The sequence below is a fragment of the Stegostoma tigrinum genome, chromosome 7 (genome assembly GCF_030684315.1).
Source record: "Stegostoma tigrinum isolate sSteTig4 chromosome 7, sSteTig4.hap1, whole genome shotgun sequence".
Taxonomy (NCBI): Eukaryota; Metazoa; Chordata; class Chondrichthyes; order Orectolobiformes; family Stegostomatidae; genus Stegostoma; species Stegostoma tigrinum.
The window spans coordinates 17,708,551-17,852,729 of NC_081360.1; the positions used below are offsets into that span (position 1 = coordinate 17,708,551).

Here is a 144,179-nt window from a genome sequence, read left to right on the forward strand (position 1 = left end):
TGTCCAATGATTTCAAGCATGCAAAATCATTTGGGAATAAAGGAGGTCAAGTAATCCTACCAGATTCTTGCTGGATGAGACAGGTTAGTTTTGCCAATGGTCTCTTTGACTCCCCTCGAATCAACCTACGACTTGCTATTTACTTTTGAAGCAGCTGCAACTCCAGAGATGTGTGAAATTTCCCGTACAACAATGGTTATTATAGTAAGCATGATTCATCCAAAACTCATGTGGTGAAGACCATCAAAAGTAAATCCTAGAATCATAGCATGGTTACAGCACTGGAGGCTATCTGGAATGCTATATCTGTGCTGGCTTTCAAAAAGCAATTTATCAAATGCACCCATCCACTTGTCCCCACTGTCCTGCACATTCTTCTGTTTCAGAAAATAGTCCAGTCCCCTTGTGAATGCTTTGCTTGAACCTGCCTTCACCGCACTCAGGCAGTGTATTCCTGATCCTAACCATCTGTTGCTTGAAAAAGTTATTTCTCACTTCATCTTTGCTTCTTTTGCCAGTTACCTTAAAATCTGTGCCCTATGGTTGTTGATCCTTTCCACTTTTCCTCATCTCCTCTGTTCGAACCCCTCATGATCTTGAACTTTATGCAAATTCCTCTGAACCTTCTATTTGCCTAACAGACAGTCCCCAATCTTTTGACATAACATGTCATTTCACCACTGTAACGATTCACAAATCTCCCTTCACCTCTGCTTATACCTTCACATACTTCCTGAGATGCAGCACCCTAATGAGACAGAATAATCCAGTTGAGGCTAAACCAGTGTTTTATACAAGAATAACATAATTTGCTTACCTGTTTATTCTGGCCAATTCCTTCTTTAGGTTCCTTTGCTCCAGAGACTTGCTGACCTTCTCCAAGGATATGGTAATGAATTCTTCCAAGCTTGGACAGCATTCCAACCAATGATTAACCTGTGAGTTCTTGCTGTGCTCTAGATGAGCTGCTCGACTCCTGAGAAACCATCATGGATAGAAGAGCCAAACCATAGAAAACTGTAGCCTCTGGCCCTCCCATCATTACTCACATTAAACAAATAATACATGACAACATGGACCATCAAGGCTCCAACATTACTTCAATTTCAATACCTGCATGCTCATGCACATCATTAAAAGCTGAAGAGGAGAAATGGGGCAACAGAAAATTACAAGACGCAATGAAATAGGAGTAGGCCATATAGCTCTTTGAGCTAGCTCTGATATTCACCAAAGCTGATCTTCTGCTTCAACTCTATTTTCCTACCTGTTCCACATATTTCTCAATGTTGGATGACCAAGAATCAATCTGCCTCTCTCAACCTTGAATATATTAAATAGCAGAGCATTCACAACCCTCCAAAGATTCAGAACTATCTGTCGAAATTTCTCATCACCGTCCTAAATGAATGTCCCCTCATCATGAGATACCGTCTCCATCTTCTTGATACCCATCCAGGACAAACAACCTTCTAGTGTCTAACGTGCGAAGCTGCTCAGAATATTCCAACACCAGAATGTTTCCAACACCAACTAGAGACAATACAGACCCAAGCTTTTCAACTTCGCGCTAGCAGCTTTCTCATCCTAGTGGCTAATCTACTGAATCTTAGCTGCATTGCTGCTGTATCCTTCCTTAATGTGGAGATCAAAACTATGAACAGTATTTCGGATGCAAATTCACCAAACCCTTGTACAACTGTAGCAATACTTGCTTATTAATGAACGAAAATCTCCTTCTAATGAAGGCCAACATGCTGTTTGCTTTCCTAGAAGTGAAACAGGAATGAAACTCATCGGAAAGCTCTTTCAAAGAGGTACCAATGCAATGATGGGCTGAATGGTCTTCTTTAATGCTGCACAGTTCTATAATTCCATCAGCTACACTTCTCGAGATCACAATAAAGTTACGAAAAAAATGAGATGCTTTCAGTGCATTCACACCACCACAGGGCACTTAATCCGTAATCCAAAAGATTGCAGCTATGATCAATATTAGCCTGCAGTAACCAAATATTCTACTTGAAAACTATGCAGACAAGAACAAAAGTTAACATTCCCATTCTCCCCTTTATTTGTTACCATCCAGACTTGCAGCACAAATCTCCAGTATGCAAGAGTGTAGGTTCGCATTTGTAATGTCATTATCAATCCCCACAAATTTACTGGTAGTACTATAGCTACCTTGTTTTAAGGCAGCACTGTCACCATCAGGGTAGTAATAACTGCAAACTGAGTGGTTTCATAATATCCATGGCTTCCTTCAATAAAAACAAAACCAAATCAGTCACAGTATTATTCCAGTGAAATGATACATTGGCATTTGAATTGATAAGCTACAACACTAAGGCAAAATATGCTTCACAGGGGCTCAACATTCAAGACGCAAGTGCATAAAGGGAATTGAAAGCCCATCTCAGCTTCAGCAGTTTGCCAGTCCCACCACTACCAGTAAATCTGCATTATGAACTTTAAAAATCCATATGGCCGGATAACATGTTGACATAAAACAAAGAAGTCAGCAGTCCAAAATTAAATAGAACAACAAAAGTTTATTATTTTCAAACAAAAATATTTTATGATACGTTTCTTGAGAATAATTAAGATAATTCTTGACAAGAGATTAGGTTTTCTCCTACTTGCCTATTCTCAATGCCCTTACATCCAATGGCCGATCCTGCCTGATCTTAGGCTTCCTAGAAAGTTCAGTTTTTCCCTAAGGTATATCACCTGTAAATGTGGGAAGTCAGCATTTTCAGCATAAATTTGGCAAATATTTGCACTGGTCCAGTATTTGCTGATTATTCAAATGTTCACTGGTGTCAGTGATGGTATTTTCCAGATTGGCTTGGAGCACAGTTTAAGGTTTCACTTCAGATCCTCATCCTCCTGCCTCATTCGTTTCAGAAGTTGCTCACCAATGACTGCAAGAGGATTGGCCATAAATTCAGTATCCTCAATTGTAGTTTTGAATCTGGCTACCTCCTCCTCTCTGAAATGTAAGAACAAGTATATGATCAGCCTAGAGGCAGAGAGAGCGGCTAAAGTGCATTAGCTTAACAGCAAACCACACAGGAATTCATCAGCTACAGTTCACAAGCACCACAAGTCGTAAGAAAGTACAACCCAGAAATGGCAAACAAACTGATGCACAGCAGAATGATACATCCCCACAATTCTGTTCATTTTATCATCTCATTTCATCAGCTGACTGCAAGTGAGATTTGGAAACAGCCAACACGTTTGTTAATGTCATTCTAAAAACCACAAACACTTTGTATTTATAATGAACAAACCTCTAGCCTAGGCATCATAAATTTCTCATACATTAAGTTTGAGGAAACAAGTCTCTGCATTATGTGGTTTACACTGATCATCAATTTGCTGTGCACCTGCAGACTAAACGCTCTTCACTATCAATGAAGGCAAAGTCATGGAATGTTTATCAGGTTGGGTTTGATGACAATTGATTGGTATTTAACACCAGCATGCTTTCTGTCACATTTCTACAGTAGTCGATCAGCAGACCAAACATTGCCCAGCTGTCATGACCATTGCATTTTTTTTGTCAAATCACTCAAACTTGTTGAGGTACTGTTAGTTTTGGGTTGTACCATCTTTTGAAGATGCAGATGTGACACTTCACTGTACCACTAATATGTTTATTGTCCACTAATCTAATTACTTTCAGAAAGGTGACAAGGAGTGGCTCAGTGGCATTTGAGTAAGACATTTGAGAGATCAAGTGCCAGATCTTTGAACATATGATGCAGGGCTCAATCAGGGGTTGACAACTTTTTTTAAAAACATGTGCCTCAACAAAAAGTGAGGGCGGCAAGATTAAAAAAAAGACAACTTTTATAAATGACATTTATTAGTACCTGAATTGCCACACCTCTGCAGCAGAATGCATAATTTGCACATATTACAAATAAAGTACATCTATTGAATTTAAAGAGTCGCAAAAATATTACAGGATAACAAGAAGCTATCCAGCTGATCACGTCTGTGCAAACTGATTTTAAAAACAAATTCCATCTCCTCCCTCCAGACAAACCTCATGGGATCTCTCTCCCACTGCAACTCTCTTGTGTTACCCCATCTCTCTCCCATTGTGTAGAAATTATTTGTACTTCAGCTGCACGACCAGGTATTGTTGAAATGAATCAAAGGTTCGGGTCTCCACTTTTGAACTGGGCAGGAAATTCCAGACACGCCACCTTTTGGGTGAAAAATATTTATCTCCATGCTCCCTCTAATCTTTCTATCTTTCCCATCCACTCATTTCAAGCCCTCAATATTTTGTCTATCTTGATTGAGTCTGTGACTCTAAGTCTCTTCAGGTCAAAGAAAACCCACATAACAATCTTGGCGCGACCTAAAATTTTCATGTCTTGTCAGTATTCTAGTGAAGAGTACTACCTCCTTTGTGAAGGCGGGTGGTGCAGTCATTCAACTGAGGAGTGTGAAATATTAGATACAATTATTATGACGTGAGAGCATATATGGGAGGTGCTGCCACCCTTGAAGATGGATAAATCATCAGTGCCAGATCAATTGTATCCTTGGCTGCTAGAGGAGGTAGCAGATGCTCCAAGTATCATTTTCCAATGGTCACCAGATACAGGCAAGATACTGGAGAATGGAAGTTCTACAAAGAATGTACAATTATTCACAAATGGTGCAAGGGTTAGGCAAAACGACTGTAGGCTGGCCCATGTGACTTCATTGGTAGTCAAATTATAAGAATCAATTCTCCTGCTCGCCACTTCTCTGCCCAAAGCGCTGTTGAGAGTGGGGACCGTGGACAAGAGTGGCAAGATGGCGGAAACAACCAAACGGAGTGCAAGTGGAAGGCTTGAGAGTGAAGTGGAGAGTGGAAATGATTCAGTAGAGAAGGCAACAAGTGGGAATGTATTTTGTGGAGTGAACTGCGCTGGTTTCAGTGAGAACATACTAACCCACAAATCAAGATGAGGACATTTAGTCCCTTCAATCATCTTTACGATTTGATATAGTCTGTTTGTAACTTCAACTTTATCTTTTGTATCCTCTCTCCATAACACTTTGATTGTCAATTGACAATCAATCTTGGCAGGCAGCCAACATAGGAAGATTTGAAACTATCAATACAAACATAAAAAGTGAGGAATTTAGCACAGATGCTCACGAAGTTTACTTGATATCATTTTAAAAGATAGTGAAACTAATACCCACAAATACAAATTGTACAATTAAGCCAGGTGAATTCTTCTCTTGGCTCTTGAATTGTGCAACGAACTGGTCTGAATCAAATGAAATTGCAGCCACCACGAGATAATATTTACAACTGTGTGAAGAAACAAACTTTGGACCATCTTTTCACATGCAAAACACTTTAAGGAATCAGACTAGCAGATTAGCCCCCAAATCCATCAGATGGACCAAGGCTAGCTTTCTCAGCATAAAAATTCCCCGAGCAGTGGGAATCTTAATTTTTCAGTCCCTTTGGTATAGGCAGAAACTAAGATCCTCTCCCCTTTTGCAGAACCTGGGGAATGGTCACACTCAAACCCCTTACATTTCCCTGATTCTGACACGGTATCAGCACTAGAATGTTATGAGGTGGAGGAAAATCCTGGCCTTATCAACACCAATTCCTGTCATCCAAGGGATCTAAAACATAGGGAACAGGAAAGCTGATGAGGCTTTTGACAAGACTATCAGGGTCAGAAGCTCCTTCAGTTCATCGAGTCATAGAGCCCTACAGCACAGAGACATGCCCTTCGGCCCAATCTGGTTCATGCTGTCCACAATGTCCATCCATGCTCACCTCAATTCCCTGAGCTTGGCCCTTATCCTTCTAAACGTTGCCTATCCATGCATTTGTCCAAATGCCTTTTAATTTTGTTAATGAACTCACCTCAACCACTTCCGCTGGCAGCTCATTCCACGTGCATATCACCATCTGTGTAAAAATGTTGTCCCTCAGGTACCCATGAATTCTTTCCCATCTTACCTTAAATTGAAGTCCTCTAGTTCTCAATTCCACAACCTTGATAAAAAGACTGACAGCACTCAATCTATCCATGCCTCTCATGATGTTATACAGTTCTACAGGAATCCCCCCTCAGTCTCCTATGTTCTTAAGAAAAAAGTCCTAGCTTGACCAACCTCTCCCTATAATTCAGTCCCTCAAATTCTGCAACATCCTTGTAAATTTTTTCTGCACTCGTTCCAGCTTAATAACATCCTTCCTGTAGCAAGGTGACCAAAACTGAACACAGTCCTCCAAGTGTGGCCTCACCAATGTCATATACAACTGCATAAATTCCCAACTTCTATACTCAATACCCTGACTGATGAAGGCCAGTATGCCAAAATCCTTCTTCACTGCCCTGTCTATCTGTGACTCTACTTGCAGAGAACCATGCACCTGAACTCCAAGGTCCCCTCTTCCACTATATACCTTTAGGCCCTACCACTCAACATGAAACTCCTCACTGGATTTTACTTTCCAAAATGCAATGCCTCACACCTATCTTTATTAAACTCCATTTGCCATTTCTCGGCCCACTTCCCCACCCAATCAAGATTCTGCTACAATTTCGGATTACCTTCCTCACTGTCCATGATACTGCCTATTTAAGTGTCATTCATGAACTTACTAATCATGTCCTGTACATTCTCATCCAAATCATTGATATAGATAACAAACAGCCATGGGCCCCGCACGGACCCCTGAGGCTCACCACTAGTCACAGGCCTGCAGTCAGATAAGCATTCTTCCAGTATTACCCCTCTGCCCTCTACCAACAAGTCAATTGTGTATCCAATTTGCCAGCTCTCACTGGATTCCATGTGATCTAGACTCCAAAGCAGCCTACCATGTGGAACCTTATCAAAGGCCTTAGTGAAATCCATACAGACTACATCTACTCCCCTGCCCTCATCAACCTTCCTGGTCACTTCATCAAAGAATTCTAACAAATTTGTGAGGCATGATCTCCCACACACAAAGCCATATTGACTACTCCTAACTAATCCCTGTCTTTCCAAATGCATGTATACCTTATCCATCAGAATCTTTCCAAGTAACTTAACTGCTGCAGATGTTAAGCTGACTGATCTATAAATTCCCATATTTTTCTTGGCAGCCCTTCTTGAACAAGGGCACAACATTCACGACCCTCCAGTCTTCTAGGGCTTCACCTGTGACTAATGATGACGCAAATGTAACAGCCAGGGTTGCCATAATTTCTTCCTTAGCCTCTTGCAGGGTTCTTGCATATATCTGGTCAGGACCAGGAGATTTATCCACGTTCATGCATTCCGATACTTCCAACGCCTCCTGTACTTTGATATGGATTGTCCACAAGATATTGTCACTAACTTCCCCAAGTCTTCATGTCTTTCTCCACGGTAAACGCAGAGGAGAAGTATTCGTTGAGGACCTCACCCATCTCTTCGGTTCCACATATAAATGTCTACTTTGGTCTTTGAAGGGTCTCTGTGGTTTTTCTTTTAACATACTTAAAGAATCTCTTTGGATTCACCCTCATCTTCTCAGCCAAAGCTGCCTCATGTCCGCTTTTTGCTCTCCTGATTTCCTTCTTTAGTAAACTCCTGTATCTCCTATATACCTCCAGGGATTCCTTTGATCCCAGCTGCCTACTCCCGAGCCATGCCTCCTCCTTTTTATTCATCAATACCTCAATATGTTTTGACGTCCAGGGTTCCCTACTCCTGCCAATCTTGCCCTACACCCTCACAGGAACATAAAGATCTTGAACTCCAGTTATCACACTTTGAAAGGCCTCCCACGTGCCAGAGGTCCCCTTACTTGCAAACAAACTACCCCAATCAACCCCTCCAAACTCCTGTATAATTCCATCAAAATTTGCCTGGCCCCAATTTAGAACCTGAACCTGTGGATCAGTTTTGTCTTTTTCCATAATTATTTGAAAATTAATAGAGCTATGGTCATTGGTCCCAAAGTGCTCCACCACTGTCATGTCAGTCCCCTGTTCTGCCAGATTTCCCAACACTAAGTCAAGTTTTGCTCTTTCCTGTGGAGGACCTTCTATATGCTGCTTAAAGAAACTTACCTGAAAACTTTTAACAAATTCCACCCATCTAAACCCTTCACACTATGACAGTCCCAGTCTGTGTTTGAAAAATTAAAATTGCCCACTGTGATAACCCTACTCCTCCTGCAAGTCTCTCCAGTCTTCCTGTAGATTTGTTCCTTTAATTCCACTGACTATTTAGGAGCCTATAGTACAACCCAAATAACGTCACCATCCCCTTCTTATTTCTTAGCTCCACCCATAAAGCTTCACTGGACGATCCATCAGTGACATCATCTCTGACTACTGCTGTGATACTTGCCTGAATCAAAAATGCAACTCCCCCTCCCCTCTTTCCTCCACCTCTCTCCGGCCTAAAGCACCTGCACCTGGCACATGAAGCTGCCAGACCTGTCCCTCCTTTGGCAATGTTTCTGTAATGGCTATGATATCCCAACCCCACGTATCTATCCACACCCCGAGTTCATCGACCAACGATACAAAATCCAAGACTGCTTTAAAATATACATGCCATATAATTGTTACTTTCCCAAGAGAGAAACTAATCAATAAAATATACAAAAAAAACAGACAAACTGAATTGGCATAAATAGGTTTCTGGGGGCATAAAAATGGTTTGATAAATATCCATTTGAAAGCAGCCTTCGGTGTGTGTGAAGTGCAATTTAATTGGTCCTCCAAACATCGAAGATTTCCCACCCCGACCTCTCCTGAAGCCGAAACAAAATATCCCTTAGATGTTTGTTTAGTAGATTTTCTGTGGTATTCTACATGATAAAATAAAGATTAAGTCACAATTGTGATATACGAACCAACTCTAGGAGGTTAACTAAACTGATGAATCCCAAGTTACTGTAACTGCTTACGAATTCCTGGGAGACCGAAAAACAAGAGGATTGATGACAACACAGAATACACAAACAACTGTATAAATGTATGCCATTGACCATCAATCATTGTATTAGGCATTAACAAAAGCAGAAAACACAGTCTCGTCTTTTGACACAGATAATGTGGATCGAATAGGACGTTTCCTTTAAACTATGGCAGCATCAATACAGTACGAGATTGCAACATTAATTGTATTTAAAGCTGAATTAAAACAGAAAATCCCTGCAGAACAGCAGGTTCATGGATACAGTTGTGAAAAGATCAGTAAAACACTGAGTCAAATCTGCTTCTTTAGTGAGAACAATATCTGATACCTTGGACTGGCAGTTAATGAAACAAAGGAAGATCCAAAAAGTATGCTCCAGGACCTGATCCTGACAATTGGAACCTTAGCTGTGAAACGTTAGATCTCACTGTTGAATAATGTTGTTTTAGTGTGGGGCAATATTTTGCTTGGTTTATTTTGTACTCCAAGAGGAAGAAAAGTGTTTTCTCTGGCAGAGGTTTGCTTACAGTTATTTTCTCCATCACAAACTCTGATTTTTATCTCTCCCTCTCTCTCTTTCACACACAGAAGCACACAATCTGGAAAGGCCAAGAACGGCTCAACTCCTCAGTAATCTGCACACTGAGACAGTACGGTAATACTGTGCCAAACCCTTCAAACAGTGGATACAGTTGACAAGATTATCAAAGAAAAAAGCAGTGGCTTTTTTTTTGCAGTTAATTTGTATTCTTCATGACTTCTCTCCACGTCATAAGTGATAACTACGAGGTGGTGGTGGTAATGGCTCCTCCATCTGTACAAATGATACTGGACCAAGTATAGGAGCCCCAAAGCTTAGTTTCTAACGGACAAGATCAATCTGTTCTTTCCAGCAAAGAGGATCATCTTGAAAGGTATGAACAGTCTGTTGATTCTCACTCAACATGCAAATCCATACAAGAGAGGAAAGCAGTCCTTTCATTTCAAAGGCATGATGCTACTAATTAAGATCAAAGAAATAATCCCCGCCTTTCAAACGGATTAAGCCAATCCTTCAATTTGCCTACATCTCAGTCTATTAAATAATTTCAGGGCAGTATAAATTGTGCAGTTTATGGGAAGAATCAAATGCCGAATAACCTTTCGAGTCCACTGTATGTTCACATTTTATTTCAGGCAGTGAGAATGGAAAATTGTAGAAATTTACAAAACTCCTGCTGAATCGCTAACTGGACATCCTTGGACAATATTTACTGCCCTAAGGAGCCTTCAATCTGTGAGCTGCATCAATTTTTGATTTAGTCCCGTTCAGTTACTTCCCAGTCCAAATTTACTGCTCCAAAAAAGTGTAGACAGAGCTGACAAACCAAATAAAACATGGCTGTTCAGAACACATGAAACGATTAATTCATGAACAAGGGTGGAACGGTGGCTCAGTGGTTAGCACCGCTGCCTCACAGCACTCGGGACCCACGTTCGATTCCACCCTTGGTCGACTGTCTGTGTGGAGTTTGCACATTCTCCCTGTGTCTGCATGGTTTTCCTCCCACAGTCCAAAGATGCGCAGGTTAGATGAACTGGCCATCTTGTATTGCCCAGTGTTCAGGGATGTGTAGTTTGGGTGCACTCATGGGACTTTGTCTTGAATAGTCACAATTTAAGGATTGGAAATTGACAGGTGGCAGAGAGCCTTGATCAGTCGTAGGTCTTACCTGCAGCAGGGGTTGAATTTCAAATCTACATTTGAATACAACATGTAGCCTGGCAAGTTTTAATGATGTGTGTTTCAGCATTTAGATGAATGTAAAAAATGTCACTATCTGGGTCAGAATAAGTTGGCTCTCTGAGTTGAGTGACCAATATTTGTTGCTCAACAAACATCACTAAAATATGCAAATTTGTTGATTTTGGTTGGACCTTGTTCTGTCAATACCGCTGAGCGTATTATTCTACAACAGCAATTTTACTTCACAAAGTTTAAATTGACTGGGATATCCTGGAGTTGGGAAATTACCATATTAATGCAAGTTTTTTTTGCCTAAATCATTAACTGTATCTTCAGCTATGCAGTGTTATGGGAATTGGTATTCACTAAAAAACCTTCTGAAATGAGACTGGTAACATTTGGAGCACTAAAACTTTCAATGGCATACAACAATAGCACTTACATTAGTTTCCGTTTCTGAGCATGCCGCATCTTATTGAAAGATGTTGTTTGTGGTTTCTTTTTTGCACTGTCAGAAATTTAAAAAAAACAAGCAATGGTTGAGCAACCTATACATCATCAAGTTCAGTAAAAAATTATATTTTGAAAGCGAGGCATCTCTGCACAGGTTTCCACCACAGCACAGAGGTGTCCTGCTGCTGGAATCATTTAAAAATCTGACATTTGGCCATATTCTTGTACCATTTTCTGTGCTGCAGAAACGTGCCCAGCACCTGACGTGGAGTTACTGCCGCTCTTCCGAGGACATGCCCACAACTTTACCACTTTCATCAGGTTTGCAGAGAATAGACACATCCTACTATCCATCAATTCCTTAGAATGTGATGAAACTGCTGCTATTCTGCTCAAGACTGGCTAATGAGTGAGAAAAACCGAGGTAATCGGTTTTATTGCTACAGGCAGTCTCAAACTCTTTACATGTTTATGGCTGGAAGACCAGTTTGCAGGTCTGGATCACTATGTATTTTTGATCTGTTGCAAATAATGTATTAAAACCAGAGTTTTGAATTTATACTTTCTACCACTCTGGCTACTGGTTTATTTCACCTTGGTTCATTAATAACATTTATTTCTAATTAAGACGGGGAACGAAGCAAAAGCATCCTTCAGAACAACTTGTGGAATTTGATGTTTTGCAACTATCTCTGACAAAAAATTAAACACTTCGACTTATTGTAACCAAAAGGTTCCATCAGAGTTGCTTACACCAACTGAATTCTATTTGCAGATCACTTTTAGAGGATAGGCTTCCAGATTCAATTCTCAAATTTCCTTTGATCAGAGACACAAAAACACTGAATCTTCAACAACATTGAAATCTGAACAGAATTCTGCCCCAGACAAAGTACAGCTACCTACTGCAAGAACCAATTTCCTTGCCACACCATCAGTCTAGATTATTGTTTTCTTGTAGCTCTCTCTGAAGTAGATTTGCAAATGGTTCATTATGCCCAAAGACCAATTCCTACAACTGCATGCATATGAAACTAACGTCTTCAGTTAAACATGATGGAACGCAATATATCATCCTCAAAAATGTACTGTCTTTATTTAATAACAACCCTAAAAATAACTAATGTGTAATAAATGTCTATGAAATTTGATTTATGTGTTGAAGTATTTTGGCCTCAGTCATGTAATAAAAGTTGTACAATCTGTTCATAAAATAAATCCCCCAAATTAGGGTTTTACATTTCCCAGTGTCATTGTTGACTCTTTTTGTACTTGCGCACGTCAGAGAAAGCAGGTGACCAGAAGAGAGATTATCGCTCAACACAAAATGAGAAACTTCACACACCTTACAGAAGGCATGGTTGTATGAGTTCATAACAGTCGGGAGAATAATCATCATTGTGCAATAATAGAAACGTTAAGATTTTAATCTTTTCAGCCTCTGCTAAATCTTGGCAGGTTTTCTTGCATATTTCTTTGCCACGGGTTGTTAAAGCGACAGGCAATTTCCTGGGCCTTCACTCTGTGAGTATCTTGTTACATTTAATTCTGTCAATTATTTCAGGTTTGAGGACCTCTTTCTGCTTGAAAGTCACCATATAAGAGAACAGAATGGTCGGGTCACTCTGCTCACGTTGCTTGTAACATTACACAGCTTTTAGCAACCTGCAAAGCCTTTAAATTTCCAAAACATGGGACACCATCAAGCAGTGTACAGACAGCTGTAACCTGGCTGCTTTCTCTTGTAAGAACGTGGCTTACCAAAGTGAAGGTTGGGGCCCCAGTTGGCCATGTCCAATCTGGGCAATTATTTTCAAGGAGACTTGGGTATCTGGTACAGAAAAGTCACACCCAGAAAACCAAATTCAATTGTGGGAATTGGCCAAAGTGACTCAGCAAAGTAGGGAAGTTTTTAAATCAAAGGCTAATCACTAGATGAAGCAGACTACAGGGTAAAACAACTAAAAATCATTGGAATCCTGCAGTGGACAAATTAAGATGGGCGGATTCCTCAAGAATAGAAGATTAAGGGCTGATGTATTTTGGTCATTCAAATTAATTCCATTTGATTTGAATCATAATAATTTGATTGGGTAGATGGTGAGAAAAAAAATCCTCTGGTGGGAGAGTCTGGAAAAGGGGGCAGAGCTCTTAAGATTCAAGCTAAGCCATTTAGGGATCATGTCAGAAAACACTTTCCAGAAGCTAGGAGCGAAATCTGGAACTCTCTCCTCTTAAAAGCTGCTGAGAGACAACTGAAAACATCAAAACAGACTGACAGATTTTTGTTCTGCAAGAATATTAAGAGATCTGAGACTATGAAAAATGAAATCATGGGACAGATTAGCCATAATCCAGCTGGAAGACAGAAGAGATTCAAGGAGTTCAAGTGGTGCATTCCTGCTCCTTAAAATGATCTTCCTGCTTCTTAACTGTCATGTAATCCAGTCACTAATACATTCAAATGTTCGATGGGTTAGGATAAGGTGGAGATATCAATGTGATCATGTCAATGCCCAATAAAAGGATATGCAGATACTAACTTTAAGAAATTAAGCAAAGTAGAACGTAAAAGACAAAGCATAGTACAAATGATGAATTAGTTAAGTATTTTCTTTACATCAATTAATACCTCTTCGATTTATTAGCCACAGCACTAGCACTGATCAAATCTGTCAGTTCCGGTAGTGCATCAGCAAGTGGCTGCATGTCTCCCACCACTGGGACGGCTTTGCGCTTCTCTTGGGCTTTCCTCTTCTGTTCTGCCAGTTTGATCATCTCAATTTCTGCAAGATAGAATGCCAGAATACCTTCTGGAGATTGACGTTCTTTTGGTACAAGTTAAATTCAAATTTCAGTGCATTTATGGGGTAATTTTCTAATTCATTCTATGACATGCATCACCATCCTCAGTCTCAGAATATCGGGAAACTGCCAAAACTGCAATTTTCCACCAAGTGTGGGGAATGAATGATGTCATAATATTCTTGCTGGGCTAGTAATCCAGAGACTTGGGTAATACCCTGGGAATAGGAGTTGAAATTTCACCTTGCCAGTCTACTAATAACCATGAATCCACTGTTGATTCCTGGAAAAACCTATCATGTTCACCAATGTCATCAAGAGAAGGAAATCTGCCACCTTCCCTATCCGTCCTTCATTTGACTCCAATCCCATGGCCACCTGACATGACACCTTTTCAGCACTCAGTTGTATCAAACCATGACAGTTTCTAAACAAAAGTATGAAGTCACTCGGTTTTGACCATGACAATGTAAACACAGCCCTGTCAACTCTGCAAAGTCCTCCTTATTAACTGGCAAGATTGGGACAGCTCCCTCACACTAGCAAAGCAACAGCCTGGCAGATAGTTGTACCCATGGAATCAAACACACATCCTGTCAACAGGCAATGGCACAGTGATACAGTTGGGAGGGAGCTGCTTTGGGATCCAACACTGGGGCAATACCGAAATTCTGGGACAAGCTAAGCGGAGAACAGGCACGGGAATTTCTAGAAGCCTGACACTCCACGAAGAAAGCCATTAATAAACACATAGAACTTGACCCCATATACACTGGAAAACCAGAAGTGAGGCAATCCAGCTCAACAGACTCCAGAGTTTAAAAACCTGGCAGGAAAACACACTGACGCTTCACTGGAGGCTACGCTGAGGATGTTACCCAGCATGGTAATGAAACTTCTGCGGAATAACAAATCAGGTCAGCAAGCCAACCAACCTCAACACCCACAACCCAAGCTACAAATCTCCTCCAAAACCTTAGAGATGCAACATTGACAGTGGACCCCATGAAGTCTCATGGCAACAGGTAGAATACCTGCAAGGAAACCTTCTGCTGATAAATTCCACTCACCATCCAACCAACCTCCAACTGGAGCTGATTGAAGGACATATGATATAGATTGGATCTGTTGCAGGGAAGGACTAAAAAAAGAGGGAAAGACAAACTTCAATAGACAATAGGTGCTGGAGTAGGCCATTCAGCCCTTCGAGCCAGCACCACCATTCATTATGATCATGGCTGATCATCCACATCTCAACCTCATCAATCTGCCTGATACAAATGTCAGTGACAGTGGTCAGAGTGACCATCACATAATTCTTTTGAACAATGGCTCCACAAAATGTATCCATCCGTCAAGAATGGGGACAACCACCAAATCATTGCAAAAAACAAGGCTAAAGAGCTCACTACAATTGACAGCCAGAGTGCCAAGTAGATTATCCATCTCGGCCTCCTCCAGAGGTCAGTGCCATCACAGATTCCAGATTTCAGCCCATTCAATTCACACCACATGACATCAAAAAACAGTTTAAGATGCTAGATACGACAAAGGCTATCATCCCTGACAACATTCCAGCAATAGAATTAAAGATTTTTATTGCACCAGCATTTGTCACACTGTCAACAAGTTACTCCAGTACAGCTATAACACTGACACATCGACCATAAAATCTAGAAAACTACACATAACAAGGTGTAGAGCTGGATGAACACAGCAGGCCAAGCAGCATCACAGGAGCAGGAAAGCTGACATTTCGGGCCTAGACCTTCCATCAGAAATGGGGGAAGGGAACGGGGCTCTGAAATAAATAGGGAGAGAGGGGGACACGGATCGAAGATGGATAGAGGAGAAGATAGGTGGAGAGCAGACAGACAAGTCAAAGAGGCAGGGATGGAGCCAGTAAAGGTGAGAGTGTAGATGGGGACGTGGGAGGAGATAGGTCAGTGCGGGCAGGGCAGACAGGTTAAGGGGGCGGGATGAGGTTAGTCAGAAATGGGGGTGCAGCTTGAGGTGGGAGGAGGGGATAGGTGAGAGGAAGAGGAGGGTAGGGAGGCGGGGACGAGCTGGGCTGGTTTTGGGACATGGGAGGGGGAGAGGAGATTTTGGTCGACCCATTGTCTCCACCGGCTCCTGCCCCACCGAACTTATCTCCACCTATCTCAACTCCATTTTCTCCTTGGTCCAGGAACTCCCTACCGACATCCGTGAATCAAGGGTTATGGGGATAAGGCAGGAACAGGATACTGATTGTGGATGATCAGCCATGATCATAATGAATGGTGGTGCTGGCTCAAAGGGCCAAATGGCCTACTCCAGCACCTATTGTCTATTGACACCACCCACACCCTTCACCTCCTCCAGAACTTCCAATTCCCCCGTTCCCAACACCTCATTTTTACTATGGACGTCCAGTCCCTATACACCTGCATTCCCCATGCAGATGGCCTAAAGGCCCTCTGCTTCTTCCTGTCCCGCAGGCCTGACCAGCCACCCTCCACTGACACCATCATCCACTTAGCCTAACTCATCCTCACCCTCAATAACTTCTCTTTCAACTCCTCCCACTTCCTACAGACAAAAGGGGTGGCCTTGGGTACCCACATCGGCCCAAGCTACGCCTGCCTCTTTGTAAGTTATGTGGAACAATCCCTCTTCCGTACCTACACTGGCCCAAATCCCCACCTCTTCCTCCATTACATCAATGACTGTATCGGCGCCACCTCGTGCTCCCACAAGGAGCTCAAACAGTTCATCCACTTCACCAACACCTTCTACCCCAGCCTTAAGTTCACCTGGACCATCTCTAATACCTCTCTCACCTTCCTGGACCTCTTTGTCTCCATCTCGGGCAACCACCTAGAAACCGATATCCATTTCAAGCCCACCGATTCCCACAGCTACCTAGAATACACCTCCTCCAACCCACCTTCCTGCAAAAATGCCATCCCCTATTCCCAAATCCTTCGCCTCCGTCACATCTGCTGCCAGAATGAGGCATTCCACTCCCGTACATCTCAGACGTCCTCATTTTTCAAGGTCCGTAACATGCCCCCCGGCAGTAGTCAAGAACGCCCTCGACCATGTCTCTCACATTTCCCGCAACTCATCCCTCACACCCCATCCCCGCAATAACTGCCCCCACACCTCCACCCTTAGCCCCATCCCAGGCCCTAAGACGACTTTTCAATTCAAGCAGATGTTCACCTGCACATCTGCTCATGTGGTATGCTGCATCCGCTGTACCCGTGGTGGCCTCCTCGACTTCAGGGAAACCAAGTGGATGCTTGGGGACCCACTTTGAAGAACACCTACACTCGGGTCGCAATGAACAACTGCACCTCCCAGTCGCGAACCATTTCAACTCCCCCTCCCATTCCTCAGATATCATGTCCATCCTGGGCCTCCTGCAGTGCCACAACGATGCGATCCAAAGGTTACAGGAACAGCAACTCATATTCCGCTTGGGAGCCCTGCAGCCTAATGGTATCAAAGTGGATTTCACAAGCTTCAACATCTCCCCTCCCCCACTGCATCCCAAAACCAGCTCACTCGTCCCCACCTCCCTAACCTCTTCTTCCTCTCACCTATCCCGTCCTCCAACCTCAAGCTGCACCTCCATTTCCTACTTATTAAGCTCATCCCGCCCTCTTGACCTGTCCGTCCTGCCTGGACTGACCTAACTCCTCCCTACCCCCCCATCTACACTCACCTTTACTGGCTCCATCCCCGCCTCTTTGACTTGTCTATCTTCTCCTCTATCCATCTTCGATCCGTCTCCCCCTCTCTCTCTCAATTTATTTCAGACCCCCCTTCCCCTCCCCCATTTCTGAAGAAGGGTCTTGGCACGAAACATCAGCCTTCCTGCTCCTGTGATCCTGCTTGGCCTGCTGTGTTCATCCAGCTCTACACCTTGTTATCTCAGATTCTCTAGCATCTGCAGTTCCTATTATCTCTGATACAATGTAGAAAACTACTCAGGAATGTCCTGCACACAGAAAGCAGAACAGACTCAACTCAACCAGTTACTGACTCATCAACCTATTCTCTATCATTAGTAAAGTGAAGTCATCAACCATGCTGCCAAGCAGCAACTGCTCAACAATAATCGACTCATAGATGCTCAGTTTGGGTCTGCCAGAACCACTCAGCCCCTGACATCATGACTGCCTTGATTCAAGTGCATACTATAAAGAGCTGATTTCTGGAGATGAGGTCACAGTGAGATGAGTGTCCTTGACATCAAGCTCGCATTTGACAGAGTATGGTAACAAGGAGCCTGAGCAAACTGGAGTCATTAAGAAATTAAGCCGACAAGAAGCAAGCAGGATTTGCACCACCCAACTACCAAGCAATCATTGTCTCCAATAAAAGAGAATCTAGCCAGTATCCCTCTTTATTCAGTGCCATCTGCATAACTGAATTCTCCACAGCCATCATCTCGGGGGTCACCATTAACCAGAAAATGAACTGGACTTGCCTTATAAATGATGCGGCTACAAGCGAAAGCCAGAGGGAAGGAAGCCTGCAGGCAGTAACTCACCTCCTGACCACCCAAAGCCTGTCCAGATCTACAAGGCACAAGTCAGGAGTATGATGGAATACTTCCCACTTTCCTGGATGAGTGCAGCTCAAACAACGCACAAGAAACGTGACACCACCCAGGACAAAGCAACCTACTTGATTTGCATTACATGCACAAACATCTATTCTTCCCACCAATACTGCAGCAGCAACAACAGGGCAGCACGGTGGCTCAGTGGTTAGCACTGCTGCCTCACAGGGCCAGGGACCTGGATTCAATTCCAGCCTCTGGTGACTATCTGTGTGGGGTCTGCACATACTCCGCATGTCTGCATGGGTTTCCTCTGGGTGCTCTGGTTTCCACCCACAGTCCAAAGATGTGCAGGATAGGTGGATTAGCTATGCTAAATTGCCCATAGTGCCGAGGGTGGGAAATACAGGGATAGGATATGGGGTGGGTCAGGGTCAGATGCTCTTCGGAGGGTCAGTGTGGACTCGATGGGCCAAACAGCTTGCTTCCATGCTGTAAGGATTCTATGATTGATGAACATGCACCATTTGGAAAATGCACGGCAATGATTCACAAAGACAGCTTCCTTCAATCTCACGGCCACTGCCATCTAAAAGGCTGGGGCAGCAGATACAGTGGAATACCACCAGTTCTCCTCCAACCCACTGATCATCCTGCCTCACAAATACACATCCGTTCTTTCACTGTAGCGGGGTCAAAGTCCTGCACCCTCCTCCCTAACAATACTCCACCAAATGAATGCAACATTTCAAAGCAGCAAATCACCACCACCACCTTCTCAAAGGAAATTAGAGAGGCTCACTAAATGCTCGCCCAGCCCACATTCCTGAACAATTCCACAAAATTCTGCATCCCCTTCACCATGCAAACTTATAAAGTGACACTTCTTGTTGTTAAATATTGTAAAATATTAATTGTTGCAAAATATTAATTTTAACAGCATACTCGAAAGGAAAATATGAACATAAGGTACATACTGTAGAAGTGGACACAATAACCCAAGTATTTCAATTTAAGAATGAGCACAAACCTGTCATTTGGCTCTGCCATTTATCAAGATCATGGATGATCTTATACCTGACTTATCCTGTATCTCCTGACTTCTTTGTACTAAGAGGTCTGTCGATTTCTGACTTAATATGCTCAATAACTGAGCATCTGTAGTTCTCTTAAATACAGAATAGCATAGTGTTTAAATCACAGATTGAGAGTGGTCAGCTGCAGCAAAGGTCTTGAAGGATTTATCCTGTGAAGCCCTTATAAATTTCCATATGTTCCCATGAAATAATTTTGCCTTCTTCTAAACTCTGTTGAGTATCAAACTGTTTGGTGAATTCTTAAGGACTTGATCATAGAACAAACCTCTCATTCCATCACGTGCCAGGAACCAGTCTAATAATTCTTTACTGCACTCCCTAAGGGAAATACATCCTTCCTTCAGTGAGCCGTCCTCAAGAGGTTCAGGCAACCACAGGTCCCAAAATGTGCCATATAGACATCTATTATCCATTTACCAATTAAAGCTCCAGTACACATCTTCACTTTTGGATTTTGTTGTCACTGATGTGTATTTAAAACTAAACAGACAGATTTAAAAGGGATTGGGCAGAAGTGATTCATACTGCATGGTACTCACTCTGGAGCCATCGTTCATGCCGTTGTTTTATTTTGTCTTTCTTGGAGATTTGAAGTGTGTCACCTGCAGGAGAAAACAATGCAGCATTTAATCTAAGTACTAACGCAGGAAAGCAAATGCTCAAAAATTCAAGCCAAGTACTAGAGATAGGAGATCATGTACAAATCTAACTTGTAACTTAACAGATAGCTCTAAGCATTTCAAACTTGCACCAAAACACACCAAGTCATATGGTCTGTGGACTTGGAAGTGTATAGTGCGCAATGGTCATTATGCAGCTCTGCATTCAGTCACATTTCAGTCAATCCAAAGAATCTGCAAATGAGTAAGCTCTTCTCATTACTTACAGTGCTGATTACTCTATTTCTAATTATTTTGACTAAGTCTTAAGGAAGGCCCAAGTTCAGAACTGCAGCTTTCACATGCCTAGCATAATTGATGAGGCCATATCTGGAATACTGCACGACTCCAGGCCCAACAACTCTTGCAGGGTGAGCAGCACAAGTTCACCATAACATAACTGAAATGAGCAGGGGCTGAGTTATGACGATGTGTTGCAAAGATCAGCTTTGTATTCTCGTGGGCACAGGCAATTTTTACAATCATCTAACTGAGATGTTATGATGATTCAAGGATTTGACAAGCAGGATAGATAAAAACCATTTCCTCTGGCAAGGATAGTCAAGAACAAAGGAGCCATAACCTTAAAATTAGCACTTCAACACTGAGAGGTGATGTCAGGAAGCAATCCTTCACATAAAAGGGCAATGGAAATCTGAAACACTCTCAATAAGCTGGTAATACTGAAGGTTAAATGGAAGTCTCTAACTGGGATTAATAGATTTTCAGTTAAAGTACGAAGGGCATAGAGCTACAACAGATAATGGAATTCAGGCAAAGATCATGATCTAACTCAACAGTGTATCAGGCTCGATAGATTGACTCACCTACTTGTTTGTTCTTAAAGCACTGAGTGGGGCCAATAGCTTAATTTCTTCCTTTTGCCAAAGGGAAAAAACTCATGGTAGCTGTAACTTAACTCCAAATTTTATTCTAAGTTAGTACTGGAAATGCAAATATTCTAGTACCTCACTTTATTCCATATCAAATACCAATATATCTTCGGAAAATAAGAGAAGAACATCACTCCATTGGGTTACTGGTCACAGTACACAATGTGTTATCAATATTGATCTGGAACTCACCTAAACCTTTGTCAAACTGATACAAGTATAAAGCAGAACCCATTCTCGTTGTCAGGGTGAGGGGCAGCAAACAAGTAAATAAAGACTGAAAACTTTGTCACCTTACGGTTAGAAACTGTCAAGTAAACAAAAAGAAAGTCTAAAATTTGGCCATACATTCAATCTGCAAATCTCCATCAGACCTTCAGCAGGCAGATGCAACTTGACCAATTGCTAACTAATGTCACACTACTGAACAGCTCACGGAAGCAACTTTCATTCAGCAAAGGTGAATGCAGGAGTATAACTGAATAGATTATGGTCATATCTATGGAGAGAAATGGACTTAATGTTGCAGATCTCTGTTTTTACATCAGAATTTGAACTTATTGAAAGCTCACAGTGTAACCAATAAATTACATGGACATTTATTTTTATGTGGGTCAGTCAGCTGACAGCTGCTTTTGGTGCAGTGATGCTGATACTGCAAGCACAATTCCTGTTCTGCTGAACTCTCTATGAAGGCCTTGACAATCTTGCCTCTCACCTGAGGTGTACTGACCCTCAGGTCAAATTATCACCACTCCAGGCTCACTAATGAGACAGCAGAGCTACAGTCCTTTGGGTTGAGGATGACGTTACCTTTTATATGAATAAAGGATTGGTTTGCTAACAGGAGCAAGAGACCAAGGATAAGTGAGCCTTTTTCAGCTTGACTAGCTATAATTAGTCAATGATGAGTGGCCTGTTAAAGTACGAAGGGCATAGAGCTACAGCAGATAATGGAATTCAGGCAAAGATCATGATCTAACTCAACAGTGTATCAGGCTCGATAGATTGACTCACCTACTTGTTTGTTCTTAAAGCACTGAGTGGGGACAATAGCTTAATTTCTTCCTTTTGCCAAAGGAAAAAAACTCATGGTAGCTGTGGCCAGTTCTGGAGCATCGAGGGCCAATCTACATGGATTTCAATCAGGCATTCAACGACGTTCGTCACGGTAGACTGGTTAACAAGGTTAGGTCACATAGAATATATATGGATACAAGACTGGCTCAAAGGCAGAAGGAGAGTATGGTTGTGGAGGGTTGCTTTCCAGACTGGAGGCCTGTGACCAGTAGCATGGAATAAGTGGTCTCGGCCCGAAACGTCAGCTTTTGTGCTCCTAAGATGCTGCTTGGCCTGATGTGTTCATCCAGCTCCACACTGTGTTACCTCAGTGCTGGGTCCACTGCTTTTTGTCGTTTATATATATGATTTGGATGTGAACCCAGAAGGTATGGTTAGTAAGTTTGCAGATGACACCAAACTTTGAAGTGTAGTGGACAGCAAAGAAGGTTACCTCGGAGAACAACAGGATCTTGATCAAATGAGTCAATGGGCCAAGGAGTGGCAGATGGAGTTTAATTTAGATGCTGCATTTTGGAAAGGCAAATCAGGGCAAGACTTATACACTTAAGAGTAAAGTCCTGGGGAGTGTTGCTGAACAAATAGGTCTTGGAATGAAGTTTCATTGATCCTTGAAAGTGGAGTCGCAGGTACACAGGATAGTGAAGGCATTTAGTATGTTTGCCTTTGACAGTCAATGCACTGAATATATGAGTTGGAATGTCATGTTGCGGCTGTACAGGATATTAGTTAAGCCACCATTGGAATACGAGGTGCAATTCTGGTCTCCCTACTTTCAGAAGAATGCTGTAAAACTTGAAAGAGTTCAGAAAATATTTACAAGGCTGCTGCCAGGGTTGGAGGGCTTAAGCTTTAGGGAGAGGCTGAATAGGCTGGGGCTATTTTCCCTGGAGTGTCGGAGGCTGAAGGGTGACCTTATAGAAGTTTATAAAATTATGAGGTGCATAGATAGGGCAAACAGACAAAGTCCTTTCCCCAGAGTGGGGGAGCCCAAAACTAGAGGACATAGGTTAAGGTGAGAGGGAAAAGAATTAAAAGGGGCCTGATGGGCAACTTTGTCACACAGAATGTAGTGCATGTGTGGACTGAGCTGCCAGAAGTAGTGGTGGAAACTGGTATAATTACAACATTTAAAAGGCATCTGGATGGCGACATGAATAGGAAGGATTTAGAAGTATATGGGCCAAATGCTGGCAATGGGACTAGAGTGAATTGGTATTTCTGGTCAGCGTGGACGGTCAGACCAATGGGTCTGTTTCCATGCTGTACAGCTCTCTGACTCTATGAGATCAATTTCTTGGACGCAGGCACCGAAAACACAGTATCTAGAATTGCTGGAGACATAAAGATAGGTAAGAAAATAAGTTGTCAGGAGGGACAGGCAATCTCCAGGGCCAAAGACAACAGTGATGAGGAAAGAGAAGAAACAAAGAAACAAAAGATGTGACGACAACAAATGTGCTGCTGGCTCAAAGATCATAGATGAAATGTTTACTGCCTCTCACCACATTTTCCAGATTTTGACAAGATCCAGATTTACTGTTTTAATTTCAGGTTTCCGCCATTTACAGTAACCTGCTTTCCAACAGTTCTAGGCTTCTCACTTGTCAGGGGTTCCACAAGAAAAAAAACTGAAGTTCACAATAAACATCATTTCAAAAATACCCAGAGTGATTGGCTAAACGACCCATACGAGAAACCTGCTTGCAAGAAAACAAATGCTTAAAAAGTAATCTATCCTGAGTACATATTTTAAATTTGGGTCCTAATAGTTGTGGGGATTGGCATTATCAAGGAAATGGGGAAAAGAGATGGAGCAATAATTAATAAGATAGGATCCCCAATAAACTGCATTTCTTCTCAGCTAAGTACCTCTCCAAGTGCAATTTGTGTAAAATAAAGAAATAAAGAATTTTTCAGATATCTGTAAAATTTATCCGTGGGACACATCCCCAAAGCCCAGGTTTCTGGTTTCATCAATCCTTGAAACTTAGTTTGTATTTCCCTCTCCATCGTTGTTTCCAAAACTGCAATTGGTCAAAACTTGTGTGAGTTCCCAAAATTTGGGCCTATCTTCTTGGATGATAGTAAGTAGCCTGGTGTGCAGCTCTAGTTCTAGTAACTGGAAAATTGGGACAGGATGATATTGGAGTCAACAGAGCTAGAAAAAATTGAGGGGGAAATAAACAAAGGGAGTGGGAGCAACAGACAAGGAGGGGGAGCAAACGAAGGGGATGAAGAAAGGGAGAAGGGGCGAGAAAAGGAGGGTCAATAAGCGGGGGCGGAAACAAAGGGCAGGTAAGAAAGGGAAAGGCAAGGGGGCATGGGATAGGGGGACTCAGGAGACAGTCAAAGGAAGGGACAAAGAAAGCAGGATGTAAGTCAAACAGCAAGAACAAGAAAAAGATAAAGTGAGTAAAACAGCACGCAAATGTCAGGGAGTGGAATTCTCTGAGCTATACAAAATTAAGGGGGGCTTCCTATCCCTTTCTTCCCTGCCCTTCCCTTTTTCTGAGTCTAACAAAATTAAACTTCAACATGTGTGTGGCCCTCTTCCAATCTTTCTGGCAGTCACAGCATTGCTGTCGCATTTTCTTCTGGCGACAGGCCAAAGATTTGGTCTTGTTACCCAACTCCCCCTGTCTCCATTCTACTTAATTTTCTAAATAAGTTTAAACTGCTCATCATCCAACCTCGTTAGGGGATATAAAAGGGGAATTGCGCAATCTACGCGCTCCTTGCACAAACCTGTCATATTATGGAACAGGCTGAGCTACCTTCGCCAGGGGTATATACAGTTCAGTCTCATTGTAGTAACAATTCTGAGAAAAATACAGATAAATGTTCTAAGCTGTTCCGTTTCTCTTCGTCAAACTTTCATCACAAAATATATCAACTATTATTTCATTTATAGCGGGTGTGGATTTGGAAAGTGTGACAGGTCTTTCATTGCTATGAGACCTTAACAACCTGGTTTTGCTCCAAGCTGTGCTGAACTATGTTCTGTTGTTCAGCCAAACACACCATAAAAGGACAGACTGTGCTGTTGAAGCAATGAGGTCACAGAAAGTACCTGTTATTGCAAATAGAGCATTTAGTAAATGATAACTTGAGTTGGCTCAAAAATCAACACTAACCTATTATTTACTATTATAAGTCCCTGAGGTTTTGGATTCCAAATTTGCAATGGAATCATTGACACGCTCCCTTGGGGTTTGAATGCTTATTCAAATAATCTACAGCCTTTTAAAAAGGGCCAAAGCGCTCAGGGACCAAATCATCAAATTGTTCCGCTATCACAGACAGAATGAGGTGAAGAATAATTATTCCTTAGTAAGTGTGTGCAAAAAGCCACCACGAGACATCACTGTGGACAACTAAGGTCTGGCAAGAGGTAACTGATCCTGCAGAAAAGAGATACATATTGTTGCAGAACATGCCACAAGCAATGAAAATAGATCACGCTTTCAATTCACTCAGATGCATGAGAATTGCATAGTCACAGTTCTGACTCTCGAGATATGAACACAAATCTCTAGTTTAACACAGGTGTAATGCTGAAGAAGTGTAGCACTGACAGAATATGTCAGTGAGAATCAAATGAGGATAATCTTTGGCCTCACTGTGGACGTGAAAGATCCCAACAGTTCCAAGAGCAAGGAAGTTTCTCCCCAGTGTCCTGTGCAATACTCATTCCTCAATCAACAACAGCTTCCCTGCTGATTTCTCACATAAAGTACCTCTTTGGTTGAAAAGCACTTGGACGTTGCTTGTTGCTATGAAAGGTGCTACATCAGTGTTCGTTTCTTTTTTTCTTTCAAAGAATATTTTGCATTTAAGGGAATAAAAAAATGTCTTAATGAAATACTGCAGAATATGGGCACTTTATTAAAACTTCAGAATTTTAACTCAAACCTCACAAAGTTCAATCACATTTATAATTTGATGAAATTAATTTCTACATTGTAAACTTAAAGTGCAATATTGCAAAATTAAATCTCCGCATCTCCTGCAGCAATTGGTAATGGCCTCTGTCAACATGATAAACAATTGTGAACAAGGGATAGTATAAAGGTTTGATCATAATACTTAGGCTTAGCAGAATATAGAATAATCTTACTGTGGTGGTTTTCACTTCGAACAGCAATATGGAGTTCTATCGGCCAGTTACCTGCCAGGACTTTTATGACAGTTCAGTAGTTCACTAAGTTTCTCACATTGTTGAGATGTTGCACGAACACAGCAGCAAACTGCCGCTCACTTAAAATGAGGTAAACTTGGTATTTCTAGATGAAAGCTGACTCTTTACAGGTGTTAAGAGTGACTATTAAGGCTTGGAAGTAAGGGACTACTCACTCCTGATCATCTTATGGTTCAAAAGGAACCTCCTGCAGCTAAAACGTTTCAATTCAATATTTCATTTTAAAATGGGCGAGGTTGATTGTATAAAAGGTATTTTCATTCTTTATTAATTCTCTAACTTGTCAAGCGATAGCAGGAACTGCAGATGCTGGAGAATCTGAGATAACAAGGTGTAGAGCTGGATGAACACAGCAGGCCAAGCAGCATCAGAGGAGCAGGAAGGCTGACGTTTCGGGCCTAGACCCTTCTTCAGAAATGACATTAGATTCTTAATTTCACATTTTTTTTTAGTTCAAATTCCACCATTTGCTGTGGCAGGATTTGAACCCAGGTCCCTAGTACTTGATCTGGGTGTCTGGATTAACAGTCCAGTGATAATACCACTTGGTCATTTCCTCTCCCCAATAAACCCAATTTCTTTTCCTTTTCATTTCTCTCTCTCCCCCGTGGTTTTTTGTTGTAACTTACCTCTTTACCTGAAGGGCTCCGTGGCAGCCATCTTGTATCTTCTATTCTCTATCCATCTTCAATCCTCCTCCCCCTCTCTCCCTATTTATTTCAAAACCACCTTCCCCTCTCCCTTTTCTGAAGAAGGGTCGAAGCCTGAAATGTCAGCCTTCCTGCTCCTCGGCCTGCTGTGTTCATCCAGCTCTACACCACGTTATCTCAATTTGTCTAGATACATTTGACAGTTTGGCAAGCTGCAGCTATTGTGTGTAGAGGACTTGGACAGCAGTTGGAAATCTAGAGGGGTCTGGATTATTTTACTAGCAGAAAGATGGATAACCAGAGGACGATGATTTAGGGTGGTTGGTAAAGTAACTGAGTAACTGAACTTACCACGAGGAAAAACTGTTTTACACATCAATTAGTTAGGATCTTAAAAGTACTGCCCGAGAGTGTGGAAAAAGCAGATGCAGCTTTTGAAAGGAAATGGGATCTTTACTTGAATAAGAAGAATTGGAAGGCAACGGGGGAAGTTGTTTTTGTAGATAACAGACATGGACATAACAGACCAAATATCCTTTGTGGTGCAAAATCCGCATGCAACTATGAACATGATGCACACCTTTGGAGGAGCTTCATTTAAACGTGCCTACAACAGCCATTAAATACGTATCTAACCTTCAGAATGATAGCACTGTTCTAGGGTGCTAGCTTACACAGAAGGTAAAAAGGGAAAATCACTATCACCACTTTTACTGGAGATATTTACAGACTACTTTTGCAAAGCTGGATGACAGAAAGCTTAAGAAAAATTGAATTGCTTGCCAGGCTGAGAATGAATTCAGACAGCTCAGCTCTTTGAAGGTTCCAAAGTTGGACTTCTCAAAATATGTAAGTTAAGAAATATACAACTTTAAAATGAAATCTCCTGTCAAAATCACTGAGGGATTTCTGTGGGTAACAAACAAAGAATTTGGATCCCTGCAATAACTTGTTTGTATGCAAAAGCTCATTTGCGCATGTTCTGAGTGATGTGGCTGTGGCCCACAGAGCAGCTGGTCTCATTCCTGTAACCTAGGTACGATTCTCAATGCAACAGATAAAGGCCGACCATAACTGAGTCCCAAAACACAAAACGACTAGTTATAACAATGAGCAATTCAAGGGGTCAGTTAATAGAAATCAGTCAAGGTTGGGAGTAAACTGGCCACATTATTTATGAACAACAAAATTGACCACAGGCAGCCTATTTTGAGAGCCAACTCTTTAAAAATGCATTATATTACTGAGTCCCACAGTTTTACAGTATTGTTGCTCTCTCTGGGCTCTGATTTCCCCAGGATAGATTTGGACATTAGCAGGTGCACTCAGTGTAGTGATTCACATGTAGGCTCTACACCCACACAAAGTCATTCTGAAGTCATATTCACAACTTGACCTTTCTGGCTACATATCAAATAAGAAGTCATCTGATTCTCAGGCAATAGTCTAGACAGCAAGACAAACAATCAAGGGTAGTGTGCACAGTTTGAATCTGAGTTCCATCTACCTGGCTCCATAATAAAACAGTGATCTCAAAGACATGTCACAGCACTGCACAGAGACTTTCTGCCACTGCTTCACTTGAACACATTCCAGGCTGAGTTAGGCAACATTTGACAAGCAAACAGGAAACTGGAATTAAGGCCACAGTTGGATCAGCAATAATCTTATTGAATATCAGAATAGGCTTAAAGGGCTGAATAGTCTTCTCCTGGTTCTGTTTCTTACATTTTTATGTTAAACTGTCCAGCGCCAGAGAGCAAAACAATGAACTTAAGTCTTTCAGTGGATGTAGACTGCAATATTTTTCTCCCATAAGGAGACATGCACTTGAAGAAACAAATGCAGCCAACAAAACATGCTTAGGTCTTGCTAATAAATTTTCTTCAATTACATGTACATTGGAGGAAATAACGTCCCATTCTGAGTCTTTCATGTCTGTTTCAAAAAAATACACACACCTAGAAATGTTACATTCTGCACCCAGTGTGGCATCTTGTGCTGCAGTGCTGTGAGAATTAAATTATCCCTCCATCCTGCCCTTCGCAGTTGTCTGGTGGTGAACTGTCCGTTGGGAAAGATTTTCATAGACGGAAGATCATAACTTGAGCTCGAGGAAGGGCTCAGAAGGGTTATTCACAGCATTTAGGGAATCATGAAACAACACACCTCAATTTGCACTATATTATGAAACAAAATAGAAATTCAACAGCTTGTAAACTAAACTGATTACTGTTACAGTTCTAAGAAACCCACATTTCCATTCAGGTCTTTTGAAATCGATACTGTTTCAGGTCTCAGATCAAGTTGAAATCCAGCAAGAGCGTGATAATTTACTTCAAAGGTCTTTATTAATGAATGATGCAAGGAAGTCTACCAGTAAGGGCGCAAATGGACTTTCTAACCTCAAAGAAACAGCACCAATAAATTCTAGACTCCTCTTCATCCATTTCCTGATTCTTTTTTGCATTCATCGATTCTGACCAAAGACAACATAACAGTCTATCTCAACCTGGCTCTTCCACTTGAGACAGACACTGCCCAGCCCAGAAACTAACCCCAACTAAGAATCTGCCCTGAAATTTCCCCACCATCCCAAGGGCTGGATGTCATGCTGGCTGGGATGAGACTATTCAGCACCAAACCAGTTACTTCTGAAGTCTGTATGGCTCAGTCCAGGTACTATACGGACATCTGACAAATTCAAGTACAATTTTCTGAACGCAGTGGGCTCAGTACACCCAGAACCAAATGGAAAACACAAGCCTGGTAAATCTGGGAATCGTGAGAAAAATAAAAGCTAAGTGGAGCTCATGTAAAAATAAGATCAAGGCCGGAAAGAAAGTTCCACAAAAAATTGTACAAAGTTGACACTGGTCAGTAACAGTGCAACAGCTGCCAAAGTCTGCAGAGCCAACAAGCTCTTCCTTTAATCTAGGCCTGGAGCTTCCGCAGGCACAACTGGGCAGTTGCGTGCAAAGCTTCGCCTGTATTGTCACTGTCAAATTGCCCCAAACTATCTCTGCAAACTAATTTCCACATTCCCAACTGAGGATCAACGCAGTCTTCAAGTACAGAAAAAAAATACAATCTAACCAAAGCAAATGGGGTGCCAGACACCAGATTATGTGGGATCAACTGCAGCAGGAAGGCTAAGAAACTCTCAGCGGTGTGCCTTCCCACGTTCAATATGGCACCACACCAAAGTAAAAATAGCTTTTAACCAATAATTGGGATGTCAACCCCAATAATATTCCAACTGAATAATTAAACCTATACAATTGGTGTCTTTGCAGGATAACAATGCTCATTATGTTCATGAAAGATGAAGCATTTGGCATTCAGATGGTTCTCTCGCACGCACAATCTGACCCACAGGCATTTCAGCACTGAGCTGTTGCAGCACAGTGGCTTCAATGGAGAGGGAGAGTGGACAAACAGCTTGTCGGCTATTTACCAACACTGGTCTTGCACTGTCCCCTCAACCTCTATCTATCTGAAGCAGTTGCTGTGGATGGGTGAGGTGGGCAATATGGAGAGGCAGAATACGGGATAAGAACTTAAACAGAACAGTTCCCAGAGGAAATGGAGGGAAAGGACTCTGGCTTGATGATACAAATTGCATCCATGGGAACAGAAAGAGAGTTGGGAGAAGTGAAATAGACATATTGACAGCACAGCAATAAGCTTTCATTAACCAACAAGAAAACAAAATAAAACACACCAAATTTTAAATTGCATTAATGGTCAAAAGAAGTTTTTCTTTAAATCAAGCTGCTGAGAGTTGCGATCACATACTTCAGGAGCAGATGGGAATTGAAATCGGGCCTCCCAATTCAAGATACTACCACTGCACCACAAGTGAGGTACTGTTGTTTAAAATGCTTAATTCTCAACACAATGCATATTCGTCTCCCTCTTGGCAGTGTTTTGTCCCACAATGTGATACAAAGTCCTAATGAAGCTTTACACAAAGTTGAGGAATAGCACTTCATTTTTTTCAGACATTTTACAGCCTTCTGGACTCAGTAGATTTCGAAAATTCAGATTATGACCATTTGGAAAAGCACAGCGTGATTAAAGGGAGTCAGCATGGCTATGTCAACATTGACTTCTTTCAGGAGGTCACAAGACAGGTTGACGAGGGTCGAGCAGTGGATGTGGTGTACATGGACTTCAGCAAGGCATTTGATAAGGTTCCCCATGGCAGGCTCATTCATAAAGTCAGGAGGTATGGGATACAGGGCGATTTGGATTGCTGGATTCAGAATTGGTTGGCTGCCAGGAGGCAGAGAGTGGTTGTAGATGGTAAGTATTCTGCCCGGAGGTCAGTGCTGAGTGGTGTCCCTCAGGGCTCTGTTCTTGGGCCTCTGCTCTTTGTACTTTTTATAAATGACTTGGAGGAGGTGGTGGAGGGGTGGGTTAGTATGTTTGCTGATGACACAAAAGTTGGAGGTGTCGTTGATAGTATCGAGGGCTATTGCAGGCTTCAGCGAGACATTGACAGTATGCAGAGCTGGGCTGAGAAATGGCACATGGAGTTCAACATGGATAAATGCGAAGCGACACATTTTGGAAGGTCGAACTTAAATGCTGAATAAAGGATTAAAGGCAGGACTCTCAGCAGTGTGGAGAAACAGCGGGATCTTCGTGTTCAAGTGCATAGCTCCCTCAAAGTTGCCACCCAAGTGGATAAGGTTGTTAAGAAAGCATATGGTGTTTTGGCTTTCATTAACAGGGGGATCAAGTTTAAGAGCCGCGAGGATATGCTGCAGCTCTACAAAACCCTGGTGAGAGCACACTTGGAATATTGTGTCCTGTTCTGGTCGCCTTATTATAGGAAAGATGTGAAGGCTTTGGAGAGGGTGCAAAGGAGGTTTACCAGGATGCTGCATGGATTGGAGGGCTTGTCTTACGAGGAGAGGTTGACTGAGCTCGGACTTTTCTCACTGGAGAGAAGGAGGAAGAGAGGTGACCTGATTGAGGTGCACAAGGTAATGAGAGGCATGGATAGAGTTGAGAGCCAGAGACTTTTCGCCAGGGCAGGATTGACTGCCACAAGGGGGCATAGTTTTAAGGTATTAGGAGGAAGGTATAGAGGAGACGTCAGAAGGAGGTTCTTCATCCAGAGAGTTGTGAGCGCATGGAATGCTTTGCCAGTGGTAGTTGTGGAAGCAGAGTCATTAGTGACATTTAAGTGACTGCTGGACATGCTCATGGACAGCAGTGAATTGAGGGGAATGTAGGTTAGGTTATTCTATTTTTGGATTAGGATTAATCCGCGGCACAACATCGTGGGCCAAAGGGCCTGTACTGTGCTGTACTTTTCTATGTTCTATGTTCTATAACCTCAAACATCATTTTGCTTTTGGTATAGCAGCTGTTGGAAATGTTTCTATTATTGCCGTTTACACCTCCTATAAATTCAACTTGTGTTTCCTCATCGGTCTACAAGTGTCTCCCCACCCAGGCATACAACTTGACTTTGTTTATCCCTTCCTCTCTACCCCTGCCTCAGTACTTGTTTAAACCAGTTACAGCCCCCATTATACTCATACTGACAAAGACAAATAGACCTTAAGTGTTAATTCTGTTTCTCTGTTTATACTTGCTATTTCAGTTCAGATTTTGAGTATCCACAGTAGTTGACTTGAACTCAGGAACAGCAGACCTCTGTTTGTCAGTGAAGCAAGCATCCGTGAAAAAGTCCTCACTTCTCTGACAGTTGCATTACTAAGTTGAGATGCCCACCATTCATGAATTGTCCAAGCACCAAGCTGCTTTCTTGAGGAACAAAGGGAATGGACTCCATTACTAGAATGGAGTAGATTAGTATTTTTTAAAAACCTGTAACTTGGCAGTTTGCCCTTTCCTTGCTGGTCCGTTCAATTCCTTCAAAAGGAATTTATTCTTCTCCTTTTAAATATTTGTTTACAGGTGCATTTCTGATGCACTTGTCAAGTTTCAGAAACAATAAAATTGTGAAACAAATCATTGATAATTTTTGGCTGATTTAACAATAACACAAGGTTGATGCTCCAAGATGAACAGTACACAATGTACAATCAGGTACACTCCCCTGGTGCCAAGAGGCACAAAAGGACCTTTTCACTAAATCTGAAATCCCCTGTTGAATGCCTTCAGAATTTCCTGAAACTTGACTCCTCCTCATTTGTTTTCTCTCTCTCTACAATTCAATACCCCAGCATCTAACTAGGGAGAAATGTAGTGATGACCAGCTTTAAGCACATTACATCCTTTCAATGCAAGTTACAAACACATTTCTTCAGCCAGCACTTGGTAATGTGCCATTGTGGGATTATGCCTCCGTTCTCTCTCTCATGTTGGCAGTAGTCCTGCAAAACCTTGCCAGGAACACTTGCAATGGCTACCTATGATTTCGATTTTCTCGCAATTCTTTGCATTGTGTCATGCGGTAACTAGTGTTTATCAAGCCCACTGACTCCCACAGCTACCTAGAACACACTTCCTCCCACCCACCCTCCTGCAAAAATTCCATCCCCTATTCCCAATTCCTCCGCCTCCATCGCATCTGCTCCCAGGATGAGGCATTCCACTCCCGCACATCCCAGATGTTCACGTTCTTCTTGGACCGCAACTTTACCCCGCAGTGGTCGAGAACGCCCGTGACCGCGTCTCCCGCATTTCCTGCAACACATCGCTCACACCCCGCCCCTGCCACAACCGCCCCAGAGGATCCCCCTCGTTCTCACAGACCACCCCACCAACCTTCGGATACAACGCATCATCCTCCAACACTTGCGCCATCTACAATCCGACCCCACCACCCAAGACATTTTTCCATCCCCACCCTTGTCTGCCTTCCGGAGAAACCACTCTCTCCGCGACTCCCTTGTCTGCTCCACACTCCCCTCCAACCCCAGCACACCCGGCACCTTCCCCTGCAACCGCAGGAAGTGCTACACTTGCCCCCACACCTTCTCCCTCACCCCCATCCCAGGCCCCAAGATGACCTTCCATATCAAGCAGATGTTCACCTGCACATCTGCCAATGTGGTATATTGTATCCATTGTACCCGGTGTGGCTTCCTCTACATTGGAGAAACCAAGCAGAGGCTTGGGGACCGCTTTGCAGAACACCTCCACTCGGTTTGCAACAAACAACTGCACCTCCCAGTCGCAAACCATTTCCACTCCCCCTCCCATTCCTCAGACGACATGTCCATCGTGGGCCTCCTGCAGTGCCACAATGATGCCACACAAAGGTTGCAGGAACAGCAACTCATATTCCGCTTGGGAACCCTGCAGCCCAATGGCATCAATGTGGACTTCACCAGCTTCAAAATCTCCCCTTCCCTCACTGCATCCCAAAACCAGCCCAGTTCTTGCCCTCACCCCACTGGATTTCAAAACCAGCCCAACTCGTCCCCTCCGCCGACTGCATCCCAAAACCAGCCCAGCCTGTCTCTGCTTCCCTAACCTGTTCTTCCTCTCACCCATCCCTTCCTCCCACCCCAAGCCGCACCTCCATTTCCTACCTACCACTTCATCCTGCCTCCTTGACCTGTCCATCTTCCCTGGACTGACCTATCCCCTCCCTACCTCCCCACCTATACTCTCCTCTCCACCTATCTTCTTTTCTCTCCATCTTTGGTCCGCCTCCCCCTCTCTCCCTATTTATTCCAGTTCCCTCTCCCCAACCCCCTCTCTGACAAAGGGTCTAGACCCGAAACGTCAGCTTTTGTACTCCTGAGATGCTGCTTGGCCTGCTGTCTTCATCCAGCTCTACACTTTGTTATCAGTGTTTATCAGATATTGTCTTTAAAAACAAACTTCTTTTGTTCTCTGATAATAAAATGTGAGGTTGGATGAACACAGCAGGCCCAGCAGCATCTCAGGAGCACAAAAGCTGATGTTTCGGGCCTAAACCCTTCATCAGAGAGGGGGATGGGGTGAGGGTTCTGGAATAAATAGGGAGAGAGGGGGAGGCGGACCGAAGATGGAGAGAAAAGAAGATAGGTGGAGAGTAGAGTGTAGGTGGGGAGGTAGGGAGGGGATAGGTCAGTCCAGGGAAGACGGACAGGTCAAGGAGGTGGGATGAGGTTAGTAGGTAGGAGATGGAGGTGCGGCTGGGGGTGGGAAGAAGGGATGGGTGAGAGGAAGAACAGGTTAGGGAGGCAGAGACAGGTTGGACTGGTTTTGGGATGCAGTGGGTGGAGGGGAAGAGCTGGGCTGGTTTTGGGATGCGGTGGGGGAAAGGGGAGATTTTGAAGCTGGTTAAGTCCACATTGATACCATTGGGCTGCAGGGTTCCCAAGCGGAATATGAGTTGCTGTTCCTGCAACCTTCGGGTGGCATCATTGTGGCACTGCAGGAGGCCCATGATAGACATGTCATCTAAAGAATGGGAGGGGGGAGTGGAAATGGTTTGCAACTGGGAGGCGCAGCTGTTTATTGCGAACCGAGCGGAGGTGTTCTGCAAAGCGGTCCCCAAGCCTCCGCTTGATTTCCCCAATGTAGAGGATGCCACACCAGGTACAATGGATGCAGTTTCCCACATTGGCAGATGTGCAGGTGAACCTCTGCTTAATATGGAAAGTCATCTTGGGGCCTGGGATAGGGGTGAGGGAGGAGGTGTGGGGGCAAGTGTAGCATTTCCTGCGATTGCAGGGATGCCACAAAACACTGTTGGGAAAGGAAGTAGTTCTTCCCTTGAAATTAGACACAGAAATTAGAAGTTATCCCTGCAATTTTATTCTTGCCACTTCCACTGATTAATGATTCAACCTGAAGAGTGCTGGTCACTTTCATAAGACTGTGGTCAGGATAACAGTTGGGTTTTAGTAATGCTTCCACAGGTGTGAGTTTGAAGTAGAAGCTCTCTTTGTCCTTCATTCATTAAGTTTAGTCACATAGTCCATTTGAACAGAGATCAGCACACAGGTTATAACATAAATATGTAGCTGCACTGTGTTACACGACCAACACTTTCTGAGAAGGGTCCCCGGACCCAAAACATTAACACCGATTTCTCTTCACACATGTTGCCAGACCTGCTAAACTTTTCCAGCAAATGCCATACTCACCAACACAGCTAGATATTTGTTAATAAACCTGGTTCAGAGATGTTATTTCACTCCTCTCGTGTAGGTGGGACTTGAACCCAGGCTCCCTGACCAGGGACAAAATATATGGAATTAACACAGCAACTGCCAGAAAGTTCACCTGCTTTCAGTTCAGTAGCTTATTTAATGCATACAGGCCCTAAGCTTTGGACTGGTCAGTCTAAACCTTTTGACTGCTCTGCCTCTTATTTCTTTTAAGATAATCCTTAAAAACTAGCTCTTTGAACAAACATTCGGTCACTCCCTCGTCTTACATTCAGAGGCCTAATTCAAATTATATTTGAGAATCCTAGGACACCTTACCATCTTAAATGAGCATGAAGAAGAAAAGCTCCTCAATCGCTGCAAATCTAAAACGAAAAGGTGCTTCAAGCAAATCTGAGGTATAGTTTTTTGCATGCACCTCCAACGTGCCTCACGGAAGATGAAATCAGTGAAAGATTGACATCATGGCTTTTTTATACCCAGCTGCTTGCGAGCAAAGTCAAAACATTAGGCAGTGGTATGTCAGCCACTCCCTTTCCAACTCGGATCAGGTCAAAGCATCTTCAATGTAAAGAAGCATTGCAAAGTACTCCATAAGTAAAAGAGAGAAATGTGAAGATGAAGGTGTTCATTTCACTTCAGAGATGGCTTTTAATTCACATTCACCAAGGCACAGGGAAGACATCTGAATGCACTCAAAATGCCACAACTGCTTCGTCCCTACTGCTGCCTGTTGAATAAAGTTTCCATTGTGCTCATATCAAGGATTCCCAAACAGCGGGTCACACATCCCAATGGGGTCACGGGAAAAGGAACTGTTCACGAGCTCCGAGACAACAATGGTGAGTGCAGAACAAAGACTGAGATTTAACAGCCCTTGTATCAGCTGCAGGGTTGCTTCAAATATGTACAATTTTGTTCTGCTGGGCATGGCCTTATGTAAGTAGCCACAAAGACTGACAGAAACAAAGCTTACAAAATGTCAGGGTGACAAATTTTGTCTTTGCATGCCTGTGTCTCAAATGCTTGAATTCTCCAATTCACCACCACAACTCCCCTCCCGATCTCCTGGTCAACAACTTTGAGCTACCTCACCAAAGTTATCATTTTGGGTTTGCAGTGTGGGTAAAGTACGAATTTTGCGAAGGGGTAGCTTACATCAAAGTCATGAGAATTGTGGATTCTACTTCGTGAGGTGGCTATTGCCCTTCTTGGGCCATAGCTAGTTAACAACTACAATACCAAGAGTTATTCTGCATTTACAACTATGCTGCCCTATCACTCCAGAGTCAATCCACACCAGCTGTATCTTTTAACTTCATTAAAATTCTCATCCCCGTTAGAATATTGAGAGTTTTTTCTTCCTCCTAATTTCAATCCTATTTAACTTGTTCATCAATTTTCCTTCCATCAACTCTTGGAGACACCTAATGGGCCACTTGCAACATGTTCTCAGGCTGCCAAAATTTTCCTTTGTAACTGGAGACAAGTTGGTGAACACCAGCAGTACTGTCAGCTGAACATATCCAGTTTGTCTAAAATTAAAAGCCTATAGCCACAAACTGAAGACAAATCAGATGGGAAATGTATGAAATGGAGTCAAACTTGCCCTTTCAAATTCCTGCCATCGTAGCAAAAGATATTTTCAATTATTGATTAAATCTCAGTGAATGAGGAATGAATAATGTGGCTGGAAAACAGACACTTGCCACATTAATGGAGAGAAAACGTCAACTAAATTATCAAGTGCACTCTAATGTATCTCTTCCACGAAGGTGAAGAATGAGCAGGAAACTAACAGCAAGCAGTGCTAACTGTTAAAGCAACTTTATTCAATGGAAAAGCATGAGTTTGAAGGCACTGCAAATAATTTTTTCAAAAAGAAAATCAACTCTACAAGAACAAAATCAGTCGATCGTATCAGACAAGAGGATGGTTACATAGCAGTGATGTAATCCAGACAGCCTAGCTCTTGTTCAGAGTACATTGCTTCAAATCCCATTATGGCAGCTTTGGGATTCAAATTCAGGGAATATATCTGGAATTCAAAGTTTGTCTCTGTAATGCTGACCATGGAACCATCATTGACTGTCAAAGCTCACCCAGTTCAGTAATGTCATTATCTGGCCTTGCCAACAGCAATAACTTAACGACCTTCTCAAATGGTCAAGCAAGAAGCTCAGTTCAGGTATAAACATGAAGTCCAGTAATATTATCACTGAACTGTTAATCCAGAGATCTAAGTAATGTTTTGGGGGCCTGGGTTCCAATCCCACCATGGCAAATGGTAGAATTCAATAAAAATAAGAGTCTAATGATAACCACAAAATCATTGCAAATTGTCAGGAAAAACCTCTCTGATTCACAAATATCCTTCGGGGAAGCAAACTGTCATCCTCACTTGATCTCGCCTACGTGTGACTTCAGACCCATAGCTTTGTGGCTGACTCTTAACTGCCCTCTGGGCAATTGGTGATGGGCAATAAGGATCATTCAGACAGTAACGATATAAAAAATAACTTTGTGCTTATGCCCATTTGACTTCGGTCATAAATTTGAGCCACAAATGGCTACGTCCATGCTCATATCAGAAACCACCTGTGTCAACATATTACACTTAGTGTTCATTACCCTTGAGGGATACTGGCACCAGCTTATTTCAGACAACAAAAATGCAAATGCCACTCCTACGTAGCTAATCAATGCACCTCAAAGGACTTTGTAAAGTTTACCAAGGCAGACCAGACACGACAATGGGGAGAGAAAAAAGAAGAGGTGGTCTGGGACTGACTTTGAGTATACACTGATTCACAGGTAGCAAATCAGCCAACAATCAGGACTGACTGTATTGCAATCATCATATTCTACCAATGCTTCACTGCAAGTCAAAACATTCTGCAGATAAATGTATACACCCTAATGACGTCTATTTCCTAAACTCTACCACTTGAGTGCACTGACGATGGTTCCAACCATCAATCTGCTGATCTTTTAAAGCAAGCCGATTTGGCAGGAATTGGCATTATTGGACCCCATGGTCAGGACGACTTGGAACTTCCACAGTGTCAGGTAGCTGCAAGTGTCACAGCAGATTGGCCAGGCGTGGAGTGTAGGATAGGTCTCTATTTGGGATGCTTGCTTGGAATTTTTCTCCGGTGAGTACACTCAGCAGTTTCTGCGTGTCATACAATGTGAATACAATAGGTTGAGCATTCAGCATCCCTGGGGAACATTGGGAAAAAGCCAAAATTGATTATTTACTCAACATTCTGGCTGAAGATGGCTTCGAAAGTTTTAATTTTGTCTTTTGTTGAGGATGGGAGGTCAATGTACACTTCCTCCAGTTAGATCCTTAATTGTCTATCTAAGATTTGATGTGGATGCCTGTCGAGCTTTGATTTAATACAATGGTTCTCAGATCAATGGATTCAGAGGTTAGGTTGAACAGAGCTTATAAGAGTGAGGGGTGACTCAGGCGTTTAAGATCCTGAATGGTCTTGACAAGGTGGATGTAGAAACAATGCCTCCTGTGGGTGAGGTCAGAATTAGGAAGCACTATTTTAAAATTAGGAGTCACCTTTTATGGAGAGAGATAATTTGCTTTCCTCTTAAAGGGTTGAGCATTTTGGAATTCCCTGTCTCAGAGGGTAGTGGAGGAGAGGTCATTGAATATTTTTAAGACAGATGAATAAATGAATGAGGCAGGGAAATCAAAAGGTTATCAGGGTAGACTGGAAAGCGGTATTCAAAACAAACGGATGAACCATGATTTTATTGAATAGTGGGACATGCTCAAGTGGCCAAACGGTCGACTTCAGTGCCCATTTCATTTATTCGTTATGCAGCTTCACCAGGTTGGCACCTCATTTTCAGGCAGACCTGACAAATATTTCAACATGCTCTGACCCAGCATTTGTAAGCTGGCTTGATTGTGATGAATGGGTAAGGGGCATGCCAGGCTGCGAGATCTAATTTTCCTGCTGTCAATGGTTCCTAGTGCTTCAAGGATGCCCAGTTTGAGCTGCTCAATCTATTTTCCATTTATCCTTTCCAACACAGAGGAAGTTTCCCTAATGGTGAAAAGTATCCTTTGGTATGGAGCAAAGGCTTCATTTGCATATTGTCATTCTGGCAAATGGATGGTATTGCTATTAAATCTTTGCTTAGAGAGTCAGAGATCATGCTGAGGCATCCAGTTGTTCAAAACTTGTACGTGTGACATGAATGCAGGGACGGAAACATGGATGGAAGTTTGCTGATGATACAAAGGTTGATAAGAAATAAAGTTGGGAAGACAGCACGTGGAAGCGAACAAAGGAAGAGTAAAAGCAAACAACCGCCGATGCTGGAGACCTGAAATAAAAACTGAGTAATGGAGAAACTTCGCAGGTCTGGCAGCATCTGTGGAAAGAGAAATAGAGTTAATGTTTCGTGTACAACATGCCTCTTTTTCAGAACAGATACAAAATGTTGAACAAATCAGTTCAAGAAGTAAAGATGCGGTAAATGCAAGTATATGGGAAAATGTGAACTTGCCTATTTTAGCAGGAAGAATATAAAAGTATTGTGCATACCACTGATCAACTTGCTGAAGGAAGAATGTTATTGCATTGGAAGCAGTTCAGGAAGTCTATCAAACCAATATCTGGAATGAGTGGGGTTGTCTTTTGAGGAAAGGTTGGACTGGCTACAATTGTATCCGCGGAAGTTAAGAAGATTAAAAGGCAATTTGAGTGAAACATACAAAACCTTGAGGGGTCTTGACAGGTTTGATGGGCATTCAATATATCTTCTTATGGGAGAATCTCAAACTAGAGGGCTCTGTTTATAAACCTTGAGTTTCTTATTTAAACAGAATCCTGCATATTTTCGAGGCAGATTCGGTATCTTAGTGTGTGTGTGTGTGTGTGTGTGTGTGTGTGTGTGTGTGTGTGTGTGTGTGTGTGTGTGTGTGTGTGTGTGTAAGGCAGAGGGGCAGCAATGTGGATTTGAGGTAACAATCAGTTCACATTTGATCTTATGGAATGCCAACGCAGGTTGTCACGGCTGAATGACATGTTCCTTGTTTGTATGGGTGTGTATTAGGAGTGATGTCAGCAATGCCACTGGAAACTAGATTGCAGATACGCCAAGTATGATTTTGTCAGCGAAACTGTGAAATGCTTCATTGTTACATGTGGTTTTCATATTTAATATTCAAAGGTAAACCTTACCCAACAGGATCAAGCTGCTGCCTCTCCCTTAGGATTGATGACTGTGCTTCAGACTTTACAGCTGGTTTCCATGGTGAATATTAAACTTCATCATGGGAAGACCAATTAGGTAGGAGCTCTGAAACCATTTAAGGCATTTGGCATCTTTCCTGGTATTGCAACTTTTGAAATTCTGTCAGCTACAGTAACAATGCTCATATCTAATCTAAATCAAACAGACCTGTGGTGAATTGAGTGAACTGCAAAAGTTTTCAGTCATGGGAACAGACTGTTGGTTGGTGACATTTACTCAGTATGTGTCACACACATTTTTGATAACACTGTATCATAAAACAACAGTTTCCCAGCAGAGAGCTGCAGGCTTAGCCAGGAACTAAGTCCAATGTAATTATTTTTCCGAAAACCCTCGAGATCCATCACAGGATCATGCTTACAATCTCATTCTAATTTCATCTTGCAAGTAATCTCTGGTTGGACAAAATTAACAACTAGCCAGAATAAATGAGTCAAAGGTTCATATATATTATATATATATATATATATATTATATATATATATATATATATGGATTAGCAAAAAGGACATGTCCAAAGAAACCCTGAAACGAGATTAATATTGCATATTTGTTGCTATTTTTATTCCTTCAAATTTTCTCCCTCAAGACACAATTTCCTTACAGTGGCAGGGTTTCACAAGCTTTGGTGTCTCTTTACGGTTGTCACGACGACTCGCCCTACAAATGCAAACGCCAGCAATGGTTTATGGCAAGATGCTCCATGGCAGTGACAGAACTTGTTGATTGGGTGCAAAATTGCAGAATCCCAACCACTGCTCCAGTCACAGTGACTGAATTCAGACTATGATTAAACCTGGCGCCAGTAGCAAGCAAGAGAGTTAAGAAATTAGACATGGAAAACAAAAGATGAACAGCTATTCCAAGTCCCAGGTTCTACTTTTTCAGAGTCCAGTACTACCTGTAGAGGCAGTCTCAGAGGAAACACAGGTTCCATGGAGAGGATGAAACACACATTAAATTTTTGCACATGGAGGTCACTCTCCTGTGCTTCACCTGATCTGAGAGCACCGGATGTTGACAATGTTCAGGGTTTCACTGCCCAGCTCCAAATCCTGTGAGTAGATGAAAAAGATTGCCATTATTTCTGACAGCACAGCACAACTCACCTTCAGAAATTATGGTGACATATTCTAAGTTGTGAACAGTACAGTAGTGCACAAAAGAACAAAAGGAAATTAAAGACATCGTCAAATGTTACAAAGAATTTACATCATGGAATTAAGCCCAATAGTTGTAGTGGTTATTTCTGCCCCAGACCAAACACTTGCAATTTTCTTCACTTGTCCTTTCAGCATATCCTTCAATTTTCCCTTCTCTCTCAGTCTTCATACACCTTAGAACATAGAACATAGAACATTACAGCACAGTACAGGCCCTTCAGCCCTCGATGTTGTGCCAACCTGTCATACCGATCTCAAGCCCATCTAACCTACACTATTCCATGTATGTCCATATGCTTATCCAATGACGCCTTAAATGTACCTAAAGTTGGTGAATCTACTACCGTTGCAGGCAAAGCGTTCCATTCCCTTACTACTGAGTAAAGAAACTACCTCTGACATCTGTCCTATATCTTTCACCCCTCAATTTAAAGCTATGCCCCCTCGTGCTCGCCGTCACCCTTCGAGGAAAAAGGCTCTCCCTATTCACCCTATCTAACCCTCTGATTATTTTATATGTTTCAATTAAGTCACCTCTCAACCTTCTTCTCTCTGATGAAAACAGCCTCAAGTCCCTCAGCCTTTCCTCGAAAGACCTTCCCTCCATACCAGGCAACATCCTAGTAAATCTCCTCTGCGCCCTTTCCAAAGCTTCCACATCCTTCTTATCATGCGGTGACCAGAACTGTACACAATACTCCAAGTGCGGCCACACCAGGGTTTTGTACAGCTTCAACATAACCTCTTCTCGATAATGCATCACAATATTCAACTCAGTTACTCCCAGTTATGGCACATACCATGTTGTTGCCTCGCTCCAGCTAAGGATTTTCTCCAAAATTCCAATTAAACTTTTTACTTCAACGGCTATCTCGAATCAATAGCACTGGTAAGGAGTCTACTGTTGTTTGTCATTTGCATAAATGATTTGGGTGAGAATTTAAGAGGCATGCTTAGCAAGTTTACGGACGACACCAAAATTGGTGGCAAAGTGGACAGTGGAGAAGGTTATCTAAGATCACAAGGGGATCTTGATCAACTCAGCCAATGGACTGAGAAGTAGAGATGGAATTTAATTTGGATAAATGCGAGGTATTGCACTTTGGTAAAATGAACAAGGGCAGGACTTATACAGTTAATGGTAGAGCCCTGAGTAATGTTGTCGAACAGAGACCAAGGCGCTCAGGCTCATAGTTCTTGGCAAGTTGCACTGCAGGTAGACAGGGTGGTTTAAAAGGCATTTAGCACACTTGCCTTAATTGCTCAGACCTTCAAGTGTATGAGTTGGGCTATCATGCTGAGGTTGTACACTATGTTGGTGAGGCCTCTTCAAGTACTGGATGCAGTTCTGGTTGCTGTGTTGCAGGAAGGATATTATTAAATTGGAGAGAGGGAGTAGAAAGGAATTGCAAAGATGTTATGGGGACTGGGGGGGTTTGAGTTGTAAGGAAAGGCTGAGTAGGCTGGGACTTTTTCCCCTGGAGCATAGGAGGTTGAGATTTATAAAAATTCGCAAGGGGCATAGGTAAAGTGAACAATGAAGGTCTTTTCCCTAGGATAGGAGTATTCAAAACTAGAGGGGGGAAAAATTTGAAAGGGATCTGAGGTGCAACTTTTTCACACAGAGGGTGGATTTCACACAATCATCTGCTAGAGGAAGTGGTGAATGCAGGTACAATTGCAATATTTAAAAGACATTTGTACACGTACATGATTAGGAAAGGTTCTGAGGGGTCTGGGGAAAACACAGGCAAGTGAGACTAGTTTAGTTTGGGAAATGTCGTCAACATGGATGTCTTCTACTGAAGGGTCTGTAACTGTGCGATATGACTCTGAGCAGAAACAATCTGGCTGCTATCCTATCAAACTAGGCTAAAATTTCAAAAGCATTATCACATCACCCCTCAGTTTTCTTTCTCAACAAATGAGACCCAAGGATATTCATTTTGGTATCCTTTATTCAATCTTCTTTTCACCTTTTCAACATACTTCCAAGGTGAAAGAGTCAATTGCTACATGTATTTTTGTGCATGCCAAAATTAACTCAGCGAAATAGTGCTGAATTCATACTTTATATTTCTGGACCCTGAAATACAATAACTTACACTGCCACTGACTTACATTTCAGTGGGTTTTATGCAAGTAGCACAAAACAACTTGGTTTCCTTTATTACTCGTTCTTGTGGATGAGACTAGTACTTATTGCCACTCCTTGTTGCCAAGGGAACATGGCAATGTTGAGCCACTTTCATGAAACAGTGTGATCTGTATAAAGGCAACTCCACATTGCTGTTCAGCACTAAGTTCAAGAATTTTAACCCAACAAGCACAAGAAACCGATTTCCAAACTACACGCGTGCATGAATTGCAAGGGATTGCCCAGACAATGATTTTCAGCCATAGCTGCTCCCTTGTCCTTCTCTGCAGTCGAGGTGAAGTGATTTTGAGGAGTCTTGACAGTATATTTCGAGAGCCACATATTTTAATGCTGATAGTTGATTGGGCAGAAAGAATTAATGTCGAGGGATACCTGGAGTCATGTGCTGGAGAGGCAGGTTACCTCGCATGTCAGACATGGCAAAATATGCAACTGAGTCATTGCTGTAGGATCAAAGTCCACTCAGGATGGGAACAAAATCCACAATGGCATTCCAGTCAAAATGTGAAGGACTACACACTGTTTAAGGCATCATTCTTTCAAATAAATTGTCAGCCTGAAGTCGTGTCTGCCCTGTTTAGGTCGAAGAGATCCGAGTTGAGAAGACTTATTCTGTTGTCCTCATTGATACTTTGTCTTCAACCAGTGCAACAACATAATTTCATTTTAACAGTTGCCTTCATACAGATCACACTGCCAATGGTGATCACATGAAATTCCCTCTGTAGAGAGAGGACAGTTAATCTTGGGTCTAGTGTGACTTCTCTTCAGAACCATTTATTGGGGTCTGAACAAGAGTCAGACTGGTCTTGAAACATGAATTCTATTTCTCTCCACAAATGTTGCCCGACCTGCTGCATTTCTCCAACACTGCGTTTGTCTCTGATTTCTAATATCCACAGTATTTTATTTTTACACAAAATTACTTAATTAGTTTTGAAAAGCTTTGAATGCTAAAGTACAAAAGAAATACGTCTTCCTCTTCCCTGAAAGGCACTGACAAAGATTTGACAACCATTTGACATCTACATGGATGCCAAACTAAATCTCTAGAATTCCTAGAAAAATTGAGTTCATAATCTCACCTACTGTGGTGAGAATTTGAAATCAAGTTCCCTGAAACATTAGGCCATTCACATACTGCTAACTAAACTCTTAAGTGGAAGAATGCAAACAGCTTTGGGTAGTTTTTCAATAACTGCATTTAGAGGAAGTACAGTTTTAATGAAGGCATATTTTAGTGGTATCTGGACGCAGATATTGTGAAACCCTAAAACTTAAAAGGATATCTAACGTGAGTATTTCATCCAAACATTGAGACAAGAACACAAAATACAAAATGGCTGAGAAAAGGTCAGAACATGCTAACCTTGAAATGCAGAAGAAATGTCAGCCAATGGAGAACAAAGCCTGCATGACACTTCGACTGGACTATAAGTTACAGAGAGAGGTCAATCAAACTAGTCCTGTGAGAAGAGAATTAGAAAAACATCAAGTGTAGCATTTCATCTAATGAAACACTGCTATGTTAGTTACCATCATTAACAGCAAAGTCAATTCCGAATCAATCAGCTCCTTTTCCATTAGAACATTAACAGAACAATATCCAGTTGCACCAAACACATGAAACCAACTCAGCCATTGGTTCTGAAAAGCCGCATATCTTAACCCTGAAAGGGCTGAATAATAACGAAGCCAATGCCAAGAGACCTTAGACCTCCCGACAGTGGATGCTTCTCAATTCAGATAAACTTGCTGAACTGCCGAGTGCAACTATGAGTCAGGCGATGCTGCATTGGTCTGTATAACCACTCTTCATCAAACACAAGACAGAAACAAAGATCTATTATCAAATCCATCAGTAGTTTCCTGATAAACTAAGGTTTACTGGCCACATGAACAATTGAGAATGATACAACACACAAGATGGCCACTTAGTTCACTGAATCTGTCCCAGATCTTTGGTTCAGCTCTTCAAGTAATCACCCACACCCTACCTCTTTCTCAATAGTTCTACTTCACAAGTTCTTCTCACAGTTTACTTCAAAAAATAATGTGTGCATGCAAATTCTCTCTTCAAAGTTATGATTGTACTGAATCTGCTTCCGTCAATCTTTTGGACAAAGTACTCCAGATCGCAATGACTTAACGCATAAAATAAATGTTTATCTTTCCCCTAAGATGATAATTATGGAAAGTCTGTGTCCTTTCATGACTGGCCCTCCTTGTTAGCTGTCAAAACTTGAAAAATGGCTAAATGCACTAAATAGAATAATAACTGTGCACTTACACTTCACTTTAATCCATTTACGGGATGAGGGTATCACTGGCTAGGTCAGCATTTATTGCCAGCTGCAGTTGTAAAAGTGCTGTAGGGACCTGAGCTAATTCAGTTATGCTGAAAAGCAACCATTCAAAAAAAGCTAAACAGAAAAATTGGAATCATAAACAGACGTGGCCTACAACAACGAACACACTACAAGAAGGGTATTTTATAGGTTCTAAAGTGCTGAGAAGTCACAGAGATGGTCATGTAAAGTGTGACAAAGGCAAACCCTGATTTTCTCTTTAACCAAGATACCCCAAAAAAGTTAGCTATTTCAAAGTTGATAAATGAGGATTCAATTGTTACTACGGGTTTTCCAGTAAAACACAAAAGCCAAACTGAAGTGCTTAGGCGTCACCTTCTTACAGCCAAAAATACTCGTCGCAAAACAAATAAACTTTGCTTCCCTGGAGGTAATGCTCACCCATTGGCTTCTTCGACGAAAGAAAAAAAAATCAGCATCTGTCTTAAAACAGAGGAAGATATGTAGTAGCAAAGATCCAAGACGCACACTGCACCTGAGAAGACTAGCTGGCTTATTTTTGCTTTTTTTGTGTGAAAATATTGCTTGTAAATGCAAACTGAAGAGCTTGCAATGAAAATACTCTTATCATGCTGTCAAGCACATTTCTGATATTCTTTACACTTGATTGATGACTGTAACCTGCATGTAAATTAGACAGGAAATTCAATGCTTGTGGAGCCACCTCCAAGCTTGCTTCATCTATATCTTTCAGCATAACCCTTTATTCCCATAAACATTATTTGTTTGTCTAGCTTGCCCTTAAATGCATCTGTATGACTAGATTCAACCACTCTCTGTAGTCACAAGTCCCACATTATAATTTAGTGCTGACTGCAATGCCATCATCCAATTTTGTGTAAATTTGGAAATGCCATTTTCGAATCCCAAGTACCAGCCATTAATTGAAACTGGGAACAGTACGAGTGCCAATACTGATCCTCGTGGAACACGCATGCAGATGGCCTCAAAGCCCTACGCATCTTCCTGTCTCGCAGGCCCGACCAGTCCCCCTCCACCGACACCCTCATCCGCCTAGCCGAACTCATCCTCACCCTCAACAACTTCTGTTTCGATTCCTCCCACTTCCTACAGACAAAGGGGGTGGCCATGGGCACCCGCATGGGCCCCAGCTATGCCTGCCTCTTTGTAGGTTATGTGGAACAGTCCCTCTTCCGCACCTACACAGGCCCCAAACCCCACCTCTTCCTCCGTTACATTGCTGACTGTATCGGCGGCGCCTCTTGCTCCCCAGAGGGGTTCGAACAGTTCATCCACTTCACCAACATCTTCCACCCCAACCTTCAGTTCACCTGGGCCATCACCAGCACATCCCTCACATTCCTGGGCCTCTCAGTCTCCATCTCAGGCAACCAGCTTGTAACTGATGCCCATTTCAAGCCCACCGACTCTCACAGCTACCAAGATTACACCTCCTCCCACCCACCCTCCTGCAAAAATTCCATCCCCTATTCCCAATTCCTCCACCTCCGTCGCATCTGCTCCCAGGATGAGGCATTCCACTCCCGCACATCCCAGATGTCCACGTTCTTCAAGGACCGCAACTTTCCCCCTGCAGTGGTCGAGGACGCCCTTGACAGCGTCTCCCGCATTTCCCGCAACACATCCCTCACACCCCGCCCCCACCACAACCACCCCCAGAGGATCCCCCTCGTTCTCACATACCACCCCACCAACCTCCGGATACAACGTATCATCCTCCGACACTTCCACCATCTACAATCCGACCCCACCACCCAAGACATTTTTCCATCCCCACCCTTGTCTGCCTTCCCGAGAGACCACTCTCTCCGTGACTCCCTTGTTCGTTCCACACTGCCCTCCAACCCCACCACACCCAGCACCTTCCCGTGCAACGGCAGGAAGTGCTACACTTGCCCCCACATCTCCTCCCTCACCCCTATCCCAGGCCCCAAGATGGCTTTCCATATTAAGCAGAGGTTCACCTGCACATCTGCCAATGTGATATACTGTATCCAATGTACCCGGTGTGGCTTCCTCTACATTGGGAAAACCAAGCGGAGGCTTGGGGACCGCTGTGCAGAACACCTCCGCTCGGTTCGCAGTAAACAACTGCACCTTCCAGTCGCAAACCAGTTCAACTCCCCCTCCCATTCTTTAGATGGCATGTCCATCATGGGCCACCTGCAGTGCCACAATGATGCCACACAAAGGTTGCAGGAACAGTAACTCGTATTCCGCTTAGGAACCCTGCAGCCCAATGGTATCAATGTGGACTTCACAAGCTTCAAAATCTCCCCTTCCCCCACTGCATCCCAAAACCAGCCCAGTTCGTCCCCTCCCTCCACTGCATCACACAACCAGCCCAGCTCGTCCCCTCCCCTCACTGCATCCAAAAACCAGCCCAGCCTGTCTCTGCCTCCTGAACCTGTTCTTCCTCTCACCCATCCCTTCCTCCCACCCCAAGCCGCACCTCCATCTCCTACCTACTAACCTCATCCCACCTCCTTGACCTGTTCGTGTTCCCTGGACTGACCTATCCCCTCCCTACCTCCCCACCTATACTCTCCTCTCCACCTTCGGTCCACCTCCCCCTCTCTCCCTATTTATTCCAGTTCCCTCTCCCCATCCCCCTCTCTGATGAAGGGTCTCGGCCCGAAACGTCAGCTTTTGTGCTCCTGCGATGCTGCTTGGCCTGCTGTGTTCATCCAGCTCTACACTTTATTACCATTTACCAATTGCTGCCTCTTCGACTAACTGTCCTTTATTCGCGCACACTGTCTTGAAACCAACAAGCAATCTATTCTGGTACCCATCCTGTGATTTGACATTCTCTGAACTTAATTATTTATCTAGTGTGAGGTGCCTTAAAGAAGGATTTTTGAAAATCCTGATGAACTACATCTACCACATTACCACTGTCTTCTCCATTAATTCTTCAAAGAAATCAATATAATTGATTTGTGAAATATAGATTCCATTATTTTACTATCACCCACTTTAAGCGAAATGATCAATAATTTCCGGAGTACGTTCAATCCCTTCCTTAAATGGAAGTGCATTACATACCTGATAATCTTCTGATTCTACCACCTTTTTGAACAAACTATTAAAATATATATGTTTAATATTAAATATACTAAAATTCTCAAATTGTCTAGGCAAAACCCAGAGCTGTCCTAAAACAAGATCTAGCTTAAAAGTTGCCATGCAAGCATTTCAATTCTTGACAAGAAAAATGCCTTAGCCTTTTGTTCAGCTCAGTACCATATTGGCATGAACCAGTTTTGCTGAGACTCTTTCCCAGACCTCAAAAAAAGCACTGAACGCATTCAAAACAACTGAGCCCCAAACCTAACTAATCTAATAATACTATTTTCAGCCTCAGCAATAAATGTAAACTACAAAAGATAATGAAGGATTGACTGAAAGACTCTTCCGCCGACAGACAAGAGAAAATGGTCTTATTTCTACTGTCTGCATTCATAAGCCCTGTAGTCCAGACTAAAATTGCAACAGGCCTCTTCTGTGCCATAACTATTCCATGATAATATAAACTCTTCGAGGAGCTGAATGGACTGTTAACTGGCAACAACCACACTTCCTGTTTCTCACCCTTACACTCAAACTACCCCGAGCCATTTGGATATGATGGTGATCTTGGGGACACTGATTTTTAACTCCAGTCTGTACATGGTCTCAATTCCAAGATACTTTGCTATCTGACTCATATGAAGCATAAGAAATAGCTGAAACATGAACAGCGTTGGTGCTTTTCTTTTCTACATTCTGTGCGAGGAAGCACTACAATACTGGCTTGACTGGAGCTCTAAGAGAAGATATCAATGCCATCCTACCAGCAGAATGTTAACATGCAAACAGGAAAACAAACAGCAGCAAACTGATGCAGTTTCAGTCATTTGAAAGGATCTAAAGATAGGGTTAAATTACCAGCATATCATATGCAATCTGAAAAGCAGCACGATCCAAAAAGTAGCAAGATCCAAACTCCTGCACAGACTTAGCCCAGAGATTGCTTTAAGCAGAGGCATTATCGCGTACAAGCATTCTCTTGACAGGATTATTTAAAATTCCTGGATGCAATCTATCCAGAGATGGAGTGTAAGTGATTTGAGTTATATGTTAAAAGCACCTCTCTCTTCACTCATCTTACTTTCTAATGTCAGTGCCATGATAAACATGATGGAGAAATAACTGCTGAATATTTCTGTCAATTGTTTCGTATATCTGCCTGACGAACAACAGTTGTCAAAAGGATCTGCGAGCAAATGTTTGATCTGTGATTTCATGAAATTAGTTACCAAAGGCATAATCTTCGATTGAAAAAAGTCTGAATTTCTCAAAAGTGGGCTTGAGAATAAGAAAAAGAGTCAGAAGAGACCTCTGTCTCTTCAACTTAGCCCTTTCCATTTTACTACAGTAGGCATGAAATTGAGTATGCCTCCAAATGTTACCCAAGTTTTGGCGGGTCTTCCTTAATTTGTGAAGCCTGGCTGGAATTCAATGGACACAAATCACTCAATTTTACATGACTGTGCAGTGTTAAAAAAAGTTTTTTTTGCATTCACCAACAACGTACAAGATGCCACGGTATCAGAGGTAGTGTCGTGAGAGGGACAGACAGTTGGCTCTTACGGAGAAAACAGTGAATGGGGACAGTTCTTTTTTCAGGTTGGCGATCTGTGACCAATGGACTTCCACACGGAACTGCATTGGGACCACAACTGTAATATTAATGATTTGGAGAAACAAAGAAAATGCCCTGAAGCCAAATGTGCAGGCAACGCACAAAAATGTAGGTGGCAAGACAGGTCGAGAGAGTCTTGCAATCAGTTCACAGAGACACATTGGGAAAAAGGTTGGAAGATGAAGTATAATATAGGAAAACACGAAGACAACAAAGGAGCTTTGGGGATACTTGTGCATGAAACACAATGCCTGCTGCACGTGTGTGCTAGCTACCAGGAAGGCTAATGGAATGTGGGCCCTCATCACAAGGCAAGGAATGTAAGGATAGAGAACTCTTAGTACAACTGTACGAGGAGTCGGTGACACTACATCTGGAGAACTGTGAGCGGTTTAGGCTCCCTGATATAAGAAAAAATATTATTTCACTAGAGGCAGTTTGGAGAATGGTCACTAGGACATTTCCCAGTACAGAGGGACTGTCTTATGAATAAAGGTTAAACAGGTTGGGATTCTACTCATTGAAGTTTCAGAAGAATGAGAGGTAAACTCATTGCAACATATTGGATTCTAAAGGGAACTGCCAGGGTAAATGTCGAGAGGATTTGCCCCTCATCGGACAGTCAAGGACCAGAGGACGTAGACTCTGAATGAAGGGGCAACAATTTAAAGCTAAGATGAAGCAAAATTTCTTCGTTTAGAAGGTTCAGTGTCTTCATAACGCCTTGCCACAAAAAACTATGGCGATAGAGTCCTTGTCTATGTTTAAGGAGATAGATAGGTTCTTATCAGTAGGGGAAATGAGAGTTAAAGGGAAACGATGGTTAAGAGGAAAGGGCGGCAAGTGAATGTAACAAGTATCAGATCAGCCATGATCCTATCAAATGGCAAATCAGACTTATGGGGCTAAATGACCTACTCCTGTTACTACTTATTTTGTTAAGAAGTTGACAACGTTAGAGGTTAGCTTCATAATTTTAAAAAAGTCAAGGGTTTTCAATTAGGTGGGCAGACTCAGGAAGCTGGGAATATTGTCTTTGCAACAGGAGAGTTTATTGAGGAGATACACCAGAGGATTTAAAATTACAAAGGAAAAGCTTTAATTCGGCACATCGGAGAAACTGTTTCTACTGCTGGAAGTGTCCATAACCAGTGCCAAAGACTAAGTTGGTTTAAGAATCATACAGAGAGGTTAAATAAAAATGTTTAACGCATCGCTTGAAAAGGTGGTGAAAGCTGATCCATAGATATTTTCAAAAAGTGAGCTGAATGACTAATTCATGTACAATAAACTGCAGATCTTTGTGAAATCAGGACTTAGACGAAAGCTCAGCTGCAAGAAGCAGCAGAGGCAAAGTCTGATTTGAGCAATCAGAAATGTCTGTATGTGTGACAGCCTTTTCAAAGAGTAGTCAGGTTCTGAAATTGAGTCTACACTTGTATTTTATCTGGATAAATTTACCAGATGATTCATGTCTTCACTGTGAATTTCCAGACTAACCTTTGAGAGCCTTCCTGAATGATGTGCCAAGCACGATAGAAACAATCAATCAGTTCTTTTGGCCTGCTGTGTGCTGGCAGGCCGTGGCAAGTGCACACAGTTCAGTGTCTGTACAGCTATTTCACTGAAATTAAGGAACCTCTGGAAAAAGTACGAAGACTTAACCAAACAAGGTTATGACAGTTTTAAGAAATTAAGACACAGTTGAATCTAACCCAACTGGAATATGCAGACAGCTCACATTTAATTGCATTTTCACCAACGGTAACATTCACTGGCACGCAGATATTTACTGTCACTTCTTCGGAGGATATACTACCAAGAGTAATCTTCAAGCTAAAGTGGTAATGCTTGTCCTGCTATTTTGAAGAGTTGCTTCAGAGCTAAGGAGCTCATACGTGATCCATTAAGTTTGTTATGTTCTACAGCAGACATCATCCTCAAACATCCCAAGAGAAACACCGGTTTGGGATAAGAGATAATGGGAACTGCAGATGCTGGAGATTCCAAGATAATAAAATGTGAGGCTGGATGAACACAGCAGGCCAAGCAGCATCTCAGGAGCACTGCTGCTTGGCCTGCTGTGTTCATCCAGCCTCACATTTTATTATCCCGGTTTGGGATAAAGTGGCTTTTTAAGTCAAACTCCTAATGGCCTGATACTCTTCACCAAATTCTCTTACCAGCTCCAAGATAGATTCTCCACTGTCTGTTTGAACAACACGCATTTTTTTTTAAACTAACTCCCACTTTCATTGCAATGAAAGCAGTGTTTACTCTCTCAGTTAGTGAAACGACACAGCACAATAGATGATTGTGAAGCACCTTTAACACAGAAAAGTGCCTCAAGCAGAGGCACAACACAAACTAGGGATAGAACTTGAGGGGAGGGTGAGGATTTTTTATTTAAACAAGGAGCAGAGCAGGACAACAAAGTAAGGAGTATAGAAAGAACTGCAAAGCATACAGCCCAAACAGATGAAGGCACAACTGCTAACAGGGTGAAGGAAAGGGGTAAATATACAGGCTCTACACTGAAGCAGCCAGAGATGGGGGTGGGGTACAGATGCAGCTGAGGAAGATACGTTACCAAGAGTTTTAAGCACAAATGAGTCAAGGGCATGAGGACTCAATACAGAAAATGATAAAGAAATGACACAGATAAATGATGAGTGCTTATACCGATAGAAACAAGTGGAGGAAATGAATCTCAATGGAATGAATGATGGATGATAACAGTGGTACATAGGCTGATCTAGGAGTTGAAACGCATGACATAAATCATGATAATCAGCCTTTGCAATGGAGATGCACAAGGTTGGAAAATCAGCTCAGAAGGGTAGGGAGGTTAAGTGTGGTAATGACAGAGTGCCCAGGGTTGTCAATGATGTTGGTTCCAAGCTTCCTCATGTTTAGCTGACGCATGTCAATGCCTCATCAGTTACTAGACTGGTTAAGCAGTGGAACAGCACAGAGGATGTACAGGGGTTTACAAAGGTAGTGTGATATAGCTGGACACTATCAACATTTATGAGGAAATCTCTAGTTACTGATGATGTCAGCAAGTAGGATGGCGCAGTAGCTCAGTGGTTAGCACTGCTGCCTCGTGGCGCCAGGGACCGGGTTCGATTCACCCTTAGGTGACTGTCTGTGTGGAGTTTGCACATTCCTCACATATCTGCATCGGTTTCCTCATCATGTCTAGGGATGTGTAGATTAAGTGGATTAACCATGGGATACGCAGGGTTACAGGCATAGGGTAGGGATTAAGGTTAGGGTTTGCAGAACACCTACGCTCGGTTCGTAATAAACAACTGCACCTCCCAGCTGCGAACCATTTCAACTCCCCCTCCCATTCCCTCGACGACATGTCCATCCAGGGCCTCCTGCAGTGCCACAATGATGCCACCCGAAGGTTGCAGGAACAGCAACTCATATTCCGCTTGGGAACCCTACAGCCCAATGGTATCATTGTGGATTTCATAAGCTTCAAAATCTCCCCTCCCCCTACTGCATCCCAAAACCAGCCCAGTTCGTCCCCGCCTCCCTAACTTGTTCTTCCTGTCACCTATCCCCTCTTGCCACCTCAAGCCACGCCCCCATTTCCTATCTACTACCCTCATCCCACCCCCTCGACCTGTCCGTCATCCCCGGACTGACCTATCCCCGCCCTACCTCCCCACCTACACTCACCTCTACTGACTCCATCCACCCCTCTTTAACTTGTTTGTCTCCTCTCCACCGATTTTCTCCTCTATCGATCTTCGATCCACCTCCCCCTCTCCAACTATTTATTTCAGAACCCTCTCCCGCTCGCCCATTTCTGATGAAGGGTCTAGGCCCAAAACATCAGCTTTTCTGCTCCTAAGATGCTGCTTGGCCTGCTGCATTCATCCAGCTCTACAATTTGTTATCTCAGATTCTCCAGCATCTGCAATTCCTATTATCTCTGCTAGCAAACGGGACTGGATCAGGTTGGGATGTCTGGTCAGTCTGTACAAGGTGGACCGAAGGGTCTGTTTCCATGTTCTATGACTCTGTGATTCTAAGAATGTAAATTAGTGAAAGGCAATTTCAGAGAGTCGTAGAATCATAGTATCCCTACAATGTGGAAACAGGCCATTCGGCCAAACAAGTCCACACCAACTCTCCGAAGGGCAGCACACACAAAATTTCCCAAAGCGAACGCATCTAACATACACAACCCTGGCCACTAAAGGTCATTTAGCATTGCCAATGCACCTAACCTGTACATCTTTGGACCGTGGGGGGAAACTGGAGCACCCGGAAGAAATAGACGCAGACACGGGGATAATACGGAAACTCCACACAGACAGTCGCCCGAGTGTGGAATCGAATCCAGGTCTCTGGTGCCGTGAGGTAGCAGTGTTAATGACTGAGCAACCATGCTGGTTCAAATTTCTGACACTCACCAAATCTAAAAAATTGTACAGGCACCTGTGGCTGATCAGCTTAGATTTATTCCAGGTCTTTGTGCAGCACACATTGCTACATTTTCGAAAAACATTCTTCGGGATTTTGCACTCGAATAGACCATTGTCTTATCTGCTCAATTCAATTTCAACACAAAAATGACCAGAAGACAGGTGATCTTGAGCTCAGGTTTGACCAAATACACACAAGTTAGTCGAGGTTTAAATTTAACAGAGCATTTGGAAATGTGTTGCTGATTAGTGGGTCTAGTGGCTGCTGCCACTAATCAGTAAGCTAAAGCACATAACCTCGGGCTCTTACGATGCAGTGGTTGCATCCCTACCTCTGGATCAGAAGGTTTGAGTTCAAATCCCATCTGCCATGCTGGCATGTCATAATATGTCTGAACTGGTTGTTAAAAATAATCAAGGTCGGCACTCTGCCTTCATAAACTATGCAGTGGCACATGAGCAACAGGGGTGTGAAAATTTACAGTGCATTTTAGGACATACTTCTTGCGTGACTGTGTGAAATAAGTACTCACGCTTTGACATGATAGGCCTTGTAAAACTCACCAAGGTTCAAATTCATCCCTCATCACAGAGGACTTCATTGTCTGATTTTTTTTTAAACCGAGTCATCCCTTGAAACTCAACAGAATTCAAAAACAATATTTAATGATTCAGTCTAGTTACTTTTCAAAAAGAAAAACATGTCCTTTTTTGATCTAGAGCAATATGAAGCCCTCCAACTTCACAATCCTGTGGTGCAGAACTGTACAATCTCACTTGACAAGAAAGTTATGATACCATCAGTCAGTAGCATGAACCAATGACTGCCCTATTGGTGGGATTCCAGCAAGTGTGGGTCCAGCTGTGGCTCCACAAATCTGACTTGCTTGTTTTCAATTCCCCAGTCAGTGCCAGTTTTGCTGCAATATAACTTAAATGGAAGAACTATGCTAAATTCAAACCGCTGCTGAACTTGCTCCAATTTGCAGGTAACTGCTCAGTGCTTCCAGACATGAATATTGTTCATAAATGATGAGATGCAATGCACTAAAGAAACAAGTCATCTATCAATTGTAACTATGTTTAAGTTAGATTAGGTGCAGACTGGTACTCTGCATGTTTCATGAACTGAAGACATTCCAAAGCTCTTCACAGCAAATGAGATACTCTTCTTGCTGTCAACAACCAGAAATGCTAACACTATATTTCTGTCTCTTGAGCAGACACAGCCCAATCAACTGCTCAGTCAAGCTTGTTTCTTTTAAAAATTCAGATATCCAGCTTTTTTGAAAATGTATTTTCCACTCTTCCTAATAAAGTGGATACTTCCACATGTATCCACATTATATTCCAACTGCCACCTTCCTGACAACTCATTCAACCAGTTTATATTCTTTTGTTCCCCTTGTCTTGCTAGCACACTTTCCCCATTGTATCAGCAGAAAACTGGGATTCATTCAATGGTGGGGGAAAATGCAAGTCACTGCTTTATATCACCATTAGTTGAGGCACAAGAATTGATCCTTGCAAGAATCCACATACCCTGTCAGTTCAAAATGATCCTTTTAATCCGGCTGTGTTTGCCGATCATTCATCAGTCCTCAAATCAATACTGTTATCCCAGTCTATGCCAATTTATTGAATTTCTTCCAAAAATTAACAATATACATTGGTTTCCCCTTAAGTCCTGTTCAACACCAAAGAGCTGGAATAGACTTGTTAAACACTATTCCACTTAAATAAAACCATGTTATGTCTGCTGCAATCACATTATGAATTTCTAAGTATCCTGCTACTTTGCACTTAACGCACAGATTCTAGCATTTTACCTGTTCCTGATGTCAGACTTAAAAGCCCTTTCAACTGTCTGCCTCCTTTCTAGAAAAGCAGTTTTTCAATAGCTCTGCTCCAATCCAAGGGGAACGTTCTAAATATAGAGGGAATTCTGGAAAATTGAAACCACTGCATCCAACTATTCCTGCAGCTGCTTCTTAAAACCAGAGTCCAGGCTATTGGATCCAGATGGTTTTTTGGCTTTTCTTTCCTTCACTTCCTCCAAATTTAGGAAATAATATTTGTGCTAATATTTAATCATTTCTCACTTATGATATCCTTGGTTCACCAGTTTCTGCTATGTTGTGTCTTCCACTCATATTATGAAGACGAGCACAAAATACCTGCTTACTATCTCTGCCATATCTTTCTTCACCATCATAAACTCTCTGTTTTAGGATGTCCAAACATTTTCAAAGATTGTTTATAAAACCAAGTCTTCCTTTACCACTGCAAGAGACAAGTGATTAAATCTAGCCTTTCAATTAGATTTTTATGTCACTATTTAACGCAAGCTTCAGTTCAAATTTGTTCTCAGAGCCATAGACTACTGCTCAAAACTACATTTCAAAGATGTTTTTATAAATTGTAAAAGGTAAAACACTGCCGCAGATGTGTTTTTTCAGTTGACCGGTAGGTATTTTCCTCACAGAAATAAATTATGAAGATTTCACATGCACAAGCCAAGTGACATTACTTGAATTGCCTTCAGTAAGTTCAAGGCAGGAAAAGCAATTCTAAATTATTGTATGATCCAAGGTTATATGATATTGCCAGCCTAAGCAGGGTTAATCATGTAACACTATTTGACAGTACAGAAAACAAAATAATAAGCACCTATTTTGAAGTGTTCAACTTTAAAATGCAGATTTCCAACAGCAGCACATGAAAAATGCAATTCTTTTCAACACAATCAGATAAATTCAAGTACAATGTGCAAAATAATTATGACGTATATACTTTTAAAATACTGCAAAGCAGTTTTCCCCTTGTGAAGAACGCAATCAAGTCATTTGACACTAATTATTGATTATTTGCTTTAGTAAATCGACCTGACTGCAATGGGATTGTAATCTTGTCCATCAGTGAAATGACAAGCAATTGAATTCAGCTGAGAAATTTTTATTCCCCCACACAAACAGAATAGCTGAATTTTATAGCACACTGCTGTTTGAGTCAGTTAAGGGGTAGCTATCAGTTAACTCCAGTCCAATGTTTAATTTTCAACAATTTTTCGACCCTCCTTTTAAAAATGATTTCCACTCTACTTTCTGTTTAGCATTTCATGAATAAAAATATATTTATTATTCAAATTTATACCATCCAGTCACTCGCTCTTCCAACACTGGATCCATCTTTATCTGATTTTACCTGATTAAAAGCCTCTCTCAAAATTGTTCTGAACCCTCTGCTCTCTGTTCAAGAGTCAATCATTTATTCTGACCACCAGCTTGGTGCATTTCCTGAGTCAACATTAGTACCAAGATAACATGTTCCTGTATTGGACATGCAAATATTTTAAAAACAGTAGTTACTACAGCTTTAACATGAACACTTGTGTTTACTTCGATATTAATTGCTGTCTCATCCTGCCTAACTACTGTTAAACCTGCTGCTTTCATAATTCTCATATCACTTGCACACTGTTTGTGTTTACACTGCCGTTAGAGTTTCAATGCAAGCAAAGCAAGAACTCTAAAGTGGAATATGTTTCCCTGGATGAGGACAGCTCACTCCATCTAAATGCAACGGAGGCGAAGTATAGCTTTTCGTTTCGCACTTTGACAAAAGAATTTTGATTTTATATAAACATTAATATTGTGGAGTATTACGTACACAATTAGTGTGAACTGCAATACATTGCTGACAAGCGACAGTTTCAACTGCATCTTTCACAAAGGATTTGGATAAGCACTTGCACAGACACAGACAACCAACAAAGACTGGGCAATTGGACTTGCATTGCTGTTTTTGTAGAGAACAGGAACAGACATAATGAGCTGAATCCCTTTTCCTGTGCTGCAATCATTTTATAATTGTATGGCTCTCCTAAGTTTCTCTCGACATTCATCTTTCCAAGTTCTTTAGGTTCTTGGGTTAAATTGCATCTGACAATAAGTGTTCTAACTTAGAAACCATCTCTGTTTCCAAAGGTATTTATAACCTACTTGTGTTAACCACACTCCACAACCATACTTGGTCTTGAAGTTTTGCAACGATGCTCCTTATTCGAGTACGAAAATAGACAGTCTCAAACCCAACCCCAGGAGGAAGCACCACTTGTGTCAAAATTCTTCGGGTAACATTCACAATTTTGCCACATCACCATCAAGCTTGTCCGACTGTAAGTTCAGAAAATGTGTGCATTCCTAACAGAACAAGAATTATCTTGTACTTTGCAAGGTGTGAAGTTCTCTAACAGTATCTCTTTATTAAGATGGTGGTAGACCAAACACCTGGCACATAATCCTTAACACTGAGAGGAATGCAGGGTCATCAGGGAAAGGAGATGATGATCCAAGTTCATCTCTTTTGGATTGAAGGAAAAGATGCTCTCAACAGTCAGAGGCTCAGAAATGTGTTGGAACAGAAAGACTGAGATGATATTGTACAGAAACCTTGTAGATGGCCAAAGAAATTAAAATTTCAAGGCTAATGGAATGTTGGCCTTTATCTCAAATGGGGCTGGAATACACAAGTGTTGAAGTTAAGCCGCAGTTAGTTTGTTGGCACTGCATACTGATAACTTTTGGCAGTTTTTGAGCACCACAAATCAGGAATGATATGTTGCCCTTGGAAGAGATTAATCAGAATAAAGCTAAAGGTAAAATGGCACAATAAAAACAAGCTGGCACAACCCTCAAACCCATTCAGAATTGATGGCACAAGACACTATACACAATGTTGCGTGGAAATCTGTTCAAGTTAGCTTAACTGAAAACTTTAAAACTGAGTTCACTATGTTTTTTTCCTCTATTAAGCATAGTAAGAGTTACAGAACAAAGGTAATTATACAGAATTAAGCAACACATCATAATCAGGGCTCAAGGGGATGAACATTATAACCATATTTCTAAGTAACAAATAGCCGATTTAAGACAATTTATAGACCCACATTCCAGTCTAAGTGCATAATAAGCCATCATTTTAAAATTAGACAATTTGCACTGCATTCAAATTACTGGTCTGAGTCCAGCCACTGGAAATCAAATCACCCTGTCACTGCAACATACACACCGTGGGCTCACACCCAAGAGAAACAAAACTAAATTGGACCAAATTTTGAAGCAAACGACCTTCAATGAAGTTCCTGCAATGCCCCAAGAAGCTATATGGTGTGGTTTCTCCATTTCCATGCAGCACCAGATAATGATGTCAGCAAACTGGCAAACTTACATGAAAGCATACGAGTTTGCAGCAGGAGTATGCAATTTAGTCCAAGGGTCTTCAGCCATGATGTAATATCATGGCTGATCTGATTGGCACCAACCAGGAAAGTGCCAATGACTAAAAATGGAGTCAGCGGTTAAGATTCTGTTCACCTCTGCCTTCATTCAATTACACTGCATTTACTGCTGCCTGGGGAAAGAATTCCACAGATTCGTGAACCACAAAGGATTAAAAAAAATTGATTGCTTTCTTAAATGGGAAAGCCTTCATTTTTAAATTGTGCCCCCTTGTTATTTTTTTATCTCCTACAGAGAAAACACCCTTCCAAAATCCAGCCTCAGGATCTTCTATGTTGGAATAAGAAAATGTCTCATTCTTGTAAAGGGCAATGGATAAAGGTCCGATTCACTACACCGTACAACTGAAGCAAATGATGAATTTTTGCTCTCAAATGCCCTTGCTTAAAATGACAGTAATTCATTTGCTTTCCAACTTACTTGTTGTACCGACATAATAACATTCTGTGATCAATGTGCCTGGACACCCAGATCTCCCTCTATCTCCATGCTAATAAGGAACCTAAGAGAAGGAATAGATCATTTAGTCCCTCAAGACTGCTCTGATGATTTGGATCATGTGTGATCTACCACTTTAATGTCATATTCCCATGCTGTCCGCAGCAGGTTATACCAGATCTGGTCATAGACCATAGAACACTAAACATTACAGCGCAGTACAGGCCCTTCGGCCCGTGATGTTGCACCGACCTGTGAAACCAAACTGAAGCCCATCTAGCCTACACTATTCCATTATCATCGATATGTTTATCCAATGACTATTTAAATGCCCTTGAAGGTGACGAGTCTACTACTACTGCAGGCAGGGCATTCCATGCGCTTTCTACTCTCTGAGTAAAGAACCTACCTCTGGCATCTGTCCTATCTCTATCACCCCTCAATTTAAAGCAATGTCCCCTCATGCTAGCCATCACTATCCAAGGAAAAAAGGCTCTCACTGTCCACCCTATCTAATCCTCTGATCATCTTGTCTGTCTCTATTAAGTCACCTCTTAACCTTCTCCTCGCTAACGAAAACAGCCTCAAGTCCCTCAGCCTTTTCTCATAAGACCTTCCCTCCATACCAGGCAACATCCTGGTAAATCTCCTATGCACCCTTTCCAATGCTTCCACATCCTTCCTATAATGCGGCGACCAGAACTGTACACAATACTCCAAGGGCGGCCGCAACAGAGTTTTGTACAGCTGCAACATGACCTCATGGCTCTGAAACTCAATCCCGCTACCAATAAAACCGAACACACCGTACGCCTTCTAACAACCCTATCAACCTGGGTGGCAACTTTCAGGGATCTATGCATATGGACACCAAGATCTCTCTGCTCATCCCACACCACCAAGAATCTTACCATTAGCCCTGCACTCTGTATAACTGTTACTTCTTCCAAAGTGAATCACTTCACACTTTTCAGCATTAAACTCCATTTGCCACCTCTCAGCCCAGCTCTGCAGCTTATCTGTGTCCCTCTGTAACCCGCAACATCCTTCCACACTATCCACATCTCCACCGACTTTAGTGTCATGCGCAAATTTACTAACCCATCCTTCTACGTCCTCATCCAGGTCATTTATAAAAATGACAAACAGCACTGGCCCCAAAACAGATCCTTGCATGACACCATTAGTAACTGAACTCCAGGATGAACACTCCCCATCAACTACCACCCATTGTCTTCTTCCAGCTGGCCAATTTCTGATCCAAACTGCTAAATCACTCTCAATCCCATGCCTCAGTATTTTCTGCAATAGCCTACCTTGGGGAACCTTATCAAATGCTTTACTGAAATCCATATACACCACATCAACCGCTTTACCCTCATCCAGCTCTATTGGTCACCTTCTCAAAAATCTCTAAGGTTTGTGAGGCACGAGCGACCCTTCACAAAACTGTGTTCACTATCCCTAATCAAATTATTCCTTTCTAGATGATTATAAATCCCATCTCTTATATTCCTTTCCAACATTTTACCCACAACCGAAGTAAGGCTCACTGGTATATTATTATCAGGGTTGTCTCTACTCCCCTTCTTGAACAAGGGGACAACATTTGCTTTCCTCCAGTCTTCTGGCACTATTCCTGTAGACAATGACAACAAAGATCAAAGCTAAAGGCTCTGCAATCTCCTCCCTAGCTTCCCACAGAATCCTTGGATAAATCCTGTCTGGCCCAGGGGCTTAACTATTTTCACACTTTCCAGAATTGCTAACACCACCTCCTTATGAACCTCAATCCCATCCAGTCTAATAGCCTGTATCTCAGTATTCTCCTCGACAACACCGTCTTTTTCAAGCGTGAATACTGACGAAAAATATTCATTTAATGCCTCTCCTATCTCTTCAGACTCCACGCACAACTTGCCACTACTGTCCTTGACGGGATCTAATCTTATTAGAGTCATTCTTTTATTCCTGACATACCTATGGAAAGCTTTAGGGTTTTCCTTGGCCCGACCTGTCAAAGACTTCTCATGTGCCCTCCTGGCTCTTCTTAGCTCTCTCTTTAGGCCCTTCCTGGTTAACTTGTAACTCTCAAGTGCTCTAACTGAGCCTTCACGCCTCATCTTTACATAAGCTTCCTTCTTCCTCTTGACAAGAGATTCAACTTCTTTCGTACACCATGGTTCCCTCGCTCAACCACTTACTCCCTGCCTGACAGGTACATACTTATCAAGGACATGCAGTAGCTATTCCTTGAGCAAGCTCCACATTTCTAATGTGCCCAGCTCCTGCAGTTTCCCTCCCCATCCTATGCATCTTAAATCTTACCTAATCGCCTCATAATTGCCTTTCCCCCAGCTATAACTCTTGCCCTGCCTATATGCACCTATATACCTATCCCTTTCCATCGTTAAAGTAAACACAACCAAATTGTGGTCACTGTCACCAGAGTGCTCACCTACCTCCAATTCTAACACTTGGCCTGGTTCATTACCCAGTACCAAATCCAAAGTTGCCTCGCCTCTTGTTGGCCTATCTACATACTGCATCAGGAAAACCTCCTGACACATTGGACAAAAACTGACCCATCTAAAGTACTCGAACTGTAGTGTCTCCAGTCAATATTTGGAAAGTTAAAGTCCCCCATAACAACGACCCTATTACTTTCGCTCCTATTCAGAATCATGTTTGCAATCCTTTCCTCTACATCTCTGCAACTTTTCGGAGGCCTGTAGAAAACTCCCAACAGGGTGACTCGTCTACCTCAGTCCTCATCAACCGGCCTTTCTGCCACCGTAATACTGTCCTTCACTAACAATGCCACACCTCCACCTCTTTTATCACCTTCCCTGATCTGACTGGAACAACTAAAGCCCTGCCCCTGCTCTATCCATGTCTCCAAAATGGCCACAAAATCGAAGTCCCAGGTACCAACCCATGCTGCAAGTTCACCCCCCTTATTCCGGATGCTCCTGGTGTTGAAGCAGACACACTTGAAACCACTTTCCTGCCTGCCGGTACACTCCTGCAACCTAGAAAGCTTATTCATGACCTCACTACTCTCAAGCACATGTTCACTGGAGCTACAAATCAGGTTCCCAATCCCCTGAATTAGTTTAAACCCTCCCGAACAGCATTCGCAAATTTCTCCTCCAAGGATATTGGTACCCCTCTGGTTCAGGTGTAGACCATCCTGTTTGTAGAGGTCCCACCTACCCCAGAATGCGCCCCAATTATCCAGGTATCTGAATCCCTCCCTCCTGCACCATCCATGTAGCCACGTGTTCAACTGCTCTCTCTCCCTATTCCTCGCCTCGCTAGCATGTGGCACGGGTAAGAAGCCAGAGATAACAACTCTGCTTGCTCTAGCTCGAAGCTGTCGTGTGAAATAAGGCAGGATTAATTTATCATCTCATAATGAAGGCACTCCAAGGTGGCAGCAACCATAATATGACTGAATCTGGCTTTCACGAAGCGGGGTGAGAGGACTGGGTCCAAGACTATTTCTTAAACAACTAAGAGGAATTAGCAGGATATGAAAATCGAGCTGGCTAATGTGAACTGTCAAGTTAGGTTCAAGGTCAAAAGAGATGCAAGGCAGACAAAGGGGGATATTTCACACATTTGAACAATCAAGTTTAATGACAAGGAGAGGACCCCATCATCCATGGTTAATCAAAGAAATCAAGACAGTGATAAACTTATAGAAAAAAGGCATAAATGGCACAAGCACGTGTGACAGGTTAAAAGGTTGGACAAAACAGCAAAGAATAAGCAAAAATTTTAACCACAGAGGATAAATTAGACTGTGAGAAAAAGCTGTACAGAATTATAGAAGTAGTTAGTTACAAGTTTCATAAGTAAATAAAGAACAAAGTTAAATTGAGCACTGATCCTCCAGAAACTGGGGCTGGAGCATTAATAATGGAAAATAAGGAAATGGCAGATGAATTTAACAGTCTTTTTTCATCATTTGCCATTATGAGGATATGAGAAGCATTCCAAAAAGCAACAATAAATCAGGATATGGGAAGGAGGAACTCAGGTCAATTGTGATCCGCGAGAAGCGATAATAACAACAATGTTGGAGTGGCAGAGTGACAAGTACCCAGGTCCCGATGGACTTCATCCCAGGGTCTTTCAAGGTAGCGGCTAATGAGATAGCTAGCACCAGCTTTCATTTTCCAAAGCTCCCTCGGTTTTGGCTGGTCTAAATAGGTTGGAACACAATGAATCTAAAGGAAAGGAGACAGAAGCATTAAATACAGAGCAGTCAGCTCAACATCCATTATCGGGAAAATGTTAGACGCTATAATAAAGTTATAGCGAAGTACTTGGACAGGTTCAAGGTAATCAGACAAAGTCAAATCAATTTTGTGAAAGAGGAATCATATCTGACTTATCTATTCAAGATGTTGAAGAGTTACCATCTCTTGTGGATTAAAGAGAGCCAGTGAATTTATTGCGCTGGGACTTCAAGAAGCCATTTGATAAGGTGCCAAATCAAAACGTTAGCAGAGAATATAAAAGCTCATAGTCCAGGAGATACTACATTAATAGTCCAGGAGATACTACATTAATACTGACAGCAGATTGTTTGGCTCACAGGAAACACAGTTGCGAAAATGGTTCTTTTCAAGGTTGGCAAGATGTAACGAGTGTCGTGCCATCAGCGTGGGGACCTCAACTAATCATAATTTATCTAAGTGACTTGGATGAAGTGACACAAGCTTCAGTTGCTACATTTGCTGAGGACCCAAAGATATGTAGGAAGTTAAGTAATGAGGTCAGCAGGGCTTTGTGCATGGGAAATGGTGTCTCATAAACATGATAGATTTCCTTGAAGATGTGACCAATAAGTTAGATGAGGACAGAGCAGTACTTGTTGTCTATATGGACCTTGGTCGGACCTTTGACAAGGATTCCACAGGGTCGACTGGTTTATAAAGTTAGATCACACGGGATTCAGGGAGAACTTGTCAGTTTGATACAAAATTGGCTTGACATGATGAGATAGAGGGCGGTGGAGGAGGATTGTTTGTCAGACTGGAGGCCTGTGATCGATAATGGTTCATCCGTAAAAATGATTTGGCTAAGAATATAGGAGGCATTGTAACTAAGTTTGCACATGTACCAAAATTAGTGGTATAGTAGACGTTGAGGAAGGTTACACAAGATTACGAAAAGATCTTGACCAATTGGGCCAATGGACCGAGGAGTGGCAGATGAGTTTCCTTTAGATAAACACAAGATGTTGTATGTTGCTATGACGAACAAGGACAGGACTTATACAACTAATGTCAAGGCCCTGAGGAGTGTTGTTGAACAGGGAGATCTTGTGGGGGCGGTCAGGTACACAGTTCATTCCAAGTGCAGCACAGGTAGACAGAGTGACAAGGAAGGTGTTTGGCATAAATGCTTTCGTTGTTCAGACCACTGAGTTGTAATTGCCTGTGCGCTTGTACACAACAGTGGTTAGGCCACTTTTGGAATCCTTTGAACAGTTTTGGTCACCTGCTAATGGGAAGGAAGTTATTAAACTGAAAAGGATGCAAAAAAGATTTACAAAGACGTTATCAAGGCTGGAGCGTTTGAATTATAACAGGAGGCTGGGCAGACTGAGACTATTTTCCTCTGGAGCATGGGAGGCTGAGGGGTGACCTTATAGGGACTTATAAGGTCTTCGGGAACATGAAGAAGGTGAATAGGTCTTTTTCCCAGTGTAGGGGAATACTTCGGTATTTTTTTGAAGAAGGCTTGTCTGATGTGGAAAATGTTTTTTCAAGGATTTCATTTGTGATAAAGCAAGCAAGCGACAACTGTGCATGAAGATATCACGGGACTGTGAGACCAAATGATGCACTAAATCCAGGGAAAATATTTCCAGAGCTGAACTTGATGAATGGCCAGAATTGACAAGAATGCTCCTGTTACAACTACATTAAACACAAAAAATTATCAAGAGTTGTGAATCATGACAAACTTGAAGGTCAAAAGGAGTAAAGCGATGTCAAGGCAGGGCAGGTTGGAAGAGTTTCATAGCGGACTGGTGAAGGGTTTGAAAATATCCTGAAACTCATTCAGCAGAAATTTTGCCGCACTGTACAAACCAAAATGCAGTTTCACCTCCTGCATTCATAATTGTTGCATCCAAGTAGCAAGGTATGGATGTAGGCAGACGCAAGAGATTTATTCGAGAGGGGTACGAGGTCTAAATCCCCATCTTCTCAGAATCTTCAACATCAACTCTTGCTCAAGTTGCAAGTGTTATTCCTGTACATACGCCTGATGCTGTATTATCAGAGTTACCAGAACTCTGAGTAAACTGCACTGCCCTACTGACATTTGGATTCAAGGTTTTATTATTCAAAGAACACCTTGGGTTTCGATGAGAGTATTTCTCACGCAGCTGGCAAATTTAGCTGAGTGGCAATCTGCTCCACCCTATCCAACCTTCTTCAATCCCCAAAGACGCAAGATGATGGGAATTTTTCTGGACCACCATGAGGTTAATCAGGAATAATAGGATAATAATAGGATAGCCAGGAAATGGGACAGTACAGATGAGCCTCCCTCCTTTCTTAAACAGTGCTTGTATAAATAACGTTCTCATCTGCAGGCTCCACTGGGGAATCAACAGAATTTTGAAAGATGATCTGTGTCTTCTGGCTCCCTCTGAAGCATTCCTTTTAGACTGTCCAGGATAAAGATCAGTGGGTTTTGGAGAACTGTAAACTCTACCCCATTAATTTCTCCAATATGAATTTTTTGCTGGTATCGATTTCTTTCAGTTCCATACTCTCCTTTAATCCTTGGATCTCTGTTTCAGGGAGACTTGTATTTTTCACTATTAACCAAGTACTTACTTAACTTCTCTGCCATTTTCTACTTCCCATCATAAATTCTCTCATCCATACCTTTCACGGACCCACATTTGGCTCTGCTAATCTTCCCCACTTCTTTGAAAGCAGAAGCTAAATTTTATATTTTTTTCTGTTTTACACTCATCTTCTTTTCTCTACTGTTCAATTTCTTGGTCTTTCATTGCTGAATTCTGAAGATCTATCAATTTCAAGTTTAAATATTTTGACAATTTTATTTCCTCCACTTTCGATCTCATACAATCCTTAACTTTACTTAATAAAAACTGAAAGAACTGCATCTGCTCTAAATCAGAAACAAAAACAAGTTGCTGGAAAAGCTCAGCCGGTCTGGCAGCATCTGTGAAGGAAAAACAGAGTTAATGTTTCTGGTCCTGTGACCCTTCCATAGAACATCAACTTTACTTGCTAGTTATGGAGATCTCACTTCCTGTTGGGTATCTTTTACCTTATTTGAGCAAACCAAACATTCTATCTTTAAGTATCAGCCATGACTTAGCAACTGTCACACTTGCTAATTAATTGTTCCAATCCACCACAGCCAACTTCCTCCTCATACCTTTACAATGACTCATTTGGATTAAAGACCCCACTTTAGACTGAATTACATCTTTTTCAAACCAAATGGAAAATCTATCATGCTTTGCTCCCTATCCCTCAGCATTATTTTGCAAGATATTCAATTAACTATTTCTTACTACAGAATACTCAGTCTCAAATAGTCTGTAAGCCAGCCGGATCCTCAATGTATTTAATGAGAGATGCTGTTGCGGTGATGTCATTGACTAGTAATTCAGAGACTGGCTAATATCCTGGATACGCTGTTCAAAATGCTATTGTGCCAGCTGGTAGAATTTCAATTCAAGACATACAAAATCTGCAATGTAAAGCTAAGCTCAAATGATGCTGACCATAAACTCCCTTGACTATCATGGATTTCCTGCCCCTTGATGTCTCTTGGCTCCAACAACAGTTACCATGCTGTTCTTCTGATCAAAACCTCTCTCACACTATTATTATCTCATCTGTTGTTATCGACACTGCCCCATCTCGTTCTTCTTTTTGTCCATTCTTCCAATATGTTGGATATCCTTCAATGTTCAGTCTCAGCCTCAGTGTCTCTTTGATCATATCCCCACAGTGGCAAATACATTTAATACCCCCCCGACCCCTTATAGCTACTAGCATTATAAATTGACTGAACTTGTTGCAACTTAGATCCAGGCAGAATGCTTTCAAGTCTACTTTGTTAACACAATGCTGTAATGTGACCCTGGTTGATTCTTGGATTCTTTCCCCTGCTTTCTAATTTCATTTACAGCTTTTCTGCTTCGCAGAACGAGTTTTCTTTGTATTCCATCACAATTCCTTCTTCAGTTCCCACCCCTTCAACAAACTAGATTAAACGCCATCAACAGCATATCTCCCCATAAGCTTGTTAGTCTCAGATCAACAAAGGGGTATTACCCTCCTCTTACAGATACCACCTGCCTCTAACATCTAAAGCCCTCCAGCCTGCATCATTTCTGTAGCCAAGAGTTAATTTTCTCCATCTTCCCAATTCTATGAATAGTCATATGGGATACTGGGAGCAACCCCGTAATTACTGCATGAGAGGTGCTGCTTCAATCACATCTTTTTGATGAGATAGCCCCTAATTGGAGACCAACCAAAGCTGTTCGGTGATCAAGAATTACCCAATTACAGTTTACCACCTCATTCTAGGTTGCACTGTATCTCAAACTGGGGGAGCCGCTGCACAGTCAGTTATAATTAGTATGTGGCCAGTAATTGCTGCTGAAAGCCTAGTTCCAGTTTTGGGACGGTGGTTAAAAGCTTGCAGTGTGAAAGTTAATTTTCTTTTTTCACTTCTCGGTCTTGGTCTACCTCTGCCTCTCTCAATCTGCCTTAAAGAAGTGAAAATGTTTCCAGTTATTTTATGCATTTGTTGCCATGACAGTTACCAAGTGCTTCAGTTAACAGTGCAACTTAATGTGCTACGAAGTAAAAGCATCAGCTGATGACAAACTAACAGTGAGACCAGGCAAACATTTTGAAACTTGCCAACTAAAATTCAGTTCCTGTTTAGTCAGAAATGAATAAAGAAAGCCACACCAAATAAAGATAGTATGAACTGAATAAACTGCCTCCTTCAAATATCACACCTGCATAGAGAAATGAAAATTCACCAAATTATCAACAAAAATATAGACTGTAGTTTCGAGTCGAAATTGAATTATTAATGCCATTGGTCGAACTAGTCTTTCAAATCATTAATAGGCTTTAGTTTCAACTTAACCCCTGTGGTTGGTTCTATTGTGACCTTCAGACTAGGCTTGATCATGGTGACAGCAAAGAGCAAAATAACCAGACTCAGGTTTCAAATAGGAAATGACAGTCAACAGATCTATAGTTCCTGTTACGTTATTTACCCAGCCAAGCCCACGCCTGTCAGAAATTCATTCTATATTATCCGTGAACCAAGAAATACTGCCATCGTTTTGAAGCCAACATTTGAAAGTTAGATTTTAAAAACCCAAAACAGCTGAGGAAATATCACTTCTTGTACAATTCAATGTAAAGAACATAAGAGTCCAAAATCTAACCTCCTCGTGCAAAGCAAGAAAGCAAACAAACATGTGTAGCACCTATCACATCTGCAGCAAGTCCCGCCAACGTGCTTCTGAGCAAACTGAACAGTGCCATAGCGCATTTGCCATTGTTACATTTGTCAGTGGTACAACAAATATGTGCACAACAGAATCCCATAAAGAGTAAATGAATTCAATGACAATCATTTCTTTGATTGTGCTCAGGGAGGGACAACTACTGGCTGTGACAATGACAGGACTCTCTGCTTTTCTTTCAATCATGTCAGGCAATCTTCAAATCTGTTAGAATAAGCTTTTTGTCTGATCAGAAACAGCAACAAAGCAGAATTCCTACTGTATTGCAGCCTCAGTTACTCGGTTGTAGAGCTGGACAGCATGGATTTATTGTCCAGTTCCAAAATGCAGTTTCATATGCTTCCTCATTCAGAGATGGAGTCAAATTTGCACAAAAACAAAGTTGCTGTAAAGGCTCAGTAGGTCTGACAGCATCTGCGAAGGCAAAAACAGAGTTAACGTTTCAGGTCCGGTAACCCTTTCACAGAATCTCACCAGTCACCGGACCCGAAACGTTAACTCAGTTTTTTCCTTCGCAGATGCTGCCAGACCTACTGAGCCTTTCCAGCAACTTTGTTTTTGTTCCTGACTCACAGCATCCACAGTTCATTCGGTTTTTATTAAGTCAAATTTGCAAGCAAGATTAATGCAGACTGTGCAAACTCAATGTCTTCACATTGACGTTTGGTAGCTTTCTCTTGGGAGAAAACAAAGGTATTCAATTTGGAATGACTGTGTCTTTATCATTGTCTCCACCAACCAATTTTTGGCATTTTCATATTTCTTAAACAGTCAATTAGCTGTATCAATAATGCATCGATAATCTTCCAAAAGTAAAGAGAAAACAAGATTTCTTCGCAGTCACAACCTTTCATATTTCAGTACAGCAGGAAAGAAAACCAAAGAAAAACAATGGAATTTGAGAGCATAAACACTGAAATGTTTTTATGATGTGCAGATAACATTTTCCAAATTTCAGAATCACTTCTGCAATAACAATTTTCCGGTTCAGCAGAGTCAACCACAACATAAAAAGCAGCAGTCGATTCTATCTGGATCAGACCGTAACATTTTCAGACAAGTACAGGATTTACTATTCACAGATTCCAGGCATACTACACATTCTTTCTGCCTGGCACAGTTTTAGTTGTTTGGGTGGTGGAGGTCAGAAGGTGGGGCATTGCAATCTGATGTTCATAAACCTATTAACAGCTTTCAAAGACTTTCTGGAAGATTTTACTTCGCCAGAAATTCTGTTCATAAAGTATTAGACTCGTAATTTAGTGTTGGCTGTCTTTATATCGTACAATAAACTCCTAAAAGCTTCTGAGTTTTCATCCAGTTTTCCTCACTGCACAAATTAAAAGCCAGTAAAATATGTTTCAAAGTATTGCTTTCAGATCAGAAAACAAAATCATAATGATTTCTGTCGAAATTGAAAATTGGGCTACTATAAAGAGGAACAAATATTAAGATGTTCAACAAATAAGATTGCAGTTGGTATATATCTTAACTCCCTCTACCTGTAAAGTTCCCATATGGTTCCATATTGCTTAACACCTGCACCTAAACTAAGATCTATCAATTTGTCTTGTGAATTTTTTAAGGTGTTACTCTCTGAACAGTTAGTAGGTTGAATGATTTGACTGGTCAAACCATGAAGGTTGCGTCCACCTTGCTAGCCAGCAAACTTATTATAGTTAGATGAAAGGCAAAAGTGCTTGGTACTCAAATCTGAACAAAACAAGCAAGGCTGAAGAGAATGATCACTCCCCTGAGAACAAAGTTTAAAGGGAGATTTAACATAAGTCTTCAAAATCATAGACTGTTTTGATGGACTAATTAATCTAAAAGGGTTCCTACTGGGTGAGACATTAAATTATCAGAGACCATAAATATAAGATAGTTGGCGGAAGAACCTGGGAAAGGAGGAGAGACATTTTCCACAGCAAGTACAATGATCTGATACATACTGGCAGAAAAATTCAAAAGTGGAAGCAGATTCAACAACATCCAGAACAGCAAAGGTACTTACAAATGCAAATTTAACTGGGCTATGGGAAAGGGCAGTCTGAGTAATTGGATAGCTCTTTCAAACAGGCTACACATACCAAGGGCCAAATGGCTTGTTTCCACATTGATTGCTTCTTAAAAATGCTTATAGAATCAATAGCACATTAAGTGAATACAGCATGGGACCACAAGTATGGAAGGAACTTACGTTCTGTTCAGTGGGAGCTCAGATTTTGAAAGCATACCCTGTGCAGGGAAGAGTGAGCCTTCTTGGGGAAAGCCCAGCTTGGAGCATCTGCAGGCCCAGGGCTTAAGAAAGGACCGTAATATTTGACATTTTAACTTATTATGTCTTTATTTTGCTACCTTTATGCAAAGAAGACTGTAGTGCTCAACTTTTTAAACTTACTTCTTTATTTATCTATTTCTGTAACTTAAGATTTTGTACCTATTTATTTTGTGCCTAAGATGGCACCATGTGTGGTGATATTGCTTGTTGCACCCTCTACTTGAGTACACGACAGCAAAAACTGCTTTCAAAATCTAACAATTAGTAAAAACAAAAACAGCATGCATTTATTACAGAATAACTCCACGGTGAATTTTACTTACGGAAAAAAGCAACCTTGTTTTCAGTTGGCCTTGAAACAGATTAATTGAGCACAGGTTTAGAAAATATCAAGCCAGGCAGCATCTGGACCAAAGGAGCAGTCAATGTTTTGGGTATTACCCTTCTTCAGGGCTCGGTGGGGTGTAATGGGGGGTTGCAGATATTTCCTGCAACATTGGTCATTTTTGCACCAAATATATCTTTTGCTGTCAATCAAAAACACAACTATTATCAGATTTATTTAAGCAGGGAACAAGCAGTAGCCAGATTTAAATTCTGAACAAAAAGTATTTACCGCATTTTTAACAAGGTAGCCCAGAGCTCGGACATGATTTTTTGGTGCAGTTCAGCTACTTGAGTAAAATATTAAACGTATTGGTATTACCAATCTTTGTAACAATGTTCACTTTTTGAATGCAGCACAACCTACAGTAAGACTTCCACAAATTCAAAATTATTAACAGCATGGCAACTTGAAGTCTCATTTGTCTGACAATCTCACCCACTCCAATTGTGTCTAATAGCAGCCTTGTCCTGAATTATAATCTACTTCTGAGTGGAGGAGGTACAATCCTGCGGACTGACAAAGGTTAAACGCACACAGGCTTATGGCTGGAGCAAAGGTGCTTCAAGTCAGAGAAAATGGCGAACAGGGGAGCCATTTCATACGTGTGACATACTACCTGTACGTACGGCAAAAATGACTACTACTCCGCCAATCATCTGACCTCAATAATATTAACCAAAAGTGACATAGAAGAAAAACCTAAAGTTGACAGCAATTACTACATTTTCACACTCAGAATATAGAGTTCATGCATTACAGTCAAAAAAATTCATGAAAACCACATCACTTCAAGTCATGCAGGAGGCTGCCCTACATGATATTTCACACTGATCACAGCTTTAGAAGAAAAAGTCTCACATTTCCCAGATAGAGTCATATAGTGTGGAAACAGATTCTTTGGTCCAACTCGTCTGTGCGAACCAGTCATCCCAATTTAACCCATTAGCCAGCATCCCTCTAAACCCTTCCTACTCAGTAACCATCCAGTTGCCTTTTAAATATTGCAATTGTCCTCAGCTCCACCATTTCCTCTTGCAACTCGTTCCATACATGCACCACCCCATGTGTGAAGAAGTTATCCCTCAGGTCCTTTTTACATCTTTCCCCTTTCACCTTAAATCTATGCTCTCTAGTTTTGGAACCCTCTGCTCTGGGGAAAAGATCTTGGCTGTTCACTCTATCTATGCCCGTCATGATTTTACAAGCCTCCAAAAGGTCACCTCTCAGCCTCTGATGCTCCAGGGAAAAAAAATGTGGCAATCTTTTCAACCTCTCTCAATAACTCCAAACCCAGCAACATCCTTGTAAAGCTTTTCTACACCCTCTCAACGTCCTTTCTACAGAAGGGCGACTAGAATTATACACAGCATTCTAAACGTGGCCTCACCACTGGCATGTACAGCTGCCATATGATATCCCAACTCCTCCACTCTATATTCTGATCAATGAAAGCAAGCGTGCCACATGCCTTCTTCAGCACATAGTCCACCTGCAACTCCACTTTCAAGGAACTATGCACCTGCACAACTCCCATATCTTTGCTTGGCAATACTACCCAGGGCTCTATCAGTAACTGTTTCAATCCTGGCCTGCTTGACCTAGCCAAAATGCAACACCCCACATTTATCTCAATTAAACTCTATCTGTCACTCATTGGTCAATTGGTCCACCCGCCTGTTTGAAGACAATAAAAAGGTAAGAATTAAGCTTTTACTGTTTTAACTTGAGCAATGCCACTTGCAACCACTTCATTCTTCAGAAACCTGAATGTTCCCCAGATACCTGTAGCTTTTGCCAGTTTGTCGAATTCTTTAGTCTGCCTCCCTCCATCCCTCCTTCCATTCAGATGGCAAGTGGTTCTGGTCTCTGCTGTGTCCAGATATGCCTCTAAGTCAGCTGTTGCCTGGCCAGCTAACTTATATTCCGTGACTACTTGGTGCAAAGTCTTATTAGGAACAGCTGACAAAAGAGACAAATACATTTATCTCAAACACAAGAATGGCATTCCCTTTCGCAATGACAGTCAGCCACTTGACAGTAAAACTTCAGCATATTTTCTTGAAGTGCTTGACATCTGATTTCAATAATATTAAAAAACAACCATCGACAATTTTATGATTGACCGACGAACAAACTGTAAAGCTAACTGCTTAAAGATGGCCTGGAAATAAAAGACTGACCAGCTATCACAGTGGAGGATGAAGGATTTATCAAGATAATCCTTTATTTTATAATTTGGATTTTGAACTCATAGCATGTGTGTTGTTCTAAGTGAATGAGGGGATTTCATGATAACCGTGTAAGTCTTTCTGAGTAATGATTTTTCCCTAAACCAGTACAAAAGTGAGTGAGGGATAGTAGGAACTGCAGATGCTGCAGAATCTGAGATAACAAGGTGTACAGCCTGAAACGTCAGCCTTCCAGCTTCTCTGATGCTGCTAGGCCTGCTGTTTTCAACCAGCTCTACTCTTTATTATCACAAGAGTGAGTGAGACATGCTCACTGGTATCTGTTTGCACAGTGAGAGTTTTACAACCAAACTGAATAAACATCAAAGAGGATTAAGCTATTTTTAGCTTAGAAGTGAGGTGTTAATGGGTTAACATCCCATGAATTTTTATGCTCCTATCTCCTCATACAGGGGTATGTGAACACTGTCTCAACTTCCTGCACGAACAGGATTGGGTGTGAAACATATGTAGGGGTGTGAAGCATCTGTAAAAACAATGGTATTAAGCTCTGTAATCTTTATGGCTCTACCCCCACACTGCTGCCTACCCCTGTTTCTGCTGAAATGGCCAGGTCAGTGACCTTTGATCAAGCCAGGCAGTTGTCCACTTGAAAGCGCATCCTGTCGTTATCATGCACTTCGTGATGATCAAAGCTGTATCCTGTTCTCAGATGTCGTAATCTTTTTACGTATCTGCCAACTCCAAGGGTATAACAGCGGGGACTGTGCCCTGTTTGGGGAGAATCACTCACAATATTCAGCACTCTGTGCCCGGTTGCATACCGCGATCATACAGATTGTACTTGCTTAATAATAAAGGATTGTGTTTCTGTAACCAGGTCAGTGTCTTGCTCTTGCATCAAATCCACGAGGGTCTCTGAAAAACGAACCTAACAGAAGAATCAGGATTTATTTTTCCTATTTAGGGGAAGAACCACAGATTGCAAAGTTTCACAGAAGTCCTGGTTCAAGTCAGATGCAAGAACAGTTTCTCATGGAGAAAGGAGTTTATTCATACCAGTTTAGAAATAGGTTCTCTCTGTTTCAGGATTACAGTTTGAAATTTCAGACCAAAAGTGCTTGATTAGAACACAATGTGTTATTTGAAGCTGAGAAAGTCTAAGCTCAATTGTGTGATTACTCAAGAAACAGGGTATTGAACTCACAGGATAAAAATTCAAGGCAACAGCCATGTCAAACTTGTAGATCTGATACAGAAGGAAAGAATCTTTCTCTGGTATGTACACACAGTAAAGTAATGGTGTTATTTTGTTTTAGTAATTTTATTTAATGAGGTGGCCTTTCACTGAAACGTACTTGTAAGGCTGCAAGTTTGGCCGAATAATAAAGCAGAAAATAATGGTTTCAAGGTCATCAATAGATTCTTAATTCTCAATTACTGAATTCAAATACCACCATCTGCCATGGCAGGATTTGAACCCTAGTCCCCAGATCTTGACCTGGATCAGTGGTTTAATAGTGCAGGAAGAATACCACTAAGCCATCTCCTTTTGCAGCCAGTTCTGGGCAACATACTACGGGAAAGATGCTAGAGAGCAGAAAAGATTCATGAGAATAGTTTAAAGAATAAGCAACTTCGATGACTTAGACATGACGGGGAAACTGGGACTGTTCATACTCAAGAAGGTATGATGAGGGGTTCAGGTTTTATGTGCATTTTGGTTTTCATAATAAATAAATAACACTGAAAGAACTGCAGATGCTGGACATCAGAAACAAAACCCGAAACTGCTAGAAAGGCTCATCAGCTCTAGCAACATCTGTGGAAAGAAATCGGACTTAACATTTCAGGGTCGGTGACCATTCCTCAGAACTGATGATAGCTAGGAAAATGCTGGTTTTTATCTAAGAGTTAGGGTGTGGGGAGGGGGTAAGGAGTAAACGACAGATGGGGTAAGAGACCAAAGGGAGAGAAGAACAGTGGATAGACAAGGGAAATCCACAGGAGTTAGTTAGCTCAGTTGATGGAATGGCTGGTTCACAATACTGAGTGATGCCAATAACATGGGTTCAATTCCTGCACCATTTGAGGTTACCATGAATGACACCAGTTTTCAACCTCTGCCCTTGCCTCGGGCATGGTGACCTTCAAGTTAAATCACTGCCATGTCATCTCTAATGAGAGAGCAGCTCAATGGGACTGGGAAGGCTATTGAAATACATTTACCTTTCGAGACTAATATGTTTACAATTTTACTGAATGTGTTTTGAAATCTTACAATTGTGCTGCGAGCAAATAGCTTGATTTATTCTATTTATCTTCATTTCTTATGCATAATAAACTTGCTTTAGTGTTAAACATGAATTTGCAGCATTACTTTTTGCTCTTCAGTAAAAGACACCTTATTTAAACAAAATTGAAGTATCTATCAAAACATGATTCATCAAACCAAATTTCAGTCTGGGATCTGGCTTGACCAGTAATAACATCAGTTGGGATTATAACAAAAGGAGTGTTGCGACAAAATTTGTTCGCGATATTCACAATTATGATGGATCTGCACAGAAAAGATATATGGAGAAATCGTTCACGTTGCTGGAAAGACCAAGAACCAGAGGGCACAGATTTAGCTAACTAACAAAAGTTATAGTGGTGACAAGAAGAAAAGATTTAGTTGCACAGTGTGGGGTTAGGGTCTGGAAAACATTCCCTCAGAATCTGGTGGAGGCAGATTCAGTTGAGCACTTGAGAAAGGATTGGATTATCTGAAAAGGAAGAATATGAAGGACCGTGGGAAGGTGGCTGTCGAGTTGAATTGCTCCTTCTGAGACTTAGCACAGCTGTAACAGGCTGGATGACCTTTTTCTGTGCTGTAATCAGTGACTTCAAGTATTCATTTGTCAAAGAAAGTGAAACCTTGACTTCAACCAACTAACCTGGCGGTGGAATGAAATTTTATTGACCCTACCTCTCAGCCAGGAGGCCTGGGTTCAAGTCCAACCTGTTCCATAGTATCATAACAACTCTGAACAAATTGATTAAAAGAAATCTAAAAGTAACATCGAAGCAAAAAATAAGAGTCAATTGCAAACAAACGCAAAATGCAAGCAAAATATCCTGACAGATGTGGAGGAATGATTTTTCAAAAGCAGGCTAAATTTCAGATTATATAAAATTCCATAGAACATAGAACATTACAGCACAGTACAGGCCCTTCGGCCCTCGATGTTGTGCCAACCTGTCATACCGATCTCAAGCCCATCTAACCTACACTATTCCATGTACGTCCATATGCTTATCCAATGACGACTTAAATGTACCTAAAGTTGGCGAATCTACTAACGTTGCAGGCAAAGTGTTCCATTCCCTCACTACTCTCTGAGGAAAGAAACTAACTCTGACATCTGTCCTATATCTTTCACCCCTCAATTTAAAGCTATGCCCCCTCGTGCTTGCCGTCACCATCCGAGGAAAAAGGCTCTCCCTATCCACCCGATCTAACCCTCTGATTATTTTATATGTTTCAATTAAGTCACCTCTCCAACCTTCTTCTCTCTAATGAAAACAGCCTCAAGTCCCTCAGCCTTTCCTCGTAAGACCTTCCCTCCATACCAGGCAACATCCTAGTAAATCTCCTCTGCACCCTTTCCAAAGCTTCCACATCCTTCTTATAATGCGGTGACCAGAACTGTACGCAATACTCCAAGTGCGGCCGCACCAGAGTTTTGTACAGCCTCACCATAACCTCTTGGTTGCGGAACTCGATCCCTCTATTAATAAAAGCTAAAACACTGTATGCCTTCTTCACAGCCCTGTCAACCTGGGTGGCAACTTTCAAGGATCTGTGTACCTGGACACCGAGATCTCTCTGCTCATCTACACTACTAAGAATCTTACCATTAGCCCAGTATTTTGCCTTCCGGTTACTCCTACCAAAGTGCATCACCTCACACTTGTCTGCATTAAACTCCATTTGCCACCTCCAATTTCCAAAGTGATATTAATGATATTACTGTGCTGATGATTTAAGACAAGTTGTGATCCATATCATGCAAGGGCGTCGACAAAAGAGAAACTGGGCTATGGGTGAGAATGAGTACTAAGGATTTGAGGACTAACATAACCAAATTAAGATGCAGATTAGGCGATCAGCCAAGATACAACTGAACATTGAACTGACTGTTTGGAGAGCTGAGGGTTCTACTCTGTTCCTGAGTTTCAAGGAAGGAAGTTAACAGCTCACGATTGATTTAACTATAATCATACAATCCAAGTATGTTCGTCATCTTCTTCTGCCCAGTAACTGACGTAAATTGTTGTTTTTTTGACATGTGACTCTGCTTAGCTTTATTTGATAAAGAAATGCACCATGGAATTGCAAACAGATCGAAAAAACTACATTAATGTTTTTAAGGTTCAGACGAAACTGAGGAGCCCATTTCGCTCATTCCTATTTAATGACTGCGAGAACAAGCAAGCCCCAAGACCAAGTATGGAAGAACATGTACTCCCAGCTCATTAGCCCTCATCAGCGATTAAGGAGGCAAAAAGGGAGGCACCACAAAAGAAAATAAACAATCATAGATGTGCTGTCATTTCAAAAGACTATTTTAGAAGTGAAATACTTACGTGGAGAAGTTAACATTCTGACGCAATGTAACCCTTGTATTACGGTTAAATTTTTAACTGTTTGTTTAAGTTTGCATTTGTATAATCCTTCAGAGTTTCATGACTCAAAATTTCATAGTGAGCAATATTTCACATAGACTGATTTTTTTTTTAAGATGAGTAGCTGGTTGGTCCATGTAGAGGGCAGTTAAAAGTCAACCTCGCTGCTGAGGGTCTGGAGTCACATCTTGACCAGATGCGATGGCAGTTTACCTCCCCAAGAAAGGACCTGGGGAACCAGCTAACTGTACAATATGAATGCAGAAACCCACAGAAGCAGATATTAATAACGGTCAAAAATGAGAAAGTAATCCGACTTTCTCCTTCTCAACCACATCTTAGAACACTGAAAAGAAACCGCTCCCACTACAGGTCATTACCAGCAGAGAGGGGGCATCAAATCTGGGCGTGTTCTTCAAAACAGTTAGGTAAAATTCAAAACACAACACCAGTTAAGAAAAAGGCCTTTACCCTCTCTTCCTGCTGTTTAGAGTTCCCTTCCTTGCCACTGTCCACCGAAAGAGATAACCTTTGAAAAGGGCAAGAAATGACAAAGAAAGCAAAGAGCCATTCAAGAAAAACAATGAACATAAATCAGAAGTTCCAATGGCCCTCAACTTAATAGCACATTTTACAAAAGTGTATCTACACAATCAGAAAGCCAACAAGCCAGTTGATTTCAGGGAAATGGTGTTTAGTCCTCAATGGAGGATATATATGTTTAGTGAAATAAAAGGATGAACTTACATTGATCTGAAAATATGGGGTCATACTATCTCCCTTTTCATATCTCAAACCACTTGTTGCGCTCTGCTACACAAGTCACATCAGGCGAGACAAAAAATCCAGTGTGAATTTCAGCAAAGATGCATCTGATGGTTATCTAATATCTTGTGTTGTTATTCTCCATATTCCACATGGAATAACATGATCTACAGACTTTTCATTTTGTACACAACCAATAGATTTCTGCCAGTCTACAAAGTCCTTGGAGATAAAGCCATTGGTTTCACAATGAGAGAGAGAGAGAGAGAGAGAGAGAGAGAGAGAGAGAGAGAGAGAGAGGGAGAGAGAGAGAGAGTAAGCAGATAGATCAATGAAGAATGCCTTCGTCTTTGACTTTTTCCCATGTTGTTAGTGCTGAATTTCAATCAATTAATGACACACTATCTTTGGTGTGTGGTTTCAGGGTGAATTGAAAGAGCAAATAGCTCTGGGCCTTTGGATAATCTTATCAGGCCACAATGGAATAACCTTGGCAGAGATCGTAAATGATGACCAAGGCTACCAAGAAGATTGGACCACAATATAAAAGAGCAGTCGTATTGACAGCAGCTCAAAGCACGTTTGCAACGACATTCAGCACTTTTTTTTCCTCAATTTTAGTACAATCTAGTGATTTTGGCTGAATTTTGTATATGTCAGATGGATAATTTTCCCACAGCCAAGCACACGTTTCTTTTCGTTGTATATCAGCTTTGGAAAATCCCGGATACATCCAAGAAGGTGCATCCAAAAAAGCTCATTCTTCAATATGGAACATGAACTCTTCAGTGTTCAAAATGCTACGTCAGTTTTGTATCAGGAAAAGATCTTTTTTTTTTGCTGGCATGCAATTGAAAAAATAGGGCTAAAACATTTTTATTTTGGGTTCATGGGCATAGCTTCTTCTCAGTTTCTAACCAGCCCTCAAATAGATTGTTTTACAAAGAATTTATGGTTTTATTTGTTATACTGAACTGCAAAGATATTTCTGAACACAGTTATCATGTCACATCAGTGAGCAAAACAATACATAACAATGGTTTAAACATCATGTAACAAAAAAAGTTATTCATGCAAATAAAATGGAAAGAAGTTACATAAAAGTATAATGTGCCAATATTTGATCAACCAAATGCTCTTCCTTCTTACTTTGCTCTTACTTCCACGTTTTGACCTGTGAGCAAATGTGAAAAATCATTGGATGTGGCATCTGGAATTTGAATTGAAATAGTTTGAGACGGAAGGCTGCTGCCAAACGAGTTTTATTGGCCTATCAAGACCATTTCTCATTTGCTGAGAAATTACACTCGTTAATTCAATAACTAAAATTAGCAAGATCACTCAAATTTGTAGGAATTTTAAATACAAAGAATACCCCAAAGCGATTCACATTTGGATGTCAGGGAATAAATAACAAGCCAAGAAGACAAATCATGTTTTGCAGAAATTGATTTAAGCAATAGGTTGAGGCTACAGACTACAGAGCCTATTTCAGATTTCATAACCTAAATACTTCCTTGCTTTCAACAGAATTTTCACAGCGACTATGAACTTATACATATATATATTTGACTCCAACAGACCTGATCAGTTTTTTCTTTAGATAAAATCTTAAATTTTCCTAGCAGTTTAGAAGAATACTGCATTATAGTTCCACTATACTACACCACACGGACGTTTAAACATGCAGCTTCCGGAGGAGGTCCTGATTTTGATCATTTCAGGGGCAGGGTAGCTGCTGAGCAAAAATGGGAGTCTTATGCAATTAATCTCTAGCCGTGATGAGGGTTTTGTAACACTATCAAGATAGGGGAAATGCTAAAATTTAAAGAAAAATAAGTAATTGCCTTCAAATTTTTCTGAAGAATGAGTGAAATGAAAATTGATATTTTAATGCCATTTCATTGACCCTGGGCTCAAGTTTAATTCTATTTATTCCCTTTCTCTCTCCACAGATGCTGCCTGATCTGCTGAGTATTTCCAGCATTTCTTTATAAAGTTTACTTCCAGTTTTAAGTGAAGTGCCAGGTATTCTCCCTGTTCTGTGCTAAGTTGGCAGTCAGTCAACAAACTGCAAAGCAGCCTCAGCATCCAAGTTTGGGTGGAGTAAAACATTAACTCAAGTTCCACACATTCATCTTGCAAAGCTGTAAACCACACACACAGGACAAGGGGGGGACAGGACATGCCTCAGCTTGAACCCTTTACTGTCAATTCTGTGCCAATTCTCACAGCCTAAGATGAAAATCTCAAGAATTGGTACTCGGCCAATGGGCTGGAGAGTTGCCAAAGGCCATGTACCTCAATATGAGCCAGTGTTATTCATTGTGGAGGAAGAAAATATTTACAAGGTGAGATAAAATCAAGCGGCCAGTGTATTAGGCGACATAGACATTTCAACGCAGTATTTAGCCAAATGGCCTATTTTGGTGCTCTTAATTTGATGCAAATAATGGGGATTGCAACAGACATTTCATTACACTGTAAAAGTACACAGCTGACCATTTTAGACAGGGATCAAATCAGCCATAGAATGATGTGATTCCTGTAAATCCATGTGCTGATGACCAAACAAAACAGGAGGGGGAGAAAACAAGCAACCACCCTGAAGCAGAATGATCAACATGTTTAAGGCTAGTGGGTGTTGTCAGAACCTACAGACAAAATCAAGCTTATTCCATTTCATCACTTCAAACACAGTTCAAATGCACAAAGGAAATCCCAACTTATATAAAAACATTTCTTATTTGTTCACATTATACTCAATTTCCTTGACCAGAAATATTTTAGTCCTTCCCTCCCCACATTTTTTAATGTCTGTCACTCTTCTTTACATTGCCACTACAAAGCATGTCGGTACTTTTTGGTCATTCTGCAAATTAGGGCAAATAATGCATCATGTTAGGCAATGGACGACGAAACCCTGTCCTCAACAACTGCTGGTGATACGTTCTCAGCAAGTGTTCATGGAGAAAATCTAATGGAAATTGAAATTTGATTATGGCTTGAGCAAAATATAAATATAAAAGATTGAGGTCATCCAGCACGCAGCAAAGTCAAAATGTGAATCCACCTAAATGATGATGAGTTTTCAAAGAGTTGATTGGGAGAAAAAAAGGGTCACCAGACCTGAACCGTCAACTCTGTTTTTTCCTTCACAGGTGCTGCCAGACCTGCTGAGCTTTTCTAGCAACTTTGTTTTTGTTCCTGATTTACAGCATCCGCAATTCTTTCAGTTTTTATTTAGACGATAGGGAAGAACATGCTTCGACAACTAGACAGGAAATTCGATTAACAGTGTTATCGGGTTTAAAAATAAATAAGCAACATTAGCATTTTTTTAAAAAAAGAAAGCTCTGTCTGAAAAGGTGGTGGATGCAATTAACTTTCAAAGAGGTAAATCCTTGAAAAGGAGAAAAGTGAAGGACTATGGGAAAGGGCAAATGACTAAGACGAACTGAGTAGCTTTATCAAAGAGCCAGCAGAGATACTGCGCATTGCATTAGTACAATTCTGTAATATTGTGAAGTCTACTTTAGGAATCAAATTATTTGATAATACCAGGAACTAAGATAATGAATCGACCCAAATACCAGAAATCAGCACTTCACCTATCATCCACCTGGAAAGCTAAACTGCTTTACACAACTGTAAAGGGACAGCTGTGACTTGCAGTGTTAAAAAGCAATGTAAAATGTCAGACACTCTGACAGCATTCCTGTTCTATAATTAACTTGCTCTAACTCTTGGAGGTAACATGCTCAGTTTCTCATGTTAAAGGATAAAGAAGAGTTTCATAAAGATATCAGGTGAGATTATTTGAGACAGTTTAAGTTATCATGAAAATAATAAAAGTTGATGACTTGCTATCACTTGAGAATATCTTCTGACTTCCACTGGATATAGACAGAACAAACGATATCCACATGACAATCCCCAGTATGGAGGGACTGTCTTACAAACAAAGGCTGAACCGGTTGAGACAAGACTCATTTGGAATTTAGAAGGATAAGAGGTGATATCGTTGAAACATATAAGATTCTTAAGGGGAATGACAGGGTACATGTTGAGATGATGTGTCCCTTCTGGGGGAGTCTAGGACCAAAGGGCATAGTTTCAGAATAAAAGGGGCACCAATTTAAAAATGAAACAAGGAGAAATTTCTTCTCCCAGAGGGTCAGGTGTCTTTAGAACTCCTTGCCACGGAGGGATGTGAGGGCAGGGTCCTCGTGTGTATTTAATGCTGAGATTGATAGATTCTTGATCAAAAGGGGAATCAAGGATTGTGAGAAAGGGCAGCAAAGTGGACATGAAGAATGTTGCATCAGCCATGATCTCACTAAACGGCAGAGCAGGCTTGAGGGGCCAAATGGCCTACTCTTGTTTCTATTTCTTACAGGTGTATGGATGAAACTCTGAAAGAAAGTGTGAATCCTATGGTATAACACACCCATTATGGCTTGTGAAGTGTAAATGTTTTGAACATAAAAGATATGAGTCTATTATAGCTACTTCATGCAAGAAGATTGCAGTTCAGAAACCTAGCACTGTGGTTATAATTATGCAGGGTTTGTTAAGGCCACACCTACAATCCTGTGTGCAGTTTTCATTTTTATATGCAGGGGAGGGAGGAGAGTGAAGATTCACTAAATTTGTCCCTTGCAGTAGACACAACGAGATGAGACTGCTGAGTAAACTGGGCCTCTCTCTGTGGGGTTCAGAAGAATGAAGAGTAATCTCATTCAAACATACAAGATTTTAAAATGGCACAAGGAAGTAGATGCTGATAGATGCTTTCGGCTGGTTGAGGAATCTCAAACAGCAGAGAGAGTCTCAAGATAATATGATGGTAAATTTAAGACTGACCTAAAGAGAACTGCTTGCACTCAAAATAAACTAAATCTTTGGAATGGTCTACTCACAAAGGCTGTAGATACACAAACATTTAATACGTTAAGACTGAGACAAACAGATATTTGGTCTTTCAAAGAACCAAGTGATACAGGCATTAACTGGTAATGTAGGCTTGAGATTGAAGATCAGCACGATCTTTATAAACAGAGGAGCAGCCTCGTTGACCATACACAGTACACTCCTGTGCCTAATTTTTGTATTTTTGAGAACTCTATTTGAGTCTGAATACAAAAAGAGTCAGTCATAAGGGCTGACAACAGTAGTATTACAAACCAGTACTACATTTACAACAACGCAACAGCCATCAGGAATATCACCCATTTCATACCAGAAAATGCATACACTGTAATTCATACAAAGAGAGACACAGGTGATTTGCCCACAATTCCCAATTAGTTTGTTTGAACACAAGCATTCAGAATTTTCATAGAGCTGCAAAGCTGAACTGATTGCATCTTTCACCACGATTAGTTTTTGTTCAGTTTTTCTTCCTGCCCCACACACAGGCTGGTCAGTTCTGAGACTTGCAAATAGTACTGATGCAAAGTTTAAAAATAAAACTCAATGACTTCATGCGAGACATTCCACAGAATGTTCCTTTGCCGTCCAGTAGCCAACAGCACCAGTCATTGTGTCTTTCAGAGCACAGATTCTGCAGTTGCGTACATGCAATGTCACTGAAAAAAGTTGTTAATTACAATTGTGAACTGAAGGAAATAAATTGCAATAAAAAGGACATGTTAGCAATTAAACATCCCTGCAAATGCAACAACCAGCACCTCAAACATACAGTAAAGCACTGGGAAAATGTGGGATGGCAACAATTCATCAACTTTCTGCCAAGTTTAAAATACTACTGTGGTCAGCTTATGGACTTGGTAAATGAAAGTTACCCAGTCAGCACCTGAGCATACCACAAAACTAAAAAGAAGTGCATCAGTCGCCCTCTGGCTCTCCATATTTTTAATCTTGGCTGAGTTTGATTTATTCCCACACTTGGCTATTTTGTTAGTGCCAGTCGTTTATGAAATTGTCCAGTGGGTCAAATTCCTGAATATTAAACATTTGTTTTTCCTATGAAAGATAAAACATTGGTCCAAATTGAAATTTACCTCTCTCTTAAAAGTTGGTAAGCTTAGTTCTACCAGGGCAAGTGTCAAAATGCAAATGTTATAAAATCTTATGATTAGTAACCAAATACAAGAATTTAAAATGAAATAAAAGTTAACGTTCACAAATAAATGTTAAATGCGCCTGACCTGCTGAGTATTTCCAGCACTTCAATTCTCATATTATAACTGTGAGGGGGCAAATATGTTTACTAAGTAATGAGTTACAAAGTAATTAAGTTTTAAAGTAATAGATCCTCAGATTTCTGACCCATAGGCCGCAATTAGTGAGGATAGCTAGCTGCACCTCCTCCACAATGACGCTCAACACTAGAGCCCCCCCCCAACCCCGCAGATACATCCTTAGCCCCCTTCTGTACTCCCTGTACACCTACGACTGGGTTGCTAAATTCTGAACAAACGCCATCCACAAGTTCACTGATAACATTATCGCCGTGGGACAGATATCTAACCACAATGAGTCAAAATACAGTTGGGAGGTAGACAGCTTGGTGACATGGTGCAATGAAAACAATCTGTCCCTCAACATCAGCAAAACTCAAGAACTGATCATCAACTATAGAAAGGAACAAGGAGACTACGGTCACAACTACATCAACGGAACTGAGGCTGAGAGGGTGAAGAACATCAAATTCCTCAGAGTGACGATAACCAATGACCTGTCCCAGATTTCCGACGTAAATGCGACAGTCAAGAGGCACAACAACGTTTCTTCTTCTTCAGGTGCGTCAGGAAATTTGGCACGTCCATAAGGTCCCTCACCAACTTCTACAGATAAACCACGCTGTCCAGGTGCAAAACGGTCTGGTGTGGTAACTGCTTCGCCCAGGACCTTAAGAAACTACAGAAGATGGTGCGCACAGCTCAGGTCATCATGGAAGCCAACCCTCCATCCATGGACAGTAGGAACTGCAGATGCTGGAGTATCTGAGATAACAAGATGTAGAGCTGGATGAACACAGTAGGCCAAGCAGCAGAGAAGCAGAAGGGTCTAGGCCTGAAACGTCAGCCTTCCTGCTCCTCTGATGCTGCTTGGCCTGCTGTGTTCATCCAGCTCTACACTTTGTTAACTCCATCCATAGACTCTATTTACACAGCTTGCCACCACGGAAAAGCTGCCAACATCATCATCAACCCATCACACCTCAGTAATGACCTCCTACAACCTCTTCTGTCAGGCAGAAGATACAGAAGCCTGAACACACACACAAGCAGGTTCAGGAACAGCTTCTTTCTGGCCATTATCAGACTGTTGAATGGACTTGAGCCTCAAATAATGTAACCTGTATGCCGCTAAGTCTTTTTGATCTGTACATCCTTCGCTTGCTCTGATGTGCCTGCACTGCTCATAGACAAAGCTTTTCACTGTATTTCAGTGCATGTGACAATAAAACAAATCAAAGATTTAATGTTGCTTCAAAGAGAAAATAATGACTCCTTGACTGGATGAAGCACAGAAATAAATTATCAGTGACGGGGATTAAAATCTAACCTTCTTGCAATCTGCACAAATCCTGCTCCATGCTTTCCCAAAAGACTTTGATGTTGAAAGTGCAAATACAGGAACAGAGACTCTAAACCCTGTCTTGCTGAACCAAGCACAACAGCATCTGAATTTGGAATTCAACACTGATAACAACTCCATAAAGTCAACAACATAATACAAAATTATTTTATAATCCTTACAAATATTCATAATTTCAATTGTCCCTGGCCCACCCTCTAGGCAATACAAAACGAAAGGAAGTCTTAGCTCTCGTTTTAAAAAGAGTTGGATTATCCTTATAGAATGTAAGATGTACTCAGTATCGCGAGGCCGTCCCACTTCAGTCAAGAGAAAAATATCATGACATCTATGTGGAAGGAGGAACCAAGCAGCCAATACGGCTGAGTTTAAGTGAGCCAGTCAATTATTACATCAGAATTCTACTGAAAAAAATCAATTATTTAATACAAAATTGAAAATATTAACAAAAACAACCAAGCACTTTTTAAAATCAAATTCAGAATTATGCGGTGAGTAATTTTGCTACAAAGTCGACATTCAGATTCCCATACTTACCACACTCTGCAAGTCATCACAATGATGTGTTAGGTTCCCATTTAACCCAGTGCTGAAGTCAAGGCCTGTCTGTTAAGCTGATAATCTCAGGCATGGAAATACAAGTGAGTCATTTACTATCCAGTGATCCTCCCTCCAAATGTGCTGTTGCTTACTGACTACCCTTCACCCTTCCTCATGCCCCTTTTGCTGGACAGTTAACCATCCAGTGCTCCCCTCAATCCTATTTTCCAGGCAGCCAGCTACTCAGTGATCATTGTGCTGGACAGCTATTCAGTGATCCTTCCAGCTAGATAATTTGCTGTTCCAAGATTGCCCTTGCCACTTCCTCACATCAGAGGACACTAATAGCATTTAATAAGTAGTAAAATCAAATGGCAAGAGTTGGGGAGCACATAAATACAATAGTAATCACTGAAGAAAGTGTACAACGTAACAGAGCTAAAGGTTGACAAATGCCTTCAGAGCAGTAAGCCTGTAGAATTCTTTCACCACAGAAAGCAGTGGAGGACAAAATGTTGCCTGTTTTCAAGAAGAAGTTATATTTAATTCTTAGGGCTAAAGTGGTCAAAGAGCACATGGAGAAGGCGGAAACAGCGTACCAAGTTGGATGATCAGCCATGATCCTATTTCATAACAGAGTAGACTCAATGGGCTGAATGGCCTACTTGTGCTCCTATTTGCAATGTTATTACGAGGAAAATATTGAAATTTTAAAAGGGATCTAATCTCAGAGAACTCACAAATGCATAACAGTTAAAGAACTGGCAGCCTGATAAATGTATTAGAATTCTCTGAGATGGTAACAAGAAGGATAGATAAAAGGGAAACTAGCATCCAATTAAGATAACAAACATAAAGATTGCTTATTAAGAATCCATTGTGTTGGGGGTAGTATACTTGCATGGACAGAGAGTTTGGATGAAGAGGCTTTTTCAGGATGACACCTGTCACGACAGGACTGCCGTAGGGATCAATGCTGGATCACAATTTTCTCAATATCTTGGATCAGGAAAGTGTCACTAAGTTTACAATTGACAAAAATATGTGGGAACACGAGTGATGAGAGTGACAAAAATTTTTCAACAGGATAGAGACAGACAATGTGAGTGGGCAAAAATTTGGCTCATGTAATATGACGTAGGAAAACGTGCAGTTACGTTCTTTAGAAGCAAGAGTAGAAAACCTGATTATTATTGAAACGGGAAAGTGTGCAGAAAGCTGCAGCTGAAAACAATTTAGGGGGTGCTGTTCTCCAAAAGAGTTTGCTGGTTATGATCTGACAAGTTTGAGCATTATATTCCATTCCTTTGAAATCCAGGCCGAAATTTCGTTTCCCTTCTGGATTATCTGCTGAAACTGCATGCTGGCTTTGACAGATGCGGGAAATATGACATAATTTGTTCAGAGCAAATTTCCATAAAAAGAAATGACCAAACTGCAAAAAAGACAAGTTCAAGCCATTCCAGCATGATTTAACAATCTTTTTCAACAGCTGGAATTCAATTGCTTAACAACTGGACCTGTATGACCACTATGATTTGTGCACATCAAGGCAAATAGGATTCATAGGTCTTCAAAGAGTTGCTTCTGAAATTTGACTAAAACTCTGCAAAGAATTTCCAACATCAGTGCAATGCCAATTTAATGTTTCTGACAGATGAAAATGTCTTGAGGATCACCCCAGGCAGTCAACAGACAGCGGCAGCAAGGATTTTAATTTGTACCCAAGAGGGTGCTGGACAGACTGAGCTATATTTAGCTGCTCGAGCATGAGTCACGTGAGCAGCCAGCCCCACAGGGGGATAACATCTGCTACCATCAAACAAAATCAGCGATAGGTTTCATCTTTGATACATACCATGAAAGGAATTTCACCACCTCAAGATCACTAAAATCAAAATATAAACCCAAATAGTGATTATCCAAAATCAAGTGGATTACAGACCGCTTCTGATCTGTACTTACAACTGGAGCACCATCAAATCTCTTTCATTATACAATCTCCATTCAATGATTAGTAATCCTCAGCATGCTGATTACTCGCCATTTGTTGTCTCTATCATTCTATTTAAAGAAAGCAGATGTTAAAAGCTTGATTCATTTTCACAGTTTCTGCAAACTACAAAACATTTTGTGAAGTTATTTTGAATCTCTTCACTTGTGATATACATGTGAAATACTGACAGTATTCTCATAGATTTGGTAATCTGGTCAATTTATTATTAACCACAAGTTATTTTGAGAAGGCCACCAGTGAATCTTCTCTCCAGGGCACTGAGTCCTCGCGATGCCCTATCCTTGGTTTTATCAGATAGTGTTAACAAACCAGCAAACAACATACATTTCAACAGCAGAGATAGGCGTAGTTCTGGAGCATGTTAAAAAGTGGAAAAGAATAAGGAGCAAAAACCAAGAAAAATCAGTATGAAGGAAAAAGGGGTCTCAAAAGCACAATATTTTGGGTTTTTATGAGACTTCTGAAAGACAGGAGAACAGCAGTAAAGCAGAAGTGGCTCACAAGAGTGTGTCAAAGAAAATGGACAAAGAAGTAAAGATTTCTGAAGGCTAGCCAGAAATGACAGATCAGTGATAAACTGGAAAACACATTGTTTAGCAGAAGCATAAAAAACGCCATTCAGCCCATTTTGTTTATGCACAGGGTGGCAGAGAAACAATCACATTACATAAATCCTGTCTTTTCCCTGCAAAATACTTTTCAAATTAGTTAATTCTCCAATTTTGTTTCGCAAGTGGCAAATAAATCTGCTTGCATCACAATCTCAGGCAGAGCATTCCAGGCCATAATCACTTGCCATGCAATAAGTTATTCAAGTCATCAATGTTTCTTTCACCAATTGCGTCAAGTCTGTGCCCTCTGGTTCTCCATCCTACCACCAATGGGAGCAGTGCTCTCTGTCTGTTCTGTCCAGACCCCCATGAGTTTGAGCTCCTCTCAACCTACTCTTTTCATAACGGAGGTGTCTCACTATTCTTGTGAAACCTCTTCAACACCTTCTCTCATGCCCGCCCATCTTTTCTCAGTGCCCAATTCTGGACACTATTCCAACTGAGGTTGCAAGAAGTTGATCATGTACGCTTGGAATTAGAAACCAGGAGGCCGAAGAACAAAGGTTTGCTCAGCTGGAGTTATTTTCAAAACCCAACCTTGCAATGATTTAGTCAATGATGGAAGCTCAATCAACACTGACACACTTTGTCTGTTTTACTTCAGCTTTCAGCCCTTTGACATATCTGATTCAAATTTGAATTTTATAAAACCTAGAATAAAAAAGTCCAATACAGCCACAAAACCTTCAGCAATTATCAGAAATTTGCACCTGGCTCACTAATGTCCTTGAAAGAAAGAAACTGCTTTCTTTACCTGATCTGGCCTACACGCAACCTCAGACCCATGGCTATGCACTTGACTCTTAGCTGCTTTCTGAAATGGCCTAGCAAGTCACCCAATTGTATCAGTCACTAGAAAGTGTGAAAAAAGATTAAACCAATGGACCAGCTGGCATCGAGTTAGGCACCAGAAACGATACCAGCAAACAAAGCCCTGCTGACTCTGCAAAGTCTTCCTCACTAGCATCCTCCAATAGCCCCCCAGCATCACAGATGTCTGTCTACAGCCAAGTCAAACACTTCATAAGACATCAAAGAACAGTTGGAAGCACTCAATGCTGTAAAGACTATGGGCTCTGACAACAGTCTAGCACTAGTACTGAAGACTTGTTCTCCAGAACTTGCCACACCCCGAGCCAAGCTGCTCCAGTTCACCTACATTACTGGCATCTACCCAGCAATGTGGAAAATTGTCCTGCACATAAAAAGCAACTCAAATCTCAACCGCCAATTACCACCCCATCAGCCTTCTTTCAATCATAAGGAAAGTCATAGAAGGGGATCATCAACAGTGCTATCAAGCAGCAACTGCTCAACAATAAACTGCTGCTCATCATCCAAGGACAAACGAGAGATGGACAATAAATGGTTTGGTCATTTACACAATTAGGAAAATAAATCCAACACCATCTGCCATGGATAAAGGGGCCAATGGATCTACAGAGATTTCCAAAGACATTTGATGCAGCGCCAGATCAAGGATTAGTTTGGAAAAATTCATGGTGGCCAGGGCCACATATCAACATGGATACAGGATCAGAGATAACACAGTGTGAAGTTGGATGAACACAGCAGGCCAAGCAGCATCAGAGGAGTGGGAAAGTTGACGTTTCTGGTCAAATCAGAGGATCAGCTGGCTAACAGGGAGCAATAGGTATAACTGATCTTTTTCTGATCTTTAACGAGTGGTGCGCCACATCAATCAGAGCTGGGGCCACCAGCTTTTATAACTCATCAAATGTCTGGGATGGAAGGAGGAAAGGTATGTTTGCTAAATGTAATGGTAAAATGGCCAAGAAGAATAGATAGGAAAGCAATTTACGAAGAGAACACATGGAGACTACAAACAGATATAGATAAATTAAGTTAGTGGGCAAACGCAGTATAATGTCTGAAAATGTGAATTCGTCCATTTGGTTTGTAGAATAAATTTTAAAAATCACCTAAACAGTGAGGGGTGACACAACGGAGACAGAGGGATTTAGGTGTCTTTGCGCACGAGTCGCAAAAGACTCGTATGCACGTACAGCAAGTCATTAGCTGAGAAAACAGAATGCTGTCATTTATCATGAGTCAGGTTGATTGTAAAAATTAAAAGGTTTTGTTTAAATTACACAGATTATTGGTAAATACACATCTGGAATCCTGTGTACAGGATTGGTCTCCCTACTTAAGGAAGGATACAAAAATGTTGGAAGCTGTTCAGAAGAGATTTACAAGACTAAAACATGGATTGGGTGGGTTGTCTGATGAGGAAAAGCTTGAGAGTCTAAGCTTATACCTACCAGACTAACAGATGAGTAAAGTGAAACATATGAGATCCTGAGGAGTCTGAACAGGATGGGTAAGCTGCCTTTTGGGGCAAAAATGAGAACCTGGGGTCACGGTTTAATAATCAAATGCTGCCCATTTAACACAGATGAGAATTTTTTGTGAGTCACAATTCTTCAAACATTCTTCCTCAAAAGGAGATGGAAGCAGAGGCTTCGACTGTCTGGATGGCAAAGATAAATTGTTGAAAATCAAGAGGACGTGTGGGAATGTGGAACAGTCAGATCTTATTCAACAGCAAAGCAGATTAAGGGCACAGTGGCTAACTTGAAATTCCAGATTTCTCCAATCTATCATCAAACCCTATCAACATGATTATAACTTATGCTATTCCCTTTACATTTCACTAAAATATAGCTCATACCCCCAGCAAAGCCGCTCTCAATCACTGAATAATATTAGTCTTTCTCCAACCTTTATCACTCCTTCTACTCCTCCCCTCCTCTTCTCTAAAACTGTAGCCAACAGGATAAACTTTCTTTGTGAAATACCAAGTAACAACTACTGTAGCTACAATAGGAATAAACTAACTGTTTTCAAAAGCCTGCTTTGCTTTTCATCTCAAGAGCCAGGGATGGTTTTGCTGACAGAATGCGTGAAATGCCAGATTCCAAATTCCTCCACGCATCCCAGTGCTTTGACAAATGCACCCAAGCATTCCAAACTGAGAGCTTTTGTCAATACATCTCAACCTGTAACAGCTTTAGCCAGCTACTAAACATCCCCTAAAGGTCACATATGTTTCTCACACCATGTTTATATAAACTCCTGCAGGATAGGAGAATGAAGTCCATGCAAGTTCAATGATTTAAAGCTGAACTTCCAAGACAAAAAGATGCAGACACACTATAAATACACAGCTAAGGAAACCCAAGGCTGCGTAAGGTTATCAAATACTCCAGTGTTCAGTCTGGAAAGGTTATTAATTGGTACAGTTTGCTAATGTTCAATAATCAAAAGCCAAAGTCTGGGGAGACAAACACCAAATATTTTTCCAGTTAGCGGCTGGTTGCAAGTCCTTGCTCTCATCAACCATAAATCTACTATAACTCGTGGCACACATCAAATCTGACTTACAGAATCAGACAGACTCATGACTCGGTTGACGTCAATTCATTTACCATTTGCAAGTTATGAGATAGAGAGGGACCCCAGGCTAGAATCTGGTCCACATAACTTTTAAACAGAGTGACCGTGAATCATGACTTGCCAAAAACCATTTTCATGTAGCATTGCCTTGATGGTGTCACCTCAATGCAATGGTTGGAGGTTACAGAGAAGTGCAACACACATTGGGGATAAGCATGTATGAATCTACCAAGTATCTCACACAGAAACCAGCTCTCAAAAGCCAGTCTCTTCTCTTTAAAACGGAAACTCCACTGAACAACAGAAGGCTACTGCTGACTAATGTTGGTACGAGGCTGAATAAGATCTATGAAACACCTAGTCAGACCACAGAAACACTCCCAGGTTCAGAATGAGGCATTAGCAACCAGAATGGAAAGAAAGAAGGTAAGGAGATCTTTCAGAATCTACCTTGAAAATGGAAGGGGCACATGGCAAGAGAGGGGAATGCTCACAGTCTGGCCCCAAACGCATGGTACCAACATCAAAAAACGCTTCCTATTTCTACACATAATCAAGGTCAGTGAATGTCCCTTCTCAACTCTCTCTCACATCTACTATCCCATCTTCACTTGACCCACTCCAACCATTACCAACCCTCCTTAAAAATAGCAATGGTGAAGGGAGGCCAATACCACAGCAGTAACCATGAGGCACATTAATGTGATTGGACACTGAAATATCTTGGTTCAGATACTACCCTGTAGCGTAAGTAAGACTAGTTTATAATGAGGAATAAGTCAGGGTGAGTCAGTGGATACAACAATGATTGACTATCTAGTGATCACTACCTCAAGTTCCACTGCAGTACAAAAAAGAAATCGCTCATGCTTTATCAAAACTCAGGTGGAGATCATGAGATCTATGCTCACCATGTACACTCAGAAAGTTGCCATTAGATCTGAAAGGTACCAAATGCCAAAGTAATTCAGGGCAACTGCAATACAGACAACTCCAGAAGGGCTGTCCCTGTCCCCATGAAAGGTTCCAGCGTTCTCTGTGGTTTTGGCACAACTTAATGGCCATCTTCTTGCTGAATCCGACGCTCACTACTCCTGAAAATGCTGTCATTCCAAACATTTTCCAGAGATATTCATGTTAGGTCGAGACTTCCGTGACTCTGCTCCCATCACAGACCTTGTCCTCACTGCATCATCTTGGTCACAAAGACAGTGGAATTGTAACCCCACTACCTCAAGCAAGGAGCCCTGTGCCTTCCATGATATTAAAACAGTGGTTCTTCAAGAGAAAAACACAGCCCAGCTCCTCTACAAACTCAGACCAAACGAAACAGAGTCAATAACCGCCTTTTAACATGCACATGCCTCGCATTTTAATACAGGTGTCACCCTCTCACCCAATGCAGCTAAAAACTTGTTCTGTGACAAATGGCCTGAATATGCTGGAGGAGCTGTATGGCCCAAGTTGGCAAGTAGAGTGCCAAATCAGCTAAGACTGACTGACAGTGTGGGACACTGTTCCATGCAGACTACGCTGTAATGAACAGAAAAGCTCTCCTCAACAAGAGCCTCTGAATTCTTTAACACCAATGTCCTGCAGCACTCCAGGTACAAGCTCTGTCCTCAGTCCTCATCCAGAACAACATTGCAAAATTGTTAACTCACCAGGGTTAACAAAACACATCACTCCAATACAGAATAAAGATCTTACGTATTATACACCAGCATCAAAAAACACAAATTCATAAAATGTTATTGGAGCCAGTAGCAAAGTACAATGGCAAGGTAGTTATGTTTTCAAACAATCAGAACATTCCAAGACAAAATTCACCCACCCAAGGAGCATGAAAACAATTAATTCATGACAATGTTCAATACAAATCATTAACTCAACCTTCCTCTCGTTTAAGCTAATTTGTAACGACGAAGCCCTTTGCTATTATAAGCAATGAAACCCACCCAAAAACAAAATATTGCAAGATGATAACACACCTATGCATTTCTAACAAATTAAACTTTTCCTAAATTAGGACGCGCTGTTTACTATAAACATCTAATATGGCATCCAGTCTTTTGAAACAATTTTGCAGTAAATTAATAGGAATTCACTGACTATATTTAAACATAAAAATGTGGATATGTCAAGTACTGTGGAAAAAAAGCTTCTCTCTCATTCAAGATAACAAGGTGTGGAGCTGGATGAACACAGCAGGCCAAGCAGCATCTCAGGAGCACAAAAGCTCATTCTCTCTCATTCAAGGCTGTTGTGATGTACAATAATTCTGTGCTGAATGGTCAAATATTTCAACTTAACAAGTATTCCAAAGTCAATTCAGAAACAAAATACTTGGGCCTTTTATAAACTTTGGACAAATATCAGCAGCAGATCATTCACTCCTTCCAGCCTACTCTGCCATTCAATGAGATCATGACTGGTATTCTACTTCAACATCATTTCCTGCACAACTCCCCTATTCTTTAACATGTTGACTATGTACAAATGTAACCGATCTGTCTGAAAACATGCTCAATTAAGGAGCCTCCAAAATCCTCTACGGTACAGAATTCCAAAGATTCTCCACTTTCTGAATAGATTCATCCTCATCCCTAAATATCTCTGGTAGAACCTTAGAAAAAGGGGCAAAGATTACTTTCATCACCTGAATGATTTTGCAGTGAATTTCAAGGGTCTCAGAATATGTAGCACTAGGTACAGTTTACCATCCAACATTGCCTTGTAGAGCGGCCTGGAGCATTAAACAATACTGCATTTTTACACAGAGTTAGTTTAAGTAAAGCAATTATTTTATTCCTATTGTGATGTTTTCACAACTCTATGTAAGTATTTTGAATTAAACTGTTCGGATACGTCGTGACTTGAACCCAGGCCTTCTTAACAGAGGCACGGACATTACCACTGTACCACAACAGCCCTGCCCAACTCCTCGTAAGATTACAGAACTGGAACCACATGCAACATTGCACTATATTCTAGATAAACATCAAATTCTCAGGAATGGAATACTTCTTGTTCTGATACAAGCTAGTGTCCACTGACATCCGACAAAGCATTTCTCAAAGCCTGCCCATTTGCTCACACTGAATAATCACTTCTGCACCATCTGCTGGTTGAACCTCATACATGTATTACCAGACTGCATCCAATGCTTTATTAAAAGGAGCAGACAGTACGAAAACAAGGAGGTCTTGCTAAACATATACAAGGTAAGTGTTTGGCCTCCACTGCAGTACTTCATACAGTTCTGGGCGCCATATGAAGACAGGAGTGCATTGCAGACAGTTCAAAAAACATTTCCATAAGTGATGCAAGGAATGAGAAACTGGAGTTATACACTGGAGAAGGTAGGACTGTTTTCTTTGGGGAGTAGGTGATGAACAGAAGATCTAATAGAAGTTTCCAAAATCACACGAGGATTGGATAGAGTTGATAGGGAGAAACAGATCCCAATTGTAAAAGCATCGAGAACAAGAGGGTACAAGTCTCAAATGATTTGGAAATGCAATTTTGTAATGCCACAATTTTTTTACCCCCACCCCTTCAGTGTGCTTCAGGGCTAGAATGTCCCTCCCTAACAATACTTCCTTATTCACAGGTATGAGTAGTTAATTCATGCTGAATGGAAGGGTTTTCAAAGTCCAATGCGAGTCTCTTTACTTGAGAGCCAGGAGGCCTGGGTTCAAGTCCCAACTGCTCTACAGGGGGTTTAACAACATCTCTGAACAGATCCATTAGAAAATAACCATGCAGAATGCACAGAAAGTCCAATATTGTGGTTTCACTGTATGACAAAGGTGAGAAGGGAGGAGAGAAGCAAGAGTGGCAGGAACAAAAACAACCTGAAGTTGCACGGCATCCGAAGTGTCCTCGAAGAATTTTAACAAAACTGTCAGCAAAACAAATAAGTAAACACATGGACAGATGGCCAAACTAGTGTACACTCACATTTGACAAACCCATTTCTCAAAATTGCATACTGCTCACATTGAAGAATCAATTTAGCACCACTGCGGGGTGGCAGGAGCATACTGTATCCCGGGCTTTATTAAAAAGGGGCAGAGTGTACAAAACCTTTGTCCAAGAAGCATCTTAAAAGGAGGCAGGCAGCGAGGTTTAGGGAGGAAATTCCAAGTTTTTGAGCCTCACTGGCTGACAGCATATAAGGTAAAGAAGAGGCCAGAGCGCGTGAAGCGCAGAGATCTCAAAAGGGTTGCAGAACTGAATATGGTCACAGATTGGGAAGTGCCAGGCCACGTATAATGTGAAAACAAGGATGAAAATTTTAAAACATGGAGTTGCTAGATTGGCAGCCAACATTAGTCACGGAGCACAGGGATGAGGGGAATCAAGAAGTTCCAGCTGCAACATTGGTGGGATTTGAAGTGGGAGAAGCAATGATGTAACGTTATTTCCCATCCCTCCCCAAAACTTGACTACTGGGAATTTGCAAGTTCGACAAATAGATCAGGCTGACTACTGCAAATGAGCTGGATCTCAAGTCAGGAAATACCAGTCTGCCCTTTTAAATAAGAAGCCTTTCCAATATGAAATTCCTCAATTCAAAAGTTTAAAAACAAAGAATGTACTTTCAGATGAACTGTTATCATGTAGCTATTTCAAGAAGGAAAGTCATTTCAACTCTCAGTAACAAGAGGCTTTGTCAGCGTTCTTTGACAATGGCCAGTTTCATTCATCATCCAAGACTAGAAGTCAGCAACTTCAATTTTTTCCATTTATTCACAAATAAAACCATAACAGAGAAGTTAGAAACAAAAATAGAAAAGGCTGGAAATACCCAGCAGGTCAAAAGAAACTTTTCAGCTTGCTTCAGAACTGCACAGAGATGGAACAGCAATGAGTGGTGAGACGAGGACAAAAAGAAAGTCTATGATATGGTGAAAGCCAGGAGAGATTGAATGGCAGAGGAGTTAGTACGCAGGGCCAAAAGGAACAGAGATGGGCCAAGTTGTGCTGCTGAAAAAAAAATTCAGACTAGAACACAAAAAGAAGCTGAGATATGATCAGAAATTGCTGAACCCAGATGAAGTTCAGAACGCTCGAAAGTTTATTGAGGCTCACTGCAAGAGCAGAAGGCTCAGGACAGAATGTGGACAATGTAAATGTCAGATCACCCGAGGCTCAAGGTCACGGCTGCAGAATACAAAGAGATCTGCAAAGCGGTCGCCAAATCTGTGTGTTTGATCTCCCAACATAGAGAAGAACACATCTTGAGTTGTGAGACAAGACTGAAACAAGTACAAACAAATTGCTGCCTCACCTGGATGGAGAGCACAGGGCCTCGGACAATACGGCAAGAGGTGAAAGTGCAGGTGTTCAATCTTTTCCTGCATATGCTTTGAAAGGGGATGGCATACTGGAAGTGAGAGAAGTGGACTATCACAGAGGGAAAGATACCTTTAGAATGCTGAAAAGGAAGGCAGAAATGGGGGGAAAAAAATGGAGACTGGTGGGTTGAAGGTGAAGACAGCTTCAGGGGTGTTTCTAGGAGGAAAAAGGGCAGGTGTAGGGCTCCTTGCCTTCGGATCAAAGATGTATCAGAAATGTTAATCATCATCAGAACAGATAAAATAGAGTCCGAGGAATGGAAGAATAGAATCTTCAAGAGGTAGTCGAGGTGTCTGTTCACTATAGAAGTAATTTGTGCATACTTCACGTTCTGCAATTACTTTTTTACCTTTTTTGGTAAGCTTTTATTACAGATGCCCCCTCACCATATGCCTATTGGTTGAAAGACTGACTAAAATGCAATTCAATGACTTGATTTAAAGTCAGAGAGGAGTTCAATTACACTCCAATCAACATGCCACTCGGGACATATGCTTTAACTGTTAATTCACCTTGAGTATATTTTCCCAAAACAGTTGCTTGGGACCTGGCTGTAAAATACAGCAGCAGCAGCAGCAATGAATGCGGCAATTCTTAAAAAACACGAAAATACATCAATTTGCAATTATCCTTGAAAAGAGTGAAAAGTAATGGGCCAGCTGGGTTGAATATCCTGTGCCTGTGCTATTCATTTAATCTTTAAAAAAGAAGGGTTTTTTTCATACAAAAAGACAAAGCTCCACTTGCAGCTGTTAGGATTCAGGGGTTATGGCTTGTATTCATTAAGCCGCTTACACTTCCAGCCGTTGGGAAAAGATGTTGCGCAGGGACAAGTACAAATACTGGCAAGATCAAATTGTGCTTGATGTTCAGAATCCCACAGCACCAACAGCTTAAAGAGACTACAAGGCGGACTCAGAAATGACTCTCAGCTCCTGTTTTTTGCCGTACTCACAATAACGTATCCTATACTCAGCACCTGACATCACTGAATTCACTGCCTGCTCCTTGGTATCTGTCCTCATACCCTAAGCCGTTCCAATAAAAAAGCTCACTATCAACTTGAGGAACAGAATCTCGTCATTGCCGTCACCTTTGGAATGAACCGAACATTACATAAAACAGAAAACTGACAGCTTATGCAAACAGAATGAAAGATTCAGCACACAATTTAATACAAAGAAGCCCTTCCTACATCCGGACCAGCACTTGACCCTCCAACACAAACAAGAAAACCATCATAAAGGGGATAACGAGGTGTAGAGCTGGATGAACACAGCAGGCCAAGCAGCATCAGAGGAGCAGGAAAGCTGATGTTTCGGGCCTAGATAACCCAAACCCAAAGCCAGGCCAGCTCGTCCCCCTCTCCCTAACCATTCCTCCCACCTCAAGCCTCAACCCCATCTCCTACCCACTAATCTCATCCCGCCTTCTTGACCTGTCCGTCCATCCTGGACCAACCTATCCTCTCCCAAACTGCCCACCTACATTCACCTTCACTGGCTCTAACCCTGCCTCTTTGACCTGTCTGTCTCCTCTCACCCTATCTTCTCCTTTTATCCATCTTCTATCCGCCTTCCCCTCTCTTCCTATTTATTTCAGAACCCCTTTCCCCTCCCCCATTTCTGAAGAAGGGTCTCGACCCGAAACGTCAACTTTCCTGCTCCTCTGATGCTGCCTGGCCTGCTGTGTTCATCCAGCTTCACACCGTGATCTCAGATTCTCCAGCATCTGTTCCTACTATCTGTGTTTTGGGCCTAGACTCTTCTTCAGAAAAGGGGGAGGGCAAGGGGAGCTAACTTTCCACAAGTGGTTGTAATTTCTACTTTAACTGTGAATGGAAATCAAAAAAGTTTGAGTTATAAAGGGAAACAAGGAAATGATACAGACTACAGTACATAAGAGAAAACCAAAATCCATTCTTAATATCAACGAGAAAAGAAACAAAATTAATGAGTACTCTTTTTTTTAAAATTTGTTTTGGTTAGATTAAGTCTCCAAAATGGAGCCAGAAGAGGGCCAAGATGCATCAGCTGTTGTGGTACCGGACACAATCCAGAGCCCAAAGCCTGTCAACCACACATAACTGTCTTCGCCCTCCATCTCATTTTTGTTGCATGTAGTTGCAGCACAGAATTCACAGGTACAGAGGCACAAGTCACACTTTTGCTTCGGTTGCTTGTGAATGACGTGCCCTAAGTATAACGAAATTATTGCCAAGAATTTTAAAATTTGGACTTTGCAGATGAGAAACTTTATGGGTCGCGCTAACATAGAAACCTGCGCACAAAACAACGCGAATGACTGACTTAAGTTTCTACAGGGAAGAGTGACAAACTTAACTGAACTCTTAGACATTACACATAGAGTCCAAGAAGTTCCAGCTAAGAGGCGTATTCCTTGGTGATGCACAAGGAAATTTTAGATTTCAATACACCGAACGAATTCCGTTGTAAGCATAATTTTTCTGAGTAGAAAATAAAATAATAAGTGTTGTGAACTTTGTTTACGGGATCTATGCAGTGACGAAAGGGCAAACCAAATCTGACTGCTAATTAATTTTGAAAATGGCCAGAAGCTTCATAATTCGCAACAACTTCATGCCTTCAGCAAGCTGCTCTTTGCACACATCAGCAATATCAGTTCAGACTTCCCCAACACAGGTGGGTTTTGCAAAGTGAAGGAGAGAATTTTCAAGCACCTTTTCCCAGAAATATTATTCTAAAGTTCCAGCAACCAAATATTTTCCTCACCACACAAGTTTGTGGGAAGTAATCACCTAAGTCTGACTACCCTGATGTAACTGATCTATCAAAACAATACCTATCAAATTCCAGAATCTTACCTCTCCTACTGGATACCACAGTCTTAGAATCAACATCCAGATTCTGAACAAGCGTCTTCGGATCAATTCTCATTTCGGCAAACAGTGCAGTGGATAACTGATCAGCATCCTGAAAAGTGCAACATGTCCCTTGGTCAAAGCTGAATTCTCCTCCTCTCACCACATTGTTTTGAGTTTTGAGATGTTTGCTTCAATTTAACAACAGCACCAACTTTAAAGAAGAAAGCACCACAATAAATTCTTCCGACACCTCAGTGCACTCATTTTCTTGCGGCCGCCCGCCCCCCACACACACTGACTTCATCCACACAATCCTCATATCCCAGCACCTGAAGACCTTAAGTCAACACCTTGTTCCTTGTTTAAATTCCTTGCTCTTCAGCAGCCAGTGCCTTTGTTATCTCAATTCCACCACAGACGTCGTCCCCTAACCCTCCTTCCCCACCTCAGACTTTCAACAGAGAGAACGGACGCCGTAAATCAGAAACAAAAGCAGACATTTGCTGGCAAGTCTCAGCAGGTCTGGCAGCATCGGTGGAGAAATAAACAGAGTTTCCATTTCGGGTCCAGGGACCCTTCCTCAGAAACATAAACTCAGTTTTTCTTTCCAGTGATGTTGCCAAACCTGCTGAGATTTTCGAGCAATTTCTGTTTCTGTCTTGCACACCATCACCTTCCACCCTCCCTCCCCTCACCTCACCTTGGTATTGCACACTGTCAACCTGCACCCTCTGTCCCCTTGCCTCGGTCTTCCAAACCGTCACCCTGCACGCTCCCTCCCCATCGCCTCAGCCTTCCACACCGTCACTATCGTTGCCCTAACTTATCCCACTTCGAATTCTCCTTTTCCTCCCCTTCACTGTTGTCACCCCACCCCACAACCTCCTCCATCCACAGCAGACACACACCCCCTCCCCGCAACCTCCTCCATCCACAGCAGACACACACCCCCTCCCCGCAACCTCCTCCATCCACAGCAGACACACACCCCCTCCCCGCAACCTCCTCCATCCACAGCAGACACACACCCCCTCCCCGCAACCTCCTCCATCCACAGCAGACACACACCCCCTCCCCGCAACCTCCTCCATCCACAGCAGACACACACCCCCTCCCCGCAACCTCCTCCATCCACAGCAGACACACACCCCCTCCCCGCAACCTCCTCCATCCACAGCAGACACACACCCCCTCCCCGCAACCTCCTCCATCCACAGCAGACACACACCCCCTCCCCGCAACCTCCTCCATCCACAGCAGACACACACCCCCTCCCCGCAACCTCCTCCATCCACAGCAGACACACACCCCCTCCCCGCAACCTCCTCCATCCACAGCAGACACACACCCCCTCCCCGCAACCTCCTCCATCCACAGCAGACACACACCCCCTCCCCGCAACCTCCTCCATCCACAGCAGACACACACCCCCTCCCCGCAACCTCCTCCATCCACAGCAGACACACACCCCCTCCCCGCAACCTCCTCCATCCACAGCAGACACACACCCCCTCCCCGCAACCTCCTCCATCCACAGCAGACACACACCCCCTCCCCGCAACCTCCTCCATCCACAGCAGACACACACCCCCTCCCCGCAACCTCCTCCATCCACAGCAGACACACACCCCCTCCCCGCAACCTCCTCCATCCACAGCAGACACACACGCCCTCCCCGCAACCTCCTCCATCCACAGCAGACACACACCCCCTCCCCGCAACCTCCTCCATCCACAGCAGACACACACGCCCTCCCCGCAACCTCCTCCATCCACAGCAGACACACACCCCCTCCCCGCAACCTCCTCCATCCACAGCAGACACACACCCCCTCCCCGCAACCTCCTCCATCCACAGCAGACACACACCCCCTCCCCGCAACCTCCTCCATCCACAGCAGACACACACCCCCTCCCCGCAACCTCCTCCATCCACAGCAGACACACACCCCCTCCCCGCAACCTCCTCCATCCACAGCAGACACACACCCCCTCCCCGCAACCTCCTCCATCCACAGCAGACACACACCCCCTCCCCGCAACCTCCTCCATCCACAGCAGACACACACCCCCTCCCCGCAACCTCCTCCATCCACAGCAGACACACACCCCCTCCCCGCAATCTCCTCCATCCACAGCAGACACACACCCCCTCCCCGCAACCTCCTCCATCCACAGCAGACACACACCCCCTCCCCGCAACCTCCTCCATCCACAGCAGACACACACCCCCTCCCCGCAACCTCCTCCATCCACAGCAGACACACACCCCCTCCCCGCAACCTCCTCCATCCACAGCAGACACACACCCCCTCCCCGCAACCTCCTCCATCCACAGCAGACACACACCCCCTCCCCGCAACCTCCTCCATCCACAGCAGACACACACCCCCTCCCCGCAACCTCCTCCATCCACAGCAGACACACACCCCCTCCCCGCAACCTCCTCCATCCACAGCAGACACACACCCCCTCCCCGCAATCTCCTCCATCCACAGCAGACACACACCCCCTCCCCGCAACCTCCTCCATCCACAGCAGACACACACCCCCTCCCCGCAACCTCCTCCATCCACAGCAGACACACACCCCCTCCCCGCAACCTCCTCCATCCACAGCAGACACACACCCCCTCCCCGCAACCTCCTCCATCCACAGCAGACACACACCCCCTCCCCGCAATCTCCTCCATCCACAGCAGACACACACCCCCTCCCCGCAACCTCCTCCATCCACAGCAGACACACACCCCCTCCCCGCAACCTCCTCCATCCACAGCAGACACACACCCCCTCCCCGCAACCTCCTCCATCCACAGCAGACACACACCCCCTCCCCACAATCTCCTCCATCCACAGCAGACACACACACACACACACACACACACACACACACACACACACACACACACACACACACCCCAGCCCAGGCTCTCACCCTCCTCCTGTCTCCTCCGGGAGGCGGCTGCGGCTCGGCTTCCCGACGAGGCTCAGGCCGCGGCTGCGCTTCACCTCGCGCCCGGGGCTCAACGTTGAACTTCACCGCAGCCGAGTGCAGCCGGTGGCGGAGGCGCCTCTCCTTCCCCACCATCTCTCCCCCGATCAAACCCGGACCGGACACGTGCTGCACTCGCCCGCCGGCAGCGACCCCGCTCCACGGTCCGTCCACTAACCGCTCCGGGTTCCGGGCGAAACGTTCCTACCTTCTCCCAAGATAATAAAATGTGAGGCTGGATGAACACAGCAGGCCAAGCAGCATCTCAGGAGCACAAAAGCTGACATTTCGGGCCTAGACCCTTCATTGGAGAGGGAACTGAACTACCTTCTCCCACTCCTGCTCAGGAGGCATCACGCTCGAGTCCGAAGGCAAATGGCGTGGCTGCGCAGCTGTCAGGCTCCACCTGTAGGTGGCAGCAAAGAGACACCGAAGTCATCATCCAGGGCCAAGTCAAATACTGTGGAGTCTGGAAACCTGAAATAAAAACACGGAAACAAGCACCAACTTTGGAGGGAGGCAGAGAGAGAGAAGCAAGAATTTTCATGGGTTTACTTCTCAAGTTTCACCAGGTCTACCGAGGAAATTTCATGACATTGTCAGTCCTTGAAGGGCTGAGGAGACTTATCCCAAAACCACATCTCACACCACACACTTGGCGGGTGTTTCAAAGTGGTTGAGTTGGCCCTTGGCCTTCAGTTTACTAGTTCCTTTCGCATACTTCCTCTTACCTACAGGTGTTCTCAAAGATTTGTGTCCACTAAGGAGGTTCCTCCAACTTGGCTTCTTCTGAACACGAGTCACCCACACATTGACATCTCTGTTGTATTCCTTGATGGAAACCTTCATGGAGACATTGAAATGCTTTGTTTGTTTCCCACTCATTTGAGTTCCTTGAGCTGGGTGAACAAGATTTACAATGGCGGTCAGAATTCCAGCATCCTAGCCGTGTGGCCAGAGCAGTGCCATAAATAATCTATTTATTTCACATTAATGTTTGATACTGCTATCCATGGGAATCAGAGATAGGCAGGATCTGATTTTAATTGGTGTATCTACATACCTTTAGGTAAGGACTAATTTGTCTTTGGTCACAAGGCTTAATTTTTGTCATTCTAGAGTGCTGAACTCTGCCCACACACACACACACACACACCCACACACACGTGTATTTATCTATACATTCAGTACATCAATACATCCATACATTCTGCAACTCTATGGCATCATCACGTTTGCTCTCTGATGCTTAAGCCCTGACACAATACAGATTGTCTCCACTAAAACACAAATAGAACAGAGAGACTCAATAATTGGGAAACAGTTACCATCAGTTCAGCAAAGCTGGCAGCCAGGGAAAATCAGGTGATTAACCATCCCAGATATTCCAGACAACCCTGTAATTGAAGCCATTGTCCAATGTCCAAGGTTGTTTGGCTCAAGGATTGCCATTGTCCTGTATCTTTGAAGACAGCACTCAGAAATTGCCTGCGAATGTTCTCCAGTGACGAGGTTTGTTTCTTTGGGCATGCAAACATTACTTCCATATGAATACGTATCGTTGTCCTCCAGGTGATCTGCCATCAAAGTCTGATGTGAACAGCATCCCAACCACAAAACACTTCAGACCTTGCAGCAAAGCCAAGAACCAGCAAAGGCACTATGGTTTCTGGCTCCTGTCAAGAATCAAGTATGAAGGCTGTGCAACATTGCATCTCACAATGTCACTAATATCCAATTTTTCAGAGCTCGACAATGCAAAAGACACAGTCACACAGGACAATGGATTTCAGATTGAGATTACACATCTCGACCGGTCAATTTTCAATGCCAAGGGGTTGCTTGGGATTCATTAATGGTCATCACATCGCGAAAGGGGCACTTGTGCTTGTGATGGCCAAACATAACTTTATGTGCGGCTGGTAATGGAAAAGTACTGCACATTTGTCAATAGTGATCATGGGAGGTGAAGGGCAAGGTGTCATTTCAAAGAAATTTTCTTGATCTTTGGCCCTTCAAATTTAACTATGTACTAGGTCCTTACCTGAAGTTGCTGCATTATTTACCCTGAGAAAAAAAAAGTGAACACCATTGTTCTTTTTGTTATTTTTAACAGCAAATTTTGGCTTCGGCAATTTCTGACTGCACTAAGTACAATAACCAGAAGCACTTAAAAATCAATTACCTCTGACTATATCCTCCATTATAATTTAAAAAAGACGGCTTCAACTTGGCTTTGTTATTCCTTATGGAATTTCAGCAATGTATGTTTGCAAAAGTCCTGTTCTCATGGTCTATGAAAGGAAGCAGTCCATGAAGTTTGGAACGTGGTGGGAATTTCCTCCAAAAGGATGTTTTATCTGATACAGCAATGTTTATGTTATCTCCTGCAACATCAGAAACTAGGCTCAGATGCATCGGGATTAAAACAAAACACCAGACATTTATTATAACTTTTTATGCAAAATGTTACATTTCCCAGTCTGATAGGTGTTTGTGTAAGTATTAGGCTATTTAATTACAAACTAACAGCATATTCCCAGCAACATGTCATGCTTCGAGTGACCTGAGGCAAGTCAGAGGATGAGACCCTTATATTTTTGGGTCATGATACAGTGATGCTATCACAAGCATGTTTCTTACGGTATATTGACATACTGTCTGTGACACGCGACAAAATGAGATGAACTTTCAGCAGGAACAAACTAACCATTAAACCCAGCTGCTTTCTAAGTTCAACCCTATTTCTGCACCTTCCGCTGATCCTTACAGCTGTCTTGAATGATCAAAAATATTGCTGCAAGTTTCAACTTTACTTTGCAACGAGGGCATCAATCCTTAAAAGGAAATAGTACCCAAAAATTCATGTGGACAAGCTATACTTCCCCTTCTGTGTTAAATCTCTGTTTGCTTTCAGAATGAATCTTACAAGGAAACATGTTAACCACCCAACTTCTGATAAAACTCAGCCAACATGGCACTATGTAAACATTAATTCTGGCCACCCCATTATGATAACGTACATCTGGTCACATTAATAAGATCACAGTGCAACTTCTGTGCCCTCACGAACAGTGCTAAAACACAGAAGTGACCATTTCTGGGATTGCAAACAGTCCTGACAAAAAAATAAAGATTGCTTTGGGACATCCTGTGTAACTACCAGCTGAGTGATAAAGCCTTTTTCTCATCTAGCCCTTGTTGCTTTTGTACTCCACTTTAAATCTATGCCCTCTCAATCTTGTTCCTTTTACGACCCGGAAAAACTTGAAAACACAGCAGTTAATTCCTGAATATGTATTGGCCAAGACACTGCAGGTAATTTACAAGGGCTTCTTAAAAATAATGCCATGGCATCTCATGTCCAGTTCTGGGGAAAAGTAACCAGAACCAAAACGCTGACTCTGATTTTTCTTCACAGCTGCTGCCAGGCCTGCTGAGTAATGTGAGCATTGTCTGTTTTTTATCACTTAAACTTATATTTTGTAGATGAAGCCTTGGTTTGACATCTGAAGGACAGCACTTCCAATACCCCCTCATTATTGCACTGAAGCATCATCCTAGATGTTTTTTACTCAAGTCTCCAAAACCACAACCTTCTGATGCAAAGGAGAGAACACTGCCAACTAATTACTGACTCCAACAACAATTAAGTCCTCAAGTGATGAAGTTCGAAACATGTACCAATTCTTATGCATGGAACACAAAACGTTAGCATGCAGATGTATAAACAATTAAGAAGACAAATGAATTTCTGGCCTTTAATGTTGAAGGATTGAAGTTTAAAAACAAAGAAATCATGTTGGAAAGTATATACGGCGATCAGAGGCACTTCAAAAGCCACTCAGTTGATTCCTGGGATGAAATGGTTGACTTATTAAGAACAACTAAGGAAGTAAGGCCTTTATTAATTAGAGTTTAGAAGAATGAGGACTGATCTTATCACAACAAAGAAGATTCTGAGAGGGCTTGAGACAGCTCATGTTGAGCAGCTGTTTGCTAAAGTCAGGGGGTCTGGAACGAACAGAGATAATTACAGAATAAGGGGACTCTCCTTTAAAAGTAAGGTGAGAAGGATTTTTTTCTCCCACAGGGTCATTGAGGCAGTGCAGTAGACAGCGTCCAGGCACTTGAGGCGCAATCTCATCCATTCTGCCAGCTTTCCTTTTTCCTTTCCAGTTTTCCTTCTTTCCTCAGTTTTTTGTCTGGTTTTTAGTGGTTCCGACTTACCTTGAGGAGGCAGGAGCGGTAACAGAGTCTGGCAGTGGCTGGGGCCTGGATGGAGGCAGCAGCAATGAAACAGTTGGGGCCACAGCCTTGCGAATGACAGAGAAGCCTGACGTGCCTGGGCGGCTCTTAGCCCAGGGCGGGTAAAAGCATGCTGAATGCAGAGGACAGCAAGCCCTCATGGACCATCTGAAGGTCCATGGCTTAAGCAAGGACTGCAATGTTTGTCATTTTAACTTTATTTCTTTATTGGTCTATGCTTATACAAAGAAGACTGCAGTGCAGAACTTTTTGACATATTATTTTTCTATTTCTGTGACAATGATTCTGTACCTAAGATGGTGCCACGTGTGTCAAGATTGTACACTTTCACTGTACTCTGGACTTGAGTACACATAACCCTAAAATCTAAATCTGATCAAAATCTAAATCTGAATGCCTAAAATATCTCAGAGAGTTATGGAAGCTGAGTCACCGAAAGTGTTTAGAGATGAGCTGGACATATTTCTCAAGTATCAGGGAGTTGACATCTCTGCTGAGGTGGCTTGAAAGAGTTGTTGAGTCGTAGGGCAGGTCAGTCATGATCATGTTGAATGTCTGAACAGGCTTGAGAGTAGAAATGGCATTCTCTTGCTCCTATTTCTAACTTGAGAAAACAGGAGAAAGCTGGAGTAACCATTTGGCCCTTTGAGATATCTTATGGTCTCCTTAAGTTTTTATGTTTCTGCATACTACTTCTTTCAAGAGCTCAACCTACATTTTGGAATTCTGCAGGTTCTTACAAAAAGTCTTTATCTTAGAATGGGTCCCTCGGTTTAATCTCCTGTTGTTTGAATCCTGACAACTTTCTCAGGTCCTATCACACCACTTCAGATGACAACATGAATGTTCACTGAGCTCTTCATCTAACGTTGAAGTTAGAATGAGATGGTAAGCTCACCTTCAAAAAGACAAGTTCCTAAAGAGTAGAGCCACTTCAAACTATTGTCTTATTTTAGAATTTCAAGTAAAATCCATCTTTCATCAAATTTGTAACTTGTGAAATTTTCATGTTTTATTTATTCCTCTGTGAAAAGGATTTGGAGATCATTTTCAGCATATGCTTTTTGCACTCTGTTGTTGACAGATCTTTCATTCCAGAATCTAGATTGCGTAAATAAATTTTAAAAACATCTAATCTTTGGAACAACAGTATGTTTGGGCCTGGAGAAATGACAGGACTGGGTATCATCTCATTACATTCAAAACGTAACTCCAGTTCAATATCCTGCATTTATAACTGAAAAAAAATCACTGTTTTTCATGAAACAACAATCGCCAAGATTTCTCTTTCTGTTAAACTTTCAAACTTTCCATAAACTGTTGTGAATGATGTGATCATGTGAAGTGTGCAGTGAAATCATGCTTGACAAATCTGTTGGAACTCTATGAAGGTCAAACGAGTGCAGTTGACAAAGGGGAGCCAGTTGAAGTGTTTTATTTGGACCTTTCTGAAAGCATTTGATAAAGTCCCGCATGAGAGATTGCTGTGCAAAGTTAAAATGCATGGGATTGGGGAATGTGTATTGAGATGGGTAGAAAACTGGTTAGCAGAGAGAAAACAAAGAGGAGGAATTAATGAGTCCTTTTCAAGTTGGCAGGCAGTAACTAGTGAGGTGCCACAGCGATTAGTGCTGGGACCCCCTGCTATTCACAATGTATGTTCATGATTTGGGTGAGGGATCAAAATGTAACATTTCAAAGTTTGCAGATGAGACCAAGTTGGATCGTGGGGTGGATGTGGAACAGAGATCCTTCAGCATGACCTGGACAGATTGGGTGAGTGGGCAAATCATTTGTAGCTGTAATACAATTTGGATAAATGCGAGATTATTCACTTTGGAAGCAAAAACAAGAAGGCAGATTAGTACCTGAATGGCGTAAACTGGGAGAGGGGAGTGCGCGGAGGGACCTGGGCATCTGTGTCCACCACTCGCTGAAGGTAAGCAGCAGGTGGTGAAGAAGGCAAATGGCATGTTGGCCTTCGTTGTGAGCAGTTTCAAGTACAGGAGCAGGGACATGTTGCGTTTATACAGGGCCTTGGTGAGGTCACACCTACAACATTGTGTGCAATTTTGGTTTCCTTTTCTGAGGAAGGACGCTCTTGCTCTTGAAGGAGTGCAACGAAGGTTTAGCGTGCTGATTCGGGAGGGAGGGGTGGTGGGACTGACGTATGAGGAGAGATTGACTAGATTAGGATTGTTTTCACAGGAGTTCAGATGAACTAGAGGGTTCTCATAGACACTTATAAAATTCTAACAGGACCAGACAGGGCAGATACAGGGACGATGTACCACATGGTGGGTGTGTCCCGAACCAGGGGTCACAGTATGAGGATTAGGGATAGACCATTTTGGATGGAAATGAAGAGACATTTCTTTACGCAAAGAGTGGTGAGCCTGTGGAATTCATTAGCACCAAAGTAGTTGATGACAAAACATTGAATGTATTCAAGTGGCAGCTACATATAGCACTTGGGGTGAATGAGATCAAAGGTTATGGGGAGAAAGCAGGATTAGGCTATTGAAGTTGGACAATCAGCCATGATTGTGATGAACGGTGGGGCAGGTTCAGAAGGCTGAATGGCCTCCTCACGCTCCTATCTTCTCTGTTTCTATGTAAATTTTTTTTAAAAATGTGGAGTGCAAATGTCATATTGTGTCAAGATTATATTGAATTTCCATTCTGTGTCATACCTGAAGTACAAACAACAAAGCATTCAGAAAATGTAACAAGAAAGAAAGAGGTGCAAGATAACAAAGCGTGAAGCTGGATGAACACAGCAGGCCAAGCAGCATCTCAGGAGCACAAAAGCTGACGTTTCGGGCCTAGAACCTTCATCAGAGAGGGGGACGGGGAGAGGGTTCTGGAATAAATAGGGGGAGAGGGGGAGGCGGACCGAAGATGGAGAGAAAAGAAGATAGGTGGAGAGGAGAGTATGGGTGAGGAGGTGAGGAGGGGATAGGTCAGTCCAGGGAAGACGGACAGGTCAAGGGGGCAGGATGAGGTTAGTAGGTAGGAAATGGAGGTGTGGCTTGAGGTGGGAGGAAGGGATGGGTGAGAGGAAGAACAGGTTAGGGAGGCAGAGACAGGTTAGGCTGGTTTTGGGATGCAGTGGGGGGCGGGGATGAGCTGGGCTGGTTGTGTGATGCAGTGTGGGGAGGGGATGAGCTGGGCTGGTTTTGGGATGCAGTGGGGGGAGGGGATGAGCTGGGCTGGTTTTGGGATGCGGTGGGGAAGGGGAGATTTTGAAGCTGGTGAAGTCCACATTGATACCATTGGGCTGCAGGGTTCCCAAGTGGAATATGAGTTGCTGTTTCTGCAACCTTCAGGTGGCATCATTGTGGCACTGCAGGAGGCCCATGATGGACATGTCGTCTGAGGAATGGGAGGGGGAGTTAAAATGGTTCGCGACTGAGAGGTGCAGTTGTTTAATGCAAACTGAGTGGAGGTGTTCTGCAAAGCGGTTCCCAAGCCTCCGCTTGGTTTCCCCAATGTAGAGGAAGCCACACCGGGTACAGTGGATACAGTATACCACATTGGCAGATGTGCAGGTGAGCATCTGCTTCATATGGAAAGTCATCTTGTGGGCCTGGGATGGGGGTGAGGGAGGAGGTGTGGGGGCAAGTGTAGCACTTCCTGCGGTTGCAGGGGAAGGTGCCGGGTGTGGTGGGATTGGAGGGCAGTGTGGAGTGGACAAGCGAATCACGGAGAGAGTGGTCTCTCCGGAAGGCAGACAGGGGTGGGGATGGAAAAATGTCTTGGGTGGTGGGGTTGGATTGTAGATGGCGACCTTCCAAAACGTCAGCTTTTGTGCTCCTGAGATGCTGCTTGGCCTGTTGTGTTCATCCAGCTTCACACTTTTGTTATCTTGGATTCTCCAGCATCTGCAGTCCCCATTATCTCCAATCACAAGAAAGAGGTGCACTTCCTTTGCACCTTTCACAACAACCAGATGTCTCAAAACATTTTAATGCCACTGAAGTACTTTTTGGATTGAATCATTGTTGACTTAGGAAACACAGCAATTAAGTTGTGCGCAACCGACTCTGGCAAACCACAGTGACAACAACCAAATGATCTATTTTTAAGAAATTGATGAGACAGACCCTGAAGAATAACTCATACAATACTCTTCACACAATGTAAGGTCCCCGATAGGGCTGACAGCACCTTGATTTGATATTACATTCTCAATATTGACTACTCTACTGGAGAGCCTTCCTTGGGTTTTTTGTGCTCAAGTCCTGAGGCAGTGTTTTGACCCAAAATGTCTCGGAGACAACAGTGCTCCTGACCTGAGTGGTGGCTGATGCTTATTTGTTGTGTGGCTGCCAGTTTGTCTGATGTGTAATGTTAATTTGTTGAATGTCTGAGATACTACACTGGAGTTAGGTGTATTCGGTGGAGATAAATATGATTGTGTGCATTTAACATGGTCAGGAAACAAAGAGGAAACATTTGGGGAGAGGTTCGTGGGTGGTTACACTGTGAAAAGGAGGTTGCTGCATTGCACACAAAATAAGGAAGTGGCAAAAGAAATCCAAAATAAATTCAGAGCATTTCTCAGAAGTTGGACCGTAGAGTTTTATATTTATAGCCAGGACCATACCAGCAGAAACAGATTTCAGTAGCAGTGCACAGAACGATCTTAAAAAGCCTGAGAAAGCACTGTTTAAATATAAAATTAGGGAGAGCATTCTGCGGAAGATTCAGTGACACAGCTACTCTATGTTTTACAGGGACATGTGTAACAGTGCTGCCGAGAATGTTACATGCAAGCCACACAGCAACATCCACAAACTAAAATGGAATCTTCCAGAACAAACAGTGACATGGAACTTCAAATGGACAGTGGGCACACACACCTTGTTTAAAACAAGATGAAAATACGCGCGCCAGATGGTCTGTTGGATTCCAGTAATGCAGGACAAGAGAGAAACATGCTCTTTGTCCAGTTCAGGTCATTTGAAAAGCTCATTTAGACCTCAATGAAGGAGATGGCTGGTGTGTTTACAAAGGTTTAGAAAGGCTTCAGTTTCAGAACAGCTGAGGGGACATAGATGTACAGTGGGGAGCTAGTCAAGATTGTCCTGGGCATCATCCCAGCCCCATAAAAGGATCAGTGGGCCAACAAAAGGCACAGGCTGAGGGGGAAAACCTTTGATATACACATGTGGTAGGGTACCCTGGCATTATAAGAGCAGAAGCAGCAGAAAAGTCTGCCAGGTCCTCTGAGATACTCTCCATGGGTTCCAGTTGAAGGCCACAGCTTCAGAATATCAAAGCATAGCCTGATGAAAGACGATTTTGGGAATGATCTTATTGAGTAATGTGATGGAGGATCCATGTTACAGATTCATGTGACAAGCTGTGGCAAGTACATTTTCATGTGCATGTTTAGTCTGGAGTCATGGGTAATGATGGTGAATGTTCCTCCCATCACATGGCTAACCATGAAGCTGTCTCACTCAATCAGTTCCAAGGCAGGGTCTCTCAACCTGAAACATTAACTCTGCTTTCACTGCACAGATCCTGCCAGACCTCCTGAGCTTTTCCAGCGATTTCTGTTTTTGTATCTGTGTCACTCTGTTGCTTGCCATTAACATGTATTGGAAGGGGTTGCAGGATAATATTCACCCTCCTACACCATGTTACAAATGCGACATTTTGCCAAAACGGTACGGGGTGGAGTTTCTGGCTCAGAGGCAGGGATCCCACCTACTGTACCACAGGAAGTCCATTCTGTATAGGGTACAGGAAGGGAAACTTGTTGAGTCTTTCATTCTGCTTCAGTTTTGTTTGCATCGTCGTCGCAGATTAGCATCTGTAATCCACCAACATAGTTTTGTAATGAATGTTTTTTAACAACACAATAATGATCAGAGAATGTTTACTATGAAGTTGATGGAAGAATAAATGTTGGCCAGCATGCATGGGAAACTCTCCTTCTGTTATTCGAAATATGCCACAAGATCTGTTGCATCCACTCAAACAGGCAGATGGGACCTTGAATTGAAATGAAAGGGAAGTATCATCAGCATTGGAGATCTGAAATAAAAACACAAAGTGCTGGGGAAGCTCAGCTGGTTTGGCAGCAGTCGGAAACGTCGGAGCAGACTTAACATTTCACATCCAATGTGACTCTTTTCCAGATGACTCTGACAGACCTGCTGACCACTTCCTGCAGCACTTTCTGTTTCTAATTTGGAGCTTGAACTAAGGTCTCATTTGAAAGACAACACAACTGGGAGCCCAGCGCTCCCAGTCCTGCACTGGAGCATCAGGCTTGGAGTTTTATGTACAGAAGCCAGGAGGGCAACTCGAAAATATGCTTTTGTGTTTCAGAGGTAAGAGTGATACCAACTGAGCCACAATTGAAGAAGATGCAAGAGAAGGAATATCATTTTGCTTTCTGATGGATGAGCCAGATAAGACAAATGTCTTATTCTCTTGCCCACCTCCAGCCATGAGCAGTAGAGGCTGGTCCATTTAGTACATTCGAGGCCAAGTGAGGTAGATATTTGATCCACAAAGGAGTCAAGGATTGTGGCGGCAGGAAGGTGGAGTTGAAGTCACAATCAGCTCAGCCACGATTGATGGAGCAGGCTCAAAGGGCCGAATGGCCTTCTCCTATTTCCACTTTTCTTCTTTCACCATTCATTTATCTTGAAGCTTGTAAAAGTAAGATTGCAATCTCACTCCCTGTTCAGTAAGCTGACGCTCTGACAGCAAACAGACGTTTTGAGTCTGACATGTGTGACCACTAAGCGTTAACATCTGATGCATGTTGTCTGGAAGTGCACTAATGTCACTGTGACTCACTGTGGGACTTTTTGCAAATTGCTAAATTTTGGGTGGCAATTGGTAACACCTTTTGCTAATTTCTTCTTCAGATACCAGCTACTAGACATCTTAACCTCCAGGCATAAGTCTCATGACAGTCAAATAAGATCAGTCAAAACTGTTACGCAGCAGTTAAGTGTTGACAGTAAAATGAACACGGTCGCAACTGTTGCACATAATTTTCTTTTTTTGTGCTGCACTAATAATTTACAAACATGACATTACAACAACAAGTTACATTTATATTAGAGATACCAAAGTGTGGACCTGGAGGGACACAGCAAGCCATGCAGCATCAGAGGAGCAGGAAAGGGTCGAGATCCTTCTTCAGAAAAGAAGGGTCTTCTGAAGAAGGCTCCTGATCTGAAACGTCAGCTTTCCTGCTCCTCTGATGCTGCCTAGCTTGCTGTGTTCCTCCAGCTCCACACTTTGTTATCTCGGACTCCAGCATCTGCAATTCTTGCTATCTCGCATTTATATAATTTCCTTAACATACAAAAACATCTCAAAGCTTAGCAGTTGATCAGTTTGGCAGAAAATATTTTAGGCAATACTCTGACAGCTTCTGCACAACAAAATATTTGATTTTTCAATGTTGTTAACATTGCGTTTGCAAATGAATATCTGAGCCGGAAGTTATGTCGGGCAGACGTTGCTTGAGGCATGTTACTATTTCGTGGAAAAAATTAGTGTGGAAAGCAAAATTTTGTCTTGACAAGTCCGCTGCTCAGTTCCAAACGCTGAAGTTAACACTGCTGCATTGATACAAATGAATGCGGCCATCCACATGTATGGCAAGCTGCCTCCATAACAAATACCATGCTCAGAGACTATGCTCAGAGCTCCGACACAGCAAATATATCCCGAGACACCAATCTCAAATGCAGGGAGAATTCTGGGAGAGGATTGCCTTTTACTCTAACATGGGGTAAATATTAACAAAACCCATCTCTCCCTTGACCCCCCTTCAGAGCAGGCAAATGATTACAAGAGACATGGGTGGCAAAATTTAACTGAGTGGCATCTGCCTTTTCAAGATTACCAGAGCTATGTCAATCTGGAAGTGGCATCTGCAATGCACATACATACAGCTGGTGCTGAATGCATCAAATGGCATCTGTATGTGTCTTGAGCATGGGAGTGGGAGAAATACACTGTTGTCAAACACATTGATTGTACTGACGTCAGTCTGCTGGACCTCATACAATATGAGTTCCTTGATTGGACCAGATGAAAAGCCCCAATTAGGGAGACTTGGCTGACATAAAAGGATGGAAATCAGGGATATTTAGGTCCACTGAATGCCTGGCCAGTGAGAGGTTTGAGTTCGATAAATATTTGGAATTAAGAATCTAATTATAACTGTGAGTCCATTGTCAATTGTCAGGAAAAACCCATCTGGTTCACCAATGTCCTTTAGGGAAGGAAGCTGCCATCCTTGTGGTCTGGCTTACGTGTGACTCCAGACTCACAGCAATATGGTTGACTCTTAACTGACCTCTGGGCAATTAGGGATGGGCAATATATGCTGCTTGGCCAGTGATACCCTCATCTCGTGAAAGAATTTAAAAAGTGGTAGCGCTATTGTCAAAGGTTATGGATTTTGTAATTAAAGGGTGATAGGTGATGGGATGCCAGCCTCTGAAGTGTTATTTCACTTGTGACTCAATTTTTGCACCCAAATGGTTCCAACTTCTCTTACCTTTGCACACTGTACATGTTCAGAAACAGGATCAATCAGCAGCTTAAATGGATCACCAACTCATTTGAGGTTACTGATCAGTCAGCTCCCATTGGCTGTTGCTACATTGGGAGCGTTCAGTGCTTTGTACCGCTACTGAAAATGAATAAATTTTACAGCAAGTGGTGCGGCCTGGCCTGAAATTCTGACTTCAGTGATTCTGCTCAGGCCAATCACGCTCCCCAGTATTCCCTGCAAAAGTCAATAATAATTGCCTTTGTGATATCTTCTGAGCCTGTCTTCCATCTGTTTTTCCCTGCCCAAATACTCCTACACGGAAACTGGGGATGAGATCATAAGAGACTGTCTAGCCAGAAAGCATAGTCTGACTCCCCTTTTACCTATCCTCCTTCTATCTGAGCACTGGTTATTGCAGCCATGACACTTAAATGGGCTCAGTTAGGCAGTTTCTCCCTGTGTTGCAAGGAAAACTAAGATAATAACCATCAGTTGCTGCATAAAGGTGGGGCCCAGAAATTGCAGTGGTGGAGTTGGCTGACATTTCTAGCCTGCAAAGTATAGGCCCTGAATTCTCCAAAAAGGCTGGTGCCACATTACTCCATGTTCCCTGACACAGCCCGTAGGTTCGCTAGCGAGTCAATCAATTCACGTAGCCTGAATGTGATTTTCTTTTCGTTGGTCATGATGATATGAGTGCCATTGAGTCGGCCACTTTTATTGCCCATCCTTAATTACCCTGCTCATGGGAGTGAGCTGCCTTCTTGAGATGTAGGTGCGCCCACACTGCTGTTGGGGAGGGCGTTCGAGCAGCTGGATCTTAAAGAGAGGCAGGATTCAATGAGCAACAGTGAAGGAACATTGGTATTAATTCAAAGTCAGAATGGTGTGTGGCTTGGAGGTTAAGGTGTATGCGCCAGCGTCTGTTGCCCTTTTCCTTCAAGTGGAAGAGCTCGCAGGTTTGAATGGTGTGATTATAGTAAAACAAACAAGGGAAGGACTTATACAGTTAACCTGGGGTTCAGTTACATAATTCTTTGACATTTGCGACACAGGTAGACAGGGTATGAAGAAGGCATTGAGCATGCTCGCTTTCATTGTCCAGTCCTTTGAGTATAGACTGCCCTTGTTTGTTTTACCAAACTGCAATACCTGGCATTTATCCAAATTAAACTTGATCTGCAACTCCTTAGCACATTGACCCAATTGCCCAAGACCTCTTTGTAATCTTAGATAACCTTCTTCACTGTCCACCATACCACCAATTTTGGTTCCACTTGCAAACCTACTAACCCTGCCTCCTATATTCTTATCTAAGTCATGAATATATATGACAAAGAAAAAGTGGACCCAACACTAATCCCTGTGGAACGCTGCCGGTCACAGGCCTCCAGTCCAAAAAACAACCCTTCACCACCACCCTCTGTATCCTGACATTAAGACAATTTTGTATCCAATTGGATATTCATCTTATGATGGAGGGAGCATCATTGATGGAGCAGTCGACAATGGTTGGGCCTTGGATACTCTCGTAGAGCCAAGATAACTGACTTTCAAAAACCACAATGATCTTCATTTGTGATCAGAGATAATGGGAACTGCAGATGCTGGAGAATCCAAGATAACAAAGTGTGGAGCTAGATGAACACAGCAGGCCAAGCAGCATCTCAGAAGCACAAAAGCTGCTTGGCCTGCTGTGTTCATCCAGCTTCACACTTTATGATCTTCATTTGTGCCAGGTATGATTCAAATCAGTGGAGAGCTTTCCCATTCCCATTAGATCCAGTTTTGCTAGAGGTTCTTGCTGCCCAACTCGGTCATATGCAGCCTTGATGCCAAGGGCTGTCACTCTCACCTCGTCTCTGGAATTCAGCTCTTTTGTCCATGTTTGAATCAAGGCTGTAATGAAGTTAGGAGCTGAGTGGCCCTGGTGGAACCCAAACTGGGCATCACTGAGCAGCTTATTGCTTGATAACACTGACGATGACACCTTCCAGCACTTTACTGATGATCAAGAGCACAGTGATGGTGCAGTAATTGGCTTGGTTATACTGTCCTGCTTTTAGTGTACAGGACACACCTGGGCAATTTTCCATATTGTCATTTAGATGCCAATGTTGCAGCTGGAAAGCTGTGGAGCGTGTCTTCAATGCTTTTGCTGGATTGTTCTCAAGACCCCATAGCCTTTGCAGCATGTAACAGAAGTTGTTTGTATTTTTTGATATCAGGTGGAGTGAATTGAATTGGCTGAAGGCTGGCATCTCTGACACCTTGACCCCAGAACGAGGCCAAGTGGGATCATCCACTCAGCACTCTGGATGCAAGTGTCTCGGTCTGGACTATTGCACTTACGTTCTGGTCTTTTGAGTACAAGATGGTAAGAGGCATTGACGGAGTGGATAGCCAGAGACATTTCCCCAGGGTGGAAATGACTATTATGAGTGGGCATAATTTTAAAGGGATTGAACAAAGGTATAGGGGAGATGTCAGATGTAAGTTCTTTACACAGAGAGTGATGGGTGCATAGAATGCGCTGCCGGAGACGGTAGTGGAATCAGATACATGAGGGAAATTTAAGTGACTCTTGGATAGGCACTTGGAGGATAGTAAAATGTAAGGTATGCAGGGTAGTTTGATCTTGGAGTGGGATAATAGGTCAGCGCAGCATCGTGGGCCAAAGGGCCTGGACTGTGCTGTACTGTTCTATGTTCTATGGTCTGCACATCAGTGAGGACAGGAATATTTGTGGAGCGTCCTCCTACTTTTCCTGTTTACTTATCCATCAGCATTGATGACTGGATTTGGCAGGACTGCAGAGCTTTGATCTGATCTGTTGACTGTGAAATTGCTGAGCTCTGCCTATCACTTGCTGCTTATGCTGTTTGGTGTGCAAGTGGTCCTGTTTGGCAGCTTGACCAGGCTGATACTTCATTTCTAAGTATTGTTGGTGCTGCTTCTGGCATGCTCTGCTGCTTTGTTCATTGAACTAGGTTTGATCCCCCATAGTCCTCAGCCATTCCACATATGATCAGCCCTTCATCCAAGGGATCATTCTTGTAAACCCTCCTCTGGCACCATTCCAATGTCAGTACATCCTTCCTGAGATACAAGCCAAAAACTGCTCTCAATATCTCAAATGTTGACTGACCAGAGCCTGATACAGCATCAGCAGTACATCTCTGCTCCTCTTTTCTTGCACTCTCAAAATGAATGCCAACATTGCATTTGACTTTCGAACTGCCAACTAAACTGCAGAGTCTTAATCTTAAGAGAATCCAGAAAACCTCTCCAAGTCCCTTTGTGCTTCATAATTCCAAAGCATTTCCCCATTTTAACAAAGCCTCACACTTTCCCACATTATATTTCCTGTTCCACTTCTTTGTCCGCTCGACTCATCTGTCCAAGGCCTTCTGCAGCCTCCCTGCTTCCTCAACACAACCTGTCCCTCCATCTATCTTCATGTCATCTGTAAATGTCACCATTATGTCCTCAGTTCCTTCGTCCAGAACATTAACATATTTCATGAATATGTTTTGTGGTCCCAACGTGGATCCCTGTAGAAGTTCACTAGACACAGGCTGCCATCCAGAAAAAACCTTATTTATCCCTGTTCTCTGCCTTCTGCCAGTCAGTCAATCCTCTATCCATGTCAGTACCTTGCCTCTGACATCATGGGCTCTTATTTTAATTTGCAGCTTTTTGTGCAGCACCTTGTCAAAGGCCTTCTTGGAAATCCAAACAGATCACGTTCACTGGCTGATCTTTGTCTAACTTGCTCATCACCTCCTCAAAGAATTCTAATAGATATGTCAGGCATGAACCTCCCCCCGCCCCCTTGATAAAGCTGTGTTGACGCTGTCCTATTTTACCATGCATTTCCCAAGTACTCTGCAATCTCATCGTTAATAATGGATTCTACAACCTACCAATGACTGAGGTCAGGCTAACTGACTGACAATTTCCTGTCTTCTGCCTCCCTCCCTTCTTAAACAGGAATGTTACATTAGCTATTTTGCAGTCTTCTGGGACTCTCTCCGACTCCAGTGATTCCTGAAAGATCACCTTCAATGCCTCCACAATCTCTTCAGTTATCTCGTCCAGAACCCTGGGGTATCGTCCATCTGGTCTGGATGATTTGTCAAACTTGGGACCTTTCAGCTGCTCCAGCACTTTCTCCTAAGCGTCGGGCACTACACCCACTCTGCCACCTGACCCCCTTTAAATTTCTGGTATGCTGCAGGTGTCTTCCACTGTGAAAACTGATGCAAAGTACCTATGCAGTTCCTCTGCCATTTTTTTGTTGGCCGTTACGACCTTTCCAGCCTTATTTTCCAGCGGTTCAATGTCCACTCTTGTCTCTCTCTTAGCTTTTATAAATCTATAAAATCACTTGCAATCATCTTTTATATTACTAGTGAGCTTACTCTCATGCTATTTTGTTGGTTTGCTCACCACCTGCTGCAGACCCAGTCATGTAGCTGTCTTCATTAGGACTTGACCAAGACATTCAAGCTGCTCTTGGTGATGGCAATGAGGTCCTCACCCAGATTACAAAGTTGGAGAGTATTGGCTGACTCATAAGCTTATGTAATGGATTGGGGTTGCAGTAGGTGGTAGTCAGCAGGAGGTTTCTATGCCCAGCTTTGACCTGATACAATAAAATGTATTGGACTCCATAGGCAATGTTAACAATTCCCAGGGTAAATCTATCCTGATTTTACACCTCTGTACCACGACATCCATTGGATCTGTCATGCCAGTAGGATAGGGAATACCCAGGGATAGTGATGGTGGTAGCAGGGACATTGTTTGTGAGATACGTTTCCAAAAGAATGACTATGTCAGGGTGTTGCTTGGCTAAATCATGGGATAGCTCTCCCAATTTTGGCTCAACAACAATGGTCAGGTTTGCTTACTTATCAACACTTTCCTGTGCATTGTCATATCGAAATCCTCATCTCAAGCCTCAGTAACAGAACTTGTCCGTGACCTCACCCACTGGCAATCTGGAACCCCTGTACTCTTTCTCTTTGACCTGGCTGCATGCTGCTTGTGTGAAGTGTCTCACCATGTGCAGATCCCACCTTTAAATCTCCCCACCAAACTTCAGACAATGTCAGTCTGTGAGCTGTTGGCTCAATGTTTCATCACCATCGGTCTCTTCTTCCCCTTACACTTCATTTGTCTGCACCACTGTCTGGCCTGGTGGCACTTATTGGGTATTTGAAAGGAGAAAGGCCCAAGGATTGGCATGTAGTGAGGTGGGAGTGGTGTGTGGAGAAAGAAAGAATTGAATGCGTGCATCATGTACAGTTTCAATATCTGAAGCACTAGTGGCTTCTGAGGGAAGTAGGAATGAGAATTAGATTAGAGTATAGTCCCAACTTCTAGGCTTTCAGTCATGCCACTGGCCACAACCTCAAACGTATTCATGCCAATGGTGGTGAACACTTCACCCCCATTGTGGAGAGGATATGCTGTTGGTTTGGCGCTGTTATTTTTCGTTGTGGATCACCTTAAGCTACAAGAGAAAGGAAACCACGTCACTGAGAATGGTGCAATTTGTTTGGCAGGAGTGTTTGTCATGGCTGAAATAGTTAGCAATGTGAGGGAGCTAATTGTATATAGGTGAGAGACTTACAGCAATGTTAAGTGTGTGAGGGTGAAGCGAAGGTATGATTTTTACCTATGAGTCATAGTTGGTAAAGATTCTGGTAAGTGAGCGAATGGAGCATTTAGAACGAGAGAGAAAGACTTACAGTTGTGGCTTTTGCATGGCTACCAGACACCTCAAGGTGCTTTGCGGCCAAGGATGTACTTCTGATATGTAGAGACATTACACACGATGGGTTGAATGGGACTCCTTCTGTGCTGTAATTGTTCTCTGAGTGTATGCGTTTGCATTCAGCAAGCTCACTCCCAAACCCACCCAACAGTGAGCTACTGATCAGATTGCATGTTTATCCCAGCACCATTAAATGTTGCAGAAACTCAGCCAGTCTGAGAGCGTCATATGGAGAGAGAAAATCAGAGTTCATTTTACTTGGGTTGAGACCTTTCACCAGAACTCACAATCTGAAATGTTAACTCTGTTTCTCTCGAGTGAAGGATAACTTTGAGGCAGGACACGAGTGGTAACCCCCTCACTTGGCTTCAAAAATACACCTTGGGATATTTTAAATCTACCTGATCAGGAGATAGAGCCTTGGTATAACATCTCACGTGAAAGATGACACGTCCAAAAGTGCAACACTCCCTTAGAATTGCGCAAGTGCCAACTTTGGGTTTCGTGCTTAAGCCGTGAAATACGAGTTGAATCCCGAAACTTGTGATTCAAAGCAAAGCCCTTAACAGCTGAGCCACAGATTGCTTGAGTGAAGTAATAGATTGATTTGTGTCGCACTCTGGAAATTACACGCTTTTCTCTGTCATCTCAACACTTTCCAGCTAGAGTTTTCTTACAATCAAACATGTGCCATAAAATCCAGCCGTTCTCTGCTTGATTCTTCTCTAAGTACACTTTCACAATTGTTTTTAATCACCCTGTTTGGACCCACCTCAAGCGCAGGTAGGACCTGAACCAAGATTGTGGCCCAGAGATAGGGACATCAGCTGCATCATAAGACTTTCTGTTTGAAATATAATTTTGAATCAACCTCTTTAGACATGTTATGACACATTACCAGGGCTGATAGAACTTCTGCACAGGCTTCCTGCATGGATGTCGGTCCATAACTACATAACTCTCTATACATGTAAATGCAATTAACTAGTAGTTCAGCATGTATTTGTCTTCCTGGCTTTAACTCCTAAGTATTTAGCATCCTGATAATGGAATTCAATGCTAACAACTTGGTCCACTCATGTGAGGTCTTTCTTCATCTTCTTGCATTGCATTCTGGTCTTTGGGGGGTGATGCCGATGGCATTGACTACTATCAGCTCTGACTACTTTCGCAATCGTTGCTTTGAGGGCCTCCTATGAACAAAGGGCATTTTGAATTCAGCCCTCCAGCACGTGGATCACACTCTCTGTCATGTTGTGCCGTTCTCATCTCTTTCTCAGGGAAAGCTTAGTGCCAGAATTACTTCCAGCACCTTGTGTTCAGAAGTGCAAACTGGCTTTAAGTTATGTATGATAGCACTGGCGTTCACCTCCCAGTGCAGCCACAGAGGAGCACGTGCATTCTTCTCATTTCATTCATAATAATCAACTGGCAAAGTAAAATTTGCAAGCCACCTGCACCACCAGCAACAGACACAGGTTAGCTGCACATCTCAATATCCCAACCTGTTCTTAGGCATTATCAAGATTTGTCACTATACAATTGGATTATGCATTGACTACAACAAGTTGTATTGATAAAATGTTCTTAATGTATGAAACCAACCCAAAGCAATGCATGGGGGCACCAGCGGGCAAAAAGCCCAAGTCATGCAAAGGAGGTACAAGCTAAAACTTAGTCAAAGAGGGATAGTGAGAGCTGGTGAGGTTTAGGGAAGGAATTTCAGAGCTTCGGGCCTCAGTAGCTGAAATCTTGGTTACCAACGGTAATGGGGTAGGAAGTGAGTGAAATGCAAATGGAGAAGTATGGAGTCGTCAAATTAATTGCTTTATGAAATGAAAATGATACTGCTGACCTACATAAACATATATGTGTATATTCCACCTCTGAAAATATGAGTAAGGCTTTGGCCGACAAACTAGGGACGGGATTGTTTCACAGAATATTGGAGTGGTCTTGTGCAATCATTTCATCAAAATAGAAACAAAATCTAGGATCAGAGAGATCGATGGGTGCAAGATTATCAGCATAAAATCCAGTGAGACCAGGAGAACGCAAAGAATGAGAGGAGGCGAAACCACAGGACGTAAATCCAGAGAGGATTAAAAGTAAGATTCTGGTGTGAATGATGGGGAATTATGATACATTAGGTATATAAGGAAAATCCAAAGGGGGGGAATTAATGTAATATCTCAGGTATAACAGTGTTAGAAAAGACAAAGAAGGTGGATAGTAAAGAGTTGTTATCCTGGTATACCTAGGAAGTAAAATGTGGGTAGAAAGATAAAAAGAAAATCAAAAACAATGTAATTAAATATTTTTTAAAAAACACAAGGAAATACAATACATCATCTGGATACATCATTATCATTACCTGAACTTAAACACCAATGACTGAACTCTTTTTTATCATGCTCTGATCAGACTGCACTGAAGACACTGCATCGAGTTCAGGACACCAAAATGTCAGAATCATATTTAAGCCGAAGGTAGTGTAACGATCTCCGGTGCCAGTCTGAGCAACGAGTAAGAACTGGAGAAACATTCCACAGCCAAGGAAAGAGACATCCTGTTGATTTGTACAATATTGTCAAGGGCATAGAAAAAATAACTAGCCAAGGATATTAAGAAGAACACACACAGAACTGAAACCAGGAAACAAGACTTCAAACCAACAAAAGAAAATTTCTGGACTTTAAATCAGGAAATTCTTCATTATGTAAAGTTGTCGCAGAATAGACTGTCAGATGTAGGAGTCAAAAGCTCTGGCCTCAGTGGGAAAAGGGCGAGCGGCAAGTGCATGCTTTTAACATCTCTCTAGAGGGGACAAGTGGCCTTATTATTTATCACTACCTTTTAACAACCTGCTCTATCAACTCACCTACGCAACTCTCAATGTCTGGAGGAACACTTGCTCCGATTCATAAGGCATATCTGTTAAAAATGTGAGTTCATCTGTCTTCCTAATGATGGTTCTTCGCAGTGCCAGTGGGAAGGCTAACCCTCCCTGGACACGGCAAGAAAGGTAACTAATTTGGTGAGTCGGTGATAGCGAGATAACTACCACTATTCGCCATCTCACCAAATTAAGTTCTGGAAGAGAACATCAACCGCCATCTTCCCACAACCCCAGCCTGTGACAAAAAAAAACAAAAAACAGTGATCTTCTCGCCACTGGGCCACCTATAGAGTCAGTCTCAACTGGCAGTCATTAGGACTTAATCACTCTCTGATTGGCCAGCTTCTGGTGACCCAAGTGCTTGTCTCCAGGTCTGTAATTGGCCGTGATCATACTCACTTGCATATTCACTAAGTTAAAATGGCAATATTGCACCCGTGGTTTTGCATTCAACCTTTTGGAACTTTGGGGCATGTACAGAATCATTGCCTCTTCAAGTGGCTTTATGGATTTTTCTGCAAACTGACTAAGACACACCAAGCTGGAAATTACATGACTTTGCTCATCTTCTTGATAATCCTCAATCCTCGATAACAAGGTGTGGAGCTGGATGGATACAGCAGGCCAAGCTTTCCTGCTCCTAAGATGCTGCTTGGCCTGCTGTGTTCATCCAGCTCCACACCTTGTTATCGAGGATTGAGGATTATCTTCTTTGCTGGCATCTGCTTATGGGATTGAACAATCTCCGGTACTACATTATCGCACACATTTCGGACGTTGTGACATCTTTTGAGGAAGTCAGATGTTCAGGTTACAACAGCAAGAATACATATTTATTTACAACAAAAATAGAGATATGAAGTTCCTTAGATTGTGTAATCCTAATATAAACATAAATACAAAGTTAGAAAGGAGGGCAGAGTAGTTTATAAACTTGGTGACATTACTTATAAATATCAAATGGATCGATGCTTATCACAAAATAATGACAAATATTAATGTCCGAGATCTTGTTATGGAATGGGTGGAGAGGTGAAAGATGAATTTTAAAGTGGAGAAATGTCAGTTTGGGAGGAAGGATATGGCGAAGTAAAATCAAAACGAGTATAATTTTAAAAGGTGAGGTGGGGCATAGGTATATCTGTGCATCAATCACTGAAGATGGCACGGCGCGTTGAAAGAGTGGTTAATAAACCATAATATATCCCAGGCTTAATTAACAGTGGCACAGAGCACAAGAGCAAGGAGGTCCATTTGAACTTGTGGAAGACACTGGTCTGTCATCAGCTGGAGTATCATGGCTGGCTCTGAATGCTGCACTCCATGAAGGATGTGAGGACATTGGAAAGTATGCAGAAAACATTATTAAAAATGGTTCCAGGATGAAGAACTTCAGTTACAAAGCTGGTGGGGGTCAGTTAGCTCTTGGTCAAAAGAAAGCTTTCAGAGGTAGGGACAATCGAGAGGTGTCTAGACAGAGGACAGAAGGAGAAACTGCTCTCACATATGAAAAGATTGACAATGAGAGAGACAGGTTTAAATTTGTAAATGAAGGAAAAGAAATATGCAACACAGCAAGTGGTTAAGTTCTGGAATACACTGGCTGTGAGTGCATGAAGGTGGGTTCAACTGAAGCATTCAAAAGAGAATTAATTAGGTGATCATGAGGACAGGAAGAAACTGCAGGGTCACAGGTCAGAAGGCAGGAGAACAGCACGAGAGGAAATGCTCTTTTGTAGAGCTGGTGCTGAGATGGCAAGTCAGGTTGTCTCCTTATGTGCCATATGAGTGCTGCGGCTCTGTGTTTCACAAAGCAATCATCCAAAATGTATTTGATCTTATTTAGAGGGAGTTATTTGCAGGGATTACACTCAGCAAGAGTTGATGTACATTTCTGCAAAATGAACCGCTTTTGGACCTACATGCAAAGTGGTGACAGGTGTTGGAGTGTAATTATTACAAAAGTACTGTGCCCCACTGGTAACCTTCTCGTCAAATGCTAGCCACATTCTGGATGTGAGTTTGCTCGCTGAGCTAGAAGGTTAGTTTTCAGACGTTTCGTCACCATTCTAGGTAACATCATCAGTGAGCCTCCGACGAAGCGCTGGTGTTATGTCCTAGAATTCCTAGAAGCATGGCATTCCAACCGGAACTCCATCAACAAACACATTGATTTGGAACCAATCTACCATCCCCTGAGAAAAAGAACAGGAAATGACATCACCAATGCGGGAAATGACATCACCAACCCAAGGAAACCTAACCAGATAAATAGAAAGCGGGACACAACACCAGCGCTTCATCAGAGGCTCACTGATGATGTTACCTAGAATGGTGATGAAACATCTGGGAACAAACCTTCCAGCTCAGCGAGCAAACTCACAGCCAGAACCTCAACCTGAGCTACAAATCTTCTCAAAACTCACTAGCTAGCCACATTCACCCACTCAGGTGAATAGGTGGAGTACTTGCCACTTGTCAGGGCATCCCGGGATCTCTGGTACTGGCATAGCTGCAACCTTGGGTCCCTGGCTGTGCAGCAGCCATGTGTTGGCAGTCTAGAGTTGCCCATCAGTGTTCAAGTAGTTGCACAGCAGCAACAAAGCAACATTCCTCACTTCACAGAGACGACATGGCTGACACCTCCTTGCACACACAACGACACATTCTTGCCCCAGTTGTTGTTTAACCGTGAGACTACATATGTGATCCAATGTTAGCCATATCCCATCTCACAACCATCTCTGAGTCAATGCCGCTCTTTCCCCAATGCCCAGTGGACCTTAGCATCTTCTGATTAGTCAATATTGGGCCATCACACACTGAAAAGTCTTCAGTGGTTCAAAACATTCACTTTTATTCACCAACTCGAATAAGGGGCAGAAAGCAAACAAACAGAAGCTGAATTTACCTCTTGGAACAGAAACCAACTGCTTGCCTTTCAAATACTGTCTATTTTACAGTCAATGAACAATCCCTGCACACTGCTTTCATTTACTGGAACCCAGGGTCAATTAAACCCATCCTTGCTTGTCGCATCTGCTGCTGCAACACCCTATCATGTAGAATGTGATGTGCCTCCCCCTCAATGTCTTCACTTTCATCCTTGAAAGGTTATTACCATTCTCCCAGCTCTTCTTCCATCACATGCCCTCATTGCCTGCTCCAGTTTTGCAGAGCACAGCATGCTCGGTTGAGTTGGCACACTCTGTTGGACTGCACTGCAAGGGCCCCAAGACTAGCCCATGCATCAGGACGGCTTTTCAGCAGTCCTATCATCTAGCCACTGCATCCCTGGGTGAAGAATCGGCTACACTGCAACTGGGCTCAGTCTTAATCAGGGGATTGTGTAATGGAGCCATCAGTCCTCATCACAGATGGTAGCCTGTGTCCCATTTATCATCCTTGTAAGGAAACTGGACCCTCAGATACAGCAAGAACAGGAGAGTTCTCAAGGATACTGGCATCATTAGGGGCGGCATGGAGGCTCAGTGGTTCGCACTGCAGCCTCACAGCGCCAGGGACCCGGGTTCGATTCCAGCCTCGGGCGACTGTCTGTGTGGAGTTTGCACATTCTCCCCGTGTCTGCGTGGGTTTCCTCCGGGTGCTCCGATTTCCTCCCACAGTCCAAAGATGTGCAGGCTAGGTGGATCGGCCATGCTAAATTGCCCATAGTGTTCAGGGGTGTGTGGGTTATAGGAGGAAGGGTCTGGGTGAGATGGTCCAAGGGGCGGTGTGGACTTGTTGGGCCGAAGGGCCTGTTTCCACACTGTAGGGAATCTAATCTAATCTAATCATGGCAGATCCCTGGGTAGCTGGCACAGATTTCTAAGCGGTAGTGATGATCACAGATGACATGTGCAGCAGTGAAATAGAAGCCTTCTCTATCGATGAAGACAGCTGTATTATGATCTGATCCTCTCAACAGGATGTGGGTGTAGTTTCTCACACTCTGCACCTGGGTAATGCCAGTTATGGTGCCAAAGCCTACTGCCAGTCTGCAGCATGGAGCTCACCATGGGGAAACAAGAATGTAGCAATGTGACCTGGCACAAATGTTATCATGGGTTTCAGATTGTGAGATTCCACACAGGTCCCCATTGATTCCTTGGAAGGATCCAGTCACATCAGATGTGAATGCAGCTGTCATTTTGACAGTAATTGGGAATAGGGTGGCCACTCACTCCTTCATGTCGCAGGTCCTGCTTCAGCAGTTGGTGTTTTTCTGTGATACTGAGCACAGGATAGCCTCAGCTGACTCCAATACCATGTCTTGCTAGTCTGAAGGAAGTGGCATTGAGAACAACAGACTTGGGGCTTCCGGTGCCTCCTCCACATTACCACGAGAACTTCAGCTGAAACCTCTTCACATGGAGACTGCTTGGCAGCTGCTGCTGGTCCTGGGGTTGTTTGGTGAAACTGCTTCTTTCTCCATTGCTCTACAGCTTCATTGCACAGTGAGGGCAACCGCTTTTGCAGCTGGATCCCTTTGTCATTTGCTCTTACCTTGTTTGGGGAACAGAAGAATGGGTCCTTATCAATGTGAACAGTCAATATTTGCATCAGGAACAAAAACAAAGTTGCTGGAAAAGCTCAGCATGTCTGGCAGCATCTGTGGAGGAGAAAACAGAGTTAACATTTTGGGTCCAGTGACCCTTCCTTAGAATACTTGCATCAGTCAAATGACAGCTTCCCAATATAGAAGTGTTGAAAATGGTATTAGAATTCTAAGGTGGCTGTTTATGATTGCCATGGATACATTGGCCTTTTTCTGTCTGCAGATCTCTATGATTCAATGTCTGACTGTTCCCAGGACATTGGACTGATCATGGACGCTGCCCCTCTGTTTGACTTGACTGAGGACAACTCCATTTCTATTTAGAGACATAGCCGTTTGGTTCATGTACTTGCAGTTACTTAGGCTGTCAGAATATGATTTAAGTACAAGATTGACGTGGCACTGTGTAATACAGCAGCATGTTCCAGTGCTCCTGAAAGCTCAAGCCATCCTCCTTGCTCCATTTATTTCCAGTCACATGTTCATTTGCTCAATCTTTCTATTTCTACACTCACCACATGTGTCACTGCGAGAAATTTTGAGATTTTTACCTTGGAGGTTCTGCTTTCAATCTTTTGCCTAAGTCATCGAATTCTACTTTCAGGATCTCACCCCTTTCTACATAGATTATTAGTACCAAGATTGACCATGACCTCTGGTGCTCCATCTCCCCCAAAAGAACATCTTGCAGTCACTCTATGACATCCCTAAACTTGGCACCAGGGAGGCTAGTTAGGTCTACTTCCATATAAATGCCTGTTTGTTGCCCTGTCAAATTGCCCACAACTATTGCCCTGTCATTCATCTTTCCCCTGCTTCTATCACCTGTGTAGCTGAGCTGTTTGTGGTACTGCAAGCTCTCTACATTCCTACAATGAACTATTTACCCTCACCAATATCCAGAACTCAAGGGGCCCCTTCATTCACTGCCTGGTCTTTCAAATGTTCTTTTGAGATTTTCCGCTGGCCACCCATTCCCTGCCTGCCTGACTACCTGGTCATGCCACCCATATAATTTTCAGCTTTACTCATGCACCATTTCAACACCAGCTACTGAACAAGTTCCAAATCTCAGAGTTCAAGATTTTGCATCAAAGGATATTTTCTGTGTGATTATCTCAGTCATGTGAAGCACTCTTCTAGTATCCACATGGCACAGAATGGGCATTCCATGTAGCTGAGCGGTCCTGCAATGCCTTATTCCTAATTTCAGATGATTTATTTAAAGTGGAAATTAGAAAGTAAAAATGAAAGGAAAAAAATAAAGTTACTAATCAGCCCCAATGAATCTGGCACTGTCAGATTGCCAATCTGGGCATTCCTTTCTCACCTCCTCCTCCACTGAGATGCCAAGTGCCCGTCCTGAGTTCTTCTTCCTCCTTGCTACTTAGATGTTGTGACTGTGGCCTGCAGTGTGCCTCAAGGATGGGTGCTGGGTCCACTACTTGTTGTCATTTATATAAATGATTTGGATGTGATTAGAGGAGGCATAGTGAGTAAGTTTGCAATATGAGACTAAAATTTGAAGCGCAGTGGACAGTGACGAAGATTCCCTCAGAATGAAACAGGATCTTGATTAGATGGACCAATGGACTGAGGAGTGGCAGATGGAGTTTAATTTAGATAAATGTGAGGTGCTGCATTTTGGAAAGGCAAATCAGGGCAGGGCTTATACACTTTATGGTAAGGTCCTGGGAAAAGTTGCTGAGCAAAGAGACCTGGGAGTGCAGGTTCATAGTTCCTTGAAAGTGGAGTCACAGGTTGACAGGGTAGTGAAGAAGGTGTTTGGTTACATATGCCTTTATTGGTCAGTGTGTTGAGTATGGGAGTTGGGAGGTCAAGACGTGGCTGTACAGGATATTGATTAGGCCACTTTAGCAATACTGTGTTTAATTGTGGTCTCCCTGCTATAGAAAACTTGAAAGGGTTTAGAAAACGTTTAAAAGGATGTTGCTGGGTTGGAGGGTTTGAGCTATAGAGAGAGGCTGAATAGGCTGGGGCTATTTTCCCTGGAGCATCAGAGACTGAGATGTGATCTTATAGAGATTTATAAAATCATGAGAGTCATGGATAGGGTGAATATCCAAGGTCTTTTCCCCGGGGTGGGAGAGTTCAAAACTTGAGGGCATAGGATTAAGCTGAGGGAGGAAATATTCAAAAGGGACCTGAGGAGCAACTTTTTCACACAGCGGGCAGTCCGTTTATGGAATGAGCTGCCAGAGGAAGTGGTGGAAAATGGTACAATTACAACATTTACAAGGCATCTGGATGGGTACATGAATAGGAAGGATTTAGAGGGATATGGGCCAAATGCTGGCAAATGCGACTAGACTAATTTAGGATATCTGGTCAGCATGGACGAGTTGGACCGTAGGGTATAAATCTGTGCTGTACATCTCCATGATTATGTCCACCCCTTTAATTTATCCCTACTGACAACTCTGATAAATTGCCTGGATTAGTGCCGGCATTAAACTGCAAGGCAAGACAGAAGCACTGTGAGCCTTTAATGTGGGGTCAAGTGGCTAAAAGGCAAGGCAGGGATGCTGCGAGTATCCAGAAAAGCGCAAGGTGAATGAGCTTTAAAAGAGCTAGCGAGCAGCTCTGAGATGCAGTCTGGTCCAATTTTCTGATGAAGGGTCTAGGCCCGAAACTTCAGCTTTTGTGCTCCTAAGATGCTGCTTGGCCTGCTGTGTTCATCCAGCTCCACACTTCGTTATCTAAGTAAGTGGATGGGAGATGTGCTGCGATGCTGCAACCTGCTGGAAGCTATCAGATGCTGACATCTATGAATGTGAGGTGTGTGTGTGGTCTCTGCCCATGGACTGTGCCCTGAGACCATGGTGCCAGATGCCCTAGATGCAGATCTGTAAGAGCATACAGTGAGTTGGAGTCACCCGGTATCCATTCTGACTTTCAGGTTGGGAACTCTACATGTTTACTTTCCTCACAGTGGGTGGGAGAATGGGGGAGTGTGTATTAAGTGAGATTCAGTCATAGTGAGGCTGCCAATAAGGCATAATCCCCAATAATAGGTCTCTTGGTGCTCACAAATGAGAATATCACCTCAACATACAGTACTTTTTTGGAAAATGTGACATTTTGGTCTGATGTCAAGAAAGGCCTTGCAGGGCAGCTCACCCGATTTCCCTCAATTTCTCGACATGGCTTGTGTTACTCGAGAGCATGAGAAGATCTCACCCACACTTAAACAAAATGTGCCACAAACAATCACGCTCTTGCCCTTCAATGTGGGAAAGCAAATTCTCTCCAATCCCAGGTCACCATCATCCGACGTCCTGCCTGTTTGCTTCCAGAATAGTTCTTTCTTTCACCGCACTACCTTTGAGGTGGCCTTTCTCTGGAATTTTTTTATGCAACCCAAGTAGGTGTAATTCCCGTCCATTTACATCTTCCCGTCGACACTGCCCAAAGGTGCAAATAAGAAATGTATGCGTATTTCCTGCATTCCTTTCCACTGTACTGTTGACCACACATGGTGCAACCTTATCCACACTGGAAATACCAAGAGAAGATTATGCAACTGCTCTGTTGAACACCTTACGTATGGATAATCTATTTGTTGCCACATACCTGCTGTGCTCATCATGGAAGGTCTACTTTTTGGCCTAGGCATCAGAGTGCTCAGGGATCTGTAGTTCAAGCAGTGAAGTGACTCCTTCAGGAGGCAAAAGGATGATCAAGCTGCCTGAAAATCTGAGATAACAAGGTGCAGAGCTGGATGAACACAGCAGGCCAAGCAGCATCAGAGGAGCAGGAAGGCTGATGTTTCGGGTCAAGACCCTTCTTCAAACCCTTTTTCTGAAGAAGGGTCTTGACCCAAAACATCAACTTTCCTGCTCCTTGGCCTGCTGTGTTCATCCAGCTTCACACCATGTTATCTCAGATTCTCCAGCATCGGCAGTTCCTACTATCTCTGCCTGAAAGTATAACTATTTATCACTTTGGATTGACAGTCAGCATTCTGCTCAACTGTTTTCTAATCCAGTAAGACATTCAAGCCACAGAAACAGTGCAGGGAACCTTATGACAGAGACTTGAGCAAAATCCAGAGAAATGTAAGCTCTTCACTCATGAAATGTGTTGACTCAGAGGGTTTTTTTTAAAAAGGGATGGTAGAATGTAAGATTATAAATGTTGCAGAGGATGCAAATCTGCTGCAGTTAAACCTAGACAGTGAAACAATGGGACATGGGTCCAAATGGTACAAAGGCAAACTACAGGCTGATACCAGCAAGTTTTTCACATTGGCTCTTGGACTGAACATCCAGGGAAGTTTGTGGACGCAAAGCTTTGCTGCTATTTATGAGGCAGTTGGACACAATATTTGGGTCTGTGGGTCTTCTTTAAAAAATATGGATTTGCTCAGACAGTGGGATGGTCCTCCTCATCTCAACTTGCACCATGATTTTGAGAAACTATATTTGTTCTCCACTGGGAGCAGCTTATTGATCATTCAAATTAATTTGACTATCATCTCAGCTGCAAATAGCACTCATAGCAGTTTGTTACTGCTGTGGGCAAGTTTCTTGAGATTGAGCCTATGGTTGCCAAACTGGAGTTGGTATTTCACAGCAGCTGCTGATGGTCACTTTGTTTTGAAGGATCTGTTAGTGTTAGAATTGGAATTTGCTGAAACAGAAACAGAGAGTGCTGGAGAAACTCAGCAGGTCTGGGAGGATCTGTGGAGAGAGAAGCAGAGTGAATGTTTCGAGTCTAACAACGCTGCTTCAAAACTGATTGAGTCACTTGGGATGCAAAACGTTAACCCTGTTTCTCTCTCCACAATATTGCCAGGCTAGACTCAGCACCTGGGGGAGAACAAGTAAAGCTGGATGAAGACAGCAGGCCAGGCAGCATCAAAGGAGCAGGAAAGCTGGCGTTTTAGGTCTGGACCCTTCTCAAGAAAGCACCTTCTCTTTTTATTTCAGATTTCAGGTATCCGCTGTATTTTGCTTCGTTGTTGACAATGGCCTTGCTGGCATTTGAGTTGACAGACATGCTGATGGGCCACCTTCCTTGCCACTGGATTTAAAGGATCTTGCAGAAGGTAGCACTTCTGTTATTACTCTTGTGTTTTGAGGTGCCCATTGCAGGTTATGAAAGTTTCCAAAGTGCACAGGAATTTAGGGGTCACTGCTGCGCTGTCAACTGTAAGAAAGCAAGCAAGACAGTGTAACAGCAAGCCCAACATGGAAGTGCTAACCATGTAAAAACAGCTCTGCTGTGTTCATCCAGCCCCACACTTTGTTATCTTGGATTCTCCAGCATCTGCGGCTCCCATTATCTCTGTCAGGGAGGACAAGCCATTTGCAGGCCTCACACCAGCAGTTTGAAGGATCTGCTCCACTTGCAAATCTGCATGACAGCAGTGTCCCAAGGTGGACTTCAAAACATCCCAAACAGGATCAAACATCCCCACCAACTCAGAGAGGACCAGTCCCACGGCCAACAAAAATGGAGAAGGTTCATTAAGATGATGAGATAATGTGAACTGCAGATGCTGGAGAATCCGAGATAACAAAGTGTGGAGCTGGATGAACACAGCAGGCCAAGCAGCATCTCAGGAGCACAAAAGCTGATGTTTTGGGCCTAGACCCTTCATCCTTTTCTGATGAAGGGTCCAGGCACAAAATGTCAGCTTTCGTGCTCCTAAGAAGCTGCTTGGCCTGCTGTGTTCATCCAGCTCTATACTTTGTTATGTCTCATTCAGACGACGCATTGAGTGACTTGCTGGCTACGAGAGACAGCACACAAACCTCCAGGCAGCTCATGGGAGGATAGCTCCGAGCAGCACCCACCCAACATTTGACAGAGTCTGCAGATCACACACTGGTCCTCTCCACCATCTCAGAATCCATTGAACCAGGGTGGAAGCAGGTCACTTTCAAATGCCAGGGACTGTCTACGAAGGAGAAGTGATGGGCGCTACCCACCCGGTTAAGTCCTAAGAAGCAACACAAAGAAAAATCAGAAATGCGCTGAAAATAGCGTGCTCTGAAGATATACAGAAAGGAATAAAAGGCCTCCCAGATTCCCTTGATCATCCAACACAGTCCAAAACCTTCAGAGACAGCAGGAACTGCAGATGCTGGAGAGTCTGAGATAGTAAAGCGTGGACCTGGACGGACACAGCAGGCCAGCTGAGGTTTTGGACCCGTTGTTATCTCCAGCTCCACCGGATTTTTCCTCTTTAAATTGCTGCCGTTTGGCTACATGCCATTGGACAGGTTCCTCTCGGTTAAGCAACGTCTTCGATACAATTCGCACGATTCACTTCCTCTCCTCAGCAGAGGGAAACAGTTCGCTTCAAACTGAAAGAAAGTGGGGCTAGTGCCAGCGTGAAGTCCGTGCGTTCACTTGTGGAAAGACCCTCAGTTCAGTAAGTAGCCAAAATCTTCACTGCAGCGAGTGCCCAACGTTTTCACCGACTCTGGTGGCTCTCTGTCTCCGCTTCTCCTCACTGCAAGCCCTCAGTCTTCGGCTCTCAGAGACCACGCCGTCTGCTTTTTTTCTGCTTTCAAGGGCACACACGGTCTCGGGTCCGTTTCCTTGCTTTCTTGCTCCCTGCTCGACTCCTGGGCTAATTTTCCTTCCTTTCCCGAGAACAATATCAAGGTACCCTAAATATCCAGGCGTCAAACAGTGAGGATCCAGCAACTCACTTGTGTTCATTTGTTGCATCTTAGTCGGAAGTAAACAGCCTATTTTGTAACAACAAATTGTGGCGCCTTACTTTGACGCCTGCCCTATTCAGCTTGATACTACAACTCACTTGTGCAGTCTCCTCTCACTGAGCGCCGATTCTGCTCCTTGTTTATTGCCAATTCCATTGTCAGTCTCCGTGCAAGTTTCCGAATAGCACCGTTCGGGATCCCTTGTGAATGGGGTAGAACTGCTTCCCGCTGTTCCATTGAGCTCTCAGCTATTCTGGCATCCAAATAACAAACCACTTCCAATCTGTTCCGTGATCTTGCATCCTGTATAAACTTGAGCTCATCCAACACTTTGCTGCCTGTAACCTGACACCAAGTTCCATTTTATGCTTGCGAACCCATACCCAGGTCAGTGCTGCATCAATTTTAAAATTCGCATCTTCGCATTCAATTGATGACCTTGGCTCTCCCTCTTTATCTCATTAAGCTCCTCCAGCCAAAGGACGGCTGACATCTCTGCAACCCTTGGAATCTGGTCTGCTGTATGTTCACAATTTTAATTGCTGGTTTTTCTCTGCTGCCTTTCCCTCTCCTTCAATCCTGAAAACTTGGTCACTGCCTTAACATCTTTGGGTATGGCAAAGATACAGAGTCAAATTTTGTTTGATTAATCTCCTGTGAAAGACCTTGGGGCATTTTGTTAAAAATAAAGTGCTTTGTGGAAGCATAAGATAAATACATCCTGAGTTAAGAGATTGATCAGGAGGAGTGACTGAAAACCTGGTAAAAGTGTGAGTTTTGTGCAGATTCTTACAACAGGAAGGAGGGACGATGACATTAAGTTGGGAATTCCAGGCAGTGCAAGTTATTTGACTGAAGATAAAGTCACTAGGGTAAGTGTGGGTAAGAGCTATCAGCAAATAGGCAGGGCTCAAAGAAAGAGACAGTTTTGCAAGGGAGGGTTTTGTTGGCCTGTAAATGGTGACAGACTCTGGGAGCAATGATAGAGAGATAATATGCATACATCAGGGCAAGAATTGTTTTATTGTGGTGTGTGAGGGGAGTCAATGCATACCAGTAAGCCTGGGTAGGTGATGGCCTGGTGGTATTATTGCTGGACTGTTGATCCAGGTAATGTTCTGGGCACTGGGTTCAAATCCTGCCATGGCAGATGGTGGAATTTCAATTCAATAAATATCTGGAATTGAGACCCTCATGATAACCATGAATCCATTTGTTGCATGCCAATTGTTGGAATTTTGAAGCATGGGAAACAAGGCAGGAAAGAAGACAACAACATATTTGAGGTGTCTGGAGTTGGAAGAAATGTTTTGACGAAGGTTTCAGAAAGGCTAAAGTAGAGAGTTTAGTAGCTAGTATTTTAGAGGAAGTTAGCAATTGAGAGTGCTCAAGTCTGGAGTTTCTGCTTCAAGCTCAGCTCGACTGCAGTAAACACAGTGATTCAGCCTGAAACACTCACCAAGTTATTGATGGTGGAGTTGGAGGTTATGCCAGTGTTCACTTTGTTTACTGCAGGAAACTATTACTCATTCAAAACTGGATAGCAGTCAAGCAGTTTGACATCGAGGTGACTGTGGAGGGGGATTTCAGTGGTTGGATGGAGAGGACAAGTTGGATTTCATCGCAGGCATGTTGAAACTGGTTCTATGTCTTTGGGTAATGTCACCAATGTACAATGTGGAGACGACAAAAAAGAGGTGGGGATGCAAGGATGGCAAGTGTGTATACCTAACGGTACTCAGGAGAAGATACAACGGTGCAAAGAGAAGTAATTGCTACCAGTGATCTGTTCAACTGGATAGTGGCCAGAATACTAGATGGCTTGTTTTCCTTGATAGTGTGCTGCAGAACTTATTTTGTCCACTTCAGCAGGCAGAAATGGCCTCCATTTGGTAGGAAAATGGCATTTCCAAAAAAAGCAGCACACAATCAGTAACTGGGCTGGAGCATTTGTCCATATTAGTGTTCAAGTCCTGGAATGGAGCGGAAACCCCAAAAACATTTGCTTCAGACACAAGACTGCTATCATATGAACTGCTGACTACTAAAGCACACAAATATTGTCTTGAAATTAACATCAGAAGCCGTTTTAACTTGTTTGATAATTTTCAGCATGTGACAAGACTTTTAACATATTAATGTCACAAAAGGTAACAGTTTATGGTGATAAACTGCAAAAGCAACAGTTGAAGCTCTTAAAGTGAATGAAGAGGCCCTTAAAAAGGCCCCCAGTGATTAATGATAAAAAGAGTGTGAGGAGATAAGATCAGGCCAGATTATCATGGTCAAATTCAAGCATATTTGAATCGCACACATTGACCTTTTTAAAATTGGCTACTGGACCGAATGTCAGTTGATGTTAAACTAAGCAAGAATTTTTGGAATTTGAATGTTTACTTTGCCAGCCAGGAGATGCGTCTGTTAGGATTGTAATATCTTTTGGTTTTATAATTTGACAATGGCATATTTTCAACTTTTTTTACAAAAAGCAGCTTATTCTTTCAGCAAGCGAACAAATGACTTGCGGAGACTGCTCATATGACAGGCAGGCAAGTTTCTCAGTTTAATTTTCTGGATGAAGGAACTGAGGCTATTGTTGCTAAGTTGACAGATGACACAAAGATAGATGGAGGGATACATAATGTTGAGGAAGTGGGGGTGCTGCAAAAGGACTATGCACATGCTACACGAGTGGGCAAAAAAGCAGCACTTGAAATACAACATGAAAAAGTGTGAGGATATGCACTTTGGTAGGAAGAATAGAGGCACAAATTACTTTCTTAATGGGGAGAGGCTTTGGAAATCTGAAGCATAAAGGGGCTTCAGAGTCCTATTTCAGGACTCTCTTCCGGTTAACACGCTGGTTCAGTTGGCAGCTGGGAAGTTAAATGTAATGTTAGTATTTGTTTCAAGAGGTCTAGAGTACAACAACAGAAATATACTGCTGAGGCTGTACAAGGCTCAGGTCAGATTGCATTTAGAATATTGTGAGCAGGTTTTGTCCCGGTTTCTAAGGAAAAATGTGCTGGCTTTGGAGGTTAACACGAATGATCCCAGAGACATCAAGCTTATAATATGAGGAACAGTTGAGGATCATGGTTCTGTATTCAGCGAAGTTGAGAAGGATGAGGGGGTTATCTGATTGAAACTTACAGAATACTGAGAAGCTTAGATAGACTGTATGTGGAGAAGCTAGTAGGAGAGACTAGGACCAAGGGGCACAGCCTTCGAGTTAAGGGACGATACTTCAGAACTGAGATGAGGAGGAATTTCTTCAGCAAAAAGGTAGTTAATTTGTGGAATTTATTGCCGCAGAGGCTGTGATGACCAAATCATTGAGTGTATTTCAGACTGGAATACCTTTTGTTATCAAAAGCAGAAGTTGCTGGAAAAGCTCAGCAGGTCTGGCAGCATCAGTGAAGAAAAATTAGAGTTAACATTTCGGGTCTGGCTCAGAATGAGCAAGGGTTACCGGACCCGATACGTTAACTGTGGTTATTCTTCACTGATGCTGCCAGACCTGCTGAGAATTTCCAGTAACTTCTGTTTTTGTTCCTGCATCCGCAGTTTTTTTCAGTTTTACCTTTTGGCATTTATTGGTAAGGGGATCAGCAGAAACAGGGAGGAGAGGGGGTAAAGAAAAAATCCAGGAATGATTGAATGGTAGAGCAGACCTGATGAGCTGAATGGTGTCATTCTGCCCTTATATCTTATAGTCTGATAGTATGGCTAATCGATGGAATCAACTTGAGAGGTGATTTGCAGAGAGGAAAGCACCGTTACTTCTCAGGATATGTCAAGGGAATTTAACAGCTCATGAAATACCTCTGAATTACAAGAACATAGAAGCCGATTTAGAAACAGTGAGGTCGCATAGTACCCTGTTCATTGGATCATTGTAGGCTCTTCAAGAAGTGTGAATGAGTGAGTTTTTGCATCTCTACAACAGTTAGCCAAGCTCTCAGATTAACCTCATTCCATCTGAAGGGGAACACCACCATGAAGACAGGAGAAGACAGTACGACTTTGGTGTAGCAATGAATTGCCTAGATTATGTCATCACAATTTTAAATGAGTTTAAACTCACAGCTTTGTGATACCAATGAGCCAAAACTAACAAGTGTTGATAATTTGAGTTCTGTGTCAGTTTGGCAGTGCTTTGCATATTTTCTGATTGTAAAAACCAGCTGTTGCTGGTTCAAAGCTGAAAATGCTATATGAG

General features: G+C 42.6%; 2 protein-coding genes across 4 annotated transcripts in view; one reads left to right on the forward strand and one right to left on the reverse strand.

Moving 5' to 3' along the window:
* Positions 1-2,587: 2,587 nt before the first annotated feature.
* Positions 2,588-107,593, reverse strand: slx9 (SLX9 ribosome biogenesis factor). Of its 3 annotated transcripts, none has more exons than XM_059647070.1 (6): positions 107,150-107,593; positions 104,214-104,322; positions 20,122-20,184; positions 13,758-13,911; positions 11,115-11,180; positions 2,588-2,992 (listed from the first exon to the last, which is right to left on the reverse strand). In XM_059647070.1, exons 1-6 carry the CDS (start codon positions 107,300-107,302, stop codon positions 2,869-2,871), a joined length of 669 nt encoding a protein of 222 aa, XP_059503053.1. In that variant the 5' UTR covers positions 107,303-107,593; the 3' UTR covers positions 2,588-2,868. The 3 variants fall into 3 exon arrangements, with proteins under 3 accessions (XP_059503053.1, XP_059503052.1, XP_059503054.1); XM_059647069.1 differs by having other exon boundaries at positions 13,758-13,938; XM_059647071.1 differs by lacking the exon at positions 11,115-11,180 and having other exon boundaries at positions 13,758-13,938.
* Positions 107,594-139,438: 31,845 nt separating this feature from the next.
* Positions 139,439-144,179, forward strand: part of itgb2 (integrin, beta 2) — an 87,358-nt gene continuing 82,617 nt past the window's right edge. The window contains exon 1 of the mRNA XM_048534094.2: positions 139,439-139,662. The gene's annotated coding sequence lies outside the window, so the exon portion shown is untranslated. The remainder of the gene's footprint in view (positions 139,663-144,179) is intronic.

What these genes read in the sequence shown, in the direction of transcription:
- slx9 (XM_059647069.1), bottom strand. Translation starts at nt 107,302, where the DNA reads ATGGTGGGGAAGGAGAGGCGCCTCCGCCACCGGCTGCACTCGGCTGCG. An exon ending in CCGGAGGAGACAGGAGGAGG is followed by an intron (nt 104,323 to 107,149) that starts GTGAGAGCCTGG and finishes TGCACTTTTCAG; the next exon opens with GATGCTGATCAGTTATCCAC. An exon ending in TGTGGTATCCAGTAGGAGAG is followed by an intron (nt 20,185 to 104,213) that starts GTAAGATTCTGG and finishes TTTCTCCTGCAG; the next exon opens with GTGACACACTTCAAATCTCC.